Genomic DNA, 144,179 nt, shown 5'->3' on the forward strand with positions numbered 1-144,179 from the left:
TTTTTCAGAACCATAAACAGCTCTCTTTTTCTGACCCTTCCTGTGGCCTTTCCTTGTTCATTATAAAATGCTTTGCCCGAGTACAACCCAAACACCTGTCGTGCTACACTGATGAAGGGGTGTTTTCATTAACTTCTTTTTAGCAAACATTTTTACAAACAGACTTGTCAAAATGTCCCAGGCCTTCAGTTCTTACTGCATAGGAAACTTTTGTTTGAAAATATCTCCATGATTTCATATATAAAGAGTTTCAAATAAATACCAAAAATCCAGATTTCACCAGTTTTCATGGTAATTCAATTTTGTCTTTATATTCAATCATATGTCTCCAACCCACATCTGACTCAGGGTACCTATAAATGTGGCCATTGTAAATAACAGTAAAGTTATTTAAAACATTGAGAATTTTTGTTTTTATTTTTTTTAACTTGATGAAATGGTTCCTGATCATGAAACTAGTAGAGATATATGCCATATCTATATCTTGACAGTGTAGTATTGGATATATTTCCAATATCTCTTAAGAATTTTGGTAGTTGTGCTGGAGAGATTGCCTAGTGGTTAAGCACTTGCCTGGGAAGCCTAAGGACCCTGGTTCAAAGCTCCATTCCCCAGGACCTACATTAGCCAGATGCACAAGGGGGCACACGCTTCTGGAGTTTGTTTGCAGTGGCTGGAGGCCCGGGAGTGCCCATTCTCTCTATCTGCCTCTTTCTCTCTCTGTCACTCTCAAATAAATAAATAAAAATAAACAAAATCCCCCCCCCCAAAAAAAAAGAATTTTGGGAGTGTTCCCAGCACCATTTGATAAAGAGGCTGTCTTTTCTTCAATGAGTATTTTTGGCATTTTTATCTAATATAAGGTGCCTATAGCCTCCTGGACTTACATCTGGGTCCTCTATTCTGTTCCACTGATCGACATGTCTGTTTTTGTGCCAGTACCATGCTGTTTTTGTTACTATGGCTCTGTAGTATAGGTTAATATCAGGTACGGTGATACCACCATTCTTAGTTTGTTGCTCAGTATTGTTTTATATATTTGAGTTTTTTGTGATTCCAAGTGAATTTTTGGATTGTTTTTTTTTTTTTTTTTTTTCTATTTCCATGAAGAATGCCTTTGGAATTTTGATAAGGATTGCATTAAATGTGTAGATTGCTTTTGGTAAGATTGCCATTTTCACAATATTGATTCTTCCAATACAGGAACAAGGGATGTTTTTCCATTTCCTAGTGTCTTCTGCAATTTCTCACTTGAGTATTTTATAGTTTTCATTGTAGCGACCCTTTACTTCCTTGGTTAGGTTTATTGCAAGGTACTTTATTTTCTTTGATGCAATTGTGAATGGGAGTGATTCTCTGATTTCATCCTCTGTGTGTTTGTTGTTAGCATATAGGAATGCTACTGATTTCTGTGTATTTTGTTTTGTATCCTGCTACATGGCTATAGGTGTTTATCAACTCTATTAGTTTGCTAGTAGGGTCTTTAGGGTCCTTTATATATAGACTCATGTCATCTGCAAATAATGATAACTTGATGTATTCCTTTCCAATGTGTATCCCTTTTATGTGTGTCTCTTGCCTTATTGCTATGGCTAAGACTTCTAGCACTATGTTAAATAAAAGTTAGGACAGTGGATATGTATCTATAGAAGGATGAAAATAGGTTCTTCTCTCTCTCCATGCACAAGAATTAAGTACAAATAGATTAAAGACCTTAACATCAGACCTGAAACTCTGAAACTGCTAGAGAAAAACGTAGGGGAAATCCTTCAACATATTGGTCTTGGCAAAGACTTTCTGAATACAACCCCAATTGCTCAGGCAATAAAACCACAGATTAACCACTGGGACTTCATGAAATAACAAAGATTTTGTAATGCAAAGGGCACCATGAATAAAGCAAAGAAATAACCTACAGAATTGGAAAATATCTTCATCACTATATGTCTGATAGAGGTTTAATATTTAGGATATACAAGGAACTAAAAGGTTAAATAATAAGAAATCAAACAAACCAATTAAAAAATGGGCTATGGTGCTAACTAGAGAGTTGTCAAAGGAAGAAATACATATGGCATGTAAGCATGGAAAAAAAGTGGTCTACGTCCCTAGTCATCAGGGAAATGCAGATTAAGACTACCCTGAGATTCTATTCCCTCCTGTCAGATTGGCTATCATCATGAAAACAAATGATCATAAATGCTGGCGGAGATGTGGAGAAAGAGGAACCCATGTACACTGTTGGTGGGAATTCAATCTGTTCCAGCCATTGTGGAAATCAGTGTGGAGGTTCCTAAGACACCTAAAAGTTGATCTACCATATGATCCAATCATAACACTCCTAGGCATATATACTAAAGACTCATCTCATTTCCTTAGAAGTATGTGCTCAACCATGTTTATTGCTGCTCAATTTATAATACCTGGGAAGTGGAACAAGCCTAGATGTCCCTCAACTGATGAGTGGATAATGAAGATGTGGCACATTTATACAATGGAGTTCTACTCAGCAGTAAAGAAAAATGAAATTTGCAGGAAAATGGATGGATCTGGAAAGGATTATACTAATTGAGGTAACCCAGGCCCAGAAAGCCATGCACCAAATGTTCTTTCTCATATGTGGATCCTAGCTAAAGATGATTTGGCTTCTATGTGAGAAGGAAAAAACTCAGTAGCAGAGGCCAGTAAACTAAAAAAGAGATATAAAGGGAAGAGAAAGGAAGGGAGGAGGGTACTTAAAAGGTTGGTATTGTATAGATTATCAGGGGTGAAAAGGCCCACAGTGAGGTCAGGGGAAGAGACTGAGTAAAGGACAGGTGAAAGGGGGTTTAATCAAAATCTAAGAGGATATAAATAAATCATATGGAATTGTCCAGTTTTGGACAATGGCTCACTCCGGAACCATAGATCACTGCTAGAAAATTTTCAGTGCCAGGGATGGGATACCTTCCAGTGAGTTGTTGGCCAGTGAGGTCCCTGATGTTCCCAAAACATTATAGGCCATTGCCAAGGCCCTTGTTTTCCCACCAGGAATAGATGGTAAGACCCTATTGCTGAAGACTCCACATACTTGGGCTGCAAAACCACTGAGAAATCCTGCTGGAACTGAGATGATAACCTCCTCCATGTAGACCAGCTGACAGAAAGCTGGAATATGCCATTCTACATGTAGTTCAATGGGAGAAAGAGATACCACCAGTGAAGATACTCAACAGTGGACACTGCAAGCCTTATAATTGGCCAGCCAGGCCGAATGAGCCAATGGGTGCAATAGCGTCACGTCTATCATGATGGAAATCAACGGCCCTCAAATTGGAATAGAGGCCTGCTCCATGGGAGGGAATATATCCCTGATACTGAAAACTTAAATCAGGGGTAGTCATGAGCCCTAGGGGTGTAACATCTGCTGATGTCTGGATAAATGTATATACTATGCTTATCAAACTGCCCAGTAAGCACTTCTCTTAATATTCATACCCTTATATTAATGCTACTCTCACTTTGTGTAGAGAATCTTCTCTTTTCAGATGGCAGTGACATTGGGACAACTCAGAAGGTATCATGGTGCTGGAAAGAAGTAACTTGAGTAGTGAGTAACATCTCAATCACACCTTCCAAGGCTCAGGGTCTAATGCAGAAGAGGTGGCAGAAAGAATGTAAGAGCCAAAGGAAGGTACGACTCCTTAAAACGAGCTCCCTCCAGACATAAAATGGCCTAGATATCCATGACCTCATACTGCCTGACACTACCTACACAAGATCATCATTAGAGGAGGAAAAGATCATGACATCAAAATAAAAGAGAGACTGATTGAGATGGGGAGGGGATATGATGGAGAATGGAATTTCCAAGAGGAAAGTGGGGGGGAGGGAGGGTATTACCATGGGATATTTTTTAATTTTTTTGTTTATTTTTATTTATTTATTTGAGAATTATAGACAGAGTGAGTGAGAGAGTGACAGACAGAGAAAGAGGCACCTAGAGAGAGAAAGAATGGGTGAGCGGGGGGCCTATAGCTACTGCAAACGAACTCCAGACTCATGCGCCCCCTTGTGCATCTCGCTAACGTGGGTCCTGGTGAATCGAGCCTTGAACCAGGGTCCTTAGGCTTCACAGGCAAGCACTTAACCTCTAATCCATCTCTCCAGCCCACCATGGATATTTTTTATAATCATGGAAAATGTTAATAAAAATTGAGATAAAAAAGTATTTTTGGAGTGTCTTATGTGTTCCAAAGATGTCATTCTCATTATCCACCTCCACCTTGGTGCAGCTTACTAAGGCTTTTTGTTATGGTAGAGATCAGATAACCTTTGTAGATTTGGTCCACATGCAATGCTACCAGTTTGGAATGAGTTGGAAATGTTGGGATGTGTGATTTAGGGGAAGGAAATAAGTCATTTGGTGGCATGTCTTTGAGAGTTGCGTTCCTGATCCTTATTGCCTTTGCCTGTTTCCTGTTTTTCACAAAAGGCTTTTCTTGCTTCTTATAATACTCTCACCACCATTATATATTGTTTTGTATAGATCCAGTATTACTGTATCTAAGGACTACAAAATTAAATATTTGAAACCATGAACTAAACAACCATTCTTCCTTTAAATGTTTCTATACTTGAAGTGATCCCAGTGATGCAATAGTATAACAGAAGGTTGTTATGAGAAGTGGGGTCACTATGGAGACTACCTGATTATGTTGTGTTTAAGCTTTTGGAAGTAGTTTGCAGGAATAATTTGGGGTAAAATGGAGAAATTAATTAGAGGATGATTAGAATACTATATGATTAACTTAATAGATTATTCAGGAGAGAGGTTACTGATGAGAATACTAACAACAATGTTAACAATGGAGGAAAGGCTCACAAGGTTTCAGGTGGAAATAAACACCTTGAGAATCTGGCTAAAGGCTGTGAATATTTCATACTGGCAAAATACGTTGTCCACCCTTAAGACTTTGTGGGAGACTGATTTTAAATGAAATAGGCTAATTAATTTGATGGAAGTAATTTTAAGTGACCCCAGCAGTCTGTAGGATGATGTTTTAGGGGGTGCATGTGTGTACACTTTATGTGTATGTGCTCTCTTTTATATTTGTATGTGTACATGTAGGCTGGTGGTTGATGTTAGGTGTCTTTCTCAGTCATTAACCATCTAATATTTTTAGGCAGGGTCTCTCACTCAGCCTAGAGCTCACTCATTTACTTAGACTAGCTAACCCTGAAGCCAAAGGAATCAATCTTTCCCTGCCACCCCAGTGCTTGCACGGGTACTGGGATTTCAAACTAGGTTCAAATGTTTATACAGAAAGCATCAATGAACTATCCTCCATGTCCAGCAGTAGTTTGATATCTCACTTCAAACAAATTTGCAGTGAGATCTGTGAAAAAACAGCAAACCAGAAAGATTGTAAAAATATAAATAGTTTATCTAGAAATGGAGCAGGGTTTAAATTTTTAGACAAAGAGTACATAACTGTTTAAACAAATATGACTATCCCCATTTAAAAGAATCCAGCGCTTTGCAATGGTAGAAGAAGAAAGATACCTTAAGACTAAAGGAAGACTGAAACCTACCAGAACAACACTAAATTCTATAGTTCATGTCCACTATGTGGCATATTTGTTGTGGTCAGAGATCCAAGGAGATTATCAAGCCTAGCCCTATGACATTGGTATCCATAGTCCATATAACCTCCTTGAACTGACTCCATTCGTTACATGTATGTTTCCTCTGCAAATGTTCTATGTTCCCTGTATCTCAGACATCCTCAGCTTTCCACTGCACCTTAGTTTTCACTCTCACAGTTTTACCCTGTCAAGGGATTATCTATAGGATTATTCACCCTGCCAAACATAGTCTGATCTTGTATATATATCTTTGAAGTCCAGATCACATTTTCCATGACCATGTCACTATTGTATTCTTCATGCCTACAAAACCAGAATTTTATGGATGATGCAAAGGTTTTATCCTAGCTAAAGGAGTAGCAAAAGCCCCATTGGAATACAAACATATTTGTCTCTGATTGCCTAGACAATTGAGCACAGAGAAATAAATATGGAATCAATTGAAGTGCTCTCATATCCAGAGAATGACTTTATGGTGAATTTACTCTGTAATACCCCTCATATCGTGATCATGTTTTTCTTCTCCTTCTTCTTCTTTCCTTCTACTTCTTCTTGTTGTTCTTCTTCTTTTTGTTTTTCTGAATGTAAGCTGAATGTGATGTTCCCAAATTCCAAGAGCCACCATAGTTCTTAGCCTGTGGCCTCTTGCTCTCACATAGCATTGGTCAGCCCTCTTCTACCTCTTTTCACTTCAACTTTTGAGAACTTGGGGATTATATTGGAACCATATAGATCATATAAGATAATATTACCGTAGGAAAGTCTAAATCACATTCATAAATTATACTTTGTTCCACAAAACAACACATTCATGGGCTCCAAGGATGAAAATGTATGTCTGCAGGGGCCAGTTGCTGTTACCCTCTTTTTGCTGGAATAAACACCTAACCAAAAGCAGCTGATAGGAGAAAACTTGTTTATTTTGGCTTATAGTCACTAGGGGATGCTTCATGATGCAGAGGAAATATGGTAGACTATAGAAAGGCTAGATGCCACCTCCTTGTCAACATCAGAGGGAGAACAGCAGCAAGGGAATAAACTGAACTCTAGGAGGAGGAAATTGGCTATCACAACTGCAAGCACCGCCCCCCAACAACACATCTCCTCTATGCAGGCTTGACATCCCAAATTGCCCTCAACTGTGACCTAAGTAATCAGTACACATGAAGCTTATTATAATAAGTAATTTGTAAATATTATATTTTAAAGAAGTACCTTTTATTTTATATTTTATTTATTTCTTTATTTGAGAGAGGGAGGGAGAGACAGAGAGAGAGAAATTCAGATAAAGAGAGATAACAGGTAAACCAGGACCAGGACATCCAGCCACTGCAAACAGATTCCAAGAATATGTGCCACCTTGTATATCTGGCTTATGTGGGAATCAAACTTGAGTTCATAGGCTTGGTAGGCAAGTGCTTTAGCCAATAAGCTATGTTTCTAGCCCTGAGAAGTATCCTTAATATATTTTTATTTATTTATTTGCAATCAGAGATAGAAGAGAGAATGAACATGGTAGGGACTCAGCCACTGCAAACTAACTCCAGATGCACCACTTTCTGCACCTGGCTTTATGTTGGTAATGGGAATCAAATCCAGGTTGAGTTGTTAGGCTTTGTAGAGAATCACATTAACTGCTGAGCAATCTGTCCAGCCTGGTAACACCTAATTCAAATCACCACATTCTTCCCATAGCCCTCGTAAATGGATAACCATATAGGATATAAAATGCAATACAATCAGTTCAACTTTAAAATTTCTAGTAGTTTTCATGAATCCCAAAATTGTTCAAACATTTCTGTAAGTTCAAGATCTCCTAATTATAAGGTTTTTAAAACCAAAAGTCACAAAATGACACAGAATAAACATTCACACCGCAAAAGATGGTATAAAAAAAGATTAAACCAATGCAAGATCTAAAAGAAACAAGGAAAACATCAAATCTTATAGTTCAAAGCCTGACATCTCTAACCCATGACATAGTGTCTGGATTTCTGAATCCATCCCTCACAGCCAAGGTAACAATCAATATGGAGCTGGCAGCTCTCCAGTTGTTCTACAATTCAGGTACCTCAAGAAAATCCTAGGGGCTCCACTGCAATCCATAGTTCATCCTCATTGATCCACTGGGCCTTCACACAGGTATAGCAGCGACCCTACCTCTCATTGCCCACTGGCTATCCCCCAAAGGAATAAGATTAAAGAAAACATGTTAGGACCTTAAAAATCAGCTGGCCACACTAAATGAAGACATAAAGAAATGCAAGGATGAATTCCAAGAATCATCAAGATAATCAGAAAATGATGTGAAAAGGGAGCTTGACAGAGCGATGGAAATGATACATAAAAAAGTAGTAGAAAATGCAAACTTAATTGAACAAGTCCAAAAATTCTCTAGAGGCTCTCAAGAATAGAGTCAGCCAAGTGGAGGGTAGAAACTCTGATCTGGAAGACAAGATGGAAGAAACAGTTCAAGAGTTTAATAATTTCAGTAAGTTCAAAAGTTCCTGTGAACAGAACATGAGGGAATTATGGTATACACTTAAATGTCCTAATATCAGAATCTTTGGGGTACCAGAAGGAGAAGAATTTCAGACCAAAGGCATGGAGAACTTATTTGACAAAATACAGAAATTCTTTTCTTCCTGCATATGTTTTACCCACCCTAGCACCCTACCACAGTACCAGTTGGGCTACCAAATTATTAATCCAGTGTGTGGGGGATGGGGTGACTTTGAAGAATAGGACACTTTTCTGCACTTATGCCCCCTATTTTCAAGAGTCAGCATTCTTTCTAATCTCCAAATGCAGAACAACAGCTGGGCCAGACACAGTGGTGGTAATCTCTTAAAGAATTACAGATGAAAGGGGACTGGTTTCAGCATGAAAACTTCATTTCTTACTGTTCCAGAATCTTCCACTCACAAGACTCTATTTTTATGCAGTTCATCCCTCATAACACAGCATGTAGAAGACAATAGGCCTCTCACACCAACTACTTCTAACCCAGTATGTACAAAGTTCTTTCTTACCTCAAAAGACAAACCTCAGAGTCCACAGTTATAACTGCATTAAGGTCTTTCAAACTCAGACCAGAATTTTCCACGAAACTCTGACTTCAGCACTGCAAAGAATCTCTGAAGCCAAGGTTTCAATCCTTCCACATTCCTCCTGAAAATCAGTTCCAAAAACACCAAAGCCACATGGTCAGGTTTCAGCAACTTCACTTGTAAACAATTTTCTTGCTGGACTCTCAACCAAATGCAACTTATGGGAGGAAAGGCTTATTTTGGCTTACAGTCTTAAGGGAAAGCTCCATAATGACAGGGAAGAGATCAGAGGCTGGACATCACCTCTTTGCCAAAATCAAGTGGACAACAGCAGCATGAGAGTGAGCCAAAGCCTAACAAGGGAGAACTAGCTATAATACCCCTAAGACTTCCCCCAAGGATACATCTTTTTCTAGCAATAGTTCACCTTCCAAATTATCATTAGCTGTGAATCAAGCATTGTAAACATACCAGGTTCTGGGGACACTTAATTCAAACCACTATAGAGACATTCTTCCTTTCATCATGTATTTGGATGTCATCTCAAATGTCACCATCTCTCAGAGGATTTCCTTATCAAATAATATATAGTTGCTTTCGATGGCAATAGGAACATCAGTGACAAAACTCAATGATATTACCTGTGACTTATTGTTTCACTTTTGCCTGATGTATGTTTGTATTTAGAATTAAAACTTGAAATGACTTGCAAACTGCTCTATCCCAAGCAGCTAATGAGTGATTGGCACATGTTATATTTTCATATGTAATAACTTCATTTTTTACGTCATAAATGTTGCTCTTATGTTGCACACAGAGTGTTCTTTTTCCAGGTCTACATTGCTGCTCAATATTTTCTCTAATTCTCTGTATGCTTCAAATATTTGATCACATCAAAGCATCTGTGGCACACATATCAGCTAAAAAGCATGCAAGGAGAATAGGAGACAACAGAAATTGAATCTGAGTTCTGACTCTGAAAAATTTGGTACAAACTTTTGCAACAGATGTAAGGCAAAAGGAATTTCTTCCAGCAACTAACATTTATGAAATTACTACTGTAATGTCTGCACTGTCACATATACTGTTACATCTATTATTTCACCTTGTTTCATTAACTTTCTCTGAGTCTCTGTTTATCATTAAAATAGGATTGACAATCATTGTGGCTACCTTACTAATTATGTGTAAATGAGATGGATTCAATGTTATATATCATGGATGTGAAAATGATTTTCTAGCCGGGCGTGGTGGCACATGCCTTTAATCCCAGCACTCGGGAGGCAGAGGTAGGAGGATTGCTGTGATTTCAAGGCCACCCTGAGACTCCATAGTGAATTCCAGGTCAGCCTGGGCTAGAGTGAGACCCTACCTCAAAAAACAAACAAATAAACAAACAAAAATAAACAAAGAAAATGATTTTCTAAAGTCAAATTCCTGTGAAAGTGATTGAAAAATCCAAAGTTAAATGATAACACTTAACTGGTTGAAGTGAAAGAAATATTTAAGTCTTAGATAACTAGAATTCTAGTACTGTATGTTGCACAGATGGAATGGAATAACAACTTGTGAATAATTAAAAATAACATTCTTACCTATTTCTGGGCTACTGAAATAGATCAGTGGTTAAAAATGCTTTTTCTGCAAGTCTGATATTCCAGGTTCAATTTCTTTACTAAATCTCTTACCCCACAAGATGGTGTACATGTCTGTGATCTTAATGTGCCTTTTGCAATGGGAGACAGAGACAGGAGAATCCCAGTGCTCATGAACAAGCTCTACTGGCCTTCCCAATGGCAAAAATATTTTGAAGAAATAGAACCAATGAATCAAGGTTTCTTGCTAACATTCATGTGCATACTTCCTCCCACAAACACAAGATATAAAAGTAAATTTAAAAGAATTTGCTGTCTTTTCAATATTCTATTTTCATATTAGCTTGATATAAGGTGGTTCCCTTTGTGATGTTAAAATAATTTTCATAAGAAAACATGACTGAAGGAATTTTTTTGTGACCATTCAAGGAAAAAGAGACTTCTTCATAGAAATATATGTAGACACTTCTTTAAAGCTTCACTGGGCCAACTTATATCTCAACATCATTGTGGAATGAGAGTTACTTAAGAATACCATGTACTGAATAACTCAAAATTAAGGTTGGGGCTACTTCCCTGAGCCTTAATGGTAAAGGGATCAATTATACAAAACTAGAATTCCATCCAGAAAAACATAACATACTGGTAGTAATTCCATTCTCTAAAAGTGAGCTTATGCTTCCATTCCCACTTCTCTCCTGTCTCTCCTGTTTCTTCCCCACAAAGGTAGACCTGTTGCTAATGTCATGGACTGGAGTACAGGTCATGTATTGCTCCTTCTTAGCAAGTTTCTCATATACATAGGCTTCTACAAAGTGTTGCAGTAAGCTTTGTGCTCCTGGCTAAAAGCACCTGACCAAATCCATGTGGGAGGAAAGGGTTTATTTTGGCTTATAGATTTTAGGGGAAGCTCCATGATGGCAGGGGAAAATGAGCAGAGGCTGGACATCACCTCTTGGCTAACATCAAGTGAACAATAGCCACAGGAGGATTTATAAAACACTGGCAAGGGAAAGCTGCCCATAATACCCATAATACCACCCTCAACAATATATCCCCTCTAGATGATTCATTTCCTAAATTGTTTTGAACATAGAATTTAGAGCACATGAGTTTATGAGTGTATCTGAATTAGAACAAGACACATAAGTAGGACGTTTGATCTTGAAAACAAATCGATTAGTCAAGACTTTTTCCTTTTATCTTTTCTTTTCTTTTTTTGAGGCAAACCCAACAAAGAAAGAGAGAGGGAATTGATGTACAAGGGTACAACTTGTTTGGTTGTTTAATTTCTATCCCATGGTGCATCATATTTCTTATAAAGGAGGCCACAACACTTACACCTTTGTTCATAAATATTTACTGTTGCTGTTTCTCCTGTAAGAAGTAAAGCTATTTCTCCATTCTGTGCTTGCCATGAGGGTTGCTAAAGTTAGTAAACTGTAGTGGAAGTGAAGCTTCAAGGTTTGGAGCATAGCAAACTTTGGACCAGGTAAAGAAACATTGTATGATCTTCTTGACAATAAGACAGTATTTGAATATAAGGGTCAAGCCAACAAGCATGAATAGTACATGTTGCAGTCAGGTTTGCATTTCTGGTAGAAATTACATAACCAAGAGAAGCTTGTAAGCAAAAAAAAAAAAAAAAAAGAAGAAGAAGTTTATTTTGGCTTACTGGCTCAAGGGGAAAGCTCCGTGATGGCAGGGGAAAATGATGTCATAAGTAAAGGGTGGACATCAACCCCTGGCCAACATTAGGTAGACAACAGGAACAGGAGAGTGTGCCAAACACTGGCAAGGTGAAACTGGCTATAATATCCATAAGCCTGCCCCCAACAATGCCCACCTCCAGGAAGCTTTAATTTTCAATTGCTATCAACTGGGGAGCCAAGCATTCAGAATACCTAAGTTTATGGGGGACATCAGAATCAAACCACTACATTCTGAAACTGGCCACCATAAAATAATACCCATGCATGATATATAATGCAATGCCTTCAGTCCAAATATAAAGTCCCCATATTTTTATCAATCCTAATGATGTTCGTACATCCCCATAGTCTTGATCTTGATCTTTTAGCTATGCCATAATACCAAAAATAAAAAATTAAATTAAAAAACTCAAAAAACCCACAATGGCACAGAATAAACATTCACGCTGCAAAAGATTGGCATTGGGCATAGCAAAGAAATATTCAACCAATACAAGATTTAAACAGGACAAATATCAAACTCTGTAGCTCCAAGACCATCAACTCTAGTCAGTGACAAGTCTCCAAGTTTGATAATTCTAACCAGCAACAAGTCTCTGGAGTTCCAATTCCCACACCTACAGCTAGGCTGCTTAAAGTTCTGGAAAACTTCCTCTGGGGTAGTAGGTCTCCTTGCCAACCACTTTGTGGTTCAGGCATCTCAACTGGGTCTCAAATATAAACTAAGGTTCATCCTCATGGCTCCATCAATTCTTCATGCAGGCTTCAAGCAAACCTGCTTCACACTGGCCAAGGCCATTTCCAAAACACAAGACTGTGCTGCAAATTCAATGACACTCTTTCCTGCATTTCTTATACTCCACAATACCAGGTAGGGTGCAAATTTGTTAATCTAGGGGGCCAATAAAACAGACTTGGAAGAATGGGACACTCCTTGAGATTCAGGCTTTTCAAAAGAGTTTATATTCTTCCTGTTGCTGCAGTGCAGTTCAGCTGGTCCAGCTTCAAAGGTTGTAATTTCTCATATAACTGCAGATGAACAGGTGTGGTGGATCGATTCAGGTGTCATACATAAACATAGGTGATCTGAATGCTAGGTTCCCAGATGATGGAGTTTAGGGAATTAATGCCTCCTGGAGGGAGTATATTTTGGGGGGAAGGCTTATGGGTTTTATAGCCAGTTGCCCTGGCCAGTTTTTGGCACACTTTCCTGTTGCTATTGTCCACTTATGTTGGCCAAGGGTGATGTTCACCCTCTGCTTATGTCATCATTTTCCCTGCCATTGTGGAGCTTCCCCTCAAGCCTGTAAGCAAAAATAAACTTTTTTTTTTTTTCTTACAAGCTGCTCTTGGTTGGGTGATTTCTACCAGCAATTCAAGCCTGACTGCAACAATAGGCAAAAGTTTCAGTAGAAAGAGTTCATTTCTTTGTCATATCCTTCTGCTCATACCAGTCTGTTTCTACACAATACAACCCTGCACAACTTCTCATGCATAGCAATAACAGCAAGCCTCTCACACAAACTTATTCCAGTCCAGTCCAGGCAAATCTCTTTCTCAACATCATAAGAGCAAACCTCACAGTCCATAGTTCTTATTGCATTCAGGTCTTTCAACTCTGACAAGAATAGCCCATCAAGCTGTACTTACAGCACTGCAAGGTATCTCTTAAGCATAGGTTTAAAATCCTTCCACATTACTCTTGAAAATCAGCTCCCCAAGGCCAAAGCCACAGGTAAGTGTCTAGCAACAACCCCACTCTCAGTACCAAAATTACTGTTGAAGTCAGGTTTGCATTGCTGTTAGAATTCACCCAGGCAAGAGCAACTTGTGGGTAAAAAGAGGTTATTATGGCTTACAGGCTCAAGAGCAAAGCTCCATGGTGGCAAGGGAAAATGATGGCATGAGCTTAGAGTAGACATCATCCCCTAACCCACATCAGGTGGACAAAAGGAACAGAAGATAATGTCAAATACTGGTGAGGGGAAACTAGCTATACCATCCATGAGCCTGCCCCCAAACAGCAAACCCCCTCCAGGAGGCTTTAATTTTCAAGTGCCATCAGCTGGGAGCTTTGCATTCATAAAACCTAAGTTTAAGGGGACACCTCAATTAAACCACCACAGTACATAATTGTTATTTTAAGGTGACTTTTCAATGTATTTTAAACATAGCTATGCAAATATATAAATATATATATATATATATAGAGAGAGAGAGATATTATACATATATATACATACATATATATATACATATATATATATACACACACACACATATATATATATATATATATATATATATATATATATATATATAATATGCCTCTTTCTATGTCCCTGCATCCCTCTATCTTAAATAAATAAATAACATACTTTTTTAAAGAAAGTATTGTAAGGATTGGAGCTGGGCTAATAAAATTCAAAGACTCCCCCTGCCCCCATGACCCACTTCATCCATCAGTGCTCCAACTCCTAGACTGCCACCAGCTAGGGATTGAATATGAGTCTTAATTACAAACATATGAGAAAAATGAAGGGTAATTTTCATTCAAACCATTCAAACATTTTGCTAATTGCCACCATAGACTCCTGAACTTGTCATCATGCAAAATGAATTCAGTCCAACTGTAAAAATATCCATAGTCTTAACCAATCCCACCACAATTTAAAAGTCCAAATTCTCATCTGGGATAGCATCTTGACTATTTTTCTATAAAATACAAACATGTTACATAAATCCAAACACAAAGTAGCATTGTGTATATGTGCCAAAAAGTAGGAATTGGATATAATAAAGAAATATTGGACCAATGCAATAGAGAAAACCAGAAGGGTGAATGTGGTGATTTGATTCAAGTATTCCCCATAAACTTAGGTGTTATGAATGCTAGATTCCCAGCTAATGGAGATTTGGGAATTAATGCCTTCTGCAGAGATTGTGTTGCTTTGGAGTGGGCTTATGGGTGTTATAACCAGTTTTCCCATGCCAGTGTTTGACACACTCCCCTGTAGCTATTGTCCACCTTATGTTGGGAGGTGATGTCGCCTCTCTGCGCATGCCATCATTTTTCCCTGCCACCATGGAGCTTGCTCTCAAGCTTGTAAGAAAAATTAAACCTCTTTTTCCCAGAAGCTGCTCTTGGTTGGGTGATTTCTACCAGCAATGCAAACCTAATTGCAACAGTGAACACCAAATCTCTGAAGCTCCATGTTCCACATTGAGGACATGCAACAAAATCTCTGGGTTCCAAATTCTACTTTTCTAGCCTTCACTGCTTTCTTTCTAGGCATAATTATCAAAACCAGAGTGAGTAGCTCACCTCGGCATCCATATTGTAGTCCTGGCCTCTTCAAAATCATGGGATCACCATTGCAAACCATAGTTCACTTTCATAGCTCCATGGCTTGACCCTTCATAGCAACTGTGCTGCAACTATGACTCTTCCCCAGATCACCTATGGGCCATCTTCATAAAACCACTGTGAAATTCCAATTAGCCTCTCTACTGCATTAATAATAAATCAAAACCTATACCAGGAGAGCTACCAAATTTTTTAATCCAAACTTGACTTTGAATAGCAGCATAACTTCTTCAGCATTCTTGCTTTCGAATCATTTCCTTCAAAAAAGGATCAGCAATTCTCATACTGTACTAATGAAGAAAAGCTTACCTTATCTCAATAGAGGTATCACTAAAACAAATGCAGCTGCACTCTCTAGCCTGAAACCTCCATTGCTTTCTTTGTCATCTTTATGTCTTTCATATCCCCATGCTTTACCAAATACCATCATAATTCAAATCTACTCAAATTCTCAGAACACAGCCAGAGTAGCCATGGTCTCACACAAACTACTTGTTGCCCCATTCTAACAAAGTTCTCTTTCTACTCTGGGACCTTATAAGCTAAGCTCTCATAGCCCACACTTCTCTCTCTGTATTTAGATCTTATGAACTCTTACCAGAAAGTCACAGGAAGTTCTTCCCATAGCACTGAAATCCTTCTCCAGGCCAAAGTTTCAAGTGCTTCCATATTCCTCCTGTAAATTATTTCCAAAATAACAAAACACACAAGCCAGTTCTGAGGCAGCAATGATGTCACTTCTTGATACCAATAATCAGTTGTAATTAACTTTTCATTGCCATGTCAAAACACCCAACCATAATCAGCTGAAGGGGGAAGGCATTTATTTCAGATTTACTGTTTCAAGGGTAAGCATCATCATGATTAGAAATTCATGTCAGAGCAGAAGCTGGGCATGAGATCTCTGGGTGGAAATAGTCTTCATACTGGGCTTGGGGTTAGGCTAGTAAACCTTAATGTCCATCCCCAATAACACACTTCATACAGCAAGTTGTCACCTCTGAAATTGTCATCAGCTGAGGACTGAGTATGAGAATTAATCATTCTCAGTGAACTTACCCAATCACAGAAAAAAAAAAAAATGACACATACTCTCACTCATCTATAGCATCTAACCTGAATCTATCCAAGATGCCCTACATGCCCAGCAAGCATCTTGTGGACTAGACAATAGCATGAGTGGGGAGGCAGGGGAGGGCAACAGAGGGAGTGGGAAACACAAATCCAAACCCAAATGGCAATGGTACCATAAAATTCTACTTCCTAAAAGGCAGACCTAATGGCTGAACCTTCACCAGGCCCTTAGACAGAACACCTGAACCACAAGACACTGGAGAGGGCATGATGAAGACTGACCTTAATCTTCTACAGCTTTCCTCCCTCCCTCCCTCCCTCCCTCCCTCCCTCCCTCCCTCCCTCCCTCCCTCCCTCCCTCTCTCCCTCCTTCCCTCCCTCTCTCTCTCTCTATTCTCTCTATCTCTTTTATATTAGTTATCTTTTTCTTCCTTTTCTTAGTGGGCACTGACTTGTAGATCCCAGTCCCAGCATGTGGCTATCATCCACAATGAGCTTTTCATCAGAGAGATCTACAGGGTTTCCTAAAAGAAAGACATATTTCTGTCAGAGTACTTGATGACACACCAAAGTTAGTGGTAAGACCTATTGCTGAAGACACCTTATGCGGTCTACACATAAAATGGAATGGCATGGCTGGAATCTGGAAGAGAGTCAGTCCCCAGACAGTCAGCGCTTCTAGTGCCAGAAGGTGCTACATGGGCGACTGGGGGAAAATGACCAACATCTGTCCAAGCAACTCATGGTCTAACCTATTTAGCAGCAAATAACCTGTTGTGAGAATTAATCTCAAACACATGTAGCTATGGAGGATATTTTACATTTAAACTACCATAAGGACAAATGTCACAATAACAGAATAGTAGAAAGTAACATCATTGGGAATTTTCATAAGGATTTCAATGCAGCAAAACACTTTCGAATAAATTAATTTTGCTACACAAACCTTATGAACCGTGTGAGAATATTGTTACATGGGCTTTTTTCTTAAACAAAAAGGATGGTATGGATTCAAAAAATGTTTTTTTTTAAATTTTTATTTATTTGAGAGTGACAGACAGAGAGAGAAAGAGAGAAAAAGAGAGAGAGCTAGAGAGAGAATGGGCATGCCGGGGCTTCCAGTCACTGCAAACGAACTCCAGATATGTGCACCCCATTGTGCATGTGGATAACATGGGTTCTGGGGAATAGAGCCTTTAAAGGGGGTCGTTAGGCTTCACAGGCAAGTGCTTAACTGCTAAGCCATCTCTTCAGCCCAAGAATGAATGGTATGGATTTTTTTAAAAAATAAAACATTACATGTAAAATTTTTGATAAGAAATGGTAATCTCCTTTTTCTGGTGGTATGTAGTTTGTGTGTGTGTGTGTCTTTGTGTGTAGCATATTTACATGTGTATGCAGATATATATGACTCATGCATACACTTGCAGATAGCAAAGAAAAACATTGGATGTCATCTTCTAACACTATCCCATCCTATTTCCTTGCAGCAGGCTTTCTCACCAAGGTAGAGCTCACCATTTTTAGGTAGAGTGGGTGACCCATTAGACCCAGAGATTCTCCTACTCTTTTCAGTACTAGCATAGCATATTTATTTGGCCACATCTGCCTTTTTATGTTGATGCTGGATATCAAACTAATTTCCTATGCTTATGAGCAAAGCACTCCTATTGATTGTGCTATCTCCCAAGCCTCTACTACTTTCTTCTTCATCAATTTTGGACTTTAAGAGACTGACTTAGAATATTGCCATCTGAAGTCTCACCTCTGCACTCAAGGTCACTATCATGTTAGAGTCTGTGTTGCTCTTACTTCTTTGCATTATCTGATTTATTGGGTAACTGACACAGGTTTCCTCATTATGGGAATTAGATATAAAATTCAACAGTCTCAACTCTGTTTAGGAAAAGCTAAAAGCAGACTATAAAATGGGCTATCTAATCTTCTTCATAAAACCTTTGAAAGACAATGTCATACCTTGGACAGTCATGAAGGTAACTAAGAGATGAGGTACAATCAGGGTTTTATTCATCATTGTATGAGTTTGCTCCTCCAGTGTACATGTATCCAGTCATTACATAATTGAGAATTTCTGGTAATCAGTGTGAGCAATGAGGAACTAATTACAGATGATAAAATAGCAAAATCTATTGAGAGATATAAAAATAAGATCACAAGAAGCTCATAACATATTTAGTTTATAAGAGAATAATCTAAATATACATTGTAAGATAAATTGAGTTTTATCTCAATTTTAAATAAAATTTACTCTCTTTTTTCACCGTGATATATTACTTTAAAGAAAGTAAACATTGAATAAGTTCGTAGATGAAAAACTGGCATCCAAGCATTTATTCCTATATTTGCCATCTATGTCTCCCTTTGTTTATAATGAAATACATCTTAAAATGGTGAGATATGATGAAGAGAGAAATAGGATTAGGATTTTATAGCACATGGCAGTTTCTTAAACTGCTTTTGCATCCAAACCAGAATGACTTAATGGGAAGCATATCAAAATCCTAACAATTCTTTTGTGAATCCTCGTATCACTTGCCTTTCTGGAAAATAACCTCCATCTCTATGTAAAATGAAGAGTAGGAAGGCCAGGTTACCTTTCTACATTTAAGCACTAAGTAATTACAGCCTTGTACTCAGCAGTATCAGAATCAGCTACATGACATTATTAGTAGATTTTTTAAAGAGATTTTATATAAATAAGAAGAAGAATAATTTAAATTTTTAGAGCATCTGTTCTAGGTTACTTTTGTGTTTAATGAAATGAGCCCATTGAGTATGTGTAAACAACTATCTCTAACCAACAGTGACTATGGACACGTGTGAGTAGACACCTTACCAAATTAGATATCAAGCTAAAAGCAGACAGAGTGAATTCCAATTTCAACTAACATGTAAAGGACATATTCATGTTGGACAAGGTACAAGTTCAATCACAAATTATTAAATAAGTCTCTTATGAAAAACTTTCCAATGACAAAACGCTAGATTTATGAAAATAAAATTGACATTCTATGTTAATGGTTGTTGTTGAAACAAATACTATAGTTTGTTAATATTTAATGGGTCAACAAACTGAGTGTAGTGTATAGCTCCAGAAAAGAGTCGATATTTGTAATAGAGCATTAAAGATAGATAGAAGTCTACTGGGCAGCTCAACATACATCTGTACATACACAATGAAAAGATAAAAGTTTTTAAATGCAGCATTAATTTGGGAAAAGTTAAGCCCCTAGAATAATTTGAATGTGAGATGTATGGACCATTATGAGAAACAGTTTGAGGGGAAAAAAAGTGCTTTCAGTTCTTCAATAAATATTTGATAAAATTTGGCTGAGAAGCCATCCAGTCCTGGATTTTTCTTTTTGGGAGGTTTTTGATTAACTCTCCAATCTACATGGAAAGTATAGGTTTATTTAGGAGATTTAATCTGCTCTGATTACTTTTGGTCAGATATATGTGGCTAATAATTCATCCATTTCTTTTAGATTAACCAATTTTGTGAAGTAGAAGTTTTGGAAGTGTGTCATGATGATCATTCCAATTTTTTTAACATCCGTTGTGACCTGTAGTTTTTCATTTCTGATTTTGTTAATTTGAGACATCTCTTTTCGTTGTTTGATCAAATTGGCCAGGAGTTTGGCAATCTTGTTTACTTTTTCAAAGAATCAACTCCTCATTTCATCTATTTTTAAATTGTTTTCTTAGTTTCCAATTCATTAATTTCTGCTCTGATCTTGATTTTTTTTTTTTCCATCTGGAGCTCTTGGGGTTGGATTCTTTTTGTTTTTACAATGATTTAGGTGGAGAGTTAGGTTATTAATTTGGGATCTCCTTGTCTTTGTTATGAAGGTATTTAGCAGTATGAAGTTTCCACTAGGACTGCCTTCATTGTGTCCTATAAGTTTTGGTAAGTTGTGTTTTCATTATCATTCAATTCTAGGAATTTTACAATTTCTGTTTTGATTTTTTCTACTACCCGTTCATTGTTTAAAAGTATGAGGTTCAGTCTCCAGGAGATGGTGAACAATAAGAACTCCTGATGTAGTTCTTATTGTTAATTTCTAGATCTATAGCGTTGTGATCTTATATGATACAGGAAGTTATTTCAGTTTTCCTGATTTTATGGAGTCACGCTTTATGACCTAATATCGGTTCCATTTCTTAATGCTTTAATATCCTCATCTATGAAATAGCTAAACTAACTTTTGGCCTTTATGCTTTCCTGGTTTAATTTCAGCTCCAAATGAGATTGTATTTGTAAAGTACTTTGGAAATATAAAGCATAGTCCCATTGTAAATTGAGACTTCAGTTTTCATTAGCAGAAGGGAGAGCTTCACCTTGGGACCTGATTGGTATTCTGGCCTTTTCAACTCTCATTTTAGTCAGAACTTTCTAACACTGAATAAAAAATGGTAGAATTGAGCTGGAGAGATGGCATAGCAATTGAGGTGCTTGCCTGAAATGCCAAAAGACTCAAGTTCAATTCCCCAGGAACCACACAAGCCAGATCCATAGGTGGCCCACACACTAAGGTTCATTTGCAGTAGCTGGATGCTCTGGTGTGTCAGTTCTCTCTACCTGCCTCTCTCCACATTCTCAAATAAATAAATAAAAATAAAATATATAAAAAAAAATCAAGAGTGTGGGATAGGGAAATATCTCAGCAGTTAAAGTTGCTTTAAAGGCATATGCTTGCAATGTCTAATAACCTGGGTTCATTTCCCCAGTATCCACATAAAGCCAGGTGTACAAAGTGTTTCATGCATCTAGAGTTTGTTTATAGTGTCAAGTAACCCTGGGCCATTTTTTTTCTCTGTCTCTCTCCTTGAAAATAAATTAAAAAAAAATTAAAGCAGCAATATATTTTCCACAATTGTGGAACATGGAAGTCTGAGATCAAGGTAAATGACTAGTTCACAGATGGCATTTTCTTGTATACTCACGTGGAAGAGAATAAAGAGATAGGAAGCAAGCCCTCTGTGTCTTTCTTATAAAATTAAATTATTTATGAGGGCTCCATCTGCATGACCTCATTTCATCTCAAAGATTTTCCCTTTTAATACTATCATGCCATTGTGGTGGTGGTGGTGGTGGTGGTGTGTGTGCATGTTAGAATTTTAAATTATGAATTATGGAAAGAGTCAATATGAAGAAGCACATGACCTTACCTTTCATGAGAGGCATCACACTGTGGCCATGATGCCCTTCTTTGGTATACTACTGTTATGTGTTTCCAACAAACTGACCTGCTTGTGCCCATAAGTCTTTTTGCTTAGGATCTCATCCCTGGAAAAAATACGTTTTATTTCTTCTGTGAAAGAATGATAGATGCAGAATGATAAATGCATGCCAAGAAACCAGCAATAACAATAATGACAGCTCATCCAATTAATGTTGACTGGACAGGCCAGGCACTTTGTGTGTGCAAGCTTACATGGACTTATGTACTATTTCCTAAATAATAGCTCAGAAATAAGTTTATAGAACTTAGTGAATTTGTGATGCAAGTAAGTTAGTACAAATCATGAATACCTTTCTCCATATGCCATCCCTTATATGAAATTCCACATGAAGTATAACATTTAAACTTGTTTATGTGTATATGTGTCTTTTATGTATTAATGTGCACGCATTTTTAGGTGCATGTGAGCACATATACTGGTTCACATGCATATGTGTGTGAGACTGTGTGGAAGGTACAAGTTGATATGATGTATATTTTTCAATCTCCACTTTTTTTCAGAGACAGAGTCTTTTGTTGAACCAGAGTCCACTTATTCATCCCTATAAGCTAGCCAGAAAGTCCCAAAGATCTTCCTCTTTCTGCCACCTCAGTCCAGAAATTATAGGCCCATGCTCTCATGGCCAGATCTTACATAAGTGCTGAGGATCCAAATTCAGACCCTTATTCTTACCTGAAAAGAATTTTGCTTTTACATTCTTCATTTTTAATATTTTCATATATATTCTTTGCTGTATGACACATTTGGGTTTGTTTTGAAAAGATGAGATGGGTAGATGATAGGTACATGTACAGACAGGAAGGCATGTAGTATATCATAGATAGATACCTGATGACTATAAGCAATATCACATTCTTTAAAATAAGACATCCTTCATGAATAAACCAAGTCGGAGTTCATTCTTCCTTATTTTGTATGTGAAACATAATATGCCACATATATACTCCAAATCTACATCCATTCACTTAAGATGTAATGATAATTTGGGCAAAAGAGAATAGCTTTCTGGTTTAGGTGCTAGTCTGTGAAGTATATGGACCCAGGTTCAATTACCCAGTACCCATGTAAGCCAGATGCATAAGCTGGCAAATGCTTCTCAAGTTCATTTGCAGTGGCTACAGGTTCTGGCATGCCCATTCTCTCTATATGCTGCTCTCTTTCTCTCTCTCTCATCTATCTGTCTTTGTCCCTCAAATAAATAAATAAAATATTTTTAAATAAAAATAACGTAATGACAATAAAGTGTGTGTGTATGTGTGTGTGTGTATTCTGAAACTCTGTTGTTATGATTGAAAATATGTTAAACATCACCTCACCCATTAATAATGTTAAGCTATGGTATGGAACCAGCCTAGATTTCTATCAACAGATTCAAATTTTAACAACGCATGATAACTAAACACATATGAGTTTTAGTCAGCCATAGAAGGGTACAAAACTATCTTATCTCTAGGGATATAGAAAAACATAAGTACAATAAGCCATATAGCAAAACGTTATATTTTTTTCTTCTGTGATTAGCTGAGAGTTCAAAAAGTACATAGAAGACACAAAATTAGAAATAATTTTGGAAGAACAAGGGGACTACCAGGAGAGTCGAGGGTGCAAAAGACTGTATAGTCAGTTTATGAATATAAGCATGATATGTATGTATTAAAAAGTCGTAATGAATCTGCCATTTTTACAGTCAATAAATGATAATAATAAAAATAACTTTAAAATTTCATCTTCTGGGCTGGAGAAATGACTTAGTGGTTAAGTGCTTGCCTGTGAAGCCTAAGGACCCTGGTTCAAGGCTTGATTCCCCAGGATCCACATTAGCCAGATACGCAAGGGGGCGCACGCATCTGGAGTTCCTTTGCAGTGGCTGGAGGCCCTGGTGTGCCCATTCTCTCTCACTCTCTCTCTATCTGCCTCTTTCTCTCTCTGTCTGTCACTTTCAAATAAATAGATGAAATAAAATTGCATCTTCTGCCATTAAGATCACTTCTTCTGTGGTAATAGATTTTCTCCTTACTTGAACTCTTATTCACTGTTGCAGGGAATGTAAACTGATACACTATGCATAACAGTATGTAGCTTTTTCATATATATATTTATATAGATCTACTATGAGCTTCCTGGGCATATACCTTAAACACTGTACATTTTTCTATGGAGATACTGTTGCTGTGGTCACAATAGCTAGAACATGGAATCAAACTATATTCCCATCAGCTGATGAATGACTAATGAAGATATAACACACAATAAAGTTCTATTCAACAGTAAAGAAAAATGAAATTATGAGATTCACAAGAAAATGAGAGGATCTGGAAAAAAAATTATACAGAGTGGGGTAACCCATTCTCAGAAACACAAATCCCATATTTATCAACACACCAGGACTTACGAGACATTGTGAAAGAAGTAATATAAGAATGTAAGAGCAACAGGGTTCAAGGGTGTTCTTTATGGCACTGTCCTCGCATGAACCAATGGGAGTATTCATAGCACCTCAGTAGGTACCAATCCACACCCCACAAGACCAGAAAAGTTCTGAGCTCATCAACATTTTGCCATTAAGGATGGAGGAAGATAAAAAGAGACAACAGAACACAGGAACAAGTACTTTGGAAAAGAAGGGTCCTTAGAAATGGGTGTTCCCAATAATTTAAAAAATATTTACTTTGAGAAATGTCCTCAAATGGCACTAAGCAGAAATAATTGTTAAAGATAAAGTATAATATGAAAATTCATTCTGGACAAGTTCCCAAAGACAGAAAATGGCTCACACTAGTATGACATTGAATGTCTATCTGAACACTATCACAGTGTGATACAAATCTTTGTTGATGGTCAAAGTGCTTTTATTATTATTATTGTTATTAGTTATGTACACAGTGGGTATACAGCCATGTTGGTACCATCATTAGTCTCCTCCCTGTCCCTCCCCCTCTTCAGGGACCCTCCTCATTGATTAATGTGGGTCATGATTTGTGGGGTTAGCCATCAGTTAAGGGTAAGAGACAATATCTCTGTGCATTATGTTCCAACATGTGACTCTAACAATCTTTCCTCCCCCTCTTCTATGAATTTCCCTGAGCCATGCTGTAGTCTTTTTAGGTCTAATTCAATGATGAGGTCTTGGAAGCCTCTGTGTCTTTGGAAATCTGGTTTAGTAAGAGTTGGGTGTTCTCTGTGTCTATCTCCTTCACCCTTGTGCTGGTACCAGGTTCACCAAGAAAGTAGCAGTCTTACTCATTTCCCCAGTTACTCTATGGTTTCAGTTGGTGAGGTGTGATGGGCTTATTTTCTCCTCAGGATCTGCATCCATCTGAAAAAGAGAAGCAAATTCCAATATAGAGTGAAGTCACCACCAGATAAAAGGAATAACCATTATTATTTTAGAGAGAGCTTAATAGGTGTAGGCTCTCATGTAGCCCACAATCAGTGGGAGCTTGAAAATAGACAGTGGGCTCGTTTTTTGGATATGGTTCTGATTTGTTTCCCCGAACCAGCTATGGGTTCCATTCCACTGAGTATATCAGCCAAATCAAGAGCAGTTGGTTACCAACCATGGCTGTGTGCCACTATTGCACTTATGTGAACATCATGTCAAGTTATTTACTGCTGAGTAGCTTAGACCATGAGTTTCTTGGACAGATGTTGGTCATTTTCCTGCAGTTGCTCATATAGCACCTTCTGGCACTAGATGAGCTAACTGTCTGGGGACTGACTCTCTTCCAGATTCCACTCAGGTCACTCACTCCACATGCCATACCAACAGCATATGGTGTCTTTGGCAATAGGTTCCTACCACTAACCCTTGTTGTGTTATCAAGTACTCTGACAGAAATCTGTCTTCTTTTGGGAAACCTTGTAGGTCTCTCTGATCAACAGCTCATCATGGATGTTAATAACATGCCCGTACTGGAAGTTACAGGCTAGCATGAAGGAAAAGAAGGAAGAAAAGTATAGGTAATATAAAAGAGAGAGATGAGGGAGAGAGAGAGAGAATCAAGAGAAGGTTAAGGTTAGTCTTCATCATACCTTCTCCAGGGGCCTATGGTTCAAGTGTTTCCTCTAAGAATCTGATGAAGGTTCAACCATTTAGTCTGTCTCTTGGGATGTAGAAATTTATTGTACCATTACCATTTGGGTCTAGGTTTTTTTTTTTTTTTTTGAAAGACTTTATTCAAGTTTTTGACTTTCAACCAATTCTATCAGTACTATAACTCATAACTATTACTAAAAATTTTGCCTGCATTTTTCTCTCAAATATGTTCATAACTAGATGTGCAGATACATTTTCCCTAGGCATATTGGTTGAAAAAATATGAGTAGATGGGCTGGAGAGATGGCTTAGCGGTTAAGCGCTTGCCTATGAAGCCTAAGGACCCCGGTTCGAGGCTCAGTTCCCCAGGTCCCATGTTAGCCAGATGTACAAGGGGGCGCACGCGTCTGGAGTTCGTTTGCAGTGGCTGGAAGCCCTGGCCCACCCATTCTCTCTCTCTCCCTCTCTCTGTCTTTCTCTCTGTGTCTGTCGCTCTCAAATAAATAAATAAAAAATTAAAAAAAAAAAGAAAGAAAAAATATGAGTAGAGATAAGTACAGTTGATAAACTTAAGCCTTAAAATTTTAATAAGTGACCTCCACAATAATCAAAGGGGAAAGTTTCACTTCCTGTACATTTATAATGTAATGCAGTTTTCATGATTTTATTTGAATATTCCATGATGAAGTTGAAGAAATAAACTTATAATTAGTTTTAAGCAACTCAGCTTAAGCAAAACAGACAATAGAAGAAAAAGATCAACTACTATCAGATGCAAGATAGGACTTTTTTAATCACCTTGCCTCATTACAATGTAAATACAGCATAAACCTCTAGATGTGTTAGACACTAACCTGATTTCCATGTATAAATTTTATGGTTAACATTTACATATGAGGGATGCTGATTTTGGTATAGTAATGACTCTTCCTTTTAAATATAAAAGTTGATATACTAATCTAAACAACATAAAACAAAGCAAAAATTACAGTCATTATGTGGAAAACTATACTTTGGTAGTTTTTACTATCTCTGTCACTAGTTACTCTGTGATTGTTTATTGGCTATGTAACCATTTTCAATTTTGTTTCCAAATAATATATGGATACTTGCACTCCATTTTTGCCACCAAACTACTTTGCTCATGTAACATTGTGCAAGTATTTAGGTGTCCATGAAAAGAGCCTGAATGGACATGTCTACACAATGTTTTGTCAATCTCTTAGTCAATACTTCAGCTGAGAGAGATCCTCTCTGGTGTCCTCTGACAGAAAATATTAGTAGCCTGGGCCCCCAATGCTCATTTAAAAACTTCATCTATACATCTCTTGCTTAAATCTTATTTCCTGTCTTATCGTGTTTTCCCACTCTTTTTGAAAAATTATTTTATAAAAGCACCTGTTTATGCTGGTAATTTAATTACTTATTCCCCCACATTTTTTTGAATCTGGTTCTGAATGAAGGTGGTGACCAGCCCTCTTGATACTCTGCTGATATTTCCCCTTACCAGAGCCCCTGTCTGTGGTAACTGAGCCAAACTACCAGAAATGGGAAGAATACATTAATTATTATTACAAGTATATTTGGCCTATTTTATAATATAATATCATCTGTGTACCACAGAAGACCTTCAAGAGTTTTTTGAAATATGAATTCCATGGGAAAATTTTATTTTAAAAAAGCTTCTTAATCTATAACACACCACTAACATGCAACAAGGGAATGCAAAGTGCTAGCATTTCCAAGTAGATGAAAACTGCTTTTGATCCTCTTTCCTGTTGGGGATTGAAAATAACATATTTTTCAGAATCATGACCCCATATTTAGTACCAGTATTTATGCTGATCTGTCTTACTAAGTGTATCATGGTGGCTTGAATTAATTGTCACTAAACTCATGTGTTTTGAATGATTGGTTTCCAACTGATGGCAATTTTAACTTAGCTCACTCTCCTGCTGCTGTTTGCCACCTCTGTGGCAAAAGTTTATATCCAGCCTCTGCTCTACAAAATTTCCTCCTAAGTCTGTAAGGAAAATAAGTAAATAAATAAAATTAAAGAAAATCACTACAACCAATATGGAAAATCAATATGGAGATTCCTGAAAATGATGAATATGGAGTTACAACAAACCTTGTTATTCCCTTACTGAGCATTTACCCTAAAAGCTCCACATCTCAGTTCAGAGATATTTTCTCAACCATATTTATAGCTGCTCAATTAATAATAGCTAAGAACTGGAATCAATCCAGGTGCCTATCATTGAATGAATGGATAACCAAGGTGAGGTATATCTACACAATGGAATTCTACACAGCAGTAAGAAAAAATGGCACAATGAAATTGGTAGAAAAATGGTTGAACTTAGAGTATATCATGCTAAGTGAATTCACACAATCACAGAAAAATAATCGTCATATGGTCTCACTCATCTGTGGTTCCTAACCTGGATCAGTCCAAGTTGCTAACATACCTGATTGGCATCTCAAGGCTTGGATAATAGGAAGGATAGGGCTTGGGGAAAGTGGACTGATGGGAGGGAAACAAAACTGAACCCAAGCTGAACTGGTACCATAGAAACCTATATCCTGGAAGTTAGACTGAAATGCTGAACCCTCAAGAGGACTGTAGGGGAAGCATGTGAATCAAAGGACCCAGGAAAGGGTGAGATGAAGCCTAACCTTAAAGTTCTCCTGTTTTTTTTTTTTTTTCCTTTTTCTGTCGTTTTCTTTTTTCTTTTCTTTTGATGCTGGCTTCTATTTCCCTGTACCAGGATGCAGTTAACATCCACAATGAGCTGTTGATCAGAGAAACCTACTAGATCTCCCCAAACCAACAAGACAGACTTCTGTCAGAGTACTTTGTTGCCAACCAGAGGTTATTCGTAAGACCCTGCTGCTAAAGACATCATATTCTGTCTGCAGAGACCATGAAGAAACCTGGTTGGAATCAAGAGGAGAGCTAGTCACCAAGACAGTTAGCACATCTAGTGCCTGAAGGTTCTACATGACCTACTTGGGGCAGGGAGTGGCCAACATCTGTCCAAGCAACTAAGCGACTCAGAAGCAAACAACCTGATGTGATGCTCACACAAGTTCAGTGGTGGCACACAGCCATGATGGGTAACCAACTCCTCTTGGATTGGCTAACAGATCTGCTCAATGAAAAGGAAACCATATCTGGAACTGGGAAACAACATATCCAGATAATGATTTTGCTTTTAAATGTCAAGATCTCACTAATCTTGGGCTATAAAGGGTCCACACCCTTTAAATTCTCTATAAATTAATAATATTTATCCCATTTAACTGGTGTTGACTTTACTCTCCATTGGAGAATCTGCTTCTCTTTTGCAGATGGGGGTTTGACCTAAGAAGAGAAATGTCCCAGTCCACTTCACCCCAGCCTCAGCCCCAGCTGAAACCACAGAGGAACTGTGGAAATAAGCTTCAGTGCTGCTGTCTCAGTGATCCAGAGGCTCCTAAGAGCCCATAATTGAAGCAGACTTAAAATGTACCCAATATGGATCAGGAAATTTTGCAAAATAGGGGACAGAAAGGTTGTTAGAACCACAAGTTGGGACATTTTGCACAGAGACATTGCTTCTCCCCCATAACTGACTGCTACCCCCACAATCGCCATGGGTTTGACCTGCATCCCCAACAAGGAGGACCCCTTAGGAAAAGGGGCAGTGATGAGGTAAAGGATGGTACCAACATGTGTTGCTTACATACTACAATGTCTATATATCATAAAAATAAATTTAGAAAAACCAACCCTGTCCTTCCATATACTACTTCTGGTCAGGTGCTTTGTAGAAGCAATGAAATGGTAACCTCAAGAAAACACCAAAAAAAAAAAAAAAATGTCATCAATGGAGTGAGGTTGTTGCTGCTAGAACCCTAACTGTGTAGTTTTGGGCCTTTTGGAATTGATTTGCAGTAGGAATTTGTAAAGACTTGAACCCTTGGCCTAAGTGATACCTTGCAATTCTGTAAGAAGTGATTAAAGAACCATTCTGATACTCTGATCAGAGTTGAAATTCATAAAAGACTAGGGACACTGAAGTTTCAGCTTACGAGGGGATGAGAAAGATTTGTTTGGACTTGGTTAGTAACAATTTCTGTAAGAGGCATGTGTACTCTCCCCATGTCCTGAGAACGTGTTCAAGGTTGTGTTGCATAGAAATGGACTGCAATGACATGACAGAATATGACACAGAAAGAAATGAAAGCTTCAGACTGGAGACAATGCCTGCTTAGCTGCAATTATTTGAGAGATTTCAACCATGGTGATTAGGCCAGCTGTTCTGCATAGGGACAGGAAGAAGAATAATGACTCTTTTGAAAGTAGGTGGCCTAAATTTTAAATGAGTGTCCTGCTCTTCAAAACTGGCTTTCTTCCTTCTTGGATTAACAATTTTGGTACTCTGTCTATCTATCTATCTATCTATCTATCTATCTATCTATCTATCTATCTATCTATCTATCTACCTACCTACCTACCTACCTATGTATTACATGGAAAGAGAGTAATTGGATTTGCAACATGGTATTGTTAAAGATGGCCACTGGGTGATGTGAAGCAGGGTTGTTGGAAGTCCCTGTGTGGAGTCTTCAAAGAGCCATAAGGATGAACCTTAAAGTGGTGAAAGACTGCAGGAGATGTCAGGTCTATAGGATGGCTGCAAAAAAAGAGCTGCTAGCCTAGGGTGGAATGTTCCCCAGGCTGCAAGCATCTCAGCGGGAGGGTCATAATTGTAACTACAGAAATTTTGTCACTGGTTAGAAATGTCAGACTTGGAGCTACAGGATTCGTTGTATGCCCTATTTGTTTTAGATCTTGCATCTGTTCAATCTTTCTTTGCAATGCCTCATATTGCAATGTGAATGTTTACTCTGTGTCATTAAGTGTACTGTGGATTTATAGCTTACAGTTAAGAGATCTTGAAATATGGGAATATATTATCAGTGTTGGGGTTGATAGAATCTGTGTACGCTTTTAAGTTTGCTCTGAATGCATTGAATTTTACATCATAAATTTCAATTAGTTTGTGGGGAAAGGTGGGGCAGAAGTCGAATGTGGTAGTTTTAATTATGTGTTCACTATAAACATGTGTTTTGAATGTTAGTTCCAAATTTTTGGCAATAAGGATGTGTGTTGTTGGGAGCAGGCTTGTGATTGCTATAGCTTGATTTCCCTTACTAGAACTTGGCTCCCTCTCCTGCTGCTGTTTGTCTCCTGTTGTGAAAAGGGCATGATGTCCAGCCTCTGCTCTACTATCATTCCCCTGCCATGCCCCTCAAGTGTATAAAATAAATCCTTTCTTCCCATAAGATTCTTCTGGTCAGGTGCTTTATGCTTTTTGTTTGTTTTGAGGTAGGGTCTCACTCTAGCCCAGGCTGACCTGGAATTCGCTATGTAGTCTTAGGATGGCCTCTAACTCATGACAATCCACTTACCTCTGCCTCTTGAGTGCTGGGATCAAAAGGGTGCATCACCATGGCCAGCTGTGGTCAGGTACTTTGTCTCAACAATGCGGCGATAACTATAACGTACCATGGCAGAAGTTTCAATACTATTGGTGCCACAATTCCATTATTTTTTTCATGATGATAGCTTTACTCTGGCTTGATTCATTAATTTCTTGGCAGAAGGCATGTCCTTGGATGAAATTAAAAGGATATAGTAAACTCTCTGGGCCCTATTCATTCATCATAGGGGCCACATAGCTGCACATTGCTTCAGATTTACTCATTTGATAGGTAGGGCAATTGTAGAGGCTTAGAGTTAGCTCTGCTCACGACATTTTGGAACCAGGTACCAGGTACCATTTCATGGGCTATGATCCTAATGCAAAGGAAAACAAGGGAGCAAGTCAGCTGAGTACCAACATTCCACTGTGTCTGTGAGCAGTTTCTTCAGAGATAGCAGGGACTCCAACCACATGTTCCTACACATTTTCCCACCATTACATGAGCCAAAATAAATTCTTCCTCCAATAAATAGCTTTTAGTAAGTTTCTATTCACAATGATTAGAAAAGTATTGATATCAAGCTTTTGACACATGAACCTTTGTGGGAGTCATAAAAGTGCTACAAAACACCAAGCTGGGAAGATCTAGATTAAAGTAGTAACACAAAGTACTTTCTGTCCATTTAATCCTCAGGAAATTTAACTTTGAAATATCTTATATGAAGTTATTTTTTAAAACATTCTTTTATTTTTTATTTTTTATTAGTTTTGTATTCTGCAATTACATGCACTTTGCTACCATTATTAGGCTCATCTGTGACCTGACCCCTCTCCATTGGCCCTTCCTTGTTGAGGTATATGGGTCCTGCATTGTGGAGTTAGCCCACAGTTATTAGTACAATAAATGTCTCTGTATATCATGACCCAACATGTGGTTCTGACATTGTATCCACCTCCTCTTCCGTAAAATTCCCCTGAGCCATGTTGGGTTCATTTTTGGTCTGCTTCAGTGATGAGGTGTTGGGGGCCTCTGGGGCTCTGGCTCTCTGATTTTGTAGGTGTTGATTTTTCCCTGTGTTGGTCTCCTTCCCCCCTTGTGCTGGTATCTGGTTCATCAGGAAAACAGCACCCTTGCTTCTTTTGCCAATTTTCTTTAGTTTTAGCCAGGTGGTTTTGAGGTATGAAGGGGAGGATCTCTCCTTAGGATCTGAATCAATCTGAAAAGAGAAGCAGACTCTCCAACGGAGAGTAAGTTAGCATAAGAACAAATGAGATAGCCCTTACATTTTTATAGAGAGTTTAATAGGTGTAGGCCCTCTTGTAGCCCATGATTGATGGTAGCTTGATGTTGGAGAGTGGTCTTATGTTTGGATATGGTTCTGACTTGTTTGCCAGCTCCAGCTATGGGTCTCATAACACTGAGGGGATCAGTTAGCCGAATCAAGAGCAGTTGGTTTCCCACCATGGCTGTGTGCCACTATTGCACGTGTGTGGGCATCACACCATGTAATTTGCTACTATGTAGGTTGGACCATGAGTTGTTTGGACAGATATTGGTTCTTTCCCCCAGTCGCCCATGTAGTACCTTCTGGTACTAGACACGCTGACTGTCTGGGGACTGACTATCTCCTGGATTCCAGCCATGCCGTTCCATTTTGTGTGTCAGCTGCATATGTAGTCTTCAGCAATAGGGCCTTACCACTAACCTTTGGTGGGTCATCAAGTACTCTGGCAGAAATCTGTCATTCTTTTAGAAAACCTTGTAGGTTTCTCTGATCAAAAGCTCATTGTGGGTGAAAGCTCCATGCTGGTACTGGGAGTTACAGGTCAGTGTCCCCTAAGAAAATGAGGAAAAAAAGGTAACTAATAGATAGGAGTTAGAGAGGAGAGAGAGAGAGGGAGAGGAAGGGAGGGAAGATGTAGAGGATTTAGGTTAGACTTGATCCTACCCTCTCCAGTGTCTTGTGGTTCAGGTGTTTCCTGTAAGGGCCTGTTGCATGTTCAGCCATTTTTTCTGCCTTTTAGGAAGTAGAATTTTATGGTACCATTCTCATTTGGGTCTAGATTAGTGTTTCCCACCACTTAAATGCCCTCTCCTCCCTCCCCATCCCTCCTAGTGTGTATTCCATGAGATGCTTGTTGGGTGTGTAAGGTATCTTGGGTAGATTCAGGTTAGGTGCTGTACATGAGTGAGACTGTGTGGTGATTTTTTTTTTTCTTTCTGTGATTGGGTAAGTTCACTGAGAATGATCTGTTCCAGGTTCAAACATTTTTCCTCAAATTTCTTTGTGTCATATTTTCTTAGTGCTGCATAGCATTCCATTGTGTAGATACACCACATCTTAGTTATCCATTCTTCTTATGATGGACATCTGGGTTGATTTCAGCTCTTATCTATTATGAATTGAGCCATTACAAACATGGTTGAGCAAATCTCTCTGGCCTGTGGTTTGAAGGTTTTAGGGTAGATGCCCAGTAAGGGAATAACTGGGTCTGTTGGTATCTCTATAGTCAGCTTTTTCAGGAGTCTCCATCTTTCTTTCCAGAGTGGTTATACCATCCTACATTCCAACCAACAGTGGATGAGTGTTCCTACTTCTCCACAGCCTCGCCAGGATTTATTTTTGTTTGATTTTTTGATGTTTGTTCCTTATTGGAGTAAGGTGGAATCACATAGTTGTTTTAATTTGCATTTCTCTGATGATTAAGGTTGATGAACATTTTCTTAAGTGTGTGTTTTCCATTTCTATTTCTTCCTCTGTGAACTGCCTGTTCATCTCTTTGCCCCATTTTGTGAGTAGGGTGTTTGACTTCTTACAGTTTAGATTTTTGAGTTCTTTGTAGATTCTAGAGATTAGGGCTCTATCAGTTGGATAACCCACAAATATTTTCTCCCATTCTGTGAGTAATTTATTGGATTTGCTTATTATATGCTTGTCTGCAAAGAAACTCTTCAGTTTCATCTGATCCCATTGATTGAGTGTCTGCTTAAGATTGTGTGCTACTGGGGATTTGTTCAAGAAGTCTTTTTCCATTCCTATATAATGGAAAGTACTTCCTAAATTTTCTTCTAGCAGTATACTGTTTTCTGATCTTATATTGAGGTCTTTGATCCATTTGGATTTGAGTGTAGTGCACGGTGAAATGCATTGATCAAGTTTCAGTTTCCTGCATGTCATTATCCAGTTTGTCCCGCACCATTTGTTGGAGATGCTGTCTTTTTTCCAACCAATATTGTTCGGGCCTTTGTCCAATACCAAGTAGCTATAGTTGCTTGAGCCAAAGTCCGGGTCCTCAAGTCTATTCCATTGGTCTATACTCCTGTTTCTATGCCAGTACCATGCTGTTTTTATCACTATGGCTTTGCAATATAACTTTAGATCAGGTATGGTGATGCACCAGAGGTATTTCTTTTGCTGACGATATGTTTGGATATGCGGGGCCTTCTGCCTTTCCATACGAAATTTGAGATCATGTTTTTCTATCTCTGTGAAGAGCACTGTAGGGATTTTAATTGGAATTGCATTAAATCTATATATTGCCTTTGGTAGGATTGTCATCTTCACAATGTTAATCTGCCCATCCAGGAGCACCGGGGGTCTTTCCATTTTCTGAAGTCCTCCTCAATTTCCTTTTTGAGTGTTTTTGTTTTTGTTGTATAGATCTTTCACTTCCTTTGTTAATGTTATTCCAACATATATTTTTGTTGTTACTGCTATTTAAAATGGGTCTATGTCCCTTATTTCTTGCTCTGTTCTTTGTCATTTGCATATAGAAATGCTACTGATTTTTGTGCATTGATTTGTATCTTGCTACTTTGCTATAGGAGTTAATCACATTCAGGAGTTTTGGGATGGAGTCTCGTACATATACCATCATGTCATCAGTGAGTAGAGATAACTTAACTTCTTCCTCTCCTAATTCTATACATTTTACTTCCTTCTCCTGTCTTATTGCTTGAGCTAGGACATTCAGTACTATATTGAAAAGCAGAGGTGAAAGAGGACAATTCTGTGTTGTTCCTGATCTTTATGGGAATTACTCCAGTCTCTCTCCATTAAGTATTATTTGTGCCTTGGAGCTTTGTATATTGCCTTTATTATGTTAATATATGAACCAACCATGCCAATTCTATCCAATGTTTTGATCATGAAGTGATGTTGTATCTTGTCAAAGGCCTTTTCTGCATCTATCAAAATGTTCATGTAGTTTTTATGTTTAATCTTGCTTATGTGGTGTATTACATTGACAGATTTCTGTATGTTGAACCACCCTTGAATTCCTGGGATGAATCCCACTTGGTCAAGGTGGGTAATGCTTTTTATGTGTTGTTGGATTCGGTTTGCGAGGATTTTGTTCAGGATCTTTGCATCTAAGTTCATTAGGGAAATAGGCCGGTAGTTTTCTTTTCTTGTGGCATCTCTGCCTAGTTTTGGAATTAGGGTGATACTAACTTCATAAAAGGAGTTGGGTAACTTTCCCTGTTCTTCAATTGTGTGGCACAGTTTAAGGAAGATTGGTTTGAGTTCTTCCTTGAAAGTATGATAGAATTCAGCTGAGAAGCCATCTGGTCCTGGATTCTTTATTTTGGGGAGGTTTTTTATTGTTTTTTTCAATCTCCGTGAGTGTGATGGGTTTGTTGAGGAGATTAATCTGCTCTGAGTTTTGCTTTGATAGATGGTATGCATCCAGGAATTTATTCATCTCCTCCACAGTATCCAGATTTATGGAGTAGAGGTTTTTGAAATAAGTCCTGATGATTCTCCCAATTTCACTTATGTCCATTGTGATCTATCCTTTTTTTATTTTAATTTTTGTTAATTTGAAGCTTCTCCTATTTTGCTTGATCAAATTGGCCAGAGGTTTGTCAATCTTGTTTATTTTTTCAAAGGACCAGCTCTTTGTTTTGTCAATTGTCTTAATCATTTCCCTGGTTTCCAATTCATTAATTTCTGCTCTGATGTTAATTATTTCTTTCCTCCTGGAGCTCTTTTGGTTTGATTTTCTTCTTTTTCCAGTGCCTTTAGGTGGATGGTTAGGTTGTTGATTTGGGATCTTTCTTTCTTTTTTATGAAGGCATCGAGTGGTATGAATTTTCAACTGAGGACGGTCTTCATGGTGTCCCATGAGTTTTGGTACTATGTGTTCTCATTGTCATTCAATTCCAGGAATTTCACAATTTAATTTTTTATTTCATCCACTATCTATTTATTGTTTAAAAGTGTGCTGTTCAGTTTCCAGGTGCCGTTGGGATTTGTGGTGGGTCTTTTGTTGTTGATTTCTAGCAATATAGCATTGTGGTCTGATATAATACAAGGAATTATGTCAATTTTCCTAAATATTTGGAGGCAGTCTTTGTGACCCAGTATATGGTCTATTTTAGAGAATGTTCCATGGGCTGCTGAAAAGAATGTATAGTCTGTGGATTTGGGATGGAAAGTTCTGTAGATATCCGTTAGGTCTAATTGATCTATGGTTTTTTTGAGCTCCCTTACTTCCCTGTTGAGTTTATGTTTGGATGATCTGTCTATTACTGATAATGGTGTTTTGAAGTCCCCAGCTTTGACGGTGTTATTGGTTATTTCTGTTTTATTGTCAAGTAGGTTTTGTTTTATGAACTGTGGTGTCCCTTTGTTTGGTACATACAGACTTATGATTGTAATATCCTCTTGATGGGTCATTCCCTTGATAAGTAGGAAGTAGCCTTCTTTGTCTTTGTGATTATTTTTGGTTTGAAGTCTATTTTATCCAATATTAATATACCTACACCTGCTTGCTTTTTATTCCCATTTGCTTGGAATATCATTTTCCACCCTTTCATCTTGAGAAGGTGTCTGTCTTTAGTGGTGAGGTGGGTTTTATGAAGGCAACCGATTGAGGGGTCTAATTTTTTGATCCATACTGTTAGCTTGTGTCTCTTGATGGGTAAATTAAGGCCATTAATATTTAGGGTGATGACTGTGAGATTTGATTTGATCCCTTCCATATTGTGATGGTAGATGTGTGTTAGTGCTTTCACAGGCTTTGTAGTTTTTTGTGTCCACTCTGAGTTAGATTATTGTGATCTGCTTCTTGTAGGCATTTGAGTTTGGTTATTTGTTTCTTCTCTGTGGAAAATTTCCTGCAATACTCTCTATAGGTTTGGTTTTGTGTTCATATAATTGTAAAGCTGAGTTTTGTCATGGGAAGTTTTCCTTTCTCCATCTATTGTGATCGATACATTTACCGGGTAGAGTAGTTTGGGTTGGAAGCCATAGGTTCTTAGACTTTGGAGAGTTTCACTCCAGGCCCTTCTAGATTTCAGGGTTTACATTGAGAAGTCTGACGTAATTATGACGGGTTTCCCTTTGAATGTGGTGTGCTGTTTTTCCCTAGCTGCTTTTAGGATTTTCTCTTTGGTTTCAGTATTTAGATTCTTAATGATAATATGTCTTGGGGAGTTTCTCCTTTGATCCAGGCTGTTTGGAGTTCTGTTGGCTTCTTGTATCTTGATGGGCCTTTCTTTCAAGAGACTGGGGAAGTTTTCTTCAATTATTTTGTTAAATAAGTTTATGTTTATTAAGTTTATGGTGTATTATGTTAAATTATTTCTGTATTTTGAACCATCACTGCATCCCTGGAATGAAGACTGCCCTATCCAGGTGGATAATACTTTTGATGTGCTGTGAATTTTATTTTTGAAGACTTTGGTCTGAAATTCTTCTCCTTCTGGTATTCCAATGATTCTGATATTAGGACGTTTAAGTGTATCCCACAATTCCCTGATTTTCTGTTCACAGAAACTTTTGAATTTACTGAAATTTTTGAACTCTCAAACTGTTTCTTCCATCTTGTCTTCCAGGTCAGAGTTTCTATCCTCCACTTCGCTGACTCTATTCTTGAGAGCCTCTAGAGAGTTTTGGGCTTATTCAATTAAGTTTGCATTCTCTACTACTTTTCTATGTATCATTTCCATCACTCTGCCAAGCTTCATTTTCACATCATTTTCTGATTTTCTTGATGATTCTTAGAATTCTTCCTTGCATTTCTATATGTCTTCATTTAGTATGGCCAGCTGACTTTTAAGGTCCAGTTTTATTCGCTCTCCCTCAAATCTCTTAGCTCTCTTTGAACTCCTTTTGCGGTGGTTTATATAGCATAGATGACCCCCAATATATTCAGTTCTTTATTGTTTGTAGTTTGCATCTACTGGCTACCTGGCTGGAGGCAATGTCACTGGTTGATCTTAAGGTGTGTTGGTGGGTTTCTGATTTCAATCTAAAGATATGAAAAGTGTGCCTAGCTGGAGTTCCTGAAGTGTGCTGTGGCTTTTAACCTTTAGGCTTGTGCTTCTCTCTGTCTGCTTGGGCCTGTGAAGTCAGGCCTGCTTTTTCTGCCATTATGGAACTTACCCTGGATCTGTAAGCTTCAATAAATCCTTTCCTCCATGACTGTGCCTGGTCTGAAAGTTCATCTCAGTGAACCTGAAGCTGTCTGCTACACCTTCCAATCTCTTATCTATTTATTCCATCTTAGTGATGGTAGCATCCACATGGTTATTGGTCCTTTGTTGCTTTCCTGCAAGGTCTACCAGTAGGTTAGTCAGGGTTGCATTGCTCATAGTTTCAATTTGATGTTCTGATCCTAATGACTCTTCTTTGTTTTGGTTGGATGTATTCATTGTAGGACTGGGTGATCTAACTGGATTTTCTTGCATTTGATTTTTCATGTTATTTCTTTTTTGCTGTGGTCTGCCCATGGCAGTATATGGTCAGGTAGGTGGGTGGATCAGCCTGGGCTCTAGCACAATGGGAGTCTGAGGCAGCCTGGGGCAGTTGCCAAGCAGCCTGGGCCTTGGCTCCTACTTACCAAAGCCACCTATCTACTGACTGAGAGTGGTGCCAAAGTTGCCTGAGTTCTCAAGCAGTAATGCACCAAAGCTTCCTGCATTCAACCCTGGAGGGGGACTGAGGTACCAAGCCCTGAGGCAGCCCAAACTCTGGCTGAGAACATTTTGACCCGGAAACAGACTTTGCTCCTCTGCCACAGGAGAATGGGGAATGGCTGGCATGGTAGACAGGTAGGGGATGGCACCTGATCTGCTGCAAGCGAGAGACACAGTCTGGGCTTGTGTGACAATTGCTGTGGGACTGGGCTTGCTGGATGTGCAGTGGCAGGAGCAGTAATGTGGGCAAGTGTGCAGAGCAGTTTAAGCTTCCACATGCAGGGATGGATCAGTGTTTGATCGGCATGCTATTGGCACACATTTGGAGCACGGCAGCTGTGGAGCTGTGGCTATTTGGTATTTGGTGGGAGGGGTGGTCTAACACCAGAGAGGGGATCCACAATTCCCTGTTTTACCCCACTCTGTGCCCTCCCACTGACAAGAAGACCCAGAAAACCCTTAATATCTTGCCTTTCTTTCATCAGTATTTGCAGTGCAGCTAGGCCATCGCCATCTTGGCCAGAAGTCTCCAAGATCCATAAGAATTTTGAGACCATTGTTTTTATATCTCTGTGATGAATGGTGCTGGGATTTTTATTGGTACTATGTTAAATCTGTATTTTGCTTTTGTAAGAATTGGTATTTTTACAATATTAATTCTACCTAACCGGGAACATGGAAAATCTTTCCATCTTCTCATATCCTCCTCAAATTCTTTCTTCATTGTTTTTAATATTTTCATATATAGGTCTTAGTTAGTTTTATTCCAAGGTATTTGATCTCTCTCTCTCTCTCTCTCTCTCTCTCTCTCTCTCTGTGTGTGTGTGTGTGTGTGTGTGTGTGTGTGGTTTGTTTGGATTTTGAAAATGGAACAGTCTGTCTTATTCCTTTCTCTATACATTTGTTTTTTGTGTATAGGAAAGCTACTGAATTTGTGTGTCAATTTTATATCCTGCCACTTTGCTGATGAAATTTATTACATTTAGGAGTTTTCTGATAGAGTCTTGGGTTATTTTGAATAGGATCATATCATTTGTGAATTGGGCCAGTTTGACTTCTTCCTTCCCAAATTATATCCCTGTTATATATTTCTCTTGTCTTATAGCTTAGACTGGAACCCTAGTACTGAAGAGCAGTAGTGAGAGCAGGCACCCTTGTCTGTTCCTGCTCTTAATGGAAACCCCTTGAATCTTTCTTCATTAAGTATGGTTTGGACTTTGATACGTTTCTACATTAGGTATTGAGTTATAATTTTCCATGCATAGTCTCTCCATAGTTCTGATCATGCAGTGGTGTTATAGTTTGTGGAAGGAATCTTCTGCATCAATTGAAATGATCTTATGGTTCCTATGTTTAAGATTATGTGGTGTATTATGTTAAATTATTTCTGTATTTTGAACCATCACTGCATCCCTGGAATGAAGACTGCCCTATCCAGGTGGATAATACTTTTGATGTGCTGTGAATTTTATTTTTGAAGACTTTGTTCAAGATTTTTGCATATAAGTGCATCAAGGATACATGTCTACAGTTTTATTTTCTTGTTGTATCTCTGGCTGGTTTGGGTGTTGGGGTGATTCTAGCTTCTAAAAAGGAGTTGAGGAGTGTTTCTTTGTTCCTGATTTTGTGAAACAAAGTAAGAAAAAAGTTGTTTTTCTTTTTCCAGTTTTTCAATGAAGGTTTGGTAGAATTTGGCTAAGAATACATCATGTTCTGGGCTTTCCCATTTGGGAGGTTTTTGATTACTGTTTCAATCTTGATGAATATTATATGTTTGTTTAGGATATTTATCTACTCTAAATTTAGTTTTGGTAGGTGGTATGAGTCTACTAATTCATCCATTTCTTCCTGATTATCTTATTTTGTGGAGTAAGGTTTTGTAAATATGCCCAGATGATCCTTCCAATTTCATTGATATCTGTTGTTACCTCTACCTTTACATTTCTAATTTTGTTAATTTGAGAGTACTCTTTTCATTTGATTAAATTGGCTGGGGTTTATCAATATTGTTTGTATTTTTCAAAGAACCAGGTTCATTTTCTCAATTTTTGTATTCATTTTACTTTTTTCTAATTCATTAATTCCTGCTCTGATCTTAATATTTATTTCCATCATGAACTCTTAGAATTGTATTGTTCTTGTTTCCCAATCCTTATAAGTGGATGAATAAGTTATAATTTTAAAATCTCCCCATGTATTTTTTTTTTATGAAGGCATTCACTGATATGAAATTTCCCCTTAGGAGTTCATCCATTTTGTCCCATAAGTTTTGGTATTTTTGTTATCATTCAGTTCGAAAACTTTACAGTCTCATTTTTATTTCTTTTACAACCCATTTGCTTTTTAATAGCATGATATTCAGTCTCAATCAGCTGGTATAAATTCTCATGTTACTCTTGTTAATTTCTAGGTTTAATGCAATGGGGTCTGATATAATGCAGGAAGTTATATTAATTTTCCTGAGGTTATAAAGGCATGCTTTATGCCCTAACATATGATGTATTTTGGAGAAAGTTTCACATGGGCTGCTAAGAAGAATGTGTATTCTGTAGAATTGGAGTGGAATGTTCTACAGATGTTTATTTGGTCTCATTGATCCATGGTGTTGTTAGATTATTATTTCCCTGTTGATACTCATCTTGAGTGATCTGTTTATTGATGATAGTAGGATACTGAAGTCTTCTTATCTGATGGTATTATGATTTATCGTTGTCACTGTTGTTTTAAAGTAAGTTTTGTTTTATAAGATGTGGTGCACATGTGTTTTGTGGGAAGAGATTTATAATTGTGATATTCCCTTGTTGGATTAGTCCCTTGATGAGTAAAATGTGGCCTTCTCTGCCCTTTAGGATTTTTAGTTTGAAGTCCATTTTGCAGTTATTAATATAGCTAAACCAGCTTGATTCTCATTTCATTTGCATGGAAAATAATTTTCCATCCTTTCACACTGAGGAGGTTCCCATCCTTGGTCATGAGGTGAGTTTCTTGAAGACAGCAGATGGAAAGGTCCTTTTTTTTTTTTTGTCTACCTTGCTAACTTGTGTCTTTTGATGGGTGATTTAGGAACATTAAAATATTCGAAATTATAATGTTTTGTTCAACTTAATATCTGCCATGTTGGAGGCATTATGGGGTTTGGTGCTTTCTTGGGCTTTGTTTGTTTTCATATATGCTATAATTTGGGTTATTGTGTTCTTCTTGTAATTTCTTAAGGTTGTTTGACTCATCTGTGTGGAGTGTTCTCTGAAGTATTCTCTGTAGGTTTGGTTTTGTGTTCTTTTTTAAATTATTAGTTATATACACAATATGTATACAGACATGTTGGTACTATCATCATCCTCCCTGTCCTTCCTCTGCAGGGACCCTCCTCATTGGGGACTGTGTGTCATGAATTGTGTGGTTAGCCATCAGTTATGGGTAAGAGGCAATGTCTCTGTACATAATGTCCCAACATCTGTTTTTAACAGTCCTTCTGCCCCATGAGTCATGATTGGCTCATTTTAGGTCTACTTCAGTGATGATGTCTTGGGAGCCTCTGTGTATCTAGATATGTGATTTGGTAGGAGGTAAGTGTTCTCTGTGTGTATCTCCTTCACCCTTGTACTGGCACCAAGATCACCAAGAAAGAAGCACTCTTGCTCTTTTCCCCAATTACTCTTGGTTTTAGTTGGGGCCCTGGAGAGGTGTGAGGGGCTGATTCTTTCATCAGGATCTTTGTCCATCTGAAAAAGAGAAGTAAATGCTCCAGTAGAGATTGAAGTCAGCACCAGATAAATGGGATAGCCATTAATATTTAGAGGGAATTTAATAGCTGTGGACCCTCTTGTAGCCCACGGTTGGTAGGAGCTTGATAATGGAAAGAGGGCTCATTTTGGGGGTATGGTTCTGACTTTTTCCCAGATTCAGCTATGGGTCCCATTCCACTAAGCAAATCAGTTACCCAAATCAAGAGCAGTTGGTTACCAATATTGACAGTATGCCACTATTACACTTGTGTGAGCATCACATCAGGTTATTTGCTGCTGAGTAGCTTAGACCATGAGTTTCTTGGACAGATGTTAATCATGTTCCCCCAGTTACTCAGGTAGCACCTTCTGGCACTAGAAAATCTATATAGGAACTGACTCTCTTCCAGATTCCAGCCAGGTCACTCCATGTTCTGTACCAACAGCATATGGTGTCTTTGGCAGTAGGGTCTAGCCACTAACCTTTGGTGGGTCTTCATGTATTCTGACAGATATCTGTTCTCTTGGTAAATCTTGCAAGTCTGTCTGATCAACAGCTCATGGTGGATGTTAACAACATGTTAGTACTGCAAGTTACAAGGAAAACAAGGAAGAAAAATATAGGTAATATAAATGAGATAGAGAGAAGGTGGAGGAAGAGAGAGAAACAGGAGAAGATTAATTTTAGTTTTCATAATATCCTCTCCAGGGTCCTGTGTTTCAGGTGATCCCTCTAAGGACCTAGTAAAGATTCAACCATTTACTCTGTCATTTATTTATACTTTTATGATACCATTGCCATTTGGGTGCAGTTTTGTGTCCCTTACTTGTACTCTTACCCTCCCCCCTCCCTACTGTCTGGTGCTCAATATACTTATTGGGTTTTTCAGCATCTCAGGAAGACTCAGGTTAGGAGCCACAGATGAGTGAGGCCATGCCACAATTATTTTTCTGTGATTGGGTGAGTTTCCTGAGAATGATCTGTTCCAGGTTAGACCATATTTCTTCAAATTTCATTGTGCCATTTTCTGTTACTGCTTTGTAGAATTCCATCATGTAGGTATACCACATCTTGGTTTTCCATCCATATAATGATGGACATTGGAGTTATTTCCAGATCTTAAATATTAAGAATTGAGCAGCTATAAAAATGCTTGAGCAAATCTCTCTGAACTGAGGCATGGAGCTTTTAGAGTAAGTGCTCAGTAAGGGAATAACTGGGTCTGATGGTAACTTTATGGCCAACCATATTAGGAGTCTTCATATTGCTTTCCATAGTGGTTGTACCATCTTACATTCCCACCAACAGTGAATGAGGGTTACTTTTTCTCCACATCCTTGCCAGCATTTCTTTTCTTTTCTTTCTTTCTTTTTTTTTAATGTTTGCTATCCTTATTGGAGTAAGGTGGAATCTCATAGTTCTTTTAATTTGTATTTACCTGATGATTAGGGATGTTGAACGTTTTCTTAAGTGTATGTTTGTGATTTGTATTTCTTCCTCTGAGAACTCCCTATCCAGTTCTTTGCCCCATTCTGTGAGTGGTTTGTTTGACTTTTTATTGTTTAGGTTTTTGAGTTCTTCATAGTATATAGAAATTTAACCTCTGTCAGTTATATAGCTTGCAAAATTTTTCTCCCATTCTGTGTGTAACCTATTGGCTCTGATTTTTGTATGTTTCTCCATGAAGAAACTTTTGATTAGATTCCAATAGTTGAGTGATTGTCTCAGTTCCTAAGCTACTGTTGTTTCTTTCAGGAACTCTTTCCCATTCCTATATCATGGCAAGTTTCTCCTATTTTTTTCTACCAGTAATAGCCAAGTTTAAGGTAATATATATATATATATATATATATATATATATATATATATATATATATATATATATATATAGTCTTTGATCCATTTTGACTTGATCTTTTGTATGGCAAGATGTGTGGATCAAGTTTAATTTTCCCTCATGTGGTTATCCAGTTTGTACAGCACCATTTGTTGAAGATCCTGTCTTTTTTCCAGACTACTTTGTTAAGGCCTTTGTCAAATATCAAGTAGCTGCAGTTACTTGACCCAAAGTCAAGTCCTCAATTCTGTTCCATTAGTCTACAATCCTGTTGTTATGCCAGTACCATGTTGTTTTTATTACTATGGCTTTGTAATACAGCTTTAGATCAGGTATGGTTATGCCTCCAGAGGTGTTTCTTTTGCTGAGGATATGCTTGGATATGTGATGCATTCTGCCATTCCATGTGAATTTTGAGAACATTTTTGTCTATCTCTTGAATAAAAAATGTTGATATTTTTATTGGTATTTCATTAAATCTACATACTGCCTTTGGCAAGATTGCCATTTTCACAATGTTGCTTGTGCCTAACAAGGAGCATGGGAGGTCATTAAATCCTCTCAAGTCCTCATCAAATTCTTTCTTGAGTGTTTATATGCTTTCAATATATAAGTCTTTCATATACTTGGTATTTTAATTTTCTTGTTGTTGCTATGGAAAATGGAACAATATTGCTTATTTCTTTCTCTGTATCTTTGTCTTTTGCATATAGAAAGGCTACTGGTTTTTGCCTATTGATTTTGTATCTTGATACTTTGATGAAGGAGTTAATCACATTTTAGAGTTTTGAGGTGGAGCTTCTTGGTTGTCTTATATATAGAATCATGTTGTATTAGAATAGGGCTATCCTAACTACTTCCTTTCCAATTTATATCCCTTCTATTTCTTTCTCCTGTCTTATTGCTTGAGCTAGGACTTCCAGTACTATGTTGAAAAGCAGAGGTGACATCCAAGTCTTGTTCATGATCTCAAGGGGAATTCCTTAACTCTCTTCCTATTAGATATTAGTTGGCCTTTAGTAGCTTCATATATAGCTTTTATTACATGAGATATAAACTATCCATGCCTATTCTCTCCAATGTTTTGATCATGAAGTGGTGTTGTGTTTTCTCAAAGGCCTTTTATGCATCTATAACAGTGATCATGTGTTTTTTGTGTTTAAGCTTATTTGTGTGGTATAATATATTGACAGATTTCAGTATGTTGAACCAACCCTGAGTTTCTGAAATGAAGGTTACTTGATCTATGTGAATAATTGTTTTGATGTGTTGTTGAATTCAGTTTGTGAGGATTTTGTTTAACATCTTTGTGTCTAAGTTCAGGGAAATAGGCCTATAGTTTTCATTACTTGTGGTATCTCTGCCTGGTTTTAGTGTTAGTGTAATAGTAGTTTCATAAAAGCAGTGGGGAGCTTTCCCCATTCTCCAATTGTGTGGCACAGCTTTAGAAAAATTGGTTTCAGTTCTTCTATGAACATTTGATAGAGTTCAGCTGAGAAGCTATCTGTCCTGGACTCTTCTTTATGGGAAAGGTTTTTTTTTTTTTTTTTTTTGCTATTACATTTTCTATCTTGATGGGTGTGGTAGGTATGTTCAGGAGATTAATCTGCTCTGAGTTTAGCTTCGGTAGGTTGTGTATGTCCAGGAATTCATCCCTTTTCTCCATAGTACCTAGTTTTGTGTAGTAGAGGTTTTGGAAATAAGTCCTGATGATTCTTCCAATTTCATTTGTGCCTGTTGTGATCTTTTCTTTTCATTTCTAATTTTGTTAATTTGGAGCTTTTTTTTTTTTTTTTTGCTTGACCAAGTTGGCCAAAGGTTAATCAATCAACTTTGTTTTTTTCAGAGAACCAGCTCTTTGTTTCATCAATTTTCTTAATTGTTTTCTTAGTTTCCAGTTCATTAATTTCTACTCTGATCTTAATTATTTCTTTCTGTCTGGAGGTTTTTGGGGTTGTATTTTTCTTGCTTTTCCACTGTCTTTAGGTAGATGATTTGGTTATTGATCTCTTCATCTTAGTTATGAAGGCATTTAGTGCTATGAATTTTCCCCATTTATTGTTTACAAGTGTATTGTTCAGTTTTCAGGAGATGATGGGATTCTGGCAAATATTTTTCTGTTAATTTCTAGCAATGCAGCATTGTGATTCCTAAATATATAGAGGCAGGTTTTATGACCCAGTATATTATCTATTTTAGAAAAGGTTCCATGGACTGCTAAGAAAAATGTGTAATCTGTGGATTTGGGGTACAATGTTCTTTAGATGTCTGGTAGATCTAACACAACTATGGTTTTGTTGAGCTCTTTCATTTCCCTGTTAATTGTTTGTTTGGATGTTGTATCTATTGCTGATAGTGGAGTATTGATGTCCCTGACTATGATGGTGTTGGTTGTTATTTATGTTTTGTTGTCAAGTAGCTATGTTTTATGAATTATGGTATCTCTGATGTTTCATAAAGAATGATGGTTGTGATATCCTCTTGTTGGACCATTCCCTTGACAAGTAAGAAATGGCCTTCTTGGTCTTTTTGATTACTCTTGGTTTAAAGTCTATTTTATCTGATATTAGGATAGACATGCCTGCTTGTTTCTTGTATCTATTTGCTTGGAATATGATTTCAACCTGAGGAGGTGTCTGTCTTTAATGGTGAGGTGGGTTTCTTGAATACAGCATATTGACAGGTCTAATTCTCTAATCCACCCTGTTAGCTTATGTCTCTTGATGGGTGAATTAAGGTCATTAATATTTAGGGAAATGCCTATGAGGGTTGATTTAATCCCTGCCATGTTGTGGTGGTTTATGTGACTTGGTGTTTTCTTGGACTTTGTAGTTCTTTGTGCCTTCCCTGAGCTTGGTTTCAGTGTTGTGCTTCCTGTAGGCACTTGAGGTTGATTATTTGATTCTTCTGTGTGGAGAATTCCCTGAAGTACTCTCTGCAAATTTGGCTTTGTGTTCATATAGTTGTAAAGGTAAGTTTTATCATAGAAAGTTTTTCCTTTGCCATCTATTATGAGGCATACTATTTCTGGGTAAAGTAGTTTAGGTTGAAATCCCTATGTTCTTAGACTTTGCAGTGTTTCATTCCAGGCCCTTCTGGCTTTCATGATTTCCATTGAGAAGTACCAAGCAAATGTGATGGGGTTACCTTCATATGTAATATGTTGTTTCTCCCTAGATATTTTAGGGACTTTCTCTATGGTATCTCTGTTTAGAGTCTTTTTTTTTTTTTTAAATTTAATTTGTTAGTTTTCTTTTCAGTAAATACAGGCAGTTTGGTACCATTATTTAGGCTCATCTGTCATCTACCCCCTCCCATTGGACCCTCCTTGTTGATGTATATGGGTCGTGCATTGTGGAGTTAGCCCACAGTTATTGGTATGACAAATGTCTCTGCAAATCATGATCCAACATGTGACTCTGGCATTCTTTCTGTCCCCTCTTCCGCAAAATTTCCCTGATCCATGTTGGTTTCATTTTTGGTCTGCTTCAGTGCTGAGGTGTCGGGGGCCTCTGAGGCTCTGGCTCTCTGATTTGGTAGGAGTTGATTTTTCTCTGCATTGGTCTCCTTCCCCTTTGCGCTGATATCCGGTTCACAGGAAAACATCACCCTTGCTTGTTTCTCTAATTGTCCTTAGTTTCAGTTGGGCCCCTTTTGAGGTATGTTGGGACAGCTCTCTCCTTAGGATCTGCATCTGTCTGAAAAAGAGAAGCAGATTCTCCAACGAAGAGTAAGTTAGCACCTGGAAAATTGAGAAAACACTTACTTTTTTGATAGACAGTTTGATAGGTGTAGGCCCTGTTATACCCCGTGATTGATGGTAGCTTGATATTGTAGAGTGAGCTTGTGTTTGGGTTTGGTTCTGACTTGTTTAATGATAATATGTCTTGGAGAATTTCTCCATGGGTCCAGTCTGTCTGGAGTTCTGTTGTTCTTGTAACTTCATGGGACATTCATTTGAGACAGTGGGAATTTTTTCTTCAATAATTTATTTGTATAAGTTCTCCATGCCTTTGCTCTGACTTTCTCCCCCTTCTATTATTCCCATGATTGGAATGTTGGGATGTTTAAGGATGCTCCACAGTTCTCACATGTTCTGTCACAAAAATTTTTGGACTTATTGAAACTTTTGAACTCACAGACTGTTTCTTCTGTTTTGTCTTCCAGTTCTGAATCTCTATCTTCCATATGGCTGATTCTATTCTTGAGATATTCAATAGAGTTTTGGGCTTGTTCAATTTGGTTTTTATTTTCTACTTCATTTTTACATATACTTTCCATCCCTCTGTTGAGTTCCTTTTTCATGTCAATTTTTAATTTTCTTTTTTTTGTGGTCAGTGAATACAGTCAAGTTGGTACCATGGAAGCCTCCTCCCTGCCTTCTCCCCTCCACAAGGACCCTTCTTGATGGAGTATATGGGTCATGCATTGTGGGGTTAGCCTTTAGTTTTGGGTAGGAGGAAATGTCTTTGAGTGTCATGACCCAATGTGTGGCTCTTACATTCTTTCTGCTCCCTCTTCCACAAATTTCCCTGAGCTATCTTGGGTTCATATTAGGTCTGCTACTGTGTTGATATCTTGGGTGTATCTGTATCTTTGGATATCTGTTTTGGTACTGGTTGATTGTACTTTGTGTCTATCTCATTCACCTTGTACTAGTTCCTGGTTTGCAAAGAAAACAGCATTCTTGTGTGTTTCTCCAATTATTCTTAGTTTCAGCTGGGACACTTTTGAGATATGATGGGGTGGTTCTTTCCTTAGGGTCTGTGACTATTTGAAAAAAAGAGAAGCAGATTCTCCAACAGAGAGTAAAGTTTCACTAAGTAAATGTGATAACCATGGTTTTTTAGAGAGAGTTTAGTGGAAAGCAGGTTCATTTTTGGATATGTTTCTAACTTGTTTCCCAGCTCCAGCTATGGGTTCTGTTCTATTGAGCAGATCAGTTAGCCAAACCGAGAGTGGTTGGTTTCCCACCAAGGCTATGCAGCAGTATTGCACTATTATATGAGCATCACAGCAGGTTGTTTGGTGCTAAGTAAGTTAGACCATGTATTACTTGGGAAGATACTGGTCCTTATCCCCTAGTCACTCATGTAGCACCTTCCAGCACTAGACATGCTAACTGTGTGGGGACTGACTCTCTTCCAGCTTCCAGCCATGTCACTCCATGATACATACCAACAGGGTATGCTGTCATCAGCAGTAGGGTCTTACCACTAACCTATGGTGGGACCTCAAGCACTCTGACATAAATCTGCCTTCTGTTTGGAAACCTTGGAGGTGTCTGTGATCAAAAGCTCATTGTTGATAAGAACCAGCTGCTGCTACTGGGAGATACAGGTTAGTGGCCAAGAAGATAAGGAAGAACTGGATAAGTGATATCAAAGAGATGGAGAGATGAGAGAGAAGGGGAGACAGAGAGAGAGAAGCAGAAATAGGAGGAAATAATGAACATTCTTTGTCATGTTCCCTCTAAGGGCCTGGTGGAGCTTCATCCATTTGGTCTGTCTTTTAGGATGTAGAGTTTTATGGTATCATTGCCTTTTGGGTCCAGTTTTGTGTCTCCCCCTCCCTTCTTTACCCTTCCCTCCCTCTGCATCATCTCTATTGTTTGATCCTCGAGATGCTTGGTAGGTATGTCAGCAACTTGGGTAGATTCAGGTTAGGAGCTATGGATGAGTGAGACTATGCAGCAATAATCTTTCAGTGATTGGGTGAGTTCACTGAATAAGCTGTTCCAGACTCAAAAATTTTTCTTCAAATTTCATTGTGTCATTTTTCCTTGCTGCTGTGTAGAAGTCCATTATGTAGATATACCACATCTTAGTTATCCATTTGTCTAATGATGGACATCTGGGTTGATTCCAGGTCTTGGCTATTACTAATTGAGCAGCTATAAGCATGGTTGAGCAAATCTCTCTGAGCTGAGGTGTGGAGATTTTAGGCTACATGCCCTGTAAGGGAATAATTGAGTCTTTTGGTAACTCTATAGTCAGTTGTTTAGGAGTCTCCATATTACTTTCCAAAGTGGTTTGTACCATTTTACATCCCACCAATAGTGGATGAGGGTTCCTATTTCTCCACTTCCTCACCAGAATTTATTTTCATTACTGGGGTAAGGTGGAATCTCACAGTAGTTTTAATTTGAATTTCCCTGATGATTAGGGATGTTGAATATTTACTTAGGTGTGTGTTTGCCATTTGTATTTCTATGTCTCAGAATTGCCTGTGCAGTTCTTTGCCCCATTTTGTGAGTGGGTTGTTTGACTTTTTATTGTTTAGGTTTTTGAGTTCTTTGTAGATTCTAGAAATTAGGCCTCTTTCATTTGGATATTCAGCAAATACTTTCTCCCATTCCTTGGGTAATCTATTGGCTCTGCTTATTGTATGTTTGTCTGTGAAGAAACTTTTCAGCTTCACAAGATCTCATTGGTTGAGTGATTGTTTAAGGTCATGTGCTAAGGGGGTTTTGGTCAGGAAATCTTTTCCCATTTCCCATTTCTGGTGTTATATTGAGATCTTTGATCCATTTATGCTTCATTGCTGTGCATGGCAAAATGTGTGGATAAAGTTTCAAATTCTTGCATATGGTTATTGATTTTGTCCAGCACCATTTGTTGAAGATGCTGTCTTATTTCCAGCCTATATTGTTAGGATCTTTTTCAAATATCAAGTAGCTGTAGTTACTTGACCCAAATCTGGGTCCTCAATTCTATTCCTTGGGTCTAAACTCCTGTTTTTATGCCATTACCATACTATTTTCTATTACTATGGCTTTGTAATATAGCTTTAGATCAGATATGGTGATGCCTCCAGAGGTGGTATTTTTTTTTCCCCCTGAGGATATGCTTAGATATCTGAGGCCTTTTGCTTCTCCATATGAATTTTGAGATCAGATTTTCTATCTCAGTGAAGAACAATGTTGTTATTTTGATGGGAATTGCATTACATGTGTAGATTGCATTTTGGAAGGTTGCCATTTTCCATATTATTAATTCTGCCTATCCAGGAATATGGGAGGTCTTTCCATTTTCTTAAGAACTCCTCAATTTCTTTTTTTGAGTGTTTTTATGTTGTGATTGTATAGATCTTTTACTTCCTTGGTTAATGCTATTCCAAGGTATGTATGTATGTATGTATGTATGTATTTATTATTTTGTTGCTATTGAAAATGTGATAATGTCCTTATTTTTTTCTCTGTATCTTTGTCACTTGCATATAGCTGCTTTTAGGACATTCTCTTTGATGTCAACAATTAGAGTGTTAATGACAATACGTCTTGGGGAGTTTTTCCTTTGGCCCATTCTGTTTGTAGTTCTGTTCGCTTCTTGTATCTTAATGGGCCTTTCTTTTTGAGAGAGTGGGAAAGTTTTCTTGGATTATTTTGTTGAATAAATTCTCCATGCCTTTGGTCTGAATTCCTTCCCCTTCTGCTGTTCCCATGATCTGCATGTTGAGGGTACTCCACATTTCCCTCATGTTCTGTTCACAGAAATTTTTGAACTTATTTAACTGTTGCACTCTTGAACTGTTTTGTCTTCCAGATCTGAGTTTCTATTCTCCACATGGCTGACTATATTCTTGAGAGCCTCTAAGTAGTTTTGGGCTTGTTCAATTTGGTGTCCATTTTCTACTATTTTCTTTCTATGGTTTCCATATCTCGGTCGAGTTCCCTTTGCACATCATTTTCTGATTTTCTTGAGGCTTCTTGGAATTCTTTCTTGCATTTCTTTATGCCTTCCTTTAACACAGCCAGTTGGTGTTTTAGGTCCCCTTTTTTCTCGCTTTTACTTTCCTTTATATCCTTTAACTGTGTTTGGACCCCTTTTATTTTCTTATCTATTAGGACTAGTCTAGTGATGACAGCATCCACAGGATTATCAGTCTTTTGTAGTTTTTTGTGCAAGTTCTACCAATAGCTTGGTCAGGGTTGCATAGCTCATAACTTCATTTTGGGTTTCTGATCCTATTGACTTTTCTATGTTTTGATTAGAGACTTCCATGGTAGCACTGGGAGATCTTATTGGATTTACTTCAATTTGATTTTTTATGTAATTTATTTTGTGTTGTAGTCTGCCCATTACACTGTGGGAGCAGGGAGTATGGGACTATAGTTTAGATGTGCAGGGGAGGTTGTGTAGCTTAGAGGGGATGGAGATGGGTGCAAGGTGGGGTTGTGGTTCAGGGTCGGTTGCATGGGGTCTGGACAGAGTGTTCAGGGTCAAGACTCACTTTGGGGTGGGGAGGAATGGAGCAGAGGTCAGAATTCACACAGAATGGGTGCAGGGCTGAGCAGAGCAGATCTGAAATCCAAGGTATTTTGGGTGGAGAAGAGTGGAAAGGTCAGAATTCACTTGGTAAAGCCCAGCAGTTGGATCTGATGACACAGGGATGGGGCCAAGCAGAGCAAGTCGAAGGAAGATGTAGGGCTTTGCAGGTGAAAGTCTAGGTGGTGGCAGAACAGAGTAGAGCAGATGGTCATGGCGGGAGGGTTGGAACATGAGGCATGTTGTGTTAGGACAGAATGGGGATGGTCAAGACTCGCTTGGGGGCCAGGTGGGTGGAGCATAACAAGTCTGAATTTTCAGGGGCCAGGGGTTGAGCAGAGCTGAGCAGAGCAGGTCTGAAGTCTTGCACTCAGGATGGAACAGAGCGGCGGGGGTGGGGGGGGGTGGGGGTGGGGGGATGTCAGAAATCACGTGAGGGCTGGATCAAGAAGGATGGGTCTGAGGTCCTGGGGCTGGGGAAGAGCCAAGTGGAGTGGGTGGAAGTTGAGGGTTATGTGGGGCAGAGTGGACTGATTCCAAAGTCAGGGCAGCCAGGGACAGTGTAGAGAGGGACCAGAGTGAGGGGTTGGAGGGGTCTGAAGACATTCGAGGGGTGGGGGGTATCTTTGACCTCGCAGGGGCAGTGTGTGTCTCAGAAATCGCCTATGCCTGGGGGAGCGGGTGGAACTACTGGCCTGGGTGTCCTTGCCTGCAGTTACTGGGATAGTAGCCTGAGGCTGTAACTCTGGTTAGGATGACAGCTTGGGGTGATTGGGTGACTGGTGGGTTACCCGACAGTGTGGGAATGAGCCGATTCCCTTTGATCCCCATCCATATCCTCCCACTGGCAATCTATTAAGAGTTTGCTCTCCCCTAAAAGTCCCAGTGACCCTTTCATTCCCCTTGCCACCCCTTTCCATGAGTTGCAGCATGGTTAGACTGATGTCATCTTGACTGGAAGCCCCATTTTCTGATTTTTGTTTGTTTGTTTGTTTGTTTGTTTTGTTTTTGGTTTTTGGAGGTAGGGTCGCACTCTAGCTCTGGCTGACCTCGAATTCACTATGTAGTCTCAGGATGGCCTTGAACTCATGGTGATCCTCCTACCTCTGCCTCCTGAATGCTGGGATTAAAGGCCTGCACCACCACACCCGGCATTTTCTGATTTTCTTAATGTTTCTTCCTGGAATTTATCCTTGAATTTATTTATGTCTTCATTAAGCTTAGCCAGCTGGTTTTTAAGTTCGTTTTTGTTTGTTTTTTGTTTTTTTGTTTTGTTTTGTTTTGTTTTTGTTCTCTCCTTCAGATCATTTAACTGTCTTTGGAAACCGTTTCTGATTCTTTTCTATTAGGTCCAAACTAGGTTCAATCTACTAAGGACAGCATTCATAAGATTATCAGTCCTTTGTTGCTTTTCTGCAATTTCTATTTGCTTGGTCAGGGTTGCATAGCTTGTATGTTCAATTTGGTATTCTGAGCCTATTGTCTTTTCTTTATTTTGACTGGTCAATCTTGTTGGATTTAGTTGCATTTTATTTTTTCTTGTTACTGCTTTTGTGCTGTGGTCTTCCCGTCACAGTGTAGGAATCTTATTTAATTTAGGAGGAAGCTGTAGTCTCCCCTTGAAGTGTATTCAGTGATTATTCCCTTTCTTGTTTGCTTCCACTAGGCATCTTATTGCCATGGAGCCTGCCTATTCAGAGGAAAGGAGTCCATGAGGCTCTGGTGGGGGCCTGGGTACCTGATGAAGAGTCTTTTTGTTCTGTGACTCGGGGAATGGGACTGCATGGTCATGTGGCCCAAGGGGACAGGGTAGGGGGCAATGGGATAAAGCAGGCTGGTGTTGTGGCTGGGCTCTGGAGGGGAGAGGGATGGGAATGTGTCATGGATCACAATGCTCACTGGTGAAAGGATGGGACAGTGGTTGCTTTGGCACCCTGTAGCAGAGGGTGGGTAGGACTTCTGGGTCCTGTGACAGGTCAGGGTGGAGATATGAGACTGCTGTTGGTCAGGTGACATGTTTGGTCATGGAGTTCCTCTGTGGTGGTGTTGGGACCCCTCCTCACGGAGGGATTCCAAGCCTCAGGAATCGAGCGAGACCCCAAAGACTGACACTGACTCTTCTCGATGCAAAGCAGCAAGAGCTGTTTATTGAAGTACCGGTGCACCGGGGCTCAACACAGAGTCCTCACGCAGGAGGGGTGAAGAGCCCCGAATAGCAGCTTTACAGAGTTTATATAGGGAAAAACCACAGAGCTAGGGAGGGGTTCTTGCTCAGGGGACTTTCCATATAGAGTGGATTCTGATTGGTGGAGTCCACCTGGTGTTGCTTGGCTAGGCCAGAAGTGACCACAGGCAGGGTGGTGGCTTCCTGGGTTCCAGGAAACAGAGACAGGGTTCGGGAACTACACAGGCAGGGTGGTGGCTTCCTGGGTTCCAGGAAACAGAGACAGGGTTCGGGAACTACACAGGCAGGGTGGTGGCTTCCTGGGTTCCAGGAAACAGAGACAGGGTTTGGGAACTAGGCAGTTGAGCAAGGTTCAAGAATAACAACAAGTCGGTTAGGTTCTCAGGGCAGGGGCTAGCCAGTGACTATCATCTTAAAGTGATTGTTCTTTAGTCAATTTGTGGCAAGCAAGCAAGCAAGTTACAAAAGCTAAGAAGGCAGGTTAGCACGGTAACGAGGCTTTTAATTTTTTTAACCTTACAATGGGAGAGCCTAGGGAGGTGGGAACCCTAGCCTGTTGTCTAGGTCTACACAATGAGGGGCAGTGAAGTGTGGAGTTCCACAGTAGTGGCTGTGGGAGTGCTAGCCTGCTGACCTGGGTCCATGTAAGGAGGCTGGGTTGGTGGCATGTGTGGTGGCGTTCGTCCAAGGAGGTCCCCTGGGGGAACTCTAGCCTACTGGCCAAGGTCTACACATGGGGGAAGGGGTTCTCCTGTGGAGCTCTGAGGTGGCAGGAATGCGTGGGGAAGGGACCCTAGCCTGCTGGTGTGAGTCCATGAATGGGGTGGGAGGTGGTGGTGAGTAGGAGAGTGTTGGTGCATAGAGGACCCTTGAGGGAACTCTAGCCTGCTGGCCTGGACCTGTGCATAGGGGTGAGGTGTGGCAGCATGTGGGATGGTGTTCAAGCATGGAGGTCCCTGAGAGAACACTAGCCTGCTGTCCTGGGTCTATAAATGGGAGTGGGGGAGGCAGTGAGTGGGAAGGTGTTCATGAGCTTGGAGGCAAGCATGGAGCTATGCTAACTTTCTGGCCTGGGTCCCTTTACTTGTGGTTACTGCAGGAGGAACCTGTGGCTGGAATTATGGCTAGGACGGCTGCTTGAGGAGATTGGGAGGCTGGTGGGCTACCCGAGAGCATGGGAATCAGTGGTTTACATTCCCTTTGGTCCTCCACGCCCTCCCATTGGGAGTCTTTTAGAGTCTTCTCACCCCAAGAGGACCCAACGAACCCTAAATGTCTTACCTTTACTTCCCCAGGAGCTGTGGCACAGTTAGGCAGACACCATCTTGACCAGAAGTCTGGCTTTGTGTTCTTCTAATGATAGAGCTGGCTTTTATCATGGAAAGTTTTCCTTTCACCTTTTGTTATAAGGGATAGTTTCACAGGGTAAAGTAGTTTGTGTTGAAAGCCAAAGCTCTCAAGTGCACCATTTCATTCCCTTCTGACTCTCATGTTTTCCACTGAGAAATTTTAGGTATGTAATATATATATATAAACATATATCTGTATGTAATGAGTTTTTTTTTTTTTTCTTTCTTGTTACTCTTAGCACTTTGCAGTTTTCTTGTTTCTAGTTTTAGCTATGTTGTGCCTTGAAGAGTTTTTATTTGGTCCAGTCTGTTTGGTGTCTTCTGAGCTTCTTGTGTCTGGATGGGATCTCTCTTTTGAGACAGGGAGAACAAATTCTATAATAATTTTGTTGAATAATTTCTCCATGCTTTTGATCTGAGTTTCTTTCCACTCTGGTATACCAATGATGGGAATACTTGATCATTTTAGGCTATTTTAAAATGCCATCATATTTTGTTCACATGTTTTATTGATCTCTATCATAGTTTTTGGACTCCCAAACAATGTCTTCTGTTTTTTATTCCAGACTTGAGGTTCTTTCCTCCATGTGATTAACTCTTTTAGAGAGAGATTTTAAAGGGTTTTTTATAAGCTGTATTTGATTTTTGTTTTCTTTAGCCTTTTTTCTATCATATCCATCCCTTTGATGAGTTCCAATTTTAGGTCACAGTTTGATTTTCTTGATGATTCTTGTAATTCATTCTTGCATTTAATCATGTCTTCATTAAGCTTAAATCAATCAGGTGGTTCCTGAGATCCTGTATTTGTTGTCTCACCTTCAATTATTTAGCTTTCTTTTGAGATCTCTCTGTTTCCTTCAATTATGTTAAGCATAGTGATGAAAGCTGTATGCTGTAAGAAATGATTCTGTACAATTGCAGTTATGGGATTTTATTTCATTTACTCCATTTATGTGAATTCCTTATAGTTCAGAGATTTGCTTCACCAGTGTTACTTGACTTATTTTGCCTCCAGTTTTGGACTCTATCCCTATTGTCTCCTCTATGCTTTCACTGGAAACTTCCATTGTGGAATTTTGTAACTTTGGTTTTGGTGGAGATCACTCAGTGTACCGTCTTCTGTGGTTTGTATGTTTATTTATTTATTATTGGCATTGGGGTCTACCAATATCTTTAGGGCAAAAGTATTAATTTGTTAAGGGATAACCAAGTATTTCCCCTTGTAGGATCTTAAGTGAGTATTCTGTTTTGGGTCTGAAACAGATTTAAGTGGTGTGGCATTGTATACATTGTGTGATGTGCAGGCTGTGGATGGTGCAAGTATATCAGCATCTCAGGGATGGTGGATGATACAACACTGCAGTCAGGTGCTATCACAGTTGTGCCTTGCCTGTGGGACTCAGGGGCAGTAGCACTTGCCTCTTCTCCCCTATTGCCCCCCCCTCCCCCTCCCTCCCCCATCAGATTGTTGAGGACTCACTGTTTCCTCTTGTTTGATGGTTGCCACATATTCCAGTACTCCCCATATTGGGTAGAATGGATACCCAAAGTAGTTTTTTAGGACCAGGGAGGAGCAATGAGTAGGTGGTGTTGGTTGCCTGGATTCCCTGACCAGGGTGGATCCTGGTATGAGGAGGTTATCAGTGTGTGGCTATTGGCCTGCAGGGGTGGCCAGAATCAGGGGAGGTGGCCAAGACCAGAATGGTCTGCTGAGGACAGCAGCAGAGTGTGGGGGAGGAGGCAATGGTACATGGGCTACTCAGGTTTGGGGGGGACCCAGCTGAGCATATATGTGGGTGGTGTGGGGTGTGGGGCACCTTTTGTGATGGTGCAGAATGAGGTAGAAGAATGGGTTCTGGTTGCCACATTGCAAGTACCCACTCAGTGGGCTGGTGCCATATCGGAATGCTTGGGGGAAAGTTGTTGGAACCACCTGCAACTAGCACTTCCTCATTCACATCACACCAGGCCCCCCAAAATCTGGTCATCTTTTATAGGTCTGAGCCTGTAGGCCCTAATCAAATTGGCACCTCACTCAGTTTGAATACATGGGCCACAAACTCACTGTACCTCACTTTCTCAGAACTCACAGTCCGTAAGTAGACAGGTCCAAGTAAACAAGCCCCAAACTCACCTGTAGTTAACCTGCCCTGAGTTCACAGACACCCAAGCACTAGCCCCAAACACACCAGCAACTTACCAGCTCAGAGCCCACAGGCCCCATGGGAATCAGTTCTACTCCATGTCTCTGCTTCCTCCCCTTTTCATTCATATAAATTTTGGTGGTTTCAGAATGAGTACAAAACAGCAAGAAGTAACCATCATAAGATGGAATATGTTGGTAGAAAGAGAGTCACTTGAGAAAAAAATGCTCAACTTCTTTTTAGGAGAAAGAAACAGTAGTATAAGAATAAGGAATCTTGGGCTAGAGAGCTTGCTGAGCAGCTAAGAGCACTTCTTGGGCAAGCATGAGGACATGGGGCAGATGGAGATACCATTGAAGTTCATATGTACTTAAAAACTGGGCACTGCCAGTGAGTCTGTAACCTTAGCACTCAGAATGAAGGTAAATCCAATCTTTATTATTATTATAAACATTTATTTAAAGAGCACATCAAGGTAAAAATTATTAAACATGAAAAAGTTAAAGTTCTTGAATTCTATCTAGAAAGATGTTTGGCTGTTATTATTGAGACATGATCTAATTACCAAAAGACAAACCCCAACACTTCTAAATGTTTTAAAACAAAGATTGCAAGACAAAAGGAAAGGCTAGCAATGTGTCCTGCCCAGAAAATTAACAATTCTGGTCTCACAGTTTTCCAGGATAAGAAACAGCCTTCACATCCATATTCCCTTATGAGATTACAATAATTGTGTATCATTTCACATGCTTACAGATAGGAAAATAATAAAGATAATACTGTCAAGGAAAGGGTTGTCTTAATGGTGAAATAAATATTTTGGTAAGTAACAGATCTGGTTCATGAAAGCCCCACAAGCTGTCAGTCAAGAAGTATTAATGCCTGGTGTGGTGTATTTTAGCATTGTGCTCTATGATTCTCATAATTTCCTACATATGACTTCTTTTTCAATAGAGGAATCTTCTGTGGATGCCTTTTCATAATAATACATTGTATATTGACTTCTAACATGTAATTTATAGCTAGTGAACAGCCTCATGTGAATTTGACACAGAGATTTGTACATCACATAGAGAACTTGATTTTGAGCTAGACATAGCAACCAAATAGTAAGTCCTTAAAGAACAGAATGTATCTCATGTATGAAGGTGTAAAAAGATTATTTTATACAAGTACTTTATGTTTTAGTAAATACAAACTATTCTCTTGCCTTCCTGCTAGTGATACTGGAAGTTTACGTTTCTCAGATGTTATGCCAATTACAGTGAAGCCACATGATGAAGTGGTGGCTGATTGTGTCTAAGAAAGAAGGTATTATTTGGAGCTGAAGTAAGCATACAGTGTACATTCTTCTCAGTGTCTTTCTCTTTGTTGGCTGATTGGTGCCAAGATACCCTTAATGCTAAAGAGGAATTGATGTACCAAAAAGAAGCAGTTAATATGAGGAAATTCACCTGAACTTCTGACCCAACTGATGAATGAATTAGAAATAGGGTTTGTATACCTACAAAATGGAATTCTACACAGTAGTAAGGCAAATGGCACAATGAAATTTGAAGAAAAATGGTCAAACTTAGAACAGATTATTCTCAGTGAACTCACCCAATCACAGAAAGGTAATTGTCACATAGTCTCACTCATCTGTGGCTCCTAACATGAATCTGCCCTTGATGCTGACATGCCTAACAAACATCTCAAGTGCTGGACAATAGGGATGGTGGCACAGGATGGGAGGGTAAGGATGGACCCAAATGAAATGAAATACTGTACCCAAATGAAAATGGTACCAAAAATCCTATATCCTCAAAGACATACTGAAGAGCTGAACCTTCATCAGGTGCTTAGAGAGAATACCTGATTCACAGGGGCCTGGAGAGGGTATGATAAAGACTATCCTCAATCTTCTTTCTTTCTCTATTTTTCTTCTGCCTTCTCCCTTGGCACTGACTGGTTACTTCCAGTACCAGCATATGGGTAACATTCACAGTCAGCTGTTGATCAGAGAGACCTACAAGGTTTCCCCCCAAAAGACAGAATTCTGTCAGAGCACTTGATGATCCAACAATGGTTAATGGTAAGACCCTACCTCCAAAGATACCATATGATGTTGGGATAGGACATAGAGTAACCTGGCTGGAAACTGGAAAAGAATCAATCCCCAGACAGTTAGCTTGTCTAGTGCCTTAATGTGTTACATGAGCAACTAGGGAAAATGACCAACATCTGTCTAAGCAACTCTTAGTCTAAGCTATTCACCAGCAATTAACATGATGTGATGCTCACACAAGTGTAATAGTGGCACACAGCCATGATAGATTACCAACTGTTCTTGATTTGGCTAATGGATCTGCTCAGTGGAATGGACCCATACCTGGAATGGGGAAACAAGTTAGAACCACATCCAAAAATTAGACTGCTCTCCAATATCAAGCTCCCACCAATAGTGAGCTAAAAGAGGGTCTATACCTACTAAATTCTCTCTGAAATAACAATGGATATCCTTGTATATTTCACTGACCTCACCATAAGAGAATTTGCTTCTCTTTTTAAGATGGTCACATGTCCTGGGGAGAGAGTCAGTCCATCACACCCCACTTGGGCACCAGCTGAAGCCATAGAGTTAGTAGGGTAATGAGCAAGAGATGTTTTCTCAGTGAACCTGGTACCAGCACAAGGGTGAAGGAGACAGACACAGAGAACACTAAACTCTTACCAAATTGGTTATCCAGAGACACAGAGACTCCCAAGACCTCCCATCACTGATATAGACCTAAAATGAACATAACATGGCTAGGGAAATTCATGGAAGAGGGGGTGGAAAGATTGTTAGAGCCATAAGTTGGATCATTATGCATAGAGACATTGCCTCTCCACCATAACTGAAGGGCACTCCCACAATTCATCTCCCACAATCCACAAGGGGGGGGGGATGACAGGGAAAAGGCTAACAATGGTAACATCATGACTGAATATATACTACCTACATAACTAATAAAAAAAGAAATAGCGTTTGTGTCACATTCAAATTTTTCAAAATATCATTGATACTGTTGCTTCTTTCAATTTCTCCTGAGTAAGATGAAGGGCTCATGCTCTGTGAATACTAAGGCATACTGAAAAGGAAAAATACCCTGTTTTAAAACTTGTGACACAGAGCCTGAGAAGAGAAAGTGTTATTTTGTTAATGAAGGTAGTAACCAAACCAAAATGCATTAAAGACTAAAGTGAGCTTATTTATTACAGTGTAAGGTTTGATGATAGAAGGGGATCCAGGCATATTAGTCTGTGCCTGTAATTCCAACATTGGATACTAACTCAGGAGGTTTGTGATGAATTCAAGACTGTCTTTGAGACCTGTTTCATAAACAAAAAGGGGAAACAACAACTAGAGAGAAGGGTGAAAAGTTTGAAAAAATAAGCATATGGTGTGATGCTAGTTTGAATTGGAGAGAGGCAGATCTCCTAACACAGCAAACCTAAGGACCAGAGCCATGGGGCTGGGGAGACATATGCAAATGGAATGAGCTGGAAGGTACAATCTTCATAGTTGACCTGATTCATTAATGAGAGTACTGACCCTCATGCAGAGGAATTGTGTAACTCCATGTAGAGAAGGCTTCTCTATGTTTACTTTTCAATGCTTTAAGCCCAGAGTGGGGGAAGTTTGGGCAAGAGTCATTCTTGGACAGTGGTTGATGATAGTGACATTAATTTGATTTTTTCAACCTTTTACTCTGTTTCTGAATTGCCTGCTCCCAGTCCTTCTCCTGAGGTTGTCCAAAGGTCAACATATCAGTAAAACAGTCTCTTGGTTTGGAAGCATCTTCAGGCCAGTAACAAACTTCTTTATGATGCCATTAGAGATCCCTAGTTCTGACAACTGTTTCCTAAAGATACTTTTTATGATATTCTGAAGCTGCAGAATCACTTCCCAAGGATACATGGTTCTTTTCAAGCTTGTTTTGCTCCAAAGACCTTAATTTTTATTTGCCTTTAGCTATAAACATCTACTGCTTCTCTAGGCAATGTGAGATGGAACTATTTATTACACTAGACAGGGCTTTCCTTTTGAGACCTGCTGCTGAAAGTCTCTGATCTTCGCGTGAACAAAACATGCTTTTCCTGGAAAAATAGAGTGTTATCTTGCTGCTATAGATGATGTAAATCCTACAACTGTTGCCTCACAGTGGTGTTGGCTACAGAGTTCTAATGTAGAGATATAACTCATCTTTTCTACAAGAAGTAATTTTGGTATAATTCCATCCAGACTCACAATTTATTTTTGTATTTTCATTGTTTATTTGCAAGGAGAAAGAGGGGTAGAGGAAGAGATGGAGAGAAAGAGAGAGGGAGGGAGGAAGGAAGGGAGATGGAGTGAGAGAGAGAGAGGGGGAGAGACAGACATGCAAGGGCCCTTGCCACTGTGCCATTGCAAACAAACTTCAGATGCATGTGTTACATGGTTCATCAGGCTTTACATATATACTGAGGAATCTAACCCAGACCACAAGGCTTAGTAAGAAAATGCTTTTCACTGCTGAGACATGTCTCCAGTCCTCACAGTTTATTTTTAAATATTCTTCAAGTCCAATTTGTGGTAGGTTCCTCAGATATCTCAGCATCAATTTCAAGATATATGATGGGGCTACAGAGATTGCTTAGCAGTTAAAGTACTTGCCTGCAAAGCCAAAAGACCTAGGTTTAATTATTCAGGAACCATGTAAACCAGATGAACAAGGTGGAAATTGCCTCTGGAATTCAGGGGCTGGAGCCCCTGGCTTGAGGGCATGGGCGCACACACACATTCTCTCTCTCTCTCTCTCTCTCTCTCTTTCTCTCCCCTCTCTTTCTCTCTACCCTTAGTATCTCTCTCTGCTTAAATAAAGGAATAAAATATTTAAATATATATGATTTAAACAATGAGAAAGAGAGAGAAGGAAAGAAGAGGAGGAAGGAGGAAAAGAAGGAAGGAATGGAAGGAAGAGAAGGGAAACCAGGGAGGTATGGTGACACATGCCTGTAATTGCAAGTTGAAAGACTAAAACATGAGGATTTCCATGTGTTCAAGACCAGCCTGGATTATATAATAAGACCCTGTCTGAAAAACAAAAATTTAAACAAAATAAAAATCAATCTTATTATCTGTCTGTCTTTTGTCAATAATTCCCTAGATTATATGATATTGATAGGGCCTGGCTATCTTTCTATTATGTATCTGCACCTATGTCGAGGCAATTTAATTGTTGTGTAGGAAAAAAGGCCTGGTTCATGTATGCAATGAAGATGAAATTGTCAGATAACTAATTCCCTTTGCAAATATTTATCAATTGGTACAAAATGGTTCTAAGCCAGGACTGGTGCATAAATCTGTAATCAGAGCTACTCTGGCAGCTGAGGCTGGAGGACCATAAATCAAAAGTTGATCTAGGAAAGTTTTTGAGAGCCTGCCTGAAAAGAAATATTTTAAAAAAGAAAAAGAAAAAGAAAGTTCTGGGTGGTGACAGTACAGTGCCTAGCCTGCACAAGACCCTGGAGTCCAGTATAGAAATGAAGGAAAGAGAGAGGGAGGAGAGAGGAGGAGAAGAGAAGAGCAGAAGAGAAGAGAAGAGAAGAGAAGAGAAGAGAAGAGAAGAGAAGAGAAGAGAAGAGAAGAGAAGAGAAGGGATGAGATGAGATGAGAAGAGATGAGATTCCTGTTTCTACAACCCTTATTTGGGATAATTTGATTTTTGCATCATTTCCTGTTTTGTCTTGTCTTTGAATTTATCTGTGAGGCTGGACTCTTAGACCACACTACTTTCTTCCATGCATCACGTTTTCTATTGTACTTATTTCTTTACATGTGTTTGCCCTTTTATTTCACTACAATTCTTTTGAAGACAGAGCTATAGGTAATTTCTCTTTCTATCCTCAATGACCAACAGGGTGTCTGGAATATTGTACATGTTCATGGCTCTGATTGAACACGGGTTGGTGGTGTATGCCTGTAATTCCTGCACTTTGGAGGTGGAAGGATGGATATCAGGAGCTCAAGGTCATCCTCAGCTACATAGAGCTCAAGGCCAGACTATCTCAGGAAAATATATGGATTATATTATGTACTAGATAATCTTTTAAAATATTTATTTATTTTATTAGAGAGAAGAGAGGGGGAAAGAGAGAGGTGAGAGAGAAAATGGGTACATCAGGGCCTTTTGCAACTGCAAACAAACTCCAGATGCATGTGTTACTTTGTGCACATAGCTTTATGTGGGTATTGGGGAATTGAACACAGGCTGTCAGCCTTTACAAGCAAGCACCTTTAATCAATAAGTCATCACTCCAGCCCTAGATGGATCTTAATTGAACATTCAGCAAATGTTTATTGAACACTTACTATTTTCTAGGATTGAGGCTGCTAGTGTACAATCTTGTAATAGACATATCAAGGAAAACAGAAATGTTTAAAGTTACTCAGTGTTATGGCCAACATTTATGAACTATGGAATTGAGTACTATGATCAGATGATGAGGAGAAATTGGACATGGTGTCATACACCATTAGTCCTAGCATTTGGGAGGCTGAGGTAGGAGGATTGCTTTGAATTCCAGGCTGACTTGGAGCTACAGAGTGTGTTCTGGATCAGCTTGGGCTAGAGTGAGCCTCTGCCTCAAAAACAAAGAAACAAACAAACAAATAATAACAGAAAAAGATGAATAGGACAGCTAGTAGAGGTGAGTTAGCAGCAAATCTCAAAAGTATAATTGGAATGATTCTTTTTTAATTTTTTTTTTATTAATTAGATTTGTATTCTGCAAATACAGGCAGTTTGGTACCATTATTAGGCTCATCCATCAACTACCCCCTCCTCTTGGCCCCTCCTAGTTGAGGTATATGGGTCATGCATTGTGGAGTCAGCCCTCAGTTATGGGTAGGATAAATGTCTCAGCATATCATGACCCAACATGTGGCTCTGACATTCTTTATGACCCTCTTCAGCAAAATTTACCTGAGCCATGTTGGGCTCAATTTTAGTGTACGTCATTCAGTGATGAGGTGTTGGGAGCCTCTGGGTCTCTGGCTCTCTGACTTGGTAGGAGTTGATTTTTCTCTGTGTTGATGTCCTTCACCCTTGTGCTGGTACTCAGTTCACCAGGAAACCAGCACCTTTGCTTGTTTTGCAATTGTTCTTAGTTTCAGCCAGGGCCCTTTTGAGGTATTATGGGGTGGCACTCTCCTTAGGATCTAATCTATCGAAAAGAGAAGCATATTTTCCAATGGAGAGAAAGTTAGCACCAGAATAAATGAGATAACCCTTACGTTTTTATAGAGAATTTAATGGTTGTAGGCCCTCTTGTAGCCCATGATTGGTGGTAGCTTAATAATGGAGAGTGGGCTTATGTTTGGATATGGATATGACTTGCTGTGGGTACCATACCACTGAGGGGATCAGTTAGCCAAATCAAGAGCAGTTGGTTCCCCACCATGGCTGTGTGCCACTATTGCACTTGTGTGGGCATCACAACAGGTTATTTGCAGCTAAGTAAGTTAGACCATGAGTTGCTTGGACAGATATTGGTCTTTTTCCCCCAGTCGCCCATGTAGCACCTTCAGGCACTAGACGCACTGTCTGTGGACTGACTCTCTTCCAGCTTCCATCCATGCCATTCCATTTTACGAGTAGACCATATAAGGTGTCTTCAGCAGTAGGGTCTTACCACTAACCTTTGGTGTGTCATCAAGTACTCTGACAGAAATCTGTCTTTTTTTTAGGATACCTTGTAGGTCTCTCTGATCAAAAGCTCATCGTGCATGATAGCCACATGCTGGTACTGGGAGTTACAGGTCAGTGCCCACTAACAAAAAGAAGAAAAAGATAACTAATATACAAGAATTAGAGAGAAGAGAAAGAGAGAGGGAGAGTGATGGAGGGAAGCTGTAGAAAATTAAGGTTAGTTTTCATCGCACCCTCTCCAGTGTCTTGTGGGTCAGGTGTTCCCACTAAGGTCCTGGTGAAGGTTCAGCCATTTGGTCTGCCTTTAAGGTAGTAGAATTTTATGTTACCATTGCCATTTGGGTGTAGATTTGTGTTTCCCACCTCATGGATGCCCTCCCCTCCCTCCCCACCCATCCTATTGTCTAGTCCATGAGATGTTTGCTGGATATGTAAGGCATCTTGGGTAGATTCAGGTTAGATGCTATAGATGAGTGAGACTGTGTGGTGATTTTTTTTCTGTGATTGGGTAAATTCACTGAGAATGATCTTTTCCAGGATAAAACATTTTACCTCAAATTTTATTGTGTCATTTTATCCTACTGTTGTATAGAATTCAATTGTGCAGATATGTACCACATCTTAGCTATCCATTCTTCTAGTGATGGACATCTGGGTTGATTCCTGATCTTAGCTATTACAAATTGAGTTGTTATAAATATGTTTGAGCAAATCTCTGTGGCCTGTGGTTTGAAGGTTTTAGGATAGATGCCTAGTAAGGGAATAACTGGGTCTATTGTTATCTCTATAGTCAGCTTTTTCAGGAGTCTCCCTATTACTTTACAAAGTGGTTGTCCCATCTTACATTCCCACCAACAGTGGATGAGTGTTCCTACTTCTCCACATCCTTGCCAGCATTTATTTTCATTTGTTTTTTTGGTGTTTGCTATCCTTATTGGGGTAAGGTAGAATCTCATAGTTGTTTTAATTTGCATTTCCCTGATGATTAGGGATGATGAACATTTTGGTAAGTATGTGTTTACCTTTTGTATTTCTTCCTCCGTGAACTGCCTGTTCAGCTCTTTGCCTCATTTTGTGAGTGGGGTTTTTGACTTTTTACTGTTTAGATTTTTGATTATTTTCTTTATAGGTTCTACAGATTAGGCCTCTATCAGTTGGATAACCCACAAATATTTTCTCCCATTCTGTGGGAAATTTATTGGCTTTGCTTATTGTATGCTTGTCTGTAAAGAAACTCTTCAGCTTCATGTGATCCCATTGGTGGAGTGACTGTTTCATGAGCTACTGGGGTTACATTCAGGAAGTCTATTTCCATTCCTATATCATGGAAAGTACTTCCTATATTTTCTTCCAGTAGTATTCCCATTTCTGGTCTTATATTGAGGTCTTTGATTCATTTGGACTTGAGTGTAGTGCATGGTGAAATGTGTGGATCATGTTTCTGTTTCCTGCATATGGTTGTCCATCACCATTTGTTGAAGGTGCTCTCTTTGTGCAGCCTATATTCTTAGGCCGTTTGTGAAATATCAAGTAGCTCTAGTTGCTTGACCCAAAGTTTGGGTCCTCAAGTCTGTTCCATTGGTCTGTACTCCTGTGTTTATGCCAGTACCATGCTGTTTTTATTACTACAGCTTTCTAATATAGCTTTAGATCATGTATGTTGATGCCTCTAGAGGTATTTCTTTTGCTGAGGATATGTTTGGATATGTGAGACCTTCTGCCTTTCCGTATGAAATTTGAGATCAATTTTTCTATCCCTGTGAAGAACACTGTAGGGATTTTAATTGGAATTGCATTAAAACTATATATTGCCTTTGGTAGGATTGCCATATTCACAATGTTAATTCTGCCTATCCAGGAGCATGGGAAGTCTTTCCATTTTCTCCAGTCCTCCTCAATTTCTGTTTTGAGTGTCTTTGTTTTTGTTGTATAGGTCTTTCACTTCCTTGGTTAATGTTATTCCAAAGTATTTTATTTTATTTTTTGTTGGTATTGAAAATAGGACAATATTGCTTATTTCTTTCTCTGTATATTTGTCATTTACATATAGAAAGGCTACTGAATTTTGTGCATTAATTTTGTATCTTGCTACTTTGCTATAGGTGTTAATCTCCTTCAAGAGATTTGGGATATAGTCTCTTGGATCTCTTACAAATACATTCTTGTCATCAGCGAATACAGCTAACTGAATTTCTTCCTTTCCAAATTGTATCCCTTTTATTTCTTTCTCCTGTCTTATTGCATGAGCTAGGAATTCCAGTACTATATTGAAAAGCAGATGTAAGAGTGGACAACCCTGTCTTGTTCCTGATCTTAATGAGAATTTCTCCAGTCTCTCTCCATTAAGTATTATTTGGGCCTTCGGAGCTTTGTATATTGCCTTCATTATATTAAGATATGAGCAAACCATGCCAATTTTCTCCTATGTTTTGATCGTGATGTGATGTTGGATCTTGTCAAAGGCCTTTTTTGCATTTATCTAAATGATCATGTGGTTTTTATGTTTAACCTTGTTTATGTGGTGTATTGCACTGACAGATTTCCATATGTTGAACCACCTCTGTGTTTCTGGGATGAATCCCACTTAGTCAAAGTGGATAATGCTTTTGATGTGTTGTTGGATTTTGTTCAGGATCTTTGCATCTAAGTTCATCAGGAAATAGGCCGGTAGTTTTCTTTTCTTGTGGCATCTCTGCCTGGTTTTGAAATTAGGGTGATACTAGCTTCATAAAAGGAGTTGGGTAGCTTTCCCTCTTCTCCAATTGTGTGGCACAGTTTGAGGAAGATTGGCTTGAGTTCTTCCATGAAGGTTTGATAGAATTCAGCTGAGAAACCATCTGGTCCTGGACTTTTGTTTTCGGGGAGTTTTTTGTTATTACTTTTTCATCTCTGTGAGTGTGGTGGGTTCATTGAGGGTATTAATCTGCTCTGTTTAGCTTTGATAGATGGTATGCATCCAGGAATTTATCCATCTCTTCCACATTATCCACTTTTGTGGAATAGAGGTTTTTGAAATAAGTCCTAATGATTCTCCCACTTTCAGTTATGTCTATTGTGATCTCTCCTTTTTCATTTTGAATTTTTTAACTCTAAGCTACTCTTTTCTTTGCTTGATCAAATAGGCCAGGGGTTTGTCAATCTTGTTTATTTCTTTTGTCAATTGTCTTAATTGTTTCCTTGGTTTCCACTTCATTAATTTCTGCTCTGGTTTTAATTATTTCTTTCCTTCTGGTGCTCTTTGAGTTTGATTTTTCTTGATTTTCCAGTGCCTTTAGGTAGATGGTTAGGTTGATTTGGGATCTCTCTGTCTTTTTTAAGAAGGCATCAAGTGCTATGAAATTTCCCCTGAGGACCGCCTTCATTGTGTCCCATAATTTTTGGTACAATGTGTCTCATTGTCATTCAATTATAGAAATTTTTCAAATTCATTTTTTTAATTTCACCCACTATCCATTTGTTGTTTAAAAGTGTGCTGTTCAGGTTCCAGGTGTCGTTGGGTTTCTTGGTGGGTCTTTTGTTGTTGATTTCTAGCAATATAGCATTGTGATCTGATATCATGCAGGGAATTATGTCAATCTTCCTAAATATGTGGAGTCAGTTTTGTGACCTAGTATATAGTCTATTTTAGAGAATGTTCCATGAGCTGCTGAGAATAATATGTAGTCTATGAATTTGGGATGGAAAGTCTGCAGATGTCCATTAGGTCTAAGTGATCTATGGTTTTGTTAAGCTCCCTTACTTCCCTGTTGAGTTTCTGTTTGGATGATCTGTCTATTAATGATAATAGTATATTGAAGTCTTCAACTATGATGGTGTTGGTGGTTATTTTTGTTTTATTGTCAAGTAGGTTTCGTTTTATGAACTGTGGTGCCCCTGTGTTTGGTGCATACAGATTTATAATTGTAATATCTCTTGATGGATCATTCCCTTGGTAAGTAGGAAGTGGCCTTCTTTGTCTTTTATTATTATTTTTGGTTTGAAGTCTATTTTATCCAATATTAACATAGCTACACCTGCTTGTTTCCTATTCCCGTTTGCTGAGAATATTGTTTTCCACCCTTTCACCTTGAGTAGGCGTCTGTCTATTGTGGTGAAGTGGGTTTCTTGAAGGCAAAAGATTGAGGGGTCTAATTTTTTGATCCATCCTGTTAACTTGTGTCCCTTGGTTTGTGAACTAAGACCATTAATATTTTCGGTAATGACTGTGAGATTTGATTCGATCTTGCCATATTGTGATGGTATAGGTGGGTTAGTGTTTTCATGGACTTTGAAGTTTTTTGTGCCTACTCTGAGTTTGGTTATTGTGATCTGCTTCTTGTAGGTATTTGAGTTTGATTATTTGTTTCTTCTCTGTGGAGAATTTCCTGAAATACTCTATGTAGGTTTGCTTTTGTATTCATATAATTGCAAAGCTGAGTTCTGTTATGGAAAATTTTTCTTTCACCATCTATTATGCGGGATACTTTTGCTGGGTCGAGGAGTTTGGGTTGAAAGCCATAGGTTCTTAGACTTTGCAGTGTTCCATTCCAGGGCCTTCTAGCTTTCAGGGTTTCCATTGAGAAGTATGGAGTAATTCTGATGAGGTTACCTTTGAAAGTGGTATGTTGTTTTTCCCTAGCTGCTTTTAGGATTTTCTCTTTGGTGTCAATGTTTAGAGTCTTAATGACAATATGTCTTGGAAATTTTCTCCTTTGGTCCAATCTGCTTGGCATTCTGTTGACTTCTTCTATCTTGATGGGCCTTTCTTTTAAGAGAGTGGGGAAGTTTTCTTCAATTATTTTATTAAATAAGTTCTCCATACCTTTGGCCTGAATTTCTTCTCCTTCTAGTATTACAATGATCCTGATATTAGGACGTTTAAGTTTATCCCATAATTCCCTCATGTTTGTTCACAGAAACTTTTGTACTTACTGAAATTTTTTAGCTCTCGAACTGTTTCTTCCATCTTGTCTTCCAGATCAGAGTTTCTGTCCTCCACATGGCTGACTCTATTCTTGAGAGCTTCTATAGACTTTTGGACTTGTTCAATTAGTTTTGCATTTTCTACTACTTTTCTAGGTATAATTTCCATCCCTCTGTCAAGCTCCCTTTTCACATCATTTTCTGATTTTCTTGATAATTCTTGGAATTCATCCTTGAATTTCTTTATGTCTTCATGTAGCATGGCCAACTGATTTTTGAGGTCTTCTTTTCTTTTTTTTTTTTTTTTCACTCTCCCTCAAATCTCTTAACTGTCTTTGAACTCCTTCCATTTTCTTATCTAATAGATCTAGTTTAGTGATAGCAGCATCCACACAATTATTGGTCCTTTGTTGCTCTTCTGCCAGTTCTACCAGTAGCTTGGTCATGGTTGCATTGCTTATAGCTTTATTTTGGTGTTCTGATCCTAATGACTCTTCTATGTTTTGATTAGAGATGTTCATTGTAGGACTGGGTGGTCTAACTGGATTTTCTTGCATTTGATTTTTCATGTTATTTCTTTTGTGCTGTGGTCTGCCCATCACAGTTTATGGGCACATAGGTGGGAGGATCAGCCTGGGCTCAAGCATAATGGGAATCTGAGGGAGCCTGAGGCAATTGCCAATCAGCCTGGGCCTTGGCTCTCACTTGCCAAAGCTGCCTGATCTACTGCCTGGCCATGGCACCACAGTTGCCTGATCTCTCAAGCGGTAATGCACCAAAGCTGCCTGTATTCAAGTTAGTAGACATGAGGCACCAAGCAGGAAATCAGCCCAAACTCTGGCGTGGGAACACTGGGACCCAGAAGCAGTCTGCGCTCCCCCACCACAGGACAATGGCAGATGGCTGGCACAGCAGACAGGTAGGGGATGGCACCTGAGCTGGCACAAGTGATAGATACAGTCTGAGCTTGCGTGGCAGTTGCTGTGGGACTGGACTCACTGAACATGTGGAAGCAGGAGCAGTAAGTCAGCAAGTGGGCAGAGCAGTCTAAGCTTCCACACGTAGTGATCATCTGCGCACACACCATGGATACAGCAGCTACTTGGGGGGAGGGGTGGGTAACCTGCCCACGAGGGAATCATTGATTCCCTGTTTTTCCCTGGACTCACTGATTCTGCCTCAGCTGGAGCAGTAAGTGGGTGAGTGAGCCCATGCATCACTTTTTATTTATTCACTTATCACTGTGTTCTTCACTTCCCAAACATGACCTTGCAAACATCCTCCAATCAAGGAATTCCTTCATACAGAGACAGAAACTGCATGAATATTATAAGAATACCATTATTTATTATCTTCTACTTGATTCTTAGGTAAAAATATTTTTCAATTAATCATATAGTTAATTTTATATCTTAAAATAGCTCATAAAGTGTATTTTGAATGTTCCCAGCACAAAAATACAATCTATGTGTGAGATGATGAATGGACCAATTAACCAGATGGGGTTAATTGATTACAAGACTCTGTACTTATTGATCATAAAAGCACACTTTTCCCCATAAACATAAAAATTACATGTCCATTAAAACAAGAATATGTTTAAAAACTATCTGATGATGCATGCTGATTTAGCTGTTCTTATTCATGTTGTCAGAGCCTTAATAGCAGTTGATTTGATATTCAATCCCTATCTATTCTGATAAGTAACTGGACAGGTTTTTACATTCACTAAAAGTGTCATTCCTACTTAATATTATCTTGATACAGTTATAAATTAGAACCATATTGTTTTACCATTTGACAACTTCTAGGATACAAGCAGTCTGAACTGAAATATTTATTCAAACTTTAAAATATTAGGAAAAAATAGCATGAAATTCAATTTTGGCTGCACATTTTTTTCTCTGGACAAATCTTTGATACCTGAAGACACATTGTAAACTTCAAGTAAGTTTCAGAAAAGAAATTTGCTTAATTCTTTTCCCCAAATAATATGGTACTGAGTTGAGTACTATGTAGAATGTAAACTCCTGGCAATGTGATTCCACTAGAAATGCATCCACAATTTGCATCTAAAGACTTTCCTGAGAAAAAGCTTTAGTTGTAGTATTTCTGGACTTGATCCAAACCATATGCACACCTGTAGAAAGATCCATCTGCACAATAAAGAAGAAACAGAGATTCAAGTATGTTCCACGCAAGTATAGGAAACAACATATATGGGACCTCATGTTCTGGTTATTTCTCTCACCTCCTCTTTTCCCCCTTTCTCCTCCTCTTTAGTCACCCACTCCCCCTTCCTTTTTCCTTAAGCTGCTGGGAATTGAGCAGAAGTTCTCACGCATGCTAGGCTAGTGTTCCACCATTGAGCTACACTCCAGTTCTATTTCCTTTATTTCTTGTTTTGGGGCTTTTTTTTTAGATAGGAGTGTTAACATTATGAATACTTATTCATCAAGATATGAACTTCAAATTCATGCAACTTTCAGTATATATGCCACTTAAACATGTCTATGTATTTAGCTACAAATGAGACACATGGGAGAGTCAGAGATCTCATACTTGTTAAGACATGTTAAATAATCAGATAACTTTAGTATCATTTAAAAACAATTAAGAACTATAGATATAATACAAAAATGGGACCCTAGATTTTAGAGCTTGTGGAATTTTCTACTTGTAAAGAAATCTAAATGCTTAAAGTGAGTGTTTAAAAATTTAATTATCAGCCTGGAGAATGAGCTGGTTTATGTCTAACATATTGGGGTTTCTGGAAAAGAACCCCTCCAAACAAATGAAAAGAAATCTTGTGACTTATTTTGAGGAAGATTAAATTTGAATGGTCACACTTTCTTCAAGATGTTGAACAAATATGTTATCAACTCATGTCTGGGGCTTGTGGGGAACACTGAAATTATAGAGTTAGCTTTGGGAATCAGTAACCATAAGAGGTTTAAAGGACTGCATGGATGGCTCAGTAAGTAATGTGCTAGCCTTGCAAGCAAAAAGCCAGGTGATTGGGTCTCCACTTCCCAAAATGCTAGGCATGATGGTGCAAGCATAGGGAAGATGTAATCTCTGGGGCCCTGATATTGATCTCTGGCCTGCACACACACACACACACACACACACACACACACACACACACACACCCCTTCACATACATATGAACAGCACATGCATACACATGCCAAAAATGTGTTTGAAGTGATCAAGGATCAAAATGACAAAAAAAGAAAGCATAATGCTGCCTATTTGTAACTTTACTTCCCCATCATGAGGATTCCAGGTGTGTACTGCCACACCAAACAATGTACTTGGGTGCTAGGAATTTGAACCCAGACACTTTTGCTTTTGTGGCTAGGAATTTACCTAGTAAGCAATCTTTTCTTTCCAGTCCCTGAAATTAATTCTCAGTACTTATCCTTATAGTTGTTCTTTTCATCATAATGTGTGTTGCAGCAATTATTATTGGGCTTCATTCTATTTTTTATTATGACTTAAGAATTTTAATATACTGTATATTTTATTGTTTGTATTAGTTATGCATTTGTGATAAGGTATACATAATGTGCATAACACACACACACACACACACACACACACACACATATATATATATATATATATATATAAAGTTCACTGTGGAAAAATGGTCCAACGTGAATCATGGAATCATGTCAGGTTGATTGCTTCTGAGTCACATAGACTTTGAGTTGCTTGGACAGATGTTGGCCACTTTCTCCCGGTAGCTCATGTAGTGCTTTCCAGTACTAGATGGGATAAGTTTCTGGGGACTGGTTCTCCTCTGGAGTCCAGTCAGGTCTCTCCATGGCCCATGCTGACAGCATATGATGTCTTTGGCAGTTAGGTCTTACCAGTAACTTCTGGTAGGTAATCAAGTGCTCTGACAGAAGCTTGTCTTGTTTTGAGAGATCTAGTAGGTCCCTCTGATCAACACCCTACTGTGGATATATACCATATCCTGGTACAAGGCAGGCCAGCACTAAAGAAAAAGAAACAGGAGAAATTTGAGGTTACATTTCATCTCACCATCACCAGGGCCCTTCAATTCAGGTGCTCCCCCTAAGGTCTCCTTGAAGGTTCCACAGTTTAGTTTGACTTCCAGGATATAGGACTATATGGTACCAGACCAAATTGGTTTCAGTTTTGCATACCCTCCAGCACCCTTTTCCTTCCACCAAGCCATACTCTCCCTAAATTCCAAGCCTCAAGATCCTATTCAGGTATGTCAGCAACTCGGGATGATCCAGGTTAGGAACTGCAGAGGAGTGAGACTATGAGACAGTTGTCTTTCTGTGATTTTGTGAGTTCACTTAGAATGATGTGTTCTAAGTTTGACCATTTTTCTACAAACTTCAGTATGTTATTTTATCTTATTGCTGAGTAAAATTTGTTGATATACCACTTCTTGATTATCCATTCTTCCAATGATGAGCACCTGAATTGATTCCATTTTTTAGCTGTTATGGATTGAGCAGCTATAAATATGGTTGAGCAAATCTTTCTGAAGTGAGATGTAGAGTCTTTAGGGTAAATGCCCAATAATGGAATAACAGGGTCTGTTGATAACTCTATATTCATCCTTTTTAGGAGTCTCCATATTGATTTTCATAGTGCTTGCACCAGTTTACATTCCTACCAACATTGAATGAGTGTTCCTATTTCTTCACATCCTCACCAACATTTGTTTTGATTCTTTTTTAATGCTTGCTATCCTTACTGTGGTAAGGTGTAATGTCATACTTGTTTTAGTTTGCATTTGGCTACTGGTTAGGGATGTTGGACATTTTCTGAAGTGTGTGTTAGCCATTTATAATTCTTCCTCCAAGAACTCCCTATTTAGTTCTTTGCCCCACTTTTGAAGTGGGTTGTTTGATTTTTTTATTGTTTAGTTTTTTGAGTTCTTTGTAGATTCTAGATGTTAGGTTTCTGTTAGTGGTATACCTGGCAAAGATTTTCTCCTATTTAGTGGATAATCTATTGGCTCTGCTTATGGTATTTATGTCTGTGCAAAAGCTTTCTAGCTTTATGAGATACCATTGTTTGAGTGCTTGTTTAATTTCCTGGGCTACCTGAGTTTTGTTCAGGAAGTCTTTTCTATTACTTAAATGAAGAGTATTAGTTACTACTATGGATTTTAGCAACAAGAGACAGAACAAATGGAAAGAGGATGTAAGACATGGGGAGGAAAAGGGAAATGAACTAGAAAAGGTTCAATAGATTTTAATTTTTTGGTAGCCAACAATTTATAATTTCTTTTAAGTATCCATCAGCAAGCTTTTATAAAGCAAAGTAGAGTGAATATCATGCCTGTGAAGCTATTTGGATTATTTCACATGTTGTATTTATTATTCCTAAGATTGGTAGATAGCCTACATATATACTTCATTTATTTATTGAGTGCCTAACCATGTGTCTAAGTCTGTAGAAATTATCATGGGATGGTAAAGAGGCTTTGAAGCCACATACTTAGGCTCATATTTGAACTCCAATAAATAAGCTTGAGAACTTTATTAACCTCTGATAATAATTTTCTCACTTTCTATTGAATAATGAAACAAGCATAAGAAACTACTTCACACACACACACACAAACACACACACACACATATATGTATATGTATATGTATATGTATATGTATATGTATATGTATGTATATATAAAATGTTGGATAGTTGCAAACACTCTTTCAGATTTGCTCATAGTGCCACAGGGAATGCAAAAGAAAAATAGAAATGCAATGTTAATTTAATTTCTAACTCAAAAGCAAATTATAAAAAGAATCTAACCACATTTGATAAAATTAGAAATCTAACATACCTAATGAGAAACTTTACTACAAATAATAATAACAGAATTCATCATAACACAGAGATATAATGAAATAGTCCCCAGTGCCATCATCTTGGTTTCCAAGATTGTTCTTTTCCACTCAGAGGCATGACTATTGCCTGAAATCCTTAAGCAATGTGAATAGCTTATTCCACTTATTAGGGAAGAGTTATCTTAGAATTGCACAATCCCATGCTATGCTAAGGTAAGTAGCTTATATATTTTCTAGGGAAAAATATCTCATGATACTTACATTCCAGATGTGTAAACCAGATCCAATTCTAGACAGACCAGATATACCTTAAAATAAATTCATAAGAATTTCTCTTGAGCAAATGTCATTAGTGTTTTGTAGAAAGGTGCTTGTTATAAACTAGACACAATCAAAGCAGCTGCTTTCTTTGCTTCAGTAAGATCTCATCACAGTCCTATGCACTAAATTATCTCCTACAAAAACATTGAAAACTTAAGTATAAGGTTATTCAAGGATATATAAAGTATGTATACTTACATAGTATTTCTCTGTACCTTAGACAGTCCTTTGCAACTCTACTCTCACAACCATTATGATAACTACAAATATAAGGTGATTTTAGAAGACATTAATTAGTCTTCAAAGTATCCTCTTGCCTACAAGAGTATTTAACACTAATTATATGTTCAATTAATGATAATGAGAATATAACAATTAAAGTGTAAGTAACATACCTTTTAATAGCACTCTCCATTTTGTTATGTTTATCTTAAATTCTATTGACAAATTCCATAACTAAACCATAATTCCATTTCCTCCTCCACAATTCCCCTTAACAAATACACTCTCCATCATGTCCCCTTCCTATCTCAATTAGTATCTTTTTTATTTTGATGTTATCGCCTTTTTCTTGTTTTATGAGGGTCCTGTGTAGGTAGTACAAGGCATTATATGATCATGGATATCCAGGTTATTTGTGTTTGGAAGACTGCACTCCAAGTAATACCCTTCTTTTGGCTCTTACATTCTTTCTGCTATCTCTTCTGCAATGGACCCTGAGCCTTAGAGGGTGTGATATAGATGTCTTAGTGCTTAAATTTCCTCTGTCACTTCTCAGCACTACAGTGCTTTTTGATTTAATCCAGAGTTCACCGCCATCTGAAAAGAAAAATTTCTCTAATTCAAAAATGACAGTAGCATCAATATATGAGTATGAACGTTAAAAAAAGTGCTTACTGCGCAGTTTGGTGAGAGCATAATATGTGTATTTGGCCAGATACCAGCAGACTTTATACCTCAGGGCTGATGACTGCAGTCATCATAGGTTTCCAGTACCAGACATTTGTTCCCTCCTGTGGAGTAGTCCTCCATTCCAATTAGTGAGCAGTTGGTTTTCCCCATAACAGACATGCCTATTGCACCCATTGGCTCATTTGGCTTGGCTGGTCAAACTTAATGCTTGCAATGTCCACTGTTGTTTATCTCCACTAGTAACATCTGAATCCCAAAATGCTGCATGCAGTAAGGCTTTTTCCAGCTTTCTGTCAGCTTGAGTACAGGGAGGTTTTCAGCCCAGCTCCAGCTTATTTTCTCAGTGAACTTTCAGCCCAGGCATGTGGAGTCTTTGCACTAGAATCTTACCATCTATTCCTGGTGGGAAGCCAGGAGCCTTGGCAATGGCCTGTAATATTTTGAGGACATCAGAAACCTCCCTTGCCAACAACTCACTGGAAGGTATCTCATCTCTGGCACTGAATTTTTTTCTAGTAGTAATAAGTAGCTTCTGGGTGTGCCAATGTCAAAAAATTAGGTTTCCATACAATTTATTCATATCCTCTTAAATTTTAATTAACCCTCTCCTCCACCCTTCAGTTATTCAGTCTCTTCTCATTATCTCACCTAGGCCTTCCACCCTCAGTAATCTGTCCATATATTTACATATATACAATACTATTGCAGTCTGGTTCACATTGGTGGCATAAATCGCCTGACCCATAAGCCCATAATACCCATAAGCCCACCCCCAGCAATACTCTGCCTTCAGGAGGTGTTAATTACCAAATATACATAAACAGGGGACCTAGCATTCCCTATTCACAATTCACTGTGTTCTTTGCTATATAAAATGTTTTATTATTACTGTTGTTATTATTATTGTTGTTATTATTATTTCATGAGACACTAGAGGTCCTCTTTGCAACTGGGGTTATATTCATAAGGTCATTGCCTATGCAGATAGTTTGAAAGATTTCCCCTAATTTTTCCTCTAACTGTTTCAGAGTTTTAGGTCTGATATTAAGATCTTTGATTTATTTGAACTGGATTCTTGTGCATGGAGAGAGAGAAGGATTTTCATTCATCTACATGTAGTTATCCAATTTTCCCACAATCATTTGTTAAACAGGCTGTGTTTCTCCAATGAATATTTTTGACATTTTGTCAAAAATAAGATGGTTGTAGCTTCTCAGACTGACATTTCAGTCCTCTATTCCTTTCTATTTATCTTTTTGTCTGTTATTGTGCCAGTACCGTGCTGTTTTTATTACTAGGCCTGTATCATATAGCTTAAAGTCAGGTATGGCTATACCACCAGCCTTATTTTTGTTATTCAAAATAGTTTGGCAATTTGAGAATTTTTGTGCTACCAAATGTATTTTAGGATTTTTTTTTTCTATTTCCATGAAGAATGACATTGGAATTTTTTTTTAATTTTTTTTTTAATTTATTTGAGAGTGACAGGCACAGAGAGAAGGACAGATAGAGGGAGAGAGAGAGAATGGGCGCGCCAGGGCTTCCAGCCTCTGCAAACGAACTCCAGACGCGTGCGCCCCCTTGTGCATCTGGCTAACGTGGGACCTGGGGAACCGAGCCTCGAACCGGGGTCCTTAGGCTTCACAGGCAAACATTTAACCGCTAAGCCATCTCTCCAGCCCTACATTGGAATTTTGATGGGATTTGCATGAAACATGTAGATTGCTTTGGTAAGATTGACATTCTCACAATATTATTTTGAAGTAGTTGTGAATGGGACTAATTCCCTAATTTCATACTCAACATGTTTGCTGGTGGTATGTAAGAAGGCTACTCATTTCTGTGTGTTTATTTTGTATCTTGCTATGTTGCTAAAAGTCTTTGTTATCTCTAAGAGTTTGCTGGTAGAGTCTTTAGGGTTCTTTATGTATAGAATCACATAATCTGCAAATAATGATAATTTGATCTATTCCTTTCCAATTTGTATTACTTTTATATGTGTTTCTTGTCTATTGTTATGGCTAAGACTTCTAATACTATATTATCCGAAAGTAGGGAGAGTTCCTGGTTTTAGTGAAAACAGCTTCAAGTTTTTCTCCATTTAGTAATATTTGGCTGAAGTTTTTTTCATAAATAGCCTTTATTATATTGAGATACGTTTCTTCTGTTCCCAGTTTCTGTAATGCTTTTTTCATGAAGGGATGCTGGATTTTGTCAAATGCATTTTCTGCATCTAAAGATATTATCATGTGATTTTTGTCCCTCAGTCCATTTATATAGTGAATTACATGTATTAATTTGTGTATGTTAAACCATCCCTGCATCTCTGGGATAAAGCCTAGTTGGTCAGGATTAATTATTTTTCTTACACGGTCTTATTTTCTGTTTTCCAATATTTTGTTGGCATTTTTTTCATCTATATTAATGAGGGAGATTGGTCTGTAATTTTCTTTTATTGTTATATCTTTGGTTTTGATATCAGGGTGATGCTGGCTTCATAGAAGAAGTTTGGTAGGATTCCTTCCTTTTCTTTTTTTATGGAAAAGTTTTAGAAGCATTGATATTAGTTCTTCCATGAAGTTCTGGCAAGGTTCATCACTGAATCCATCTGGTCCTGGAGTTTTTTTGGTTGGGAGATTTTTGATTACTGCTTGGAACCCTGTACTTGTTATAGGTCTATTTAACTGGTTATTCTCATCTTGATTCAACTTTTGTTGGTCATATAAATCAAGGAAATCATCCATTTCATTCAGATTTCCAAGCTTAGTCAAGTATATGCTTTTATAGTATGTCCCTATGATTTTTCTGAATTTCTCTGATACCTGTTGTAATTGTACCTTTTTCATCTTTAATTTTATTAATTTGTGTCCCTTCTGTCTTTCTTTTTGTCAGATTTGCTAAGGTTTTATCAATCTTTTTTATCTTTTTAAAGAACCAACTCTTAGTTTCCTTGATTCTTTGTATTTGGGGGGAGGGTTCTATTTCATTAACTTTTGCTCTAATTGTTATTATTTCTTCCCATCTACTGATTTTTGTTTTTCTTTTTTTTTTCTTTTTTCAAGCCCTTAAAGTGAAACATTAAGTTGTTTACTTGTTTCCTTTCTAATTGCTTAATATAGGTGCTTAAAGCTATAAATTTCACTCTTTGGATTGCCTTCACTGTGACAAAAAATTTTGATATATTGTGCCCTCTTGTCATTTCATTTTATAATTTTTAATTTACTTTTTGATTTCCTCATGGATCCACTCACCATTTAGTAGTGTACTCTTTGGCTTCCGTGATTTTGTGTGTGCTTTATAGCTTCTCTTGCTGTTAATTTTTTAATTTATTCCCATTGTTATGACAAAAAGGGCAAGGAATTATTTCAATTTTCCTTTACTTGTTAAGAGTTGCTTTGTGTCCTAATATATGGAATATTTTTGAGAATGTTCCATGTGCTGCTGAAAAGAATGTGTATTCTGCAGCATTATGATGAAATGTTCTGTAGATATCAATTAGGTCCATTTGTTATATGACCCTATTTAATCCTGATGCTTCTCTGTTTATTTTTTGCTGGAATGACCTGTCAATTGATGAGAGTGGGATATTGATGTCACCCAATACGATTGTGTTTGGTGTTATATGTGCCTTTAAGTCTAATAGTGTTTGTTGGATGAAATTGGAAGCCCCTTTGTTAGTTTTATATATGTTTAGAATTGTAGTGTTCTCCTGTTGGAGTGTTCCTCTAATCAATATAAAGTGACATTCTATATCTTTCCTAACTAATGCTTGATTTGAAGTTTATCCTGCCAGATATTAGGATAGCAACACCTGCTTATTTTCTAGGCCCATTTACTTATACAGTTTTCCATCATTTCATCCTGCGATAGTCTTTTATGGGAAGATGAGTTCTCAGAGGCAACAAATAGAAAGGGCCTGCTTTTTGACCCAGTTTGTAAGCCTGTGTCTTTTGGTTGAAGCTATTGATATTAAGAATTATTATTGAAAGGCATGCATTTATTCTGTCTGTTCTTCTTGTTTTGTAGTTCTTCCTGTTTTCCCTTACTCTCTTGTATTAACTATTATTTAGCTGTGGTTTATTTTTTCCTATTTCCTTATGTGTGTGCTCTTCTCTTCAGCATTGATGATCCCTTCAAGCATTTTCTGTAGAGCTGGATTTTGTTATGGAATATCCTTATTTCTCCTTCAATTTGGATAGATACCTTTGCTGAATAAAATGAGCTTGGTTGACACTTGTTATCCTACAGATCTTGGAACACAACATTCCAAGTGTTTCTGGCTTTTAAAGTTTGGGTTGAGTAATCTGCTGTTATCCTGATGGGCTTGCTTGCCTTTATATGTGACTTGATTGATCTTCCTCTATAACTGCTTTGTATTTATTTTTATTATGTTTTGGTGTTTTGTAGTTTAATTATAATATGATAATGAGAAAGTCTTTCCTAATTCTGTCTGTTTAGTGTTCTCAAGGTCTCCTGTATCTGGATTGGAATCACTTTTCCTATTTGGGGGAATTATCTTCTATGATTTTGTTGAAAATATCTACTATTATGCCTTTGGAGTGAAATTCTTTTCCTCTACTATACCCAGAATTTTTTTAAAATTTGTTTTTATTAGATATGGATATACTTAGTATATAAATATCACATGTTGGTACCATCCTTTCCCTCATCCTTGTCCCTTTTCCAAAGAGGGCCCTCACCACTGGGGATGTAGGTCAATCATATGAGGATTGTGGGTCATGCATTGTTAGGGTAACATTCAATTATGTGGGAGAGGCAATGTGAGTATGCATAATGACTCAAATTGTGGCTCTAATAATCTTTCTGGCTCCTCTTCCACAACATTCCCAGAGCCGAGTTGGGGCATTTTAAATCTACTTCAGTGACAAGCTTTTAGGAGTCTGTGGATCTCTGCTTTTGTAGGTGTTGAGTGTTCTCAGTGTCTGTCTCCTTAACCCTCCTGTTGATATCAGGTTATCAAAAAGCAGCACCTTTAGTCATTTCTCTAATTCTTTTATGGTTTCAGTTGGGGCTGAACTGAAATGTGTTGGATCAGCTACCTCTTCTGGTCCCACTCCCATCGGAAAAAAGAGAAGGAGCATCTCCAAAGGAGAATGAAGTCAGCATTGGTTATACTCATTATTAATTTAGAGAGGATTTAAAGGGTGTAGACCCTCTTATAGCCCATGATTATTGGGAGCTTGATGTTGGAAAGCAAAATAATCACCTGGGTATGATTCTGACTTGTTTCTAAGTTCCAGATCTGGTTTCTTTTTCATCGAGCAGATTCTTTAGCCACTCCAAGAGCACTTCAATACCAACCATGGCTGTATGATACTATTACACTTGTATGAACATCATGTGAGATTATTTATTTCTAAGTACCTTAGACTTTGAGTTGCTTGAATAGATATTGTCCACTTTTCCCTGGTAGTTCATGTAATACCTTCCCGCACTAGATGAGCTAACTGGATGGTAACTGGCTCTTTTTCAGGTTCCAACCAGGTCTCTCCATAGTCTGTGCCAACAGCATATACTGTCTTCAGCAGTAGGGCCTTACCATTAAATTCTGGTGGATAAAAAAAGTGCTCTGACAGAAGTCTGCCTTGTTTGTTTTGGGAGATCTTGTAGGTTTCTCTGATCAACAGCTCATTGTGGATGTTAAAAACATCTTGGTATAGAGAATTACAGGCCATCACCAAAGGAAAAGGAAAAAGAGGGAGGAAAGGGAAACATGAGCAATTTAATGTTAGGCTTCATCTAGCCCTCTCCAGGGCCCTTTGATTCAGGTGATCTCCCTAAGGTCCTGTTGAGGGTTCAACCATTTAGTCTAGCTTCCATAGGTTTCTATGACACCAGATAAATTTGGGTTCAGTTATGTGTCCTTCCCCCAACCTTTCCCCTTCTGCCAAGCCCTACCCTCCCTATTGTCCATGCCTCAAGATGCTGTTCAGATATGTACTTGGGCTTATCCATGTTAGGGACGAGAGATGAGTGAGACCATGAGACAATAGTCTTTCTGTTATTGTGTGAGTTTTCTTACTATGATCTGTTCTACGTTCTACCCTTTTTCTACAAATTTCAGTGTGTCATTTTCTCTTACTGCTGAGCATAATTCTACTGTGAAGATATACCACATCTTAGTTATCCATTCATCCAATGAGGGGCACCTGGGTTTATTCCAGTTCTTAGCTATAATGAATTGAGCAGCTATAAATATGGTTGAGCAAATGTCTCTGAGCTAAGGTGTGGAGCTTTTAGGGTAAATGCCCTGTAAGAGAAAAATAGGGTCTGTTGGTAGCTCTATATTCATCCTTTTCAGAAGTCTCTGTATTGATTTCCATAGTGGTTCTACAAGCTTACATTCCCCCTAAGAGTAAATGAATGTCCCTATTTCTCCATATTCTCACCAACATTTGTTTTCATTTTTTTTTTTTTATTGATTTCTATCCTTACTGGGATAAGGTCAAATCTCATAATTATAATATGATGATGAGAAAGTCTTTCCTAATTCTGTCTGTTTAGTGTTCTCAAGGTCTCCTGTATCTGGATTGGAATCACTTTTCCTATTTTGGGGAATTATCTTCTATGATTTCGTTGAAAATATCTGCTATGCCTAATTGTCAGGGATGCTGAACTTTTTCTTAAGTGTGTGTTAGCTGTTTATAATTTTTTCTTTGAGAACTCCCTATCCAGATCTTTGCCCCAGTTTTGTAGTGGGTTGTTTTATTTTTTTATTGACTACTTTTATTGAGTTCTTTGTATATTCTAGGTATTAGGCTTCCATCAGTATTATAGCTGACAAAGATTATCTCCCATTCAGAGGGTAATCTACTGGCTCTGCTTATTGTATGTATCTCTGTAAAAAAGCTTTTTGGCTTCATGAGATCCCAGTGGTTGAGTGCTTATTTAATTTCCTGGTCTACTTGGATTTTCTTCAGAAAATCTTTTCCCAGTACTATATTGTGGAGCATGCATCTTATTCTTTCTTCCAGTAGTTGAAGAATTTCAGGTCTTATATGGAGGTCTTTAATACATTTGGACTTGATTTTTTGTGTATGGAGAAATGAGTGGTTCTAATTTCATTTTTCTGCATATCATCATCCAATTTGTCAAATACCATATGTTGAAGATGTTGTTTTCTCTCCAGTCTACATTATTGGTACCTTTAGCAAAGATCAAGTAGCTCTAGTTACTTGACATAAGTTCTGGGTCTTAACTTCTGTTCCATTGGTCTATGTTTATGTTTTTATTCCAGTATCATGCCATTTTTGCTACGATGGCTTTGTAATACAGGTTTAGATTCGGTTTGGTGATACCTCCAGAGGAGGGTTTTTTTTTTTTAAATTTTTCCTGAGAATGTATTTATGTATTTGGATATCAGAGGCAGAGGCCTATTACCATTCTATGTGAATTTTGAGTTTATTTTTCAAACTCTGTGAAGAATGATGGTGCTATTTTTATTGTTATTGTGTTAAATATGCATATTGCTTTTGTTATAATTGCAATTTACATATTAACTTTACCTATGCAGAAGCATGGAAGTTCTTTTCAACCTGTCAAGTCCTCCTTAATTTCTTTCTTAAGATTGTTTTTATGTTTTCATTGTATAGGTCTTTACATCCTTCATTAGTTATTCCAAGGTATTTAATATTTTTGTTGCTATTAAAAATGGGACAGTCTCACTGATTTCTTTCTCTGTATTTTTGTCTTTGCATATAGAAAATATAATGACTTTTTGTGCATTGATGATTTTTATCCTGCCATTTATTTTTGAGATGGAGTGTTTTAAGTCATTTATGTACGGGATCATGTCATCTGCATATAGGGATAAGTTGACTTCTTCTTTTCCGATTTTAATCCTTTTTTATTTATTTTTCCTGTCTTCTTTCTTGGGCTAGTACTTCAAGTACTATGTTGAAGAACAACAGTAAGAGTGGGTGACCCTGTTGTTTACAATCTCAGTTGGAACTCCTTGAGTCCCCATTAATTATTATTTGGGCCTTAGATGCTTCATATATAGCCTTTATTGTGTTGAGATATAAACCCTTCATACTTATGTTTTCCAGTGTTTTGATCATGAAGTGGTGTATAAAATTTTCAGAGGCCTTCTCTGCCTCAATTGAAATGGTCATGTGGTTCTTATGGTTCAGTTTATTTATATGGTGTGTTATATTGACTGATTTCCATATGTTGAACTATCACTGCATCCCTGGGATGAAGTCTACCTGTTCAAGGTGGGTAATGCTTTTGATAAGTTGTTGAATTTGGTTTGCAAAGGATTTTGTCCAGGATCTTTGGATCTAAGTTCATCAGGGATATGGGCCAATAGTTTTCTTTTCTTGTTGCGTCTCTGTCTGGTTTTAGTATTAAGGTGATTCTAGCTTCATAAAAATAGTTGACAAAGATTCCTTGGCCTCCAATTATGTGAAACAGTTTGAGAAAATTTGGTTCCAATTCTTCAATGAAGGATTGATAGAATTCTGCTGAGAAACCTTCTGGTCCTAGAGGTTTCTTTTTGGGTAGATTTTTATTATCTTTTCAGTCTCCAAGGTGTCTTTATGAGAATAATCTGCTGTGAGTTTAGTTTTGGTAGGTGGTTTGTGTCTAGGAATTCATCCATTCCTTCAAAATTATTCAATTTTGTGGAGTAATGGTTTTGGAAAGATACTCTGATAATTCTTCCAATTTCATGGAAGTCTATTGGGATCTCTCCTATTTCATTTCATTGATATTTTTAATTGTTTTCTTACTTTCCAATTCATTACTTTTTGCTCTAATCTTGATTATTTCTTTCCATCTGAACCTCACTGAGTTAGACTCTTGTTTTTCCAGTACTTTTAGGTGGACAGGTAGGTTATTAATTTGGGATCTCTCTGTGTTTGTAATGAAGGTATTTATTGCTATGAAATTTCCCCTTACATTTGCCTTAATTGTGTCCCATAAGCTTTGGTTTGTTGCATATTCATTATCCTTCAATTCTAGGAATTTTACAATTTCTGTTTTTTATTTCCTCCTTGACCAATTCATTGTTTAAAAGTGTGTTGTTTAGTGTCCAGGAGCTGGTAGAGTTCTTGACATGTCTCGTTAATTTACAGCTTTGAAGCATACTGATCTAACATGATGCAGGAATTTACTTCAATTTTCCTGACTTTATGACCTACTAAAAGGTCAGTTTTGGAGATGGTTCCAAGGGCTGCTAAGAAGAATATGTGTTCAGTAGAGTTGGAGTGGAAAGTTCTGTGGATGTCTGTTAGGTCTAGTTGATCTATGAAGCTGTTGAACTCTATTATTTCCCACTTGATTTTCTGCTTTAATGATCTGTTTGTTGATGATAATAGAGTATTAAAGTCTCTGATTATGATGGTATTGTTGTTTATTTCTGTTTTGTTGTCAAGCAGATTTTGTTTTCTAAACTCTGGTGCACATGTGTTTGGCCCATATATGTTTAGGAGTGTGATGTCCTCATATTAGATCATTCTCTTCATGAGTAAGAAGTGACCTTTGTCCTTTTTGATTACTTTGGGTATTATATCTATTTTCTTAGATATTAATATAGCAGCACCCACTTGTTGTTTTTTATTTCCATTTGCTTGGAATATCATTTTCCATCCTATGACTATGAGGACATGTCTATGCTTAATGGTGAGATAGGTTTCTTGAAGACAGTGGATAGAAAGGTCCAAATTTTTGATACACCCTGATAATTTGTGTGTTTTGATGGATGAGTTGATACCATTAATATTTAAGGCTATTACTTTAAGCATAGAATTAATCTCTGCCATGATGAGGTGTTTTATGAGGTTTGGTACCTTCTTATGTTTTATACTATGTTCTGCCTTGTCTATTTTTTGGTGATTGTGATCTTTCACTTGTTGGCTGTTGAGATTGGTTGTTTAACTGTTCTGTGTGAAGTATTCCCTGAAGTATCCTCTATAGAATTGGCTTTGTGTTCATATAATCAGTGAGTTGACTTTTTCACAGAAATTTTTACTTTTACCATGTATTATGAGTGATACTTTTGATGAATAGAGTAGTTTGGGTTGGATACCATAGATTTTTATTTTTGTTTTTGTAATTTTTTAAGTGTTCTTTTCTAGGCACTTCTGGATTTCAGGGTTACCACTGAAAAATTTGATGTAATTCTAATGGATTTTCCTTTGCATGAAGTGAGTTGTTTCTCTCTTGTTGCTTTTAACACTCTCTCTTTGTTTTCATTTTTAAGAGTTTTAACTATGATGTGCCTTGGAGAGTTTCTTCTTTGATCCTGTCTGTTCTTCTGTGGGCTTCTTGTATCTGGATGAGCCTCTCTTTTGAGAGATTTGGAAAATTTTCTTCAATAATTTTGTTGAAAATGTTCTCTATGCCTCTGGCCTGGATTTCCTCTCCTTCTCTTATACCCATGATCTGGATGTTTGGTCGTTTTAGGGTATCTCACAGTTCCTTCATATTCTGTTCATTTAATTTTTTGAACTTAATGAAGTTTTTGGACTCCTGATCAAGTTCTTCTGTCTTGTCTTCCAGGTCAGAGGTTCTGTAATCCACATGAGTAACTGTGAGGGGTTCTAGAGAAGATTTTATAAGTTCTATTTGACTTTTCTTTTATGTTGTATTATTTTGCATCATGTACTTCTCTTTTTTGATGTGCAATTTTAATTACAGTTCTGACATTTTTGATGCTTCCCAGAATTCATTCTTACATTTGATCAAGACTTTATTAAGCTTAATCAATCAGTTGTTGAAATATTCCATTTATTGACTCACCTTCAATATATTCATATCTCTTTTGAGGGTTCTAATGTTTTCTGTCAATAACTGAATGCACTAAGAGACAATTTTCTTCAATTTCAATGATAGGATTCTTGGTATTTTGATGGTTTGCTTCAAGTTCAGTGATTCTTTTGAATGTTTTTTTTTTTAATTTTTTTATTTATTTATTTGAGAGCGACAGACACAGAGAGAAAGACAGGTAGAGGGAGAGAGAGAGAATGGGCGTGCCAGGGCTTCCAGCCTCTGCAAACGAACTCCAGACGCGTGCGCTCCCTTGTGCATCTGGCTAACGTGGGACCTGGGGAACCGAGCCTCGAACTGGGGTCCTTAGGCTTCACAGGCAAGCGCTTAACCGCTAAGCCATCTCTCCAGCCCTTGAATGGGGTTTTATTGATTATGTTTTCATTTTGAGGTTGAATTAATGTTGATTTCTCCATGATTTCACTGGAGGCTTCCATTGTAGAATTAAGCATTCTTGGTAGAGACCTCTCAGTTTTCTGACTATTGTTGGCTTTGTGTGTGTGTGTGTGTGTGTGTGTGTGTGTGTGTGTGTGTGTGTGCGCAGTGGTCTAGCCATTTTAGGGAGACTCATATTTTAATGAGGAGGAAGCAAGTTTATTTTTTCTTTGACCTATGCACCCTCTTAATTCAGATGAGTATGGATGTTGGTACCCAGGACCAGTTAGGATACCAGACCAAAAGGCCTGATTCCATAGCCCAAACAAGGACCAAGCCATCCTAAACCAGGCATGACGAAAACTACTGTGACCATGGAACTGGTAGGAGTCAGGGAAGAGTGATATGTCCTACTCACTCCATACCACCAGGCCCGCTTGCATACCCACTGGTGCAGGGAACATTGACCAGGGAACTCAGAGGAGCTATGAAGCAGGGATCTGAACTATTCCCTCCATACAGAAGTGCCTGCCCACCTATACCCTGAATTTTTATTTTATTTTACTTTTTTTTTTTTTTTACTAGTAATGTACACAGTGTACAGACAGCCACTTTGGCACTATCATTAGCCTCCTCTCTGTCCACTCCCCTCTGCAGGGACATTTGTAGTTGGGAAATGTGGGTTGTGCATTGTGGGGTTAGCCAGCAGTTATGGGTAAGAAACAATGTCTCTGTGCATAATGTTCCAACATGTAGCTCTAACAATCATTTTGCTTCCTCTTACACAGATTTCCATGAGCCATGCTACATTTGTTCTAGGTCTACTTCAGTGATGAGGTATTGTAAACCTCTGTGTCTCTGGGTATCTGGTTTGGTAGCAGTTGAGTGTTCTCTGTGTCTAACTCCTTCACTCTTCTGCTGGTACCAGGTACACCAAGAAAAAAGTATTCTTGCTCATTTTCCCAAATACTCTTGGTTCCACCTGGGTCCCTGGTGAGGTGTGATGTGCTGATTCCTTCATCAGGACCTGCATCCATAAGAAAAAGAGAAGCAAATTCTCCAAAGGAAAGTGAAGTCAGCACCAGGTAAATGGGATATCCATTATTATTTTAGAGAGAATTTAGTAGATGTAGACTCTCTCGTAGGCCATGATTGGTAGGAGCTTGATAATGGAGACCAGTCTTGTTTTTGAGATATGGTTCTGGTTTGTTTACTAGCTCCAGGTATGAGTCCCATTCCACAAGCAGATCAGTTAGCCAAATCAAAAATGGTTTATTACCCAACATGGCTGTGTGCCACTACTGTACTTGTGTGAGCATCATGTCAGGTTGTTTGCTACTGAGTAGCTTAGAGCATGAGTTGCTTGGACAGATATTGGCCATTTTCCCACAGTTTCTCCTGTAGCACCTTCTGGCACTAGATGAGCTAGCTGTATGGGGACTGACTGTCTTCCAGTTTCCAGCCAGGTGACTCCATGTTCCATACCAACAGAATATGGTGTCTTCAGCAGTAGGGTCTTACCACTAACTTTTGGTGGGTAATCAAGTACTCTTTTAGAAATCTGTCCTGTTTTGGGAAAACTTGTATGTCTTTTTTGAACAACAACTTATTGTGGATGTTAACCAAATGCTGGTACTAGGAGTTACAGGCCATTGCCAAGGAACAGAAGTAAGAAAAAAGATAGGTAATATTAAAGAGATAAAGAGAACAGATAGCAGAAGTTTAAAGAGAGAGACAGAAGATTAAGATTAGTCTTGCTGGGTATGATGGCACACGCCTTTAATCCCAGCACTCGGGAGGCAGAGGTAGATGGATCACCATGAGTTCAAGGCCGCCCTGAGGCTACATAGTGAATTCCAGGTCAGCCTGAGCTAGCGTGAGACCCTACCTTGAAAAACCAAAAAGGTAAAAAAATAAAAGATTAGTCTTCATCATATCCTTTCCAGGTCCCTGTGATTCAGGTGTTCCTTCTATGAGCCTGATGAAGGTTCAGCCATTTAGTCTGCTTTCAGGATGTAGAATTTTATTGTATTCTTGACATTTGGGTACAATTTTGTGTTCCATACTCCCACCTTTACCTCCCCTTTGGCCCCACCCTTCCTATTGTCTGGTCCTTGAGATGCTTATTAGGTATGTCAATATCTCAAGCAGATTCAGGTTAGGAGCCACAGATGAATGAGACCATACAATGATTATCTTTCTGTGACTGGGTGAGTTCACTAAGAATGATCTGTTCCAGGTTTGACCATTTTTCTTCAAATTTCATTATGCCATTTTTTTTTTTCTTGCTGCTGTGTAGATTTCTATCATGTAGATATACAACATCTTGGTTGTCCATTTATCTAGTGAAGTACATCTAGGTGGATTCCAGCTCTTATTATTATTAATTGAGCAGCAATGAACATGGTTGAGCTAATGTCTCTGAACTGAGGCATGGAGCTTTTAGGGTAAATTCACATTAAGGGAATAACTGCATCTGTTGGTGACTCTATAGTCAGCCTCTTTAAGAATCTCAATATTGCTTTCCTTAATGGTTGTACCATCTTAAATTCCCAACAAGAGTGAATGAGGGTTCCTTTTTTTTTTTTTTTTTAACACCCTCACCAGCAATTGTTTTCATTTGATTTTTAAAGGTTTTTATTGTTACTTGGGTAAGGCAGAATTGCATAGTTGTTTTAATTTGCATTTCCCTGATGATTAGGGGTGATAAATATTTTCTTAAGCGTGTGTTTGCCATTTGTATTTCTTCCTCTGAGAACTGCCTTCACAGTTCTTTACCCCATTTTGTGAGTGGTTTGTTTGACTTTTTATTGTTTAGGTGTTTGAGTTCTTTGTAGAATATAGAAATTTACCCTCTGTCAGTTGTATAGCTTGCAAAATTTTTCTCCCATTCTGTGGACAATCTATTGGCTCTGATTTTTGTACAGTTGTCCATGAAGAAACTTTTGATGAGATCCCAATAGTTGAATGATTGACTCAGTTCCTGAGCTACTGTTGTTTTAGGAATTCTTTCCCTTTCCTATATCATGGAAAGTTCTTCCTATTTTTTCTACCATTTATAGCCAAGATTCAGGTTTTATATATATGTCTTTGATTCATTTGTACTTGATCTTTTGTATGGTGAGATGTGTGGATCAAATTTCATTTTCCTGCATATTGTTATACAGTTTGTCCAGCACCATTCATTGAAGATGCTGGCTTTTGTCCAGACTACATTGTTAGGGCCTTTGTCAAATATCAAGTAGCTGCAGTTACTTGACGCAAAGTTAGGTCCTCAATTTTGTTCCATTGGTCTATAATGCTGTTTTTATACCAGTACCATGTTGTTTTTATTACTATGGCTTTGTAATACAGTTTTAGATCAGGTATAGTTATGCCTCCAGAGGTGTTAATTTTACTGAGGATATGTTTGGATATCTGAGGCCTTCTGCCATTCTGTGTGAATTCTGAGATCATTTTTGCCTATCTCATGAATAAAAATGTTGAGATTTTTATTGGTATTTCATTAAATATGTATATTGCCTTTGGTAAGATTGCCATTTTCACAATGTTGCTCGTACCTAACAAGGAGCATGGGAGGTCATTCCATCTTCTCAAGTCCTCATCAGTTTCTTTCTTGAGTGTTTATATGCTTTCAATACATAGGCCTTTCACATCCTTGATATTTTATTTTCTTGTTATTGTTTCTATGTAAAATGGGACAATATTGTTTATTTCTTTCTCTGTATCTTTGACTTTTGCATATAGAAAGGCTACTGATTTTGTATATTGCTTTTGTATCCTACTACTTTGCTGAAGGAGTTAATCACATTTAAGTTTTGAGATGGAGCTTCTTTGGTCTCTTATGCATAGAATCATATTGTCTGAGAATAGGGCTATCCTAACTACTTATTTTACAATTTGTATCCCTTCTATTTCTTTCTCCTATTTTATTGCTTGAGCTGGGACTTCCAGTACTATGTTGAAAAGCAGAGGTGAGAGTGGACACCCCAATCTTGTTCTTGATCTCAAAGTGAATTGCTTCAGTCTCTTCCCATTAGGTACTATTTGGCATTTAGGAGCTTTATATATAGCTTTTATTATGTTGAGATATAAGCCATTCATGCCTATTCTCTACCTGATTAAAAAGTTCCCCCAAAAGATAATCCAGGACTGGATGGTTTCTCAGCTGAGTTCTATCAAACCTTCATAGAAGAGCTAAAACCAATTTTCTCAAACTATTCTGCATAATTGGAGACAAAGTAGCCCTCCATGACTCCTTTTATGAAGTTAGCATCTCCTTAAAAAATGATCTGAAAATTCATATTTAATTGCAGAAGGCTTTAGATATCCAAACATATCCTCAGCAAAAGAAACACCTCTTGTGGTAACACCATACCTGATCTAAAGCTATACTACAAAGCCATAATGATGAAAACAGCATGATACTGGAATAAAAACAGAAACACAGACCAATGGAACAGAATTGAAGATCCTAGACTTTAGGGCAAGCAACTATAACTGCTTGATCTTTGATAAAACTGCCAATAATGTAGACTGGAGAAAAGGAAGCATCTTCAACAAAAGGTGTTGGACAAATTAGATGACCATATGTAGAAAAATGGAGTTAGATGCACTAATTTTGACATACAAAAAGAAATCAATCTAAATTGGATTAAAGACCTCAATATAAGACCTGAAACACTTCAAGTACTGGAAGAAAAAATAGGAAACATGCTCCATGATACAGCACTGGGAAAAAATTAAACAAGCACCCAACCAATGGGATCTCATGAAACTAAAAAGCTTTTGCACAGACAAACACACCATAAGCAGAGCCTATAGATTACCCACTGAATAGGAGAAAATCTTTGCCAGCTATATCACAGACAGAAGCCTAATACCTAGTATCTGAAAAGAACTCAAAATACTAAAGAATAAAAAAAAAAAACAACTCACTCCATAAGTGGGGCAGAGAACTAAATAGGGAGTTCTCATAGGGAGAATTACAAATGGCTAACACACACTTAAGAAAACATTCAATGTCCCTAACCATTAAGGAAATGCAAATTAAAAGAACTATGACATCCCACCTTACCCCAGTACAGATAGAAAACAATAAAAAATCAAATGAAAACAAATATTGGTGATGCTTTGGAGAAGTAGGAACCCTCATTCACTTTTGGTGGGACTATAAGCTGATATAATAACTGTGGAAATCAATTTGGAGACTCCTGAAAAGGATGAATATAGATTTACCAGTAGACCCTGTTAGTCCCTTAGTAGTCATTTTCCCTAAAAGCTCCACATCTCAGTTCAGAAAGATTTCCTCAACCATGTTTATATCTGCTTAATTCATAATAACTGAAAACTGGAATCAACACAGGTGCCCATCACTGGATGAGTGGATAACCAAGATGTGGTATAACACATTATGGAATTCTATTCAGCAGTAAAAAAAATTTTAAATGATGCACTGAAATTTGTAGAAAGTTGGTCAAACTTGGAACAGATCATTTTATGTGAACTCACACAATCACAGAAACACAGTCATCACATGATCTCACTCATGTGCAGTTCTTAACCTGGACCGGCCCAAATTGCTTACATAACTGAATAGCATCTTGAGGCTTGGACTTTAGGCAAGGTAGGACTTCGTGGTAGAGAAAGGGGTTGGGGGACAAAATCTAAATGCAAATTGAATTGATATCATAGAATTCTATATCTTGGAAATCTAACTAAAAGATATACCCCTCAAACAAGCCTTAGATGGAGCACCTGAATCTAAGGGACCTGGAGAGAGTGAGATGAAACCTAACCTTAAGTTTCTTTTTTTTTCCTCTTTCTTCTCTGACTTTTTCTTTTTATTTTTTCTTTGCCCTTAATGCTGGTCTATAACTCCCAGTAACAGGATGTGGTCTACATCCACAATGAGTTAGAGAGATCTACTAGATATCCCAAAATAAATAAGACAGACTTCTGTCAGAGCACTTGATTACCCACCAGAGATCAATGGTAAGACCCTACTGCTGCGGATACCAATCACTGTTGGCATAGACCATGGAGAGACATGATTGGAATCCAGAGGACAGTTAATCCTCAAACAATTATCCAATCTAGTGTTGGAAGGTGCTACATAGCGTCCAGCATATGTCCAAGCAACTCAAAGTCTAAGTGACTCAGAAGCAAACAATCTGACAAGATGCTCACATAAGTTCAATAGTGGCACACAGCCATGGGGTGAAACCAATTGCTCTTGGATTGGCTAAGAGATCTCCTCAGTGAAAAGGAAACAATACCTGGAACTGGGAAACAAGTCAAAATCATATCCAGATAATGATGCTGCTTTCCATTGTCAAGCTCCCACTAACCTTACACTATGAAAGTGTCTAAACCCTTATAATTCTCTGTAAATTATTAATGGTTATCCAATTTAACTGGCTCTGGACTTCACTGTTCATTGGAGAATCTGCTTCTCTTTTTCAGATGGGAACTGGACTTGAGGAGATAAACAACCCAGCACACTCCACGCCAGCCCCAGCTGAAACCACAAAGGAACTGGGGAAATGAGCAAGAATGCTGCTCTCTTAGTTAAGCTGACATCAGCACAAGGGCGATACTGAGGACACTCAACACCTACCAAACCAAAAATCTAGATGCTCCTAAGTGCCCATCACTGAAGTAGACTTAAAATGCCCTCAGCATGGCTCAGGGAATTTTGTGGAGGAGGGTGTGGAAAGATTGTTAGAGCCATAAGTTGTGACATTTTGTAAAGAGACATTGCCTCTCCTTCATAACTGACTGCTGTTCCCATAATTTATGACTCACAGTTCCATGGGGTTGACCTAAATCTGCAATGATGAATTCCTCCTATTAAAAGGGGGCAGGGAGAAGGGAAAGGATGGAACCAATATGTGATGTTTACATACAAAATATCTCCATGTCTAAAAAATAAATAAGTTACTTACACACACACACACACACACACACACACACACACACACACACACACACAAAGATTTATAGCTGAAGCCCTGAGAAACAGCATCATGATTATGCCACCTAACTTTTCAAAAGAAGAAGAAAGAGATGGGAATGCAGAAGCTCTCATCCTACTCCTGTACATGCCTATGATAAGACTGAATAAGTGTCCATTTGCCTCAGTCACTGCTCTAAGTACTCCAATCTGAAACTTCTCAATGACTTTAAGAGGTAGTCAAACAGTCATTACTGCAGACTCTCAATACCTTGCCCAGATCGTTACCTAGAAAGAGATGAATCTTTAATTCTAACCTGTGTAGCTTGACCTCAGGACCTTTCTAGTTAAATGCTATGCTATATCAATTTTAGAAATGGAGGATACTGGTGTTTATAGGAATTCCCACATAGGCATTCAGCATACTGACTATCCAACTCCCAGACATGCAAATAGCTAGAGGTGGCCTATCATAGAGGAGGAAGGCTGAGCTCCAAGAATTGATGTGAGGACATCAGACTGACCTTAATGCTTTGTCTTGCCACTTTCTAGGTTCTACAGTAATTCAGTTCTAGCTTTGGTTTCTGCTGAAGTAGTTGGATGGATATGTTGCATTGTTGATGGTTTGGCTATTCCACAGATGCGCATCCTTGTGGTTTGTTTGAGTTGCAAAGCTTTTATAGTGTGAGTTCATGTTTGCTGATATAAGTGGAATCTTAGCTCATCACATGAAGATATTTTTTACCAACACAGCATATCTGAAGAAGACACCAACAGGCTATCATTCAACCCTTAGTGCTAGTGGCACATGCTTGAGTAAAAGTGACAAAATTGTCCTGCAGGCTAAAACCTGGTGGCAGTGTGGCAGACAGCTTGGGTGGCAGGGGTGGGATCGCCCTTCTTCAAAGATAGCAACAAAGTGCTCTTCTGAGTGATAGAACAGTAAACTGAAGAGATAATGAGCAATTGGTGAATTCATTAGCACAGGCAATAGGCAATTTTGACTGGAAATCAATGAGTGATTTTGATATTATCCAGTCAATTTTTGTTTCCCCTTCAGACAAGTATTTAATAAGAGAAAAAGCCTGCATGCATGCAGAGCTCATCAAATACTGGTGGTGAGCCAAACAAAGCCTTATTACCTCTTAGTAACAGTATTTGTATCAAGGGACCATTTTCTCAGAACTCCCTACCTCTGTTCCGTAACAGTGATACTTCCTTAGCTGTTTAAGAACTGTCCTTCAAACTAGAACTGTGCTCCAATATGACATGACAAATATGAGTGAGAAGCATCAAAAATATGTATTAGCTCAGCAGAAGAGAGACAATGCATGTGTTCATATAGTCATTCCTTTACAAAAGAAATGTTGGTACTTTTTAAGACATCCTGTTATGCATTGGATTGCAGAGGAGCAGTAAGAAGATAGATTTGCTTGTCATGAAAAATATCATAATCTACCAATGAAAAATAGAAAAAATATAAAATCAATATGATTACCACAGCAAAGTCTATGTTTCCAATTCAAAGACACATGCTTTCCAAGCACTATAAGAACACCATAAGTTTAGATAAGGGTTCTAAGAAGTGGAATCATAAACTGAATTTTGAAAGGAAAATATATTTAGATAAAGGGAAAAAGAATATTAATTTTTTTTAATTTTTTTACTTATTTATTTGAGAGCGACAGACACAGAGAGAAAGACAGATAGAGGGAGAGAGAGAGAATGGGTGTGCCAGGGCTTCCAGCCTCTGCCAACGAACTCCAGACGCGTGCGCCCCCTTGTGCATCTGGCTAACATGGGTCCTGGGGAACTGAGCCTCGAACCGAGGTCCTTAGGCTTCACAGGCAAGCACTTAACCGCTAAGCCATCTCCCCAGCCCAGAATATTAATTTTTTAAAAAAATTAAAAGAATTTAAAAAAATCATCAAAAACCTTTCCATGATAAAACTCAGCTTTACAATTATATAAACACAAAGCCAAACCTGTGGAGAGTACTTCAAGGAATTCCCCACACAGCAGAATCAAATAACCAAGCTCAAGTGCCTATAAGAAGCAGTTCCCAGTGATCAAACTTAGAAAACTAAAGAAAAAAATCTACATAGTCCAAGAAAATGCCATACCACATAAACCACCACAATATATGGCAGGGATTAAATCAAAACTCACAGTCTTTACCCTAAACATTAATGGTCTTAATTTACTCATCAAGAGACATAAGCTAACAGAGTGGATCACAAAAATTAGATTCCTCAATCTGCTGTCTTCAAGAAATCCACCTCACCACTAAAGACAGAAACCTCCTCAGGGTGAAAGGATGCAAAATGATATTCCAAGAAAATGGAAATAGGAAAAAACAGGCATAGCTATACTAATATTGGATAAAATAGACTTCAAACCAAAAGTAATCAAAAAAGAAAAAGAAGGCCACTTCTTCCTTATAAAGGGAATAATTCAACAAGACGATATCACAATCATCACTCTTTATGCACCAAACACAGGTGCAGCACAATTCATAAAGCAAAACCTACTTGACAACATAAATGACCACCAACTTTATCATAGTCAGGGATGTCAATACTCCATGATCAGCAATAGATCCAAACAGGAAAGTGAGAGAGCTCAACAAAGCCCTAGATCAATTAGACCTAACCAACATCTAGAGAACATTCTACCCCAAATCCATAGACTACAATTTCTTCTCAGCAGCCCATGAAACCTTCTCTAAAATAGATTATATACTCAGTCATAAAGCCTGCCTTTCTAAATTTAGGAAGATTGACATAAATTCCCACCTGATATCAGATCACAATGCTGTATTGCTAGAAATTAACAACAAAAGATGTGCCAGTAATCTCATAAGCTCCTAGAAACTGAGTAACACCCTTTTAAAGAATAAATGGGTATAGATGAAATAAAAAAAATGAAATTTTGAAATTTCTAGAAATGAATGACAATGAGTACACATAATTCCAAAATGTATGGGACACAAAGAAGGTGATCCTCAAGGGAAAATTCATAGCATTAAATGCCTTCCTAACGTCCCTAAAGACAGAGAGATCCCAAATCAATAACCTAACCTGGCACCTAAAGGCACTGGAAAACAACAAATCCAACCCCAAAACCTCCAGACAGAAAGAAATGAGTAAGATCAGAGTAGAAATTAATGAATTGGAAAATAAGGAAATTGATGAAACAAAGATCAGGTTCTTTGAAAAAATAAATAAGATATTGGTAAACCCTTGGTCAATTTGATCAAGTGAAAAAATAGAAACACTTCAAATTAACAAAATTAGAAATAAAAAAAGTGAGATCAGAATAGACATAAGTGTAATTGGAAGAATCATCAGGACTTGTTTCAATAACCTCTGCTCCTCAAAAATTGGATAATATGGAGGAAATGGATAGATTCCTGGACACATACCACCTACCAAAGCTAACCTCAGAGCAGATGAATCTCCTAAACAAAACTATCACACCCATCAAGATTGAAAATCTAATCAGCTGCCCAACTGTTTCCTGGTGTTTTCCCCTTCAGATTTCTTGAGTTTTTGAGGAGGCTTGTGTGAGGGAAAAATCCCTTTGTTACATTTCATAAGCAAGTATTTTGTTATGGTACCCTAAGGGATCTAATTTACCATATATGTAAGACTGAAAAATATATATCAAAAGATTGTCATTGTGTCAATTGTTGTATAAGACATTTGATAAAATCTTTATTTAGGAGCTGGAGAGATGGCTTAGAAGTTAAAGGTGCTGGCTTGCAAAGCCTGGTATCCTGAGTTCAAGTTCCCTGTACCTACATAAAGCAGTTGCACAACATGGCTCATGCATTTTGCAGTGTCAGAAGGTGCTGGTGTCACCATTATCTCTTTCTCTCTCCCTCTCTACTTTCAAATATATAAATAAAATATAAATACCAACCATTCATTTAAAAACTCTCATAAAACTTTAAATACAAGGGAAATTATATGTTGATAATGTTGATGATATGAAGAGCCTCATTTCAACACCTGCCTTCCTTATTCTTTCAGGTTATGTATGTTCAAATAGCCTATGGCACTCTCCAACCTTCAATATAGTGATAAATATCAACCTTTTAACAAATTTCATTCATCTGATTTATTATATTAATGATTCAATATTCTCAGTCACCTTCTGTCAACATTTACAATTCAATGGAAGGAATGTCTTCTGTTGTAAAATAGATAATTGTAGATCAAATGTGTAGAAATTAACAAGTTGCTATGTGTAGCCAATACATGGTTAAAAATTCTATAGTAGTTTGGGAATATAGAACAATAAAACTAAGTCCATGTATGCATCCTTGAATAATTTTTATGGCACTTCAACTTTTTCTGCTTTAATGAACTTCACAGAAGTTCAAAAAAAAGCAGTGATGCAACTTACTGTTGGACAAGGTTATAATTTATGATTAGTCTTTAGGTGGACAACTCTCATTGTCCTTTATTATTAATATTCTTTGGGTAATGCAGTTATAGCTTAAGTTTATTTACCTAGAAAACTATTATGTCTACTCCTATATACATGTTGATACCATTAAAATAGATAAGTGCTAAAACCTTATTTAGTTGTAATAAAAATGCTAACATCAGGTGTATTTTTAAAAATTAAATGCTGTGCTTTGTTTTAAAGTAACTAAAGTTATTCAAGAATACTTTTACTGCGCTGGAGAGATGGCTTAGCAGTTAAGGACTTGCCTGTGAAGCCTAAGGACCCTGGTTCGAGGCTGGATTCCTCAGGACCCATGTTAGCCAGATGCACAAGGAGGCGCACAAGTCTGGAGTTCATTAGCAGTGGCTGGAAGCCCTTGCATGCCCATTCTCTCTCTCTCTGTCTCTCTGTGCCTCTTTCTCTCTCTGTCACGCTCAAATAAATAAATAAAAATAAACAAAAAAATTTTAAAAAGAATATTTTTATTATAATATACTGGGAATGTGATGTGAAGCTTAATCCTTCCTAAAGGTATAATTTTACTCCCTTACTAAGGCATAGAATAATTACAAGAAGTTTTTTTCATACCACAATCTCAGAAACTGAGAGAAGATAATGAGAATGGATTCTCAGCCTTAATGTAGTAATTCTCAGTGCAGAACTTCACATTTTTAATTATTTAATAATGTCATTTAAATATTATCTGTCCTCTATTAATATTTAAAGTTCATAAAAATTCCCTGAAAAGGTAAAAATAACCAGGACATTTGCCAAAGTATCTGTGATAGCACCCATAAAGCATTTCACTGTCTTAGTACTGAGAATAGTATTTAAACCATCACTTCTCATCAATTATGTAATTTAATAAGAGTACACAGATAGGATTGGGGATATTGTTCATTTTTGGTTAAAGCAACTTGCTTACAAAGCCTGCTGGCCTGGGTTTGGTTCTTCAGTACACACAGAAAACCACAGGCACAAATTGTTAGATACATCTGGAGTTTGTTTACACTAGCAAGAGAGCCTGGCATGCCCATTCTGATTCTCGCATTCTCCCTCTTTGCAAATAAGTAAATGAAATATTTTGTTTCAATAAGAGGGTACTCAAATTTAGGCAATATTTAATGAAACAAATTTACAATTAAATATAAGTAGTGAAATATAACTAGGATTGTGCTTGGCTTCCCATTTGTCATCTATTCTTTAAGAATGTGTTCCACCTCTGGGAAGCAAATATGAGCTATTTTCATTGATCTGTTAAGTTTGACCCACCTATATAATGAATTGATCTATGTTTGCTCAAATTCCTGTGTGGAAGACCTTAACCATCAGTATATTTGTAGCCAGAAACTTTGAAGATGTTATGAAGGTTAAAGGAGGTCACACTGAGGATACTATGCCAGTGTGGGTGTTTTTATTAAAAGGAGGCACTCAGAACTCCTGCACCAGGAAGCATAGAAGGAAGTCATCTCTGAGTCAAGAGATGAAGTGAACTCTGCTCCTACCTTTACTGTGGTTTTACAATATCCAAACATGCAAGAATGTAAATTAACATTTATAAACCACACACTTACCAAACTAATGCATGTTTCCATTAGCTAATATTCACTTCTCACCCAGCTATTGTGATTCTGCTGATGTTTAAGCATGAGCAGCCTGCTTCAAGAATGTGCATTAGGACTGGAGGGATTGTTTAGTGGTTACGGCATTTGTCTGAAAAGCCAAAGGACCCAGACTCAATTCCCCAGGACTCATGTTAGCCAGATACACAAGGGGGTGCACCCATCTGGAGTTCATTTGCAGTGGCTAGAGGCCCTGGTATGCCCATTCTCTCCCCCACCCTCCGTCTCTTTCTGTCTGTCTCTGTCAAAAAAATAAATAACAAAATTAAAATTTTAAAAAAGAATGTGCATTGATAGCATGATATGGTGTTGATCCTTTTGCAAAATGCTTTTATTTTCAAATTCAACTAAGTTTTGGAGAATTAACCAGATTTATTCCTATAATTTTGTTTCAGTGTGTTAAATGCAAAGTATCCTGCTATATAACTAAATAGGAATTATCTATCCATTTATCTACTGCTAAAGGTGTAGATTATTTTCATTCAATGTCTGTCAGATAGTGCTGAATTACCCATTATTACATATACTTTATGAAGCCTATGTGTTTCCCTAGAACATGAATTAATGCTTACTCATCCATGGTTAGGTGAGTAAAATTAGGAGAAATAAAAATATTGTTGTAATGCACACTAAGTGAAAATGTATACATCTTAGTTTCTTAGAAAGGGCTTGGACCTAAGTGAGGATATCATAAATGTCATCCTGAACTTATTATCATTAGTGTTTATTTCCTATTAGCATTTTTAGTAAAATATACTGTTTTTAAAATCTTTTAACCTTGCAGATACTTGGGAGAAAGATTACTGTGTTCCTGATATAATTATTTTGCTTTGATGTTATGATGTGTCTTTCAATGGGTTTTAGTATATCTCTAATCAAGGTCTCATTGTGTATAATTATTTTATATTCATTACCAATGTGATTATGGTTTTTGCTGATGTGTTAAATGAACATCTTCTCAATAATTTCTTATTAACAATTTTCAGCAGGGCATCATGGCACATACTTTTAATCCCAGAACTCAGGAGGTGGAGATAGGAGGATCCCTGTGAGATCTTGGCTAGCCTGAGGATATGTAGTGAATTCCAGGTCAGCCTTAGCTAGGGCACAAACCTATCTCAAAAATTTGTTTTTCAGTTCATATAAGCACTTGTCTGTGAAGGCTAAAGGCCCCATTTCGAGGCTAGATTTCCCAGGACACATGTAAAGTCAGATGCACAAGGTGGCACATGCATCTGGAGTTCATTTGCAGTGGCTGAAGGCCCTGGTGCACCCATTCTCTCTATATGTATACTTCTTTCTCTCTCTGTCTGTCACTCTTAAATTAAATAAAATAAAAATAAACAAAAAAATTTTAAAGAGCACATAAGCTAACATTATTTTATTTTATTTTATTTTATTTTATTTTTCTTTATTTATTTGAAAGAGAGAGGGAAGGCAGGGAGAGAGATGGAGAAAGAGAGAGAGAGAACAGATGTTCCAGGGCCTTCAGCCCCTGCAAATGAACTCCAGATGCATGTGCCACCTTGTGCATCTGGCTTATGTGGGGTCCTGGGAAATTGCACTTGGGTCATTTGGCTTTGCAGGCAAGCACCTTAATCACTAAGGCATTTCTTCATCCCTAACCTAACATTTTTACACATAAGTGCCCATATTTATTCCCCCGAAATGTATTATAAATATTTTACTATGCTGTTTCACCAAGATCCAATTGCATGGTTCTCAATTACTTATATATCTATCTTGTTTTTTATGAGTGTATTAGTAACTGCAAGCATCAATATACTTCTTTGTAACATAAATCATATATTATGTCAGAACTCCCATGAAGCACTGACTACTTGAATAAATATTTACAAAAGTGTTTGCATAAATTATACAGACAAGAAACTAGACAAATTTTAAGTACTCATTATCTTACCACCATCAACTCAGTACAACCTTGCAGACCCATGCAGAATGCTGTTTTTCACATAAAGTGAATCACTTTTTTGATTTTGTTGCATCATAGACTATTTTCCATATTTAAAATCTTCCAGAATTTTCTTTCATAGTGGAAGTATTTTCTATATATGATTTTCAATATAGTAACTACTAGCAAAAAGTGACTATGGACTATGCAAAATATGGCTAATATTTCTGACTGAATTTCAAACATAATTTAAATCCTTTGAACTTAACTAGCCTATCTAATTAGCTATTTTTGCATAAGTCTGTGAAGAATCTGAGATTTTTACCTTACTGGCAAGATAACAATATAGCTCAAAAGCATTTGGAGGTTGCTAACTTAAGATAGCATTTTTCAATAAGATAAAAAGGACATGTTGGGCTTAAAGTTGAAGCCTTATGAACATCCCATCTGTCTCAAATTTGTTGATTTCTTCCTCAAGTGTGCAGAAACACGAAAGAACCATGGCCAATGGTCTTTTATCAGTTACTGCATTGTACAAACAGTTCTGGCATATCACATGAATAGACTCAGAATATACTCCTCAGTATAAGGTTTCTTTCATTTTGTAAAATACTGTAAGATATATTCATTATTATTTTGTATGTGAATAGTTCGTAATGGACCCTTTATTTTGTAATGTTTATTATAATCCCAGTTTATGATTATAACAAACATTTCAAAATAATTTTCCCATATATGGACACGAACATTTTGGAATACTATGTCAAATATATTTTAAATAATTTTGGCTCTCTTTTGAACATATACTTTTATTTAAGTTAAGTCACTGATTAGAACCTTGGGGCAATAGGATTTATAATGTATAGCTTTCTTTTTTAAAAAATTATTTATTTGACAGAGTGTGAGAAAAAGAGGAAGGGGGGGGGGAATGGATGCTCCAGGGTCTCCAGTCACTGCAAACAAGCTGCAGATGAATGTGACACCTTGTGCATCTGGCTTACTTGGGTCCTGGGGAATCAAACCAAGGTCCTTTGGCTTTGCAGGCAAATACCTTAACCACGGGGCAATCTATCCAGTCCTACAATGCATAGCATTGTAAGAATATGTTGGGGAACTTTCACTGGAGTTTGTTGATCATTTTCACTTTCACCATCAAGGTGTAAGAGTTCTAGTTATTTTTGTTATTCCATACCCTTGCAAGTTTTGGATTTGACATCACATTTCCATTTCTGTTAACAGAGTCACATCATGGTGTAAATTGCATTTCCCAATACACTAATAGTATTGATTTATTTTATTTGTTTTTGCTTTTCTTGTGATTATTCTAATATATTGTGTACCTATTACTAAATAGTTTGCATTTTTATTTTAATGTACAGGAGGTCTTCCTCCAGGAAAGCAGATATTGCCACACACATATAGAAAATATTTCCACCCAGAAAAGTTAATCTTATTATATGCTTAACAACAATGCAGATGAAATAAGTTTGTTATTTCATCTGATGTATCACTCTGATATTTTAGAGACATTGTTACTCAGTGAATTATTTTTTGCTTGCTACCAAGTTGTGAATGTAGTCTCTTTTATTTCTAAATATTTGTTATTTTTATGTGTATTCAAATTACATTTTTGTGCACTGTATGGGATAGGAATGAGAATATTTTAATACAAATATTCAGTAAGTATTTTATTTTGTTTTGTTTTTTGAGGTAGGAACTTGCTTTAGTTCAAGCTGACTGAGAATTGACTATGTAGTCTCAGGATATCCTCAAATTCTCAGCTATCTACCTTCTATGCCACCCGGACTCCCACCAAGTGCAACGCCCTCCACTGTGTATTCTGGACCAGCACCAACAGGATTATATACCTCTGTACCTCCCAGAAGACCACCGCCAAGACCTTCAGGATCCTTTCCTCCTTCTGGACCATCATGCCCCACCTGGTAGTCCTTATTCAACCCCAAGTGTGCCAGGCCCTGGCCCCACAGGGCTATATGCTGCACCAATATGCTCTTTCCAGAGCTACCTAGACCATATGGTGCACCCACAGATCCAGCTGTAGCTGGTCCTTTAGGTCTATGGGGATCCATGTCTTCAGGACCTTGGGCACCAGGAATGGGAGGGCAGTATCCTACTCCCAATATGCCATACCTATCTCCAGGGCCATATCCACTCCTCCTCCCCCACAAGCATCAGGGGCAGCACGACCTGTTCCATGGGGCACTGTGCCACCAGAAGCCTGGCGACCAGCGGCACCATATCCTGCCCCTACAGGATCATATCCCACACCAGGACTCTATCCTACACCAAATAATCCATTCCAAGTACCTTCAGGACCTTCTGGTGCTCTGCCAATGCCTGGTGCCCCCGCCCTCCCCCCATTTTTATCATTCAGCTAACAGTGGATGACAAGATGACGCTTTGCTTTTTGAAGTACATGTATATGTGCATGTGAATGTATATATGAAAATTGCTGGTTTCACTATGAGAGGGCATTCATGAAAGAACAACTCTTGCACCTCAGAGAACATATCTACTTCCTGTACATGGATGTATGGAACATCAAATATATACAATAAGATAAAAATGTAGACACCAACCATTCAAATGTTAATTGGTTTTTGTGGGAAACAGTGATTATGTATATTGAATAGCTCTTTGTGAAAAGATTTGTTTAAATCATGAAACTACCCTAAAGTCTAAAATGGTGTGGGTTATTGTTAGAATCAATAATTCAATTGGCGGGCTGGAGAGATGGCTTAGCGGTTAAGCGCTTGCCTATGAAGCCTAAGGACCCTGGTTCGAGGCTCGGTTCCCCAGGTCCCACGTTCGCCAGATGCACAAGGGGGCGCAGGCGTCTGGAGTTCGTTTGCAGTGGCTGGAAGCCCTGGCACGCCTATTCTCTCTCTCTCCCTCTATCTGTCTTTCTTTCTGTCTGTCACTCTCAAATAAATAAATAAAAAATGAACAAAAAATATTTAAAAAAAAATAATAATTCAATTGGCAAGTTATTTCAAGTAGCTTGCTAAAATCACCCTCACCCCCAATAACCTGGAAAGCAGTCACCTAATCTGAAGATGGTTTCTCCTTATTTTGAGCTCCTCTATAGGCTGTGTTAACTTGAGCCTATTATGGTTATGTTTCAGATTCACATTTTTAACTTGTCAAATGCCTAGTTCAGTAGCCAGCCAGTGTTCATTTTTATCCTTGAGCTGCTAGTAAAAGCTTCTGAACTGCTTCATTTCTGCCATATGGGCATGACGCACTGAAATCTGCCATTTATAAAACTTCTTGTGTATGTGCAGTGCTGGAGGTGGAGCCTAGGCCCTCATGCAAGCTAGGCCACCATTGAGCTACACCCTTTTTACAAGCCAACATGTATGTAAAGTGTATTCTTGGAGAATCGGTGATCTCTTTGTATTGCTTTAGAATGGATCATGAAGGAAAGAATGATTTCTTGCTTGGAACCTTGAACTAGATGCCCTAGGACTTGCTTCATTGCAGTGAGAGGGTTCTTACTCAGCCCACCCTGCTGCCTCCCCACCCCATCATTCCTTCAATCCTTTAGAAAGAGCACATCCGTGATTCCTTCCTCTTGTGGAAGACTGACACAAAACAATAGACATTTATTTTAAGAAAATATAAAAGTTTTGTTTAGAGAACATTAAGTCCTACAGATATAATTGCTCTCTTTATACAAGTGTGAATCAAAAATGTATTAGAGTCAGGTTAAGCTATGGAATTGTTTCCTGAGTCTGTACAGTGTTTATGGCCATAAGTTCTGTTCTGATTGTTGGAAGGTAGATAAGTAGAATTGAGAACCACCTTTGAAGAAATTATTTCCTAGTACAACAGTAAAAATAATAAATTGTATATTTCTGCAACAGAGTTTAAAGCAGTGAGACTGTATTGCTTAGACTGTGTTCATTATAACAACCAGAGCAGTCCTGGTAGCTTGGTGATACCTTGCCTCTAAATCTGAATCATTTTTGGATTTGGAACTGATCTTGATCTTATTTAGCAAATGACATTTTGAACTTTTGAATGTATCCATTGGGTTTCTAAAATGTATTGTGAGTAACTCAGAACAATGTAGAAAAATTACCAGGCCTAGATTGTCAAAATGCTTTTCTTCATTAAAGTATGGTGTCCTCACTTACTCAAAAGAAAAAAAATATAGAAAAATATATGTTTGATCTATGTTTTACTTTGAAATAAAATATTACGTAGTTTACTTCTATAATTAAAATGTCAAAAAAAAATCTCATCCTTGGGGCTGGAGAAATGGCTTAGCAGTTAAGTGCTTGCCTGTGAAGCCTAAGGACCCTGGTTTGAGGCTCAATTCCACAGGACCCACATTAGCCAGATGCACAAGGGGGTCCAAGCTTCTGGAGTTGGTTTGCAATGGTTAGAGGCCCTGACGTGCCCATTCTTCTCTCTCTCTCTCTCTCTCTCTCTCTCTCTCTCTCTCTCTCTCTAATAAATAAATAAAAAAAAAATAAATCTCATCCTCTATGTCTGGTTGGACATTTATCTCAGTGACCTAAGGCTGTCTGCTAAAGTAGTTGATACCAAGAGTGGGGTGAGATAAACCTGACCATGTTGATGCTGGTCTTTTGGAACTTTTGTTTTGGAGGAATGGGCATGAAATTGGTGTTTTCAATGGAAGATGCTTTCTGGAGGGGTAAGCCAAGTTTTATGGACTATTCTGATGACAATTTGAGAATGCTAAGTGCAGGCAATATTGAACTTCGAGGCTTGGATTGTGAACTTTCTGAGGGGAAGGAAAGACTACAGAGGATTTTGTTGGAACTGGGTTATTGGCGTAAGGGCTGCCCAGAGAGTTTGATCAAGGTTAAATTTGTAATCGACTGATGTGCTTGGCTAAAGATAATTGGACTGAGAAATTTAAAAATGTAAAGGGAAAAAACCTCAAGTAAGTTAAAATTACAGGTACTGAGACTGGTCTTAGGTTACTTAACCTGTTATTATCAAACACATTAACAATCTTAAGGAAGTTGTCAAAACTGTTATATATCACAACATTAAAAATGATGCCTAAGAAAGACTATGATAAAAATGAAAACTCTTTTGGAAAGATTTGATTGGCTGAAAGAGCCTTTAGAAGATGGACTGTGGTTTGCATAAAGACCTAAAGATTTTTTCCCATTGTGTAGGTTGCCTCTTTGCTTTATTCACAGTGTCCTTTGCAGTACAAAATCTTTGTAATTTCATGAGGACCCAGTGGTTAATCTGTGGTTTTATTGCCTGAACAATTGGGGTTATATTCAGAAAGTCTTTGCCAAGACCAATATGTTGAAGGGTTTTCCCTACTTTTTCCTCTAGCAGTTTCAGAGTTTCCAGTCTAATGTTAAGGTCTTTAATTCATTTGGAATTAATTCTTGTGCATGGAGAGAGAGAAGAATCTATTTTCATTCTTCTACAGATACATATCCAGTTTTCCCAACACCATTTCCTGAAGAGGCTGTCTTTTCTCCATGACCTCATAGTACCTGACACTACCTGCACAAGACCATCATAAGAGGAGGAAAAATTCATGACATCAAAATAAAAGACAGACTGATTGAAATGGGGAGGGGATATGATGGAGAATGGAATTTCAAAGGGTAAAGGGGTGGAGGGAGGGTATTACCATGGGATATTTTTTATAATCATGGGGAGCGTTAATAAAAATTGAGAAAAGGGCTGGAGAGATGGCTTAGTGGTTAAACGCTTCCCTGTGAAGCCTAAGGACCCCGGTTCGAGGCTCAGTTCCCCAGGACCCATGTTAGCCAGAAGCACAAGGGGGCGCACGCATCTGGAGTTTGTTTGCAGTAGCTGGAGGCCCTGGCGAGCCCATTCTCAATCTCTCTCTCTCTGTCTCTTCCTCTCTCTCTGTCACTCTCAAATAAATAAATAAAAAATGAACAAAAAAAATTGAGAAAAAAAAAAAAAAAAAAAAAAGAACTAAAGATGTTTTGGCTATACCAGGACTATAGAAGAGCTACGATGGAGCACACTGTTGGCCTGGGCAGGAAATGTTCCCTGGCTACTCTGCCCAGCTGTGGGGGGCGGGGGATGGGGGGGAATTGGAAAATATGGAGACTGTGAGTCTCTCTGGTTATATTGAACTTAAACTGCAGAAGTTTGATGTTTGTTTGATGGTGGTTGAGTTTACATTGTTTTAGTATCTCCTTGCTATGTATTATACCAGCTAAAAATGTTTACCCAAGAGGACTTTCAGGTAAAATGGTGGCATAGGAGCCACCTAGGGAGAGATTTAAGCAAAACACCAGCAAACTACAATCTTCTTCTGAAAAGTGAAGGAGTGTTATGAGCATATAAGGACCAGCATATGGTCCAGGGACAGTTTAGATAAATAAGTTTGTTTTTCTTTGTGTGTGAGAGTAAAAATGCAAAGTCAAACTTTGTAAGCAAAAAACTAAGAGTAAGCTGAGTACAATGACATAGTAAGAGATTAGCAGAAGGTGTGTGTGGAACCCTAGATAAGTAGTGGAAAATACAAAAACCCCAGCTGCTCAGAAGCCGTTGTCCCAGTCCTCCCGACACTATGACTGACTGAACGGCTGCTCAGCAGTCCGGACTGAGACCTCCGCAAGACGCATCACCGATCCGAATTCATCTGCCCAACACGCTGTCCGAATGACCGAGACTCGCCTTGAAACACCACGAACTGAGAGAAAAGTCGGAGCACGGACCCGCGCCACCAGGTTGTAAAACGTCAGAAATCTCGCAGACCGAGTCTTGCGTTGAGACTGAGTCTCGCGATACTGCGTCCCAAGTCTCGCGATATCAGGTTGTATACATGTTAGACTCATTAGAAATATTCTTGTGTTAGTAGTGATGAATATAATTTGGTTATATATTTTATTAGCTATAATATTAGTTGTGATAGTTTGGACTTGCTTGTGTGTGACTTTCATACCAGTAAACTCCTTTGCGAGTACACCAGTGTCTGAGTATTATTGACCTTCGTGGGTGGAATCCTCTCAACCAATCATCTTTAAGAGTGCTTGCGACAAGGAGTATAGGTAAGTCTTAGATACAGTGGAGAAGCCAGAGAGACCAAGAGCCACCATAAAGGAGGAAAATTGCCAGAGGCCCACTGAGGCACTTACAGCCCTAGATCAATGCTCTGCATGCCTGTCCAGTGTGTTCCCGTCAGGCATGCCAGGTGGCAGCAGCAACCAAGATCAAGCAACAGAATTTTCAACTACATCAGCCTTCTTGCAAAGTTAAGAAATCTGAAGGGAAGACAGCTGAGATCAATAAAGAGCTACTAAAAGTGCAAGCTACTCCAAAAGTCTGAACTCTCCCATCCCCAACCTTCAGAACTATGAACCTCCAGCATTCAACCAACAGAGGCAGCACAGCCAGCACAGCGGATCAGAGGCAGAAAAATAAGGACATTCCTTAATAAAAGCAGGTTAAAAGAATTTATGACAACTAAAGCAGCTCTACAGAAAATACTTGAAAGAATTCTTAATGCCAAAGAGAAAGCAAAACACACACAGGAGGAAATAGGATAAAACAAACCAGACTCAAATAATAGTTAAACAAGCAAGTAAAGGAAAAACAGGAAACACTACAAAATAAGAGTGGCAAAAATAATTGTATACCTTTCAATATTAACTCTTAATATCAATAGACTCAATCCACCAACCAAAAGACACAGGCTTCCAGACAGGATTGAAAGGCAGGATCCTGCCATTTGTTGCCTCCAGAAAGCTAATCTCTCAACAAAAGATAGACACCACAGGTCAAAGGAGATAACCCTTACATTTTTCATAGAGAATTTAATAGCTGTAGGCCCTCTTGTAGCCCACCATTGATGGTAGCTTGTTAATATAGACAGCGGGCTTATGTTTGGATATAGTTCTGACTTGTTTTCCAGCTACAACTGTGGGTCCCTACCACTGAGGGGACCAGTTAGCTGAATCAAGAGCAGATGGTTCCCCACCATGGCTGTGTGCCACTATTGCACTTGGGTGGGCATCACATCAGGTTATTTGCTGCTACGTAGGTTAGACCATGAGTTGCTTGGACAGATGTTGGTTATTTTCCCCCAGTCGCCCATGTAGCACCTTCAGGCACTCAACTGTCTGGGGACTAACACTCTTCCAGCTTCCAGCCATGCCATTCCATTTTATGTGTCAACCACATAAGGTGTCTTCAGCAGTAGGCTCTTACCACTAACCTTTGGTGGGTCATCAAGTACTCTGACAGAAATCTGTCTTTGTTTCAGGAAACTTTGTAGGTCTCTCTGATCAAAAGCTCATTGTGGACGATAGTCACATGCTGGTACTGGGAGTTACAGGTCAGTGCCCACTAAGAAAAGGAAGAAAAAGATATCTAATATTAAAGAGTAAGAGAGGATGGGGGGGGGAAGCTGTAGAAGATTAAGGTCAGTCTTCCTTATACCCTCTCCAGTGTCTTATGGCTCATCTGCTTCTCTTTTTCAGATAGATGTAGATCATAAGGAGTGAGCCACCCCATCATACCTCAAAAGGGCCCAAGCTGAAATTAAGAACAACTGGTGAAAGAAGCAAGGGTGCTGCTTTCTTGGTGAACCAGGTACCAGCACAAGGGTGAAGGAGATCAACACTGAGAAAAATCAACTCCTACTAAATCAGAGATCCAGAGTTCCCCCAACACCTTATCACTGAAGCAGACCAAAAATGAATCCATCATGGCTCAGGGAAATTTTGCAGAAGAGGAGGCAGAAAGAATGTCAGAGCCACATGTTGGGTCATGATATGCAGAGACATTTATCCTATCCATATCTGTGGGCTAATTCCACAATCCACAATGGATGACCCATACACCTCAACAAGAAGGGGCCAAGGGAAAAGGGTAGGTCATGGATGAGCCTAATTGTGGTACCAAACTTACTGTATTGTTTAATACAAAACTAATTAATATTTTTTTTAAAAAAAAAAGATAGACACCAGCTTAGTGTGAAAGTATGGAAAATGGTATTTCACGCAAATGGGCCTAGGAAACAAGACAGGTTTGCTATACTAATATCTGACAGGCTAGCCTTCAAACCAACATTAGTGAGGAAAGATAAAGAAGGTCATTTTATACTGAGTAAAGGAACACTCCAAAATGAGGACATTACAATCCTAAACATATATGCACCTAACATGGGGGCTCCCAGTTTCATCCAACAAACACTATTAGACTTAAGGTCACAGATAAGATCAAACACAATTGTAGTGGGAGACATCAATATCCCACTCTCATGAATTGACAGGTCATCCTGGCAATAAAATAAAATAAAATAAAATAAAATAAAATAAAATAAAATAAAATAAAATAAAATAAAATAAAATAAAATAAAATAAAAGAGAGACTGCTGAATTATAAATGATGTCATGGAACAAATAGACCTAACAGATATCTACAGAACATTCCATCTAAATGTGCCAGAATCAGCAGCATGTGGAAGATTTTCTAAAATAGACAGTACATTAGGACACAAAGCAAATCTACACAAATATAGGAAAGTTGAAACAATCTCTTGTACTCTATCTGATCACAATGGGATTAAACTGCAAGTCAGCAATAAGAAAATCTACAAAGCATACAGAAATTCATGGAGACTAAGCAGTATACTATGGAATGATCAATAGATCACTGAAGAAATCAAAAAGGAAATCTATAAATTCACAGAATAAAATGATGGTGATAATACAACATACCAAAACCTTTGGGACACAATGAAGAAAGTCCTAAGAGGGAAATTTATAGCTCTACGTGCCTATATCAGGAAATTCAATAGATCACAAATAAAAACTTTAGTGCTCCACCATAAGGCCTTGGAAAAAGTAGAGCAAGGCAAACCAAAAATCGGTACACGAGAAGAAATCATAAATGATTAGGGCAGAAATTAATGAAGTAGAAACAAAAACATCCAAAGAATCAATGAAACAAGAATTGGTTCTTTCAAAGGATAAACAAGATAGATAAGCCCTTAGCACATCTGACCGGAAGAAAGACAGAAGAGACAAAAATTAGTAAAATTAGAGATGAAAAAGGCACCATTACAAATGATACCAAAGAAATTCAGACAATTATGAGGACAAACCTTAAGAATATATATGCATCTAAGTTTGAAAATATGAAAGAAATAGATGACTTCCTTAATTCATATGACCTACCAAAATTAAATCAAGTTTCAATAAACCATTTACATAGACCTATAATAACTACAGAGATCCAAGCATTTATAAAAAGTCTGTGACTAAAAAAAGCTCAGAGTCAGATGGACTCACTGGTGAATTTTACCAAACCTTTATGGAAGAACTAACAACAATGCTTCTCAAATTTTTCCATGAAATAGGAAAGGAAGGAATTCTACCAAACTCCTTCTTTGAAGCTGGCATCACCTTTATATCAAAGCCAGGCAAGGACAGAAAAATAAGAAAGAAAGAGAGAAAGAAATAAAGAAAGAAAGAAAGAGAGAGAGAGAGAGAGAGAGAGAGAGAGAGAGAGAGAGAAAGGAAGGAAGGAAGGAAGGAAGGAAGGAAGGAAAGGAAAGGAAAGGAACGGACAGGAAAGGAAAGGAAAGGAAAGGAAAGGAAAGGAAAGGAAAGGAAAGGAAAGGAAGACAGACCAATCTCCCTCATGAACATAGATGCAAAAATTCTGAAGAAAATATTGGCAAATAAATGAATGGGTAATAAAAATATGGTATATCTACAGTGGTAAATAAAAATGAAATTATGAAATTTGTAGGGAAATGAATGGATGTGGAAAGGATTATAGTAAGTGAGGTAACCCAGGCAAATGTTGCATGTTCTGCTTATACGTGGATCCTAGCTATAAATTTATAGAGTTGTGTGTGGTCTGGAACCAAAAATCAATAGCAAAGGCTCATAAGCTAGAAAAAGGCTATAATGGAGGGAGTAAAGGGAAGACCTTAAAAGGATGGTATTGTATGAATGTAAGTAGAAGAACAGATTACAGGGAGGGGAAGAGACTGTATAAAAGAAAGGTGTTTGTGATGGTGGGGTGGTCAATCAAAATTCAAGATATTCTGAATAAGACATATGGAAATCTACTTTCTTAAATAATGGCTCATCCAGAAGCCATAGATTAGTACTAGAGTATTTTCAGTGCCTGGGATGGGATACCTTCCAGTGAGTTGTTGGACAGGGAGGTCACTATTCCTTCCAAAACATTATTGTCTACTGCCAAGGCCCTTGGTTTCCTGTGAGAAAGAGATGGTAAGATCCTATTATTGTAGACTCCACATGCCTGAGAGAAATCAAGTTGGTGCTGAGCAGAAAACCTTCTCCCTGTAGCCCAGCCAACTGAAATCTGATAAAAGCTGAACTGTATTCAGACTTATAGGAGACAGAATTCATTAGCAGTGAAAACAGCACACAGGAACCTCAAGTTTGGCCAGAAAGGCCAAATGACTGAATGAGTGCAATAGTGGCATGTCTGCTCTGGGGGAAACCAGCTGTTCCCTAATTGACTGAAGGCCCACTCTATGGGAGGGAATATGTGCCTGGTACTGAAAACATAATCAAAAGCCTACGGCAAGAGCAGTCATAAGCCTTATGGATATAAAGCCTGCTCTTTTCTGGATAAATAGGTGGATCTGGAAATAGTTATACTCTCACTAAATTGCTGTGGAAGCACTATACTTAATGTTCATACTCATATATTAATGCTTATGTCACTTCTGGTTAGAGAAGCTTCCCTTTTCAGAGGGTGATTACCACTGGGATAACCCAAAAGGCAACAAAGAGTTGAGAAGAAGGGACAGAGGAGTGTCCATCACTGAAACATCTCACACCCTACAAGGCTCAGGGTCCATTTTGGAAGAGGTGGTGGAAAGAATGAAAGAGCCAAAGAAAGGGTACCACTTCTTACATACAACTATCCAGACAGAATTTAGCCTTGATATCCAAGACCCACACAAGACACATAATAGGAGAAAAAGATGATGACATCAAATTAAAAGAACACTGGGAGGGGATATGAGGGAGAGCAGGGTTATAAACAGGAACGTGGGGGAGGTGAAGAAAGGGAAATACCATGGTTTTCTTGTCTGTAAGTATAAAAGTTTTCCATATATATATATATATATATATATATATATATATATATATATATGTTATTGTTTACTCTGTGTCTTTATATGTTGGATGTATTTAACATGTTTCATTTTATGGGACTCACTATCTTAAGTTAGACAAAACTGTGGAAACCTTTGAAATCTGACTGAGTACAATTTAAAATGTGTGATGGTTATAACTCTATTGGGGAACAGTGTTGGAATGCGGTAGTTTGAATAGATGCCCCCAATATATTCAGTGTTTTTTTTTATCTGTTATGATGGCTGCTATTCTATTATTATTATTATTATTAATTAGTTTTTTACTCAGTGAATACAGTCAGTTTGATACCATTGTTGTTAGGCTCATCCATGTTTAACAACCTCCACCTGGCCCCTGCTTGTTGAGGTATATGGGTCATGTATTCTGGAGTTAGCCCACAGGTATGCGTAGAATAAATGTCTCTGCATATCATGACCCAACTTGTGGCTCTGACATTCTTTCCACCCCCTCTTCCACAAAATTTCCCTGAGCCATGTTGGGTTCATTTTTGGTCTGCTTCAATGATGAGGTGTTGGGGGCCTCTGGGTCTCTGGATAACTGATTTGGTAGGAGTTGATTTTTCTCTGTGTTGATCTCCTTTACCCTTGTGCTGGTACCCAGTTTACCAAGAAAACAGCACCCTTGCTTGTTTCGCAGTTGTTCTTAGTTTCAGCCAGGGTCCTTTTGAGGCATGATGGGGTGGCTCTCTCCTTAGGATCTACATCTATCTGAAAAAGAGAAGCAGATTCTTCAATGGAGAGTAAGTTAACACCAGACAAATGAGATAACCCTTACTTTTTTATAGAGAATTAAATAGGTGTAGGCCCACTTGTAGCCCACTATTGGTGGTAGCTTGATAATGGAGAGCCGGCTTATGTTTGGATATGGTTCTGACTTGTTTCCCAGCTCCAGCTATGGGTCCCATACCACTGAGGGGATCAGTTAGCTAAATCAAGAGTAGTTGGTTTCCCACCATGGCTGGGTGCTACTATTGTACTTGTGTGAGCATCATGACAGGTTATTTGCTGCTAAGTAGGTTGGACCATGAGTTGTTTGGACAGATATTGGTCATTTTCCCCCAGTCTTCCATGTAGCACCTTCAGGCACTAGACGCACTAACTGTCTGGGGACTGACTCTCTTCCAGCTTCCAGCCATGCCATTCCATTTTATGTGTTGTGTCTTCAGTAGTAGGGGCTTACTACTAACCTTTGGTGGATCATCAAGTATTCTTATAGAAATCTGTCTTTCTTTTAGGAAACCTTGTAGGTCTCTCTGATCCAAAGCTCACTGTGGATGATAGCCACATGCTGGTACTGGGAGTTACAGGTCAGTGTTTTATTAGTTTGTAGCTTGTATCTACCACTGCCTGTCTGGACAAAATGTCACTTGCAGAATCTAATCTAAAGATATGCACAGCATGCCTAGCTGGAGTTCCTGAAGTGTGCTGTGCTGTGTGTCTTTTGGCTTGTGCCCCCCCCCCCCACCCGTATTGGGCCTTTGAAGGCAAAGCCATCATTTTCCCCCACCATAGTGGAACTTCACCTCAAATCTGTAAACAAAATAAACCTCTTTTTACCCACAAGCTGCTCTTTATTGGTGATTTCTACCAGCAATGTGAACCTGACTGAAACAACTGGAATCATTCCCGGTGCTCATAATTGGATGAATGGATAACCAAGATGTAGTATATCTACATGATGGAATTCTACTCAGCAGTAAGAAAAAAATGATGTAATGAAATTTGTTGAGAAATGGTCAAACTTGGAACAGATCTTTCTAGGTGAATTCACACAATCACAGAAGAACAATTGTTGCATGGTCTCACTCATCTGTGATTCCTAACCTACATTAGCCCGTGTTGCTGACATACCTGTAAAGCAACTTGAGGCTTAGACAATAGGGAGGATAGGGCTTGTGGAAGGGTAAGGTGGGGGAACACAAAACTGAGCCCAAATTAATCTGGTACCATAGAATCCTGGAAGGAATGCTAAAAGGCAATACCCTCAATAGGACCTTAGGGGGAGCACCTGAATTGAAGGGCCTTGGAGAGGGTGAGGTGAAACCTAACCTTAAATTTATCCTGTTTATCTTCCTTCTCTGTGTTTTTCTTCTTTCTTTTTCATTAGCACTGACCTGTAATTCCCTGTACCAGGATACGGTTTACATCCCCAACGAGCTGCTGATTAGGGAGATATACTAGATCTCCCAAAACAAACAAGGCAGACTTCTGTCAGAGAATTTGACTACTGTACAGAGTTTAATGATAAGACCCTGCTGTTGAACTCACCATATGCTCTTGGCATGGACCCAGGAGAAACCTGGTTTGAATCTAGGAAAGAGCCAGTCCCCAGACAATTAGCCCATCTATTGCTGGAAGGCACTACATTAGCTATCAGGGAAAAGTGGTCAATATTTGTCTGAGCAGTTCAAAGTGTCAAATTTCTAATGTATAGAATTACTTTGCATTTTATTTCTGAAGTCATTGCTAATATAGTATAAAATAAATATTTTTCACATTAGCTATTATACATATACAGAATTTCATCCGTCTTTTGTCTAGAAAATACTTGGGAGACTGGGCTGGTGAGATGGCTTAGTGGTTTTGGTGTTTGCCTGCAAAACCAAATGACCTAGGTAGGATGCCCCAGGACTCATATAAGCCAGATGCACAAGATGCATAATGTGGGTCATGCATATGGTGTTTGTGTACATTGGCTGGGACCTATTGAATCTACTCTCTCTCTCTCTCTCTCTCTCAGAAATAAATAAGAACATTTTTTAAAGAGAATATTACAGGGACCCTAAACTCATCAGCATGTCAATAAAAAGAGAATACCCACTGCTTATCACTAGGTAAATCATCTCTATCACACCTACCAAGTCACAGGGAACTGTAAGGTTCAGGAGTGACCAAGACCACTCTGAGGCAAACACAGAAGTTTTCATTTGTGTGTGTGTGTGGGGGGGCAAACCACGAGCTTCCAGGACTGATACTCAAGAGTGGAGCAGTCAACTTTGAGATTACAGATAGTGTGCTATAGAGAGCTTTTCAGTTGGGAGAAGGTGAAGAAGGGAAGGTACTCATTTGTTCTTTACATTCGCCATAGGGTATGAGACCAGAAGTGACTAGGTAGGAGATAAGGGGACAGGAAACCTAGACCTGGGGCATTGTTAGGAAGGAAGGGATAATGGATAGGTAGTTCCTTGAAGAATATGGATGACCCACTTCCTTGTGTCTCTGTTTCCCTCCTGCTGTCCTCCATGACTCCATTTTGTCCTGACCTAACATTCCAGCCTTTTTTGTTAATGATAAGAGATGAAGGTACATTATTTTCATGCTGACCATAAGGGCGATGAGTTCTTATCAAGGGTAGGGGGAGGCTGTATAATGTGGTTGATAGGTGTCTCCTCAAGGCAGGTGATAAGGTGGCAGTTTCATGGTGGCTAGAGGTGGCAGAATGGTGAGATCAACAGCACCAGTATAGCATTTTTTATGACTTGGACCTGAATGAAGCAGAGACTTCTCTCATACTATCCCTGTATTGAACTGGCTTCATGTCAGTCCCTTGAAGACAGCTATTACAGAGAAGGTGAGGTAGATGGGCTCTGTACATCCTGTGTGAAGACAGAAGGGAGAATAAAGGAGCTTGTTACTCATGGTCAACAGCTATTACATCAAAATGCCAGGTGTGAAGGGAGGATGGACATTCAGAGGTGAGAGAGCAAGGGCTTAGGGAAAGAGTAGGAACACAAGAGAGTTTAAATTTGAGAGTGTCTATTGGGGTGGCAGTGTACTTATCCCTGGATGAGATAGGGTAAGGGCTAAGGAAGGAGGGGCTTAGAGGAATATCTCTGATTCTGGCTAAGGCAAATGGAAGGAGCTGGGGTCAGGGTAGGCTAAGTTAATCAGGGACAGGCAGAGGCAGAAGACTTGAGTTCATGTTAGAGTCTAATATTGTAAGATAGCAGATAGCATCACACTGGGGAGCCTGTTAGTCCAAATTATTTTTTATATTGTAGTTATATATTTATCATTGAGTGATTAAGACCATGTAAGCTTTCAGAAGAGACTTTTAGGGACCTAGGAGGAGTTCTATGACTCTCAGCATTGTCAGTTGCTAGGATAAGTCAGGGCCATGCTGACCAAGTGGTCCTCTCTCTTTTGGGAAGCCTGGAGGACTTATTTTCCTCTGATGCGACTCTCCTGTTGCAGATACACTGACTTGGAATTTATTTCTGGGTCTCCACATCCTCTCTGATCAATATAAGTAACCTACCAGAGGCTAGAAGTTCAAGTGTCCCATCATCTCCTGTGGCATTTTGACCCAGGAGCAGGAACCAAAATATTGGTTATCCTTTTAAGTCCAATGTTTCCAATTGATTTTGGCTTCTACATATGGTTATTAATCACTCAGAGAGGCTGTACATATCTGATTAGTAAAACAGATTAGTAAAAAGGGTACAGAATATATATGGTTAGCAAAGCAGGTCTGGTTAGAGAACTACACAATAGTTTTAAATTATTCTTATTAATATTTTGGTTGTCACATGACAGTATAAGATATATCTGAGACATAGAAAGCATATGCATTCTATATTTTAGGTATCTGTCAGTTATAAACATAGGCAGAACATTTTAGTAGCCATCAAAACAATATTTTAGCAATTATTTTATCAATAACTTTAAGTTAATTGATTTAATCTAGAAATTGTATGCAGGAAAAAGGCAAGACAGTATAAAAACCTAGCATCTGTACAACTTTGGCTTTTCTGTATACCGATGCAAGTACCAATTAATTCCTAAAAAGGAAGTAGAACAGCAATTTAAAAGACTATTTTTTAGGTCAGGAATCATGCCTCAAGTATCAATAAACAATGAACTAAAGATATTAGAAATGGGACAATTAATGAAAAGAAACTTTGAGTTTGATTATACATAGCTCAAGAATAAAGTAAAACTTGGTCATTGTTGAGTTAAGCAAGCCTGATTTTAAGACGCATTAGAGACAATATGATAGACACAAAGCAATTTTTTAATATAAGTACCTTTTACCATTGAACAATTATAAGGCTTAACTAAAGAAATATTTATGACTGTTAAATGAAACTTAGACAAACTATATATAAATTCTTAGTATACAGTGGATTTTCTTGAGATATGGGGAGCTTTTTTAGTTTTTCTAAGAACAAAAGTCATAATAAGTCACTTTTTATAAGACTTAGATTATAACCTCAGTGATAATCATATAGCAAAATCAGCTTAAACAAGACAAGAACCATCTTAAAATCATAGATTTTTAGTCAGGCATGGTGATACATGCTTACTGATAGCTAAACATAATGGAGTTTGTATAAACCCAATTACAATATTCTAATACTTTGACATCTGGAAAGGTCTGATAATAACAAAAAGTAAAGTTTGCATAGTTAAAGCACATGAGGCTACAGAGAGTAAACCATGAACAAATGATCTGCAGACAGAATTTAAAATAAACAAGAAATCTATATTATGTAGTAACATTTTTGGCTTAAATATAAAGACATGAAAAATTTATAATTTTTAAAGCTTATCAGAATTGAGATACCTTTACATACATATATATACATACATATACATACACATATATATGTATGTGTATGTGTGTGTATGTATATATATGTATATGTACATACATATATGTATATGTACATATTATATATGTATATATATGCATATGTACATACATATACACATACACACACATACATACTTACATACATACATACTTACATACACATATTTTGAGAAAAGTTAGCACGTTTAAATGCCAAATAAGGGCTGGAGAGATTGCTTAATGGTTAAGCACTTGCCTGTGAAGCCTAAGGACCCCGGTACGAGGCTCAATTCCCCAGAACCCACATTAGCCAGATGCACAAGGGGGTGCACACTTCAGGAGTTTGTTACAAATTTCTTATAAGAAGTTCCCATCTGCTTATAGTGAGTTGGCATTTATTTATTATCATGTTGGGGCTAGAGTCCTGAGATTCCCTGTACTTTCAACATCCTAGCTCTGCAAGGCAGGGAAGCTAAGAAAGAGCCTTTTGTTTTTTAATCTCTCTCTCTCTCAAATTCCAGGGAGAGTTCCCTCAGGGATACAAGGCAGCTTTTTGACCTGCCATTTTACAACTCTTTAAGAATAGGAGAATATTGCATTCTTTTCTGTGATCTTAATTACTTTTAGTGTTTTAACTGGGGGACACTCAACAGTAAAAATTGGCTATGCCATCTACTACAGGGAACTTGGTGGAAAACATCCCCACAGTGAAATGGCACTGCTCAGACAGAAATCATTCTGCAGCCTTAGGGCTATGAGCCCCATACCTATTCACACACATTCATTTTAAGTGCACTGTTCATATAGATTCTCGACAACCATTGCCCATTAACATATTCATTCATTCATTTATTCAGATGTTATACATTCCCATTGTAAATTTATATTTTATTTACAACTCTGGATACTAAAATCAAACCTTGCTGTCAGGCAGGACATAAGGAGAGAGTGAAGGAGTCAGAGGAGCCAGAGGAGCTGTTAGGGGCAAGGTGGCTATAAGGACCTGGTGAGAAGAGCAGGTAGAGCAAAGAAAAGGCCATGCATGCAGAGTGAAAAATAGGGTATTTCAGACCATTTGCCTGTACATTGGCAGATTTTTTTTTTTAATCAGTGAGAATTTAGAAATCAAAAGTATCATTTTCAGACCATTTGAACCCATTGTTCAGCTTATGGATGTGGCCAGGCAGAGTTGCAGAGAAAGATATTGTCCAAGAGTTTTAAGTTCTTAAGGAGAGACAGGGAAAGAGCAAAACAAGGGTGAGAAAAAAATAAACCAGAGCTTAAGCTAGTTTACACAGAACATGGATATGACCCTGTGGTGTGTTAGGGTGAACAGGGCATACACCTCTCACATGGGCAGAGGCCATACAGGTTGCAATTGTTAACTTTTTGGCCTGTTAGTGTGCAAGGAGGGTGACTATGCTCCTGTTGGTGAAAGCAACTGGCTGTGGAAGGCAAAAGTGGCTGGCAGTGGAAAATGAGAGCTCAGGAGGGAGAGGAGGGAGAGAGAGGAGGTGTCCCAAGATGGTGCAACCAAACCAAAAAGTGGCCCTTAGGGTATAATAGACCAGTGAGCAAGATACCCCATTGGGTTGCAAAGTCACTGAGAAATCCTGCTGAAACTGAGCTGAAAGCCTCCTCCATGTAGACCAGCTGACAGGAAGCTGGAAAGGAACACTGCATGCAGTTCAATGGGAGAGATAATGAAAAGTGGCCACTGCAAACCTTATATTTGGCCAGCCACGCCAAATGAGGCAATGGGTGCAACAGTGGCATGTCTGTTATGGGGGAAACCAGACACTCCAATTTAACTGGATGCCCACTCCATGGGAGTGAATATATCCCTGATACTGAAAACCTATAACAGAGGTAGTCATGAGCACTAAGGAGTATAATATCTGCTGTTGTCTGTTTAAAAATATATACTGTGCTCATCAAACTGCCCAGAAAGCACTTCTCTTAATGTTTGTATCCATTTATTAATGCTACTCTCACTTTTTTTTTTAGAGAACCTTCTCATTTCAGATGGCAATGACCTTGGTATGACTCAGAAGGCACCATGATGCTGAGAAGAAATGACAGAGGAGTGCTCAGAACTAAAATACCTTAATCACACCTTCCATGGTTCAGGGTCCATTGCAGAAGAGGCCTGGATATCCATTACCTCACACTGCCTGACACTACCTACACAAGTCTATCATAATAAGAAGAAAAGATCATGACATCAAAATAAAAGAGACTGATGAGAGTGGGGGGGGGGATATGATGGAGAGTAAAGTTTCAAAAGGGAAGGTTGGGATAGGGAGGGAATTACCATGGGATATTGTTTACAATTATGGAATTTGTCAATAAAAATATATTAATAAAAAGAAATAAAGTATTTATTGTCTAACTTTTTTTAAATAAGCCATGAGTTTTAATCAGTAGAGCTAAGGTAAGTCAGATGCTTTAAAGTAAAATCAACCTTAATTTATAGATCAACAAAAAGATATGATTATGATTAAATTTTAGGCTTATATAACAAGACAAGACTGAATTAAACTGGCAAGATATAGCTACCAGTGCAATAGTGGCACAAATTATGGTGATTATCAACTGCTCCCTGATTAGATATGAAACCTTCTTGGTGGGAGGGAATTTATTCTTGGTACTGGGAATTAAATTAAAATCCTATGGCTGGGATGGTCATAGACCCTAGTGGGAAACTTCTACTGTTCTTTGACTAAAGTAAGATGATATATCAAACTGTCTTCTAATTGTAAATTTTCATCCCCCTTTACAAATGTTTCTCTCAGTCTTGGTTAGGAGGACTAAATGAGTTAATACTTTGAAAGCACTGACAACAATGATCTAAAAATTATTAAGTTTCCTCATTATATTTTTTTAAATAGGGAAGAAGGACAATATTGTTAAATTTACTGTTTAATTCAAGATCTTGGCAACTCAAAGTCTGATGTGCTGAAAAAAATATCAACAAACAACCCTAACCAACTGGGAACTAAAGATACATTGTGTTCATCCATCCACCTATACTTCAGCTATTCTTTCATGAATTTTTGCATTCATATGGCATTTTCTATATACCATGAATCAGTTAACATATTTGAACACAGGACACACACATCCTGACACACAACAACACAAAATAATTGGAGAGTACACAAAAGAAAATCAATGTATCCTGTGCCTAAAGAATAAGAAATATTTAGACAAAATTTTATGGACCAGACAAAAATTCTTATAAGATCTGAACTGGAAATATATGGACAGGATGAATCCTGCTAACAAAGATGGCTACAGAAAATGCACACAACAGATTTTCTATTAAAAATGTTAATATGCTGTAAGTATAGAATAAAAATATAAAACTGTTCATTGAGTTAGTCAGCATTCATCCTTCTGCATCTGTCTCTGGGTTTCTGGCTCATCACCATCTTCTTTCCTTCTCTCTCTTGCTATTCTCTTTAGGCAATAAAGTCAGAAACTTTAAAAGAATTAAACCAATTGTTATTTTAATTAAAACTCAATTTATACTTATGTCTAAAAACTAGTAACTTCTTGTTTCACTGAGATATTGGGACGTAGATGACCATTGAAAAGTGAACTAGGCTGAGGCAGGAGGACTGCAAATGCAATGTCCTCTTGGCTGCAGAGAAAAAAAAATGAACAATTGGGAGAAGTTTGGAGGTTATTAGGAAACGTGAGGGATTGGAAAGCTCTCTCATGAATGGAAAAAGGACAGTAATAAATAAGAGGTATTTTGCCCTTTCATTCTGCTTTCTCTAACCCTGTGCTATTCCCTCTTCTATATTTGTCTTTCTTTCCATGTCCATTCCTCATAATGCTACACTTTTATATTGACAACTTCCATAATAATAATAACATAAAATATAAAAAATGAATATCCCATGGTAATTCTAATTCTCTCCCTACCCGGACTTTCCCCTATGAAATTCCACTCCCCATCATATCCCCTCCTGTTCTCAGTCTCTATTTTATTTTGATGTCATCATTTTTTCCTTCTATTATGAAGGTCTTGTGTAGGTAGTGTCAGGCTCTGTGAAGTCATGGATATCCAGGCCATTTTGTGTCTGGAGGAGTACGTTGTAAGGAGTCTTACCCTTCCTTTGGCTCTTACATTCTTTCCATCACCTCTTACACAATGGACCCTGAGCCTTGGAAGGTGTGATAGAGATATTTCAGAGTTGAGCACTGCTCTGTCCCTTCTTCTCAGAACCATGGTACCTTCTGAGTCATCCCAAGGTCACTGCCATCTGAAAAGGGAAGCTTCTCTAACCAAAAGTGAGTGTAGCATTAATATATGGGTGTGAACATTAACAGTAGTGATTACTTCATACTTTGGCTAGCATAGTATATACATTTAGCCATACACTAGCAGACATTACACACCCAGGGCTCATGAATACCTCCGTTGTAGGTTCTCCATATCAGGAATGTATTACCTCCCATGGAGCAGGCCTCCAGTCAAATTAGAGGGCAGTTGGTTTTCCCCATAATAGATGGGCTATGGAACTAAATAGAAAGTTCTCAAAAGAGGAAATACAGATGGCATATAAACATCTAAAAAAATGTTCTACATCCCTAGTCATCAGAGAAATACAGATTAAAACTATGTTGAAATTCTATCTCACACCTGCTGGGTACCATCATGAAAACAAATGACCACAATACTGACAAGGATGTGGAAAAAGAGGACCCTTCTACACCTTTGGTTGGAATGCAATCTTGTCCAGCCATTGTGGAAATCAGTGTGGAGGTTCCTGAGACAGCTAAAAATAGATATATCATATGACACAGCTATACCACTCCCAGGCATATATCCTAAGGACTTATCTCACTACCTTAGAGATACTTGCTCAACTGTGTATATTGCTGCTCTATTCACAATAGCTAGGAAATGGAAACAGCCAAGATGTCCCTTAACTTATGATTGGATAATGAATATATGACACATTTGCACAATGGAGTTATAATCAGCAGTAAAGAAAAATGAAGTTATGAAATTTGCAGGAAAATGAATGGGTCTGGAAAGATACTTAGTGAGGTAACCCAGACCCAGAAAGTCAAACATCATATGTTCTCTCTCATAAGTGAATCCTAGCTGCAAATGCTTGGACCTCTATGTGAGAAGGAATAAAACTCATTAGCAGAGGCCAGTAAGCTAAAAATGAGATATAAAGGGAATAGAAAGGGAGGAAGGGTAAATGACTAAGTATTGTATATATGTAAGTATAAGAACATATTGGTGGGGGTGAAAAGGCCTAAGTGAGGTCAGGGAAAGAGGTGGAGTAAAGGAAAGTTGGAGGGAGGGCTAATCAAAATCTAAAAGGATATAAATAAGTCATATGGAAACCTACTCTTTTGGGCAATGAAACACTCAGGAGCCACAAATTGTTACTAGAAAATTATCAGTGCCAGAGAGGGGTACCTTCCAGTAAGTTCTTGGCCAGGGAGGTCCCTGATGCCCCCAAAACATTACAGGCCATTGCCGAGGCCCTTGGTTTCCCACCAAGAATAGGTGGCAAGACCCTATTGCTGAAGACTCCACATACTTGGGTTGCAAGGTTACTGAGAAATCCTTCTGGAACTGAGCTGAAAACCTCCTCCATGTAGACCAGCTGACAGAAAGCTGGAAAAACCAACGCTGAATTCAGCTCAAGGGAAGAGAGACAAATCACCAATGAAGGTCCTTGACAGTGGACACTGAAAACCTTAAATTTGGCCAGCCAGGCCAAATGAGCCAATGGGTACAATAATGTTACATTTTGTTTAGGAATCTGTTTAGTTTGTTTCTGATGAGTAATAACAGATATGCATACATGCCAACTTTTTATAATCCTAAGGATCCATTCCAGGGCCTTTTGCCTATTAGGCAAAGGTACTACTAAACTTTTCTTTTAAATTGTCTCACTTTGTAGCTCAAGCAGGCTTTGGAGTTCCTATATATCCCAGGTTGGCCTGGAATTTGAGATCCTCCTTGCTTTTGTTTCCTAGTGATGGAACTATAGATGTGCTACCATGCCTGGCCTTTTTTTTTTTTTTTTCTCCCAATTACATGTTGTTCTCAAAGACAAAAATTAGATATGACTACAATAAAATGAGTTCACTCATTGATCCACATCTTGATTTTTACATATATTATCCACTTTTGTTATGAAAAAATAGGATGGATGGCTACATGAATTATTCCCATGGAGAAATAGTTTCATGGAGGAACTGGGTTGCTTGCCACAGACTAAGCAGCATGCAAGAGTGGACCATAATACTCTGTCTATAAACTCTATCATGAATGTCATGTACATAAAAATTATGCAACCTTTAATGTCAAGTTTAGAGAATGAGAAAGTTATATGACTGTTGCAGTCAGGTTTGCATTGCTGGTAGAAATCACCCAACCAAGAGCAGCGTCAGGGAAAAAGAGATTTATTTTGGCTTACAGGCTCGAGGGGAAGCTCCACGATGGCAGGGGAAAACAGAGGCATAAGCAGAGGGTGGACATCACCCCTGAGCCAACATAAGATGGACCACAGCAACAGGAGGGTGTGCCAAACACTGGCATGAGGAAACTGGCTATAAAGCCCATAAGCCCACCCCCAACAATACACTCCCTCCAGGAGGTATTAATTCCCAAATCTCCATCAGCTGGGAACCTAGCATTCACAACACCTAGGTTTATGGGGGACACCTGAAACAAACCACCACAAAGACCATTCTTAAATTTAAAATCCGTGAAATATTTTCATATGTTAAACTAATTTAAATGGAATTTAGCTGTCTACTTGTGACTAGTAAGCTTAACTTCTCAGATATGAGTTAATGAATGTCTTACAAAATCAAAATATGTGAAAAGTAAGTTGACTATTAGAATTGGAGATATCAAGGGAAACATAATGAATCTACCTCTTTTGTTTATATGTAACCCATTATTGTAATGTGTCTGTTTATTTTTTTTCTCTTGAGAGAGTTTATGACTAATGGTTTAGTGTGAGTTTTGAGAGTTAAAATATAAAGTGCTAATGGCAATCAATGCTTGCCACATGGAATGCTTGTGTAGCTGTTGGATGCACTAAGGATGGCGATAACTTCCGATTGTCAGCACTTGGTGGTAAAAAGTTAGCATTTCTTAGCAAAAGACACATTGATAATAATGGGAGGATATACTTCTTAAGTTACAAAGAAAACTTTTGTAAGAGAGAAAAGACTTCTCAGCTATTACAAGATTTATGGCTGATATCCTTGAACAAAATACAGATTATTAAGATGGAACAACAGTAATCTCAGTTGAGATGTATGCAACATAGAAGTCTTCAGACCTAAAGACAAGAATAATAGGGAAATTGGTGTGGATTTTATCGACAATTATATGGAAATGTAACTGAGGCCAAAGGAAATGACTGTTAGGTAAGAACCAAGGTGGCTATATGTGGCAGACTTATTCAGCTTCTTTCTGGTATTCCCACATGACTTACCTTCACTTCAGGCTTTGAGAGTTATTCTCTGTAATGAAGGTTTATGTAGCTGCTTTAGATGCAGGTCAGAGGACTACTAATAGCTTACTGGAAGGGAGAAGGATGAGAGAAATTCAGTCTTTTTGCTTATGCCCTTTTCTCAAATGTTAGAATGGGTACCATTTTGCGGTATGAGTGTTCTGAATTGTGTCACTAGAGCAACATAGATAGGATTTCAAGAGTTTTGCTAACATAATATAATATTCCTTCTAGGAATCCAATGCAGAATCTACATGTCCTTAACCCATATTTCTTCTGATTTTCCATCCCTGTCTAACCACACATCCATATACCCAGAGTTTATGGACATAATAACATAAAGGGTATATTTCCTTTACCTGACTAAATATCAATTTTTATATATATATATATATATATATATATATATATATATATATTTTGCTTTAAGTGACTATTCTTTTTTATTAAGAAGAAACTTGATTTTGAAACATTGTATGTTGGTCCCATCATTTCCTTCCTCCATGATTTCATTCTACCATGGGCCCTCCTTAGTGGAATTGCTGGTATGCACCATGTAGTTGTAGGTTATGAGTTGTGAGATCAGCAGTCTGTCATTGTGGGGTAAGCTATGTCTCTGGATATTCCTTCCCACCCTCTAGCCATTACAACCTTTATGACCTCTTTCTGCAAACTTCCCTGAGCCTTGTTGGGTGTACTTTAAGTCTACTTTAGTGTTGAGCTCCCAGAAGCTTCTGGATTTCTACTTTGGTGTGTTTTGAGTATCCTCATTGTATGTTTCAATCACCCTCTCCCATGGAAGCAGCACTCTTGGTCATCTTGCCAGTTCCTCTGTGGATTCACCTGGTCTCTGGCTGCTTTGTGAGGGGTGATGCATCTCCTGTCAGGGAGTCAGCTATCTATTCTTATCTTGTTGATAGATGATAGCTGTCTTTAGGTCTTGCTGATTTCTGAAAACAAAAGCAGATTCTTAAATGGGCAGTGAGATCAGGATAGATTAAAGGAGAAAATGCACAACAAAAACATTCCAATTGATAATATAAATGTTTCATTTATTTCATCAAGGCAGTGCCTATTATATACTAAATGCTAGCAGTGCTATTAGTAGGCAGGGGCATTGTTGCTTACTTAGAGGAAGTAGTATAAAAGAGGACAAGCTATGGGTGGAAATATCCTACTTAACCATTTTCCATAAATGATGTCAAGTACTTACTGCAGAAGTAGTAACATCTTAATTCACAGTCTTTGATCCATGTAACCACAAAGACTCATTATACAAATGGACAAATATCTATATGAAAACATGTAATGGCCTAAGTTATACAAGTACTTTAAAATTAAACAAATTAAGTGTCACTGACTAAAGTAATTAGCTGTTTAATAAGCCTGTAAATAACAAATCAATGAAATTTGACATTAATATTGCAGATATTAATTCACTGCCTTTTCCATATGATCTTTGGTGGCTAAAGCACGTGAAATTGCATCAGTTAGATGTCCTAATGTACTATATTGTTTATATGAATGAAAATTAGTTAAAATTTGTAATTAATAATTTACTTTTGTTTACAGATTTATATTTATAATTATTACCAAATGCTGATTCAAGAAGCAATATAAATGCAAAACTTTATATGAACTTCATTTGCATAGTCAAAAAATGAGATTCTCACATATAACAAAAGTATAAATATCTCCATCATTATGATCTGTCATATGTGAAACCAAATAATATCTGTTTTTATATATTGATATTTATTGAGAATTGATTATTAAGTTCTGCCCCTGAATTAAAAAGTCAGTGAGTACTGATTTGTCTTGTTGAATGATTTCTATCAGGGTCAAGTGAGTATTCTTCCATAGGACACAATGTTGAAATAAAAATATGTGTTCACAAAAATGTATTGGCACAATTTATATCTTTTAGTCATTTATGCTTTTTATTATTGTTAAATAGAAACCTGGCATGGTGGTGCATGCATTTAATCCCAGCATTCAGGAGGCTGAGGTAGGAGGATTGTCTTGAGTTTGAGGCCACCCTGAGACTACATAGTGAATTCCATGTCAGACTGACCCAGAGTGAGACCCTACCACAAAATTCATCCCAGGAACACAGGGGTGGCTCAACATATGGAAATATGTCAATGTAATACACCACGTAAACAATATTAAACACAAAAACCACATGATCATTTCCATAGGTGCAGAAAAGGCCTTTAACAAGATACAACATCACTTCATGATCAAAGCATTGGAGAGAATTGGCATGGTTGGTTCATATCTTAACATAATAAAGGCAATATACAAAGCTCCTAAGGCCCAAATCATACTTAATGGAGAGGACTGGAGGAATTCCCATTAAGATTGGGAACAAGACAGGGTTTTCCCCTCTCACCTCTGCTCTTCAATATAGTACTGGATGTCCTAGCTGAAGCAATAAGACAGGAGAAGGAAATAAAAGGGATACAATTTGGGAAGGAAGAAGTTAAGTTAGCTGTATTCACTGATGACAAGATTTTATATGTAAGAGACCCAAGAGACTTCATCCCAAAACTCCTGATGGTGATTAACACCTATAGCAAAGTAGCAGGATACAAAAACAATGCACAAAAATCAGTAGCCTTTCTATATGCAAATGACAAAGGTACAGAGAAAGGAATTAGGGACATGGTCCTATTTTCAATAGCAACAACAACAAAAAAAAAAACCTTGGAATAATGTTAACCAAGGAAATGAAAGATCTATACAATGAAAACACAAAAACACTCAAAAAAGAAACTGAGGAGGACTTGAGAAAATGGAAAGACCTCCAATGCTCCTGGATAGGTAGAATTAACCTTGTGAAGATGACAATCCTACCAAAGGCAATAAATAGATTTAATGCAATTCCAATTAAAATCTCAATAGTGTTCTTCACAGAGATACAAAAAATGATCTCAAATTTCTTATGGAAAGGCAGAAAGCCTCACATATCCAAACATATCCTCAGCAAAAGAAATACCACTGGAGGCATCACCATACCCGATCTAAAGCTATATTACAAAGCCATTGTTTTCCTCTGACAACATGGAGCTTACCCTCCAGTCCGTAAGCCAAAATAAACCTTTTTCTCCCCAAATGTTCTCTTGGCTGTGTACCAACAGTACTGGTGCAGTCAGATTCACATTCCTAGTAAAAAAAATCATCCAACCAAGAGCAAAAACCCACCACATCCCATGAAAGGGAGTCAGCTAATTGTTTTTAATAGTGCTAGAATTGTTTGTCCTAGTGCTTACTGCCTTCTGAAAAAGAACAGATTATCCAATGGAGAGTGAGCCAGCAGCTCATGTAGCCCTTTCCAATATTATATGGGCAATCTGCAGGTAACTGGCTTCGTTACAGATTCCAGCCAGATCTCTTGATGTTCTGTGTCAGCATTATATGATGCCTTCAGAAGTAGTTTTAATCTTTACCACAGGCAGGTAAACAAGTGCTTAGACAGAGGCCTGTCTTATTTTGGAGGCCTCATATGTCTGTCTTATCAACAACTCATTGTGGCTTGTGACCAATTTGTGATACTGGGACTTAAAAGCCAGAGCCAAGTGTTTTAGGTTTAGGCTTCATCAAATCCTCTCCAGGGCCTTTCTTACCAAACAATACCACATGCTCCTGTTGAAGGTTAGATTTTTTAGTGTGCTATCCAGGAGGAAGGTTTCTTTAGTACTGATTCATTTTGGATTTAGTTTTGTGTATAACTCCCTCATGCCCTCCCATTTCCCTTCTCCCAACCTATTTCATTCCTATTATCTGTCCCTTAAGTTACCTGTCAGGTATGCTTAAAACTCAAGCTATTACAGATTAAAAGACACAGATGAGGGAAAACATGCTGCATTTGTCTTTCTGAGTTTGTGTTAGTTTGCTTAATATGATCTCTTCCAAGTCCTTCCTTTTTCCTACAAATATCATTGGATAATTTTTCCTTACTACTATGTAGAATTACATTGTGTATATATGCCACATCTTCATTATTCATGATTCAAATGATGGGCATCTGGGTTTATTCCAATTCTTAGCAATTGTGAATTGAGCAGTGATAAACATAGTTGAGCAAATATCTCTGCAGTGGGTATTGGAGTCTTTAGGGTAGTTGCCCATAATAGGAATATCTGGGTCAATTGGTAGCTATATTTTCATCTGTTTTAAGAGACTTGATATGGATTTCTATAGTGGCTTTACAAGTTTTCACTCCCACCCACAATGAGGAGTCCTCCCCACATCTTTGCCAACATTTATTGTCATTTTAGTCTTATTACTAGATATGGGATATTTTGTATGTAAACATGGCATGTTCATACCATACTTTCCCTCCTCCCTGCCCCTTTTCTCATGAGGCCTTCCTCATTGGGGATGCAGATCAACACCATGGGTATTGTTGATCATGAATTATGGGGCAGCAGTCAGTTAGGAGGAAAGGCAGTGTCTCTGTGCAAAATGTTCCAACCTGCAGCTCTAATAATCTTTCTGCCCCCTCTTCTGCAAAATTCCCTGAGCCATGCTGGGAGCATTTTAAGTCTGCTTTAGTGATGGGCACTTAGGAGCCTCTAGATGTCTGGTTTGGTAGGTATTGAGTGCCCTCAGTATCTTTATCCATCACCCTTGAACTGATATCAGCTTAATTAAGAGAGCAGCATCCTTGCTTATTTCCTCAATTCCACTGTGGTTTCATCTGGGGCCGGGGTGGAGTTGCTGGGTCATTTATCTACTTAAGTCCAGTTCCCATCTGAAAAAGAGCAGCAGATTTTTCAGCAGAGAGTGAAGTCAGTGCCAGTTAAATGGCATAACTATTATCAATTTAGAAAGAATTAAAGGGTTTAGACACATTTATAGTATAAGGTTAGTGGGAGCTTGACAATGGAAAGCAAAATCATTATCTGGATATGATTGTGAGTTGTTTCCCAGTTCTAGATATGGTTTCCTTTCCACTGAGTGTATATGTTAGCCAATCCAAGAGCAATTGTTTACCCATCATGGCTCTGTGCCACCACTGAATTTGTGTGAGCATCACATCAAGTCATTTGCTTCTGGGTCACTTAGACTTTGAGTTGCTTGGACAGATGTTTGTCACTTTCCTCTAGTAGCTCATGTTGCATCTTCCAGCACTAGATGGGCTAATTATCTGAGGACTGGCTCTCCTCTAGATTATAATCAGGTTTCTCCATGGTTTGTGCTGACAGCAATTGGTTTCTTCTGTAGTTGGGTCTTACAATTAACCTCTGGTGGGTAATCAAGGGTTCTGACAGAAGTTTGTCTTGTTTGTTTTACGGGAGCTAGTAGGTCTCCATGATCAACAGCTCATTTTGGATATAGAACACATTCTGGTACAGAGAATTACAGCCCAGTGACAAGGAAACAGAAGAAAGCAAAATCCAGAAAAGAAAGAGAAACAGGAGAAATTTGAGATTAGGTTTCATCTCATTCTATCAAGGACCCTTTGATTCAGGTGCTCCCTCTCAGATATGCTTAAAGATTTTACCATTTACTAATATTTCCAGGATATAGGATTCTATGGTACTAGTTCAATTTGGGTTCAGATTTGGTGCCCACCCCACCCAACCCTTTCCATAACCCAAGCCCTACCCTCCATATTGCCCAAGCCTTAATATGCTATTCAGTTATGTCACTAACTTAGGCTGATCAAGGTTAGGAGCTAGAGATGAGTGAGATCATGTGATGATTGTCTTTCTGTGATTGTGTGAGTTCACTTAAAATGATCTGTTCCAAGTTCAACCATTTTCTACACATTTCAATATGTCATATATTCTTATTGCTGACTAGAATTCTATTGTGTATATATACCACATCTTGGTTATCCATTCATACAATAATAGGCATCTTGGTTGACTCCAATTTTTAGCTACTATGAATTGAGCAGCTATAAACATGGCTGAGCAAATATCTCTGAACTCAGATGTGGATCTTTTAGGGTAAATTCCCCATAAAGGAATAACACGATCTGCTGGTAACTCTATATTCATCTTTTTTAGGATTCTCCAAATTGATTTCAACAGAAGTTGAACCAGCTTATAGTCCCAGCAACAGTGAATGAGGGTTTCTATTTCTCCACAGTCTCGCCAACATTTATTTTCATTTATTTTTTTAATGTTTGCTATCCTTACTGGGGTAAGATAAAAACACATAGCTCTTTTACTTTGTATTTCCTTAATGGTTAGGGATATTGAACATTTTGTATGTGTATGTAGTCATTTATAATTCTTCTTCTGAGAACTCTCTATTTACTTCTCTGCCATACTTAAAGAGTAGAATTGCTTGATTTTTTTTTTTTTATTGTTTAGTTTAGTTGTTTTTTTTTTTTTTTTTGAGTTCTTTGTAGAGTCTAGATATTAGGCTTCTGTCAGTGTTATAGCTGGCAATGATTTTCTTCCATTCCATGGGTAATCTATTGACTTTGATTATGGTGTGTTTGTGCAAAAGCTTTTTTAGCTTCATGAGAGCCAAATGATTTAGTGTTGTTGTTTTTTTTTTTTTTTTTAATTTAATTGGCTACTGGGGTTTTGTTTAGGAAGTCTTTGCCTAGTCCTATACTGTGGAGTGTGCTTCTTATTTTTTTTCTACCAGTAGTTGAAAAGTTTCAGATCTTATATTGAGGTCTTTAATCCATTTGCACCTGATTTTTGTGTATGGGTAAACGAGTGGACCTAATTTCTTTTTTGCCCACATATTGTCACCCAATTTGTCCAACTTCATATGTTGAAGATACTGTCTTTTCTCCCATCTACATTATTGGCACCTTTGTCAAAAGTCAAGCAGCGGTAGTTGCTTGCCCTAAAGTCTGGGTCTTCAATTCTGTTCCATTAGTCTATGTTTCTGCTTTTATTCCAGCACTATGCTGTTTTTGTCACTATGGCTTTGTAATATAGCTTTAGACTAGCTATGATGATACCACTAGATGTGTTTTTTTTGGGGGGGGGTTGCTAATGATATGTTTGGATATCTGAGGCCTTCTTCCATTTCATATGAATTTTAAGATTTTTTTCAGTCTCACTGAAGAATGATACTCATATTTTTATTGGTAGTGCCATATATATAAATTTCTTTTGACAGAATTGTCATTTTTACAATAATAATTCTACCTATCCAGTAATATGGGAGGAGCTTCAATGTTCTTAAGTCCTCCTCTATTTCTTTCTTGAGTGTTTTTATGTTTTCATTATATAGTTAATTCACATCCTTTGTTACTGTTATTCCAAGGTATTTAAATTTTTGTTGTTATTGAAAATGGGACAGTCTCACAGATTTCTTTCTCTGTATGTTTGTTTTTGGCATATAGAAAAGCTACTGATCTTTGTGGATTGATGTTGTATCCTCTCACTTTGCTGAAGGAATTCATCCCCTTTAGAATTTTTGGAATGATGACTTTTGGATCTCTTATATATAGGATCAGGTCATCCGCAAATAGGGCTAAATTAACTTATTCCTTTCCAATTTGAATCCCTTTTATTTCTTTCTCCTGTCTTATTGCTTGGGCTAGTGCTTCTAGTACTATGTTGAAGAGCAGTGGTGAGAGTGGGCACCCCTGCCTTGCTCATGATCTCAGTGGGAACTCCTTGAGTTTTTCACCATTAAGAATTATTTGGAAGCCAGGAGTGTTGGCACACGCCTTTAATCCCAGCACTCTGGAGGCAGTTGTATGAGGATCACTGTGATTTCAAGGCCACCATGAGACTCCATAGTGAATTTCATGTCAGTCTGGACTAGATTGAGACCCTACCTCAAAAAAAAAATGAATTATTTGAGGTTTAGTAGCTTTATATACAGCCTTTATTGTGTTTAGATATAAACACTCCATACCTATTATTTCTCTCCAGTGTTTTGATCATAAAGTTGTGTGTATTTTGTCAAAAGTCTTCCCTGACTCAATTGAGATGATCATGTGTTTCTTATCGTACAGTTTATTTATGTGGTGTATTACATTCACCAAGTTCTGTATATTAAACCATTCCTTTATCCTTGGGATGAAGCCTACTTGGTTAAGATTGATAATGTGATAGTGCTTTTGATGTGCTGTTTAATTTGGTTTGGAATGAATTTTGTTCAGGATCTTGCATCCAACTTCATTAGGTAATTTTCTTTCCTTGGTGCATCTCTGTCTGGTTTTGGTAGTAGGGTGATGCTAGCTTCATGAAAGGAGTCAGGGAGGATTCCCTGGTATCTGATTGTGCAGAACAGTTTGAGAAATACTGGTTTCAGTTGTTTGATGAAGATTTCATAGAATTTGGCTGAGAAGCAATCCAGTCCTGGGTTTTTCTTTTGGGATGTTTTGTGGTTATCTTTTCAGTCTCCATGGATGTTACAGGCTTATTTAGAAGATTAATTTTCTCTGAGGTTAGTTTGGGTAGATTCTATGTATCTAGGAATTCATTGATTTCTTTAAGATAATTTAATTTTGTGGAATAGAGGTTTTGGAAGTATACTCTGATGAATCTTCCAATTTCATTGATGTCTGTAGTGATCTCTCCTTTTTCCTTTCTGATTTTGTTAATTTGAGACCTTACTTTTTTGTGCTTGATCATGTTGGCCAGGGGTTTGTCAATATTGTTTATTTCTTTGAAGAACCAACTCTTCATTTCATTGATTGTTACAATTGTTTTCCTAGTTTCCAATTCATTAAATTCTGTTGTAATCTTGATCATTTCTTTCCATCTGGATCTCTTTGGGTTGGATATTTCTTGTTGTTCCAGTGCCTTTAGGTGGACAGTGAGGTTATTGATTTGAGATCTCTCTGTCTTTGTCATGAAGACATTTAGGGCTTTGATTTTTTTTCCCCCTTATGACTGCCATTCTTGAGTCCCACAAGTTTTGGTAGCTTGTGTTTTCATTATCATTCAAATCTAGGAATTTTACAATTTCTTTTTTGAGGTCTTCCATGACCCATTCATTTTTTAAAAGTGTGCTATGTAGTTTCCAGTGGTTGGTGGTATTCTTAATGTGTCTTTTGTTGTTTATTTCTAGCTTTAAAGTGTTGTGATCTGACAAGGTGTAGTGGGTTACTTTAATTTTCCTGACTTTCTGAAGACAAGCTTTATGGCCTAATATAAGCTAAATTTTGGAGAAGGTTCCATAGGCTACTGAGAAGAATATGTATTCTGTAGAGATGGGGTGGAAAATTCTGTAGATATCCTTTAGGTCTAATTGGTCTATTATGTCTCCAAGCTCTTTTATTTCCCTGTTATTTTTCCACTTGGATAATATATATATATAATATATATTATATAATCATATATATATATATATATATATATATATATATATATATATATATATACTATCCAAGTGGAAAAATAACAGGGAATATATATATATAATTAGTTTTCTATTCAGCAAATACAGGCATTTTGGCACCATTATTAGGCTCATCCGTGACCTACTCCTCCCTATTAGCCCCTCCTTTTTGAGGTATATAGGTCATGCCTTGTGGAGTTAGCCCACAGTTATTGGTATGATAAATGTCTCTGCACATCATGACCCAACATGTGGCTGTGACATTCTTTCTGCCCCTTCTTCTGCAAAATTTCCCTGAGCCATGTTGGATTCATTTTTGGTCTGCTTCAGTGATGATGTGTTGGGGGCCTCAGAGGCTCTGGCTCTCTGATTTGTTAGGAGTTGATTTTTCTCTGTGTTGTTCTCCTTCTCCCTTGTGCTGGTATCCAGTTCATCAGGAAAACAGCACCCTTGCTTGTTTCACCAATTTTGCTTAGTTTCAGCTGGGGCCCTTATGAGGTATGATGGGGTGGCTCTCTCTTTAGGATCTGCATCTATCTGAAAAAGAGAAGCAGATTCTCAATGGAGAGTAAGTTAGCTCCAGGACAAATGAACTAACCCTCACTTTTTATTTTTTTTATAGAGAGTTTAATAGGTGTAGGTCCTCTTGTAGCCCATGATTGATGGTAGCTTGATATTGGAGAGAGGGCTTATGTGTGGATATGATTGACTTGTTTCCCAACTCCAGCTATGGGTTCCATACCACTGAGGGGATAAGTTAGCCAAATCAAGAGCAGTTGGTTCCCCACCATGGCTGTGTGCCACTATTGCACTTGTGTGGGCATCACAATCAGTTATTTGTTGCTAAGTAGGTTAGACCACGTATTGTTTGGACAGATATTAGTCATTTTCCCCAGTCGCCCATGTAGCACCTTCTGACACTAGACATGCTGACTGTTTATTTTATAAAATGTGGTTCCCCTGTGTTTGGTGCATTTATATTTATGATTGTGATGTGCTCATGTTGGATCATCCCCTTGATTACTATTAATTTGAAGTCTACTTTATCAGATATTAATATAGCAACAGCTACTTGTTTTTTATTTGCATTTTCTGGGAACATCATTTTCCAACCTTTTACCCTGATGAAATGTCTATCTTTAGTGGTGAGTTGGGTTTCTTGAAGACGACAGATAGAAGGGTCCAGTCTTTTGATCCATCCTGATAGGCTGTGTCTTTTGATGGGTGAGTTAAGACCATTAATAGTTAAGGCTATTACTGAGAGGTTTGAATTAATCCCTGCCAACATGAGGTGTTTTTTTTTTTTTTTTTTTTTTTTTTTTTTTTTTTTTTTTGTAGTTGGGTACTTACTTGTGTTGTGTACTGTTTTGAGCCTAGTCTATTTTGGTTATTATGATCTTCTTGTTGGATCCTCAGATTGGTTGTTTGACTGTTCTGTGTGAACTATTCTCTTAAGTATTCTCTGTAGGTTTGGCTTTGTGGCCATATAATTATAGAATTGAATTTTTTCATGGAATTTTTTTCTCTCACCATCTACTATGAGGGATACTTTTTGTGGGTAAAGTAGCCTTAGTTGGAAGCCATAGTTTTTCAGACTTTAAAGTATTCCATTACAGCCCCTTCTGGCTTTCAGGGTTTCCATTGAGAAAGCTGATGTTATTCTAATGGATTGCCTTTTTATGTTGTGAATTGCTTCTCTCTTGCTGCTTTTAACACTCTCTCTTTGTTTTTATTGTTAAGCATTTTAATTGTGATGTGTCTAGGAGAGTTTCTTCTTTGGTCTTGCCTGTTTGGTGTTCTGTGGGATTCTTGTATCTGGATGAGCCTCTGTTTTGCAATATTCAGTAAATTTTCTTCAATAATTTTGTTGAGCATGTTTTCTATGCCTCTTGTCTGGATTTTCTCTCCTTCTGGTATGCCCCTGTTCCAGATGTTTGGCCATTTTTGAGTGTCCCACAGTTCCCTCTAATTCTGTTCCCTTGAATTTTTGAACTTAGCAAAGTGTTTGGCCTCCCAATCATTTTTTCCTGTCTTATATTACAGGTCAGATTTTCTATCTTCCACATAACTAACTCTGTTAGTGAGTAGTTCTAGAGAAGTTTTCATAAATTCTATTTGATTGTTTTTTATGTTGTGATTTTTTGTATAGTATCCATCTCTTTTTTGAGGTATGATTTCAATCCAAATTCTGATTTTCTTGATGCTTCTTGTAGTTCATTCTTGCATTTGATCAAGTCTTCATTGAGCTTGATCAACCAGTTGTTGAGGTCTTCCATTTCTTGACTTACCTTAAATTTGTTTACATCTCTTTGTAGGGTTCTAACATTTTGTTTCATCAAAGTTAAGACTACTTTCAAAACCTGAATGCTCTAGGAGACAATTCTGTTCAATTTGATTGATAGGATTGTTGGTTCATTGATAGTTTGCTTCAAGTTCATTGATTTTTTTTATATATAGGGATCTCATTTGTTGTTGTATTTTCACTGTGGGAATGAATTTCTGTTGGTTTCTCTACAATTTCATTGAAGGCTTCCTGATAAGTACTAGACATACTTGGTGGTGTTCTCTCCATTTTCTGACCTTTGTTGGCTTTTACTTGCATTATTTTCTACCCATTTTATGAAGACTATTTTATTGAAGAGGAAGCAAGTTTGGGTCCTTTGGCCCGTTTACAGTCTGACTCAGGTGAACAAGGATGTTGGTACTTAATGACCAGTAAAGATATCAGAGGAAAAAGGCTGATTCCACAGGTCACACAGGAGTCAGTACTCCTTGATCAAGGCACAATGTGACCTACCAGGACCAGGGGACAAGGAGGAGTAAGGAAGGAGGGCTCTGGCATACTTCATGCTAAGCTTTCCAGGACATGGACCAGTGCAGACAACCAAGACTGGGGATGTGGGAGGAGCCCAGGCACTGACAGGGAAGGGAACTCAGACATAGCCTATGGAAGGGGACCAGAAATGGGTCTAGCCTATTCATTCCAGAGTGTCCGTGCCTGCCCACACACTGACCTCCCAGGGAACTCAGACCCAGTCTGTGGGAGGGGATGAGAAATAGGTCCAGCATACTCAATCCAGACCTCTATGCACGTCTTCACACACTGACCACACAAGGAACTCAGACATTTGATTTTTAATGATTGCCTTTCTAACTATATTAAGGTGGGATCTCATATTTATGTTACAGTCTGGTTCGCATTGCTGTTAGAAATCACCTAACCAAGAGCAGCTTCTGGGAAAAAGAGATTTATTTTGGCTTATAGGCTTGAGGGGAAGCTCCATGATAGCAGGGAAAAACAATGGCACGAGCAGAGGGTGGACATCACCCCCTGGCCAACATAAGGTGGACTACAGCAACAGGAGGGTGTGCCAAACACTGGCATGGGGAAACTGGCTATAAAGCCCATAAGCCTGCCCCCAACAATACACTCCCTTTAGGGGCATTAATTCCCAAATATCCATCAGCTGGGGAGCTAGCATTCAGAACACATAGGTTTATGGGGGACACCTGAATCAAACCAGCACAGGTGGGATCTCATATTTATTTATTTATTTTTTCAATTTTTATTAACATTTTCCATGATTATAAAAAAATATACCGTGGTAATACACTCCCCCCACACACACAATTTTGCCTTTGAAATTCCATTCTCAATCATATCCCTTCCCCATTGCAATCAATTTCTTTTATTTTGCTGTCATGAACTTTTCCTCCTCTTATGATGGTCTTGTGTAGGTAGTGTAGTGTCAGGCATGGTGAGGTCATGATTATGCAGGACATTTTGTGTCTGCAGGGACATGTTGTAAGGAGTACTACCCTTCATTTTGATCTTAAATTCTTTCTGCCACCTCTTCCTCATTAGACCCTGAGCCTTGAAAAGTGTGCTCAAGATGTTACTCAGTACTCTAGTCACTTCTTTATAGCACTATGATACCTTCTGAGTCATCCCAAGGTCACTGTCTTCTTAAAAGAGAAGATTCTCTACCCAAAGTGGGATTAGTGTTACTATAGGGGTATAAATATTAAGAGAAGTGCTTACTGGGCAGTTTGATAAGCATAGTATATACACTTATCCGGACATCAGCAGATATTAAACCCCTAGAGCTCTGACTACCCCTGTTTTAAGTTTTCAGTATCAAGGATGTATTCCCCCCACCCCCCCTGGAGTGGGCCTCCAGTCCAATTGGAGGGCAGTTGGTTTCCACCATGACAGATATGCCACTATTGCACCCATTGCTTCATTTGGCTTGGCTGGCCCATTGTAAGGCATGCAGTGTCCACTGTTGAGTATCTTCACTGGTGGTATCTCTTTCTCCTGTTGAACTAAATGTAGAATGGCTTCTTACAGCTTTCTGTCAATTGGTCTACATGGCAAAGGTTACCAGCTCAGTTTCAGCAGAATTTTTCAGTGACCTTGCAGCCCAAGTATGTTGAGTCTTTAGCAATAGAATCTTACCATTGTTTCCTGGTGGGAAACCAGGGGCCTTGGCAATGGCCTGTACAGTTTTGGGGGCATCGGGGTCCGCCTTGGCCAACAACTCACTGGAGGTATCCCATCCCTGGCACTGAAAATTTTCTAACAATGGCTTATGGCTCCTGAGTGTTCCATTGTTTCCATATGATTGATTTGCATCCTCTTAGATTTTGATTATCCCTCCCTCCACTTGTCCTTTACTCAATCTCTTCCCCTGACCTCACTTTGGGCCCACTTAATCTATTCTTCTACTTACATATGTACAATACCAGCCTATTAAGTACCTTCCTCCCTTCCTCTCTCTTTCCTTTCTATCTCTTTTTTAGTTTACTGGCCTCTGCTACTGAGTTTTTTCCTTCTCAAACAGAAGCCCAATCATCTGTAGGTAGGATCCACATATGAAGGACAAGATGTGGCACTTGGCTTTCTGGGCCTGGCTTACCTCACTTAGTATAATCCTTTCCAGATCCACCCATTTTTCTGCAAATTTCACATCTTCACTTTTCTTTACCACTGAGTAGAACTCCATTGTATAAATGTACCACATCTTCACTATCCACTCATCAGTTGAGGGACATCTAGGCTGGTCCCATTTCCAAGCTATTATGAATTACGTGGCAATAAACATGTTTGAGCATGTACTTCTAAGGAAATGGGATGAGTCCTTAGGATATATGCCTAGGAGTGCTATAGCTGGGTCATATGGTAGATCAAATTTTAGGTGTCTTAGGAACCTCCACACAG

The 144,179-nt window shown here is 38.2% G+C and overlaps 1 pseudogene; it reads left to right on the top strand.

Moving 5' to 3' along the window:
- Positions 1 to 29,365: 29,365 nt before the first annotated feature.
- Positions 29,366 to 106,841, top strand: LOC101611415 (annotated as a pseudogene).
- The last annotated feature ends 37,338 nt before the right edge of the window (positions 106,842 to 144,179 follow it).

Source organism: Jaculus jaculus, chromosome 9 (assembly GCF_020740685.1).
Source record: "Jaculus jaculus isolate mJacJac1 chromosome 9, mJacJac1.mat.Y.cur, whole genome shotgun sequence".
NCBI lineage: Eukaryota > Metazoa > Chordata > Mammalia > Rodentia > Dipodidae > Jaculus > Jaculus jaculus.